Here is a 144179-nt window from a genome sequence, read left to right as displayed (position 1 = left end):
AGAGACTTGGTAATCGGGAATCTCCTCTTTTCGATCTTCTCTGGCTTAGTCTCTCTACCTCATTCTGTCAAATTCGTCTCTTGTCTCTACCGTTCTCCCAATTCCACTAATCACTTGGAACTATTTGACTTCCTCTCTTTGCAGCTTGACTTTCTCCAGTCCAACTTTCCTTGCAGTGAGGTAATTTTCCTTGGTGATTTTAATGTTCACAACTCCAGCTGGTTTCCGTTTTCTAGTCACACAGACCCGGCTGGTCGAGATACTGAGGCTTGGATAATTACAAATGACCTCGAACAGATTGTTCATTTATCGACCAGAATACCGGACAATCCTAACCATACAGTTCAACACGCTTGATTTTTTTTTCTCACGAACAGCCCTTCTAAGTACGCTGTCGAAGTGAGTGGTCCTTTAGGCACCTCAGATCACAACTTGGTGATTGTCTCTTCTCCAATGGAGCCACTGTCATGGCTATTACCAACCTCGTGTTGTTGGGCATTACAAGAATGCAAAATAGGATGACTTGCGAGTTTTCTTTCTTCTTTTCCTTGATCGAATTACTGTTTCAAAACTTCGGATATCAATGTTTGCTCAGATCATATTAAATGAAATTATTCTTGTAGGAATGGAATCCTTTGTTCCACACTCCACTTTAAAATCTGGTCCTTTATCTAAACCTTGATTTTCCAATAAATGTGCTAAGGCTGTACAAGAGAAGAATGTTGCATATCGTAATTGGCTTGATTCCAATTCTTTAGTTTAATTTTCTGCCTACACCAGAGCTCGCAACAATTGTAATGCACTTATTAATCAGTCCAAACTAGAATTTGAACAGGCTAAGAGTGAAAAACTTGCGTCTTGCCTTAATGGTAGCCCAGCATTCTGGTCTCTTGCCAAAGCTATAGGCCGCAACTTTTGTCCATCTCTGCTCCCAGCTCTGTCAAAACCGAATGATTCTATTGTCACTTCAGCCAAGGATAATGCTGACCTGTTAGCGTCCCATCTTTCTTCCAACTTGTGTATTAATGATTTAACATTAACATTAGTAGAAGCATATGAGGCAAGAAAGCAAGCTTATGCAGCATCAGCCAAAAAAAAAAAAACACTCCTATTTCACCCTTCTGTTCATTCGAAATACCTGTCCAGCTGAGCCTTAAATTTATTTAGGCTATCAACTTCCACAACAAGGGATGGAAGTCTGTTCCACCAACCACCAGATCTTAGTAAAATGCCTCTCACCATGCCCAGCACGCGTCCCATTCAATGCCTCCTGTGGTAAATCGTCTAAAGGATGTTAGAAGGATTTTGACATATCTTGATGCTAAGAAAGCTCCAGGTCCTGGTGGTATTTCTTCACTTTCTTATTACAAAGTTGTTTTTCCTTCTGCTTGGAAATTCGATCCTATCCAGCCAGTTCCTAAAAAGGGTGGCAAATCCCTCCCATCCAATTATCGTTGCATTGCAATTATTTCTATTCTTTCTAAATGAATGGAGAAATCAATTAACTGCCAACTCTTAAACTATCTACAAACCTTCCGCCCGCTTCACCGATCGCTAGTATGAATTCCGTCAGTATCACATCACTGGTGATATTCTGGCTTATGTTACCCATTTATGGACAAATTCAATTTCGGTGAAACAACAGCATTTGCTCTTGACATCTCAAAGGCTTATGATTGTTTGGCATAAAAGTCTTCTAAACAAGCTTCCATTTTATGGTTTGCCTACTACATTTTTTGTAAATGGTTATCCAATTTTCTCTCTGGCCACTCACTGAGGTTGATGGTGATGGCTCTGTGTCTTCTAACTTCTCCACTAATGCTGGTGTCCCCCAAGGTTCAGTTCTTTCCTCCACTCTTTTCCTCTTGTATATTAATGACCTTCTTCCATTGATCGGAAATCCTATCTATAGTTTTGCTGATGATAGCTCATTGCATTCCACTTTGAGAAATCTTGCCTTGCTCAATCAGCTTCACCTTTTCGAATATCCGCTATAAATTCCTTAAATGCCGATTTCCAGGTAATTCTCCATTCGGGAAAAGACAACTTAGTTGATTTTAATCCTTCTAAAACTCAGCCATGTTTTATCTCGCAAAAAAGGATTATTCTGCTGCTCCTATGCTTATCTTCGGTGACACTCCTCCAATTGGCGCCTCTGTAGCTAGGTGGGCAGGAGCAGCAGTGCGTAGCACACGCTTCTTGATTAGACCGGGGTTCGTCACCACCAAATACGGAGGATTCGGAAGGGTCAGGGAATGACTACCGTATATCCTCGGAGCAATATGGCCTTAGTTGCTAATACGCCTAAAAACCAAATAACAAACAAACTCTTCCGACTTCTAGACGAGATGATAAACCTCTTTTGGGGATTGCTCTGACGTCTAATCTCTCTCTCTTGGCACAAGCACATTACAAATATTTCTTCCACTGCATCTAAAAAACTTGATTTTCTCTTTCGCTATTGGCGTTACTTTTTTTTCCCAAACAGGTGTTTACTCTGTACACATCCCAAATCCGCTCTACCATGGAACATTGCTTCCATATCTGGGGCGGTTCACCCAAAACCTCTCTGGCTTCTAGATTCCATTCAGAAGAGTGCAGCTAGGTTAATTAATAACTCATCTCTCCACTCTGTCTTATAGACGTAGTCTGCGCGCATAGCACAGTGGTATCGCAATCGGTCTCCCCACACCGGGTGAGAAAAGGCCCGGGTTCGAATCCCGTCGATGACGCGAGGAACTGTAATGGGCTTTTTTCACTCCGTGGCTGAGTTAATCAGTCTCAGGAGTAGATAGCAAGCTAGACGAAACACCCCAGAAACTGGGGTTTTTCGTCTAGCTTGCCTGTTTTTTCGTCTATTTGCCTGTTTTGCTGGACGAAAAACCCCAGTTTCTGGGGTTTTTCGTCCAGCAAAACAGGCAAATCGACCAGAGAACACACGCAATTTACAGACACAAAACACATGGGTAGATATAATCAATTACGTGTGACCCTAATAAATAATTTATCATAATCTTACTGTTTCTGCTGCATGCTTTTCTACAGATACTTCCATGGGAATTGTTCTTCTGACTTGGCTTTTATAATTCCCGCTCTCCGTTTCAAAACAGTCAGAATATGTGCCGGCACCAGCCAAAATAACCCCAGGGGCTCACATCTGGTGAGTATGGGCTTGGCATACCAAAGGTCCTGAGGTGGATATCATTCTTCTCTTTCTTGGCGATTCCTTTTTATTTGTGATTCTCAGGCTAACTCGGGAATTTTTTTTTTTGGCTGGTGCAGCATAAGCCTCAGGCTTCCTTGCACCATATGGCTAATAATAATAATAAACATCCATTTATTGTCCATCTTCAAACTCACTGAACCAACTTTTCATCTTCCTCCTTTATTTATTCAACTGCCGTTTTCTGGAGCAACCTTCCTTCATACGTATTTCCTGAAATTAGTCTACAGAAGTTCAAGTCCAATGTCAACAAATATCGTTTTTCATCTTCCCCACCTTCAACCCATGCACGATACTAAGTATTATAGGTTCTAATATCTCTCTTGTTTGGGGTTTCCATAAAAAAAATAAATAAACCCTAACACAGGCCATGTATTTATTTGTTCCGTGATCACACCAACTAGTCCCTGAAAACCACAAGACCCTGCCTTCCATTCTAGTAGAAGTAGTGCAAGAATCACTTTCACCTCTGCCTGCAGATACCGTTAATCTTTTTGTCTGTGGATCCCCCACCTAAGCTATCAGTTTTCTAGCCTAGCTGATACTACACTGATAGCATCAGCAAATATTCTTGTGCTCCTATTTAAGTGTATATCCTATCCCTGTAGAACTAATCTCTCCTGTTAAAAAGCAGAGACATTGCTAGAAAAAATTCTATCCCATGAGCCTCGCACAATCTCTCCGGGCCGAATTGATTGGCAAGACTCTCCTGATATATTCCTTTCTATCGTGTTTGGGTAGAATTTCAGACACTCAAATTTAACCCTAACTCACCTCTTTGTTTTTTCAACATTGACTTGTAATTAAGTAAATCTTCATGTCTCCTATTCTCAATGTCATTGGTGCCAACGTGTAAGACAGTATCACCCTTTGTGCTTTTAAAAGATGATATTTGGTATTCAACGCTATCAAGTTTAGGCCCTGGCAGACATATGCTAGTCCTGTTCCACATATCCTTTTTAGACAAAAAAAAAAAAAAAAAAAAAATTATGATATTAGGGTCACCCGTAATTTCTTACATATACCGGTTTATATATTATGTCTGTAAATTGTGTGTTCTCGGGTCGATTTGCCAGTTTTACTGGACGAAAAAAAACCGCAATTTCTGGGAAGAAACCTTGCTATTACGCTTGAGGCCGACTAACTCAGCCTCGGAGTGAAAAAAGCACATTAGTTTCTCGCGTCATCGGCGGGATTCGAATTCGGGCCTTTTCCACCCGATGTGGAGATGACAGTGACGATTCCACTGTGCTACCGCGTAGACCATATTTTTACACAATATATTATCCGTCTCCCTGACAATAGTCACCTACAATAACTATCTCCTGAGGGACCAGCGCATTCTGCCTTGGAGATTGCTGCTGTGTAGCCTGATGTACAAGAGGGAGCTCTGGCATTGAGTTGGGATGCTGAGAGCTTGATGGGGCCCCCCACTTAGTCTGCACGTGTAGCACAGTGGTATCGTCCTCCCCACACCAGGTGGAAAAGGCCCGGGTTCGAATCCCGTCGATGACGCGAAGAACTTTAATAGGCTTTTTTCACTCAGTGGCTTGAGTTATTATTATTACTAGCCATATATTGCAAGGAAGCCTGAGGCTCATGCTGCACCAGCTAAAAAAAAAAAAAAAAATTCCGAGTTACCCAGAGAGAGAGAGAGAGAGAGAGAGAAAGAGAGTTAGAAGTAGAAGGGAATCGCCAAGAAAGAGAAAGTTAGTCTGTATCAGGAGTAGATAGCAAGTTTTTTTTTCTCCAGAAATTGGGTTTTTTTTCCTGCAAAACAGGCAATCGACCAGAGAACACACGCAATTTACAGACATAATATATAAAAGGGTATATGTAAGAAATTACGAGTTGCCCTAATAAATAATAATTTGCATTTGGATCCCCACTTTAATACCTTCGACGGCATCTACCCGACTCTTCAAACTCTCATAGGTGCCCAACAAAACGCAAAGTTGGCCCTAATTTCTTGACACTCTCTGCACCTATCTGATGCGATCTATCCATTTTGTGGCCAAACGTTAATTAATTTTGTTACAAACTTTAACGTCCGTGACAATCGTTTTCGAGTATTGGTGGAAATTTGTATAAAGTGTTAGCCACAGACTCTGTGATGTTAGCCTAGCGGCAGTGTATTAAACTACTACTTTTGTTTTTGCTTACTTTTTACAGCTTGATCTGCGTTTGGTCTGCCACTTTTCATCTAGTCCCGACAAGGTTAATTTAACTTAATGATTTTTTTTAATTACTGTAATTTAATTTAACAAGGCTGAGTGCTAACTCGACATAGATCAAAAGGGGATCCTTGCGATCTGAGTCTCAAAGGATATGTAGGTTGTCTGTAGGATAGGGAAACCATTTTGTCCAGTTATTCATGTCAAATAACTTTATTATAACGCTTAATCCATACATCTTATTGAGAAGGTAAAATAAAAAACATTGCACGAAAATGTATTATTTTTTATAAGTCACCCACTTGAATTTAATAGGCATGTATGTATTAAAATATGCAAAATGACAGAAAAAAACACGCACACTTTGCAACCATATAGTAAATAAATATATTAAAAAAGTCATGTTTGCGTGTCTTTTAAATGTTTTTAAAAAAATTATGACACTCCCTAAAAGTTGACTTTAGTAGGCTGAAAGTCGACTCATGTAGAAATTAAACTAGCATTGCTGGTAACCTAAATAGGACAAATATTCCCACATGTCATTTGAGGTGCCTCTTTTTGTTTTAATTACAAAAATAATAATATTAGCTTTCTTACTGAATTGAAATTCTGTTATATTAATTATGATTTTCACATTAGTTATGAACTATTACTCAGTTATGAAATATCAAACAGAAATAAATAAGAGAAACTAATAACAACAATAAAGATGTTATATCATATTTTTTTAGAATTTTCAAGGCCACCCATTCCCGAAATTGAAACAGATTATTATTATCATTAGCTATATGGTGCAAGGAAGCCTGAGGCTTTTGCGCTGCACCAGCCAAAACAAAATTCCTCAGTTACTTAGAGAGAGAGAGAGAGAGAGCAAGAGTCAGAAGTAGAAGGGAATCACCAAGAAAGAGAAGAATGATGATATCCAACTTAGGACCCCTGGGTGTGCAAAGCCCATACTCATCAGATGTGAGCTCCTAGTGCTCGCTTGTGTGTTTTAATTTGGGTGTCTGGCTGATGCAACATAAACATTTGTATTTTTGCCTGATATTTATGTTTAGTTTTTGTGAGGCCAATTAAACCAAAGCAACATGGCAAGATCAATCATCTTAGGACTAGGTACGTCTGTTTTATATGGAATACAAAACAAGAACATGAAGAATTTCAAAATTATATCTGAAATTTGATGAAGGTTATCAGGCTTAATGTCAAAGTATGCAGACGATACAAAGGTTGGCAGGGTTGTTAATGACAGTAATGGCAGTGTGCTACTGCAACAGGATCTAGATAATTTGGGCAGATGGGTTAAGAAGTGGCAACTGAAATTTAACCTTGACAAATGCAAAGTACTGCATATGGGTAGAAGTAACCCCAGAGAAACGTACCAACTGTGTGGTACTACACTTAAGGTGGTAGAAAATGAAAAAGACCTGGGAGTAATCATGCAGTCAGATATGAAGTTTTCTGAGCAATGCAGACAGGCTGCCAGGGCAGGTCATGGGGGTTTTGTCAATGATATATAGGAATTTTGCTAGCAGGGAGAAGGTGATTGTCCCTCTGTATAAGGCAATGGTCAGGCCACGCCTTGAGTACTGTGTACAGGTCTGAAGGCCTCATTTTAGGAAGGATGTAGATTTACTTGAGCGTGTACAGAGAAGGGCAACAAGATTGGTGAGGGGAATGAAGGGATCCTCTTACCAAGAGAGGCTTAAGTTCTGCAAATTGCAGTGGCTGGAGACTAGGCACCTGCGCGGTGATCTGATTGAGATATACAAGGCCTTGAATGGGTTGAGCACGCTGATTGGATCCTTCCACTTGTTCAGATTACGAACCTAAGGGCCCATAAATTCAAATTAAGAAAGGACAGATGTAGAATAGATGTGCGGAAATTTGCCTTTAGCCAGCGGGTGGTTAATTGCTGGAACAAACTTCCATCTGTCGTTGTGGAAGTTGATAGGTTGAATAAATTTAAGGAGGAACTGGACAGGCATTTGGAGGGAATGGTGCGATTTTTTTTTTTTCGGGTGATGCTGCATAGGCTCATACACTTGCTTTCTTGCATCACATGCCATTACTACTAATGTGGGGATACAGAGAAAGAGTCAGTGTAGTAAGTAGTGATATACTGAGAAGCACCAATTAGAAACACTATTGAAGCTGAAAGAGTAAGACTGGGGATAGATGGGGACTAGTTATATTAAATAATATATTATAAAAAGGCTCTATTATTATATTAAAACTAATATGTGTGTGTGTGTGTACACACACTCGCATACTGGTGTTTAAAGAAACTGCATCACCTAGGAATTTCACATTTCTAACCCTCGTTCATAATGGTATATTACATTAATGACTAGCATCACAAATAGAAATATAAACAAAAGATATTAATAGTTAAGGCAAAGCTAAATAATATTTGACAGGTGCTCTCAAAATATTCCAAAATGAGCATTTGCAACCTTTATACAACAGTTTTGGTAAACATGACAATTATGGCTGAAATGTTATCAGAAGCCCTCAGTTTATCATTTTAAATGGAAAAAAAAGTGAAAAGTTCACCAGGTGCAAACTAATATTTAGTTTAACTGCCTCTGGCCCTGATGACAGCACACCATCGAGGCATTGACAAGATCAATTTCTGAAGATAATCAACTGATAGTTCATGGTTCCAAATAAAGGGTCTTTGGTTTCTTTTTGGCAACTGCAGATTCCACATGATGCCAACAGGTCCGGGCTGTTTCCTTGCCAGCTAAGAGTTGTAATGGACCATTCTTCCAACCATTTTTTCACCTGTGACAAATGTAAACAGATTACTGTTGAACCTCTAATGCAGAAATGAAGCTAAAGTAACTACAGAAGTGTCTACTTACACTTTGTGGCAGATGACAAGGAGCAGAGTCATCCTGAAAGATGCAGTTACTTGGCAGGTTGAAATGGTCTGTCTCTAATGGTTGGCAGCAGTTTGCCTTCCAATATAGCCAGGTATCCATTGGCATTTACGGAACCTTTTATAAACTGCAGGTGATACAAAATGCACCCCCATATCATTTGGCTGGTAGGGAATTTCACTGTAGACATCATACAGTGTGGATGGTATTCTTTTCCATGTCTATGGAAAATCATTTGTCTCTCATCAGAGCCCTGCAGGGGTTGAATTTCTTCTTATCCGAGAAAATAACTGACTTCCACTGCTCGTGGCGGGAGTCCATTTGACATGCTCCTTACACCAAAATAATCGGGCCTTTTTCATTTTTTGTGTGAGTAGGGGCTTCTTCTTAGGACAACGGGCTACAAGTACATTTTTGAAGAGGCATCTTCTGACTGTTACTGCACTTGCTACCACTCCTGTATGTTCTTCCCATTCTCTTTTCAGCTCAGACGAAGGAGCTTTGCAGTTTTTAAGGCATAAGCACTTCAAAATACAGTCCTGTTTTGGCATAGAGACTCGTTTGCATCCAGTTCCTTTTTTCCTATCAGTAGAACCAGTATTCTTGAGTTTGGAAAGAAATCTACTCACTGTCGACTGATTACAAGACCCTCTATAAGCAATATGAGGGGAAGAACATCCTTCCTCACGTAACAGTAGCACTCTTTCTTCATGGCGTTAATTGTACGTAGCTTTCCATCCTGACATAAGCAAGGAATCACTGCAACTCTTGCAGATCTTGCTTATATAGCTGAAAGTAACAGCTGATGCAATATTATGTCATCACCTATGCATGTCAATCTTATCTGATGCAATCTGTAAGAAATATTGCCATACACTTATGTTATTCAGACGACAATTACAATTTTAAGGGATAATGCACTTTCTTTGAACACCAGTGTATATACATACATTAATGTTTATATATATATATATATTAAAGAATATAATATTATATTAAAGAATGCAGCAAGAAAGTTTATTATAATGTTTAAATTGCTACCAAGATCATTACCAGACTTGGGGGATTCCTTTTGACTGTAGAGTGCAGATGTCTCACAAAGTCATTTCTAACTTATATCCCTAGGAGGGTCAGTTTTAAATGACTTAACTGTGTAGACAAGGAAGTGTGACTTCAATAGTTGGTAAGATAATGGAAAGTGGAAAATATTATTAAAAAAAAATAATAATAGAAAAAGTGGTATCTGTCAGATGTTATATTAGCAGCAGAGGATTAATTTCAGAATTTGGAACATTTTCTCAAATTTTGTTTCATGTTTGAAAATTCTTTTAATTTTAGCATAAATATCAATCCAAAAATAAATTTTGCATCCAAGATTTGAATGGGTTTCTGTAATCATGTCCAAATTGGTGATTAAAGGATAATTGGTACAGAAACATCATAGCATGGCTTTGAAGGAAAAATTTTACCTGACAGACCTGCTTAGTTAGAAAACTACTTAGAAATTTAGATGCTGGAGAAAATTTTGACATTATATCTAGATTTTAATAAACCTTTTTTGATTTTATACCCTGTGAGAGGCTATCATACATACTGAAGCATGCCGGATTACTGAGAATTAGTGGCACATCCAGACTAGTTTTCTTGTTGGGTGAAATATCAATCCCTTGCCCAGAAACACCTTATGGGCAAATATGGACACCCACTTAAGAAGAATAATATAAAAAAAAGTTTAGGGAATAAGAGTGACCTCTTCTTCAGTGAGGCATCAGCTATCTAAATTCCCAAACACTTCATTTTTGTCATGGCCTGCCTGAGGACCATAGATGCTGGATTCTTCTGTGCTAGTGACTAAGACAGATTCAGTGGGAAACTCATCTTAAATAAATTTAAACCTATACCAAGAAGCAGCTCAAATAAACTAAAAGGACAAAATGTGAATTTCTGTGTTAACCAGAGCCAGTCAACAGAACCAACTGGCCAAACAGAACTACAAATATGCAACACAAAATCTATCAACTGAATTTACAAAGCAAGCCAAAATTAAAATAACAATTATAAAATTTAAACAAACAAATGCAAAGAAACCTAACAGATTGAAATTAATTTAATAAACTGAATTAGAATATGGATAACTATATCAAAGAATGAAAGGAGGGAGAGGCAGAAGAACACAAAATGCAAATGGACTATGCTGCCATTATAGTCAATTTTCACTTTTTTTAGTGAACTGGGACAGTTCACTGAAAAAGTAAATTAAATGTGATGTAATCAAATAATGATTTACAAAATAAAACACTGTTGTACCATGTAAAAGAATTGCTACTAAGTGCAACAAGTAATGCTGGAAAGGGTTAATTGCTACCTGCATACAAGCAAAATACTAAAACAATTTTTAAAAATTCAGATTCAAACTGCCCAATAAAAAAAACAAAAGTAAAATTTTCAAAAGAGACCATGTAACTTTACTTTTCTGGTTGAATACAGACCCTTGGTTGTCTGTTCTGGAATTTTTTATATACAGTGTATTGTTAAATTAGATCATTTTAATTTTTTGCTTGTATACAGGCAGCAGTTAGCACCCCCTCATTATTTGTTTCTTTCTTATTTGGTTTTTAGGAGCATTAGCAACTAAGGCCATATTGCTCCGGGATATGCGGTGGTCATTCCCTGACCTTTCTGCATCCTCCGTATTTGGTGGTGACGGGCTCGAACCCCGGTCTAATCAAGAAGCATGTGCTACGCACTGCTGCTCCTTCCCACCTGGCTACGGAGGCGCACCTCCTCCTCATTACTTGTTGCACTTTGGAACAGTTCTTTCACATGGTACAATAATGTTTGATTTTGTAAAATCATTATGAAAAATATTTACAACTGCTTTTCCTGTAAGCATTTAATAAAATGGAGAAAGTTTTCCAATCCCAAATGCCTGCTTGTTATAGAATTTGATTCCACTGTTGATGGGTTAAGGTAGGGTTTTTTTTTTTTGTGTAATATCTGATGTTGACTGAATTTTTCTATTGATTTCTTATTTTGTTTTCTAAATTGCCTATAGAATTATATAAATTTTATTTCAGGTAAATGGCATTGCTTTTTCTTTGGGACAAAGAAAAAATACTGATCAGAAAATTAATTGAAATGTCTGGATTTCTTTAAAAGAAGTGGTAGAATGATACAGTATAATTTAATTCCAATATGCCCAAGTTATTCTTGTGTTCTGAATATAATCAGATTTAAAACAACTTATAAATTTTTAACCCCAAAGCGTTTAAAGAAGAAATCTGTTTTAAAGAGAATTATATCTGAAACTGGTGCAGTAAAGATTGTGGAAAGTAAACCTGTTTCAGTAGCACTGAGAAAATTAAACTGGGAAAACAAAACTCTCTTTGGACCTCTGATAAGAGAAATACAAGATGTGAATAGCCCTGGTGACATGCTTCCAGATTTGCTTAAATTTGTTTCAGCTGTTCGTATTACGGACCCTAACAAACGTGTGTCAGTTGATTCTCACTTTAAAAATAAAGCAAATGTACCTCACAAAGAAGGTGAACCAGAATTTGAAGTTGCAAATGTCTTTTCCCATCATCTTGAACCAAGCAGTTCTAAAATTGGAAATCTTAGAGAACATTTTATTTTTGATAATCAAGATATTAGCTCGATTTCAGATTTTCCAATGCTAAATACATGGAGAGCTTTTGATGTCACTGAAGCTTCAGAACTTCAAGGACCAATAGCAGCAATTGCAAAGTTAAATAACAAGAATGCTTGCCCTAGCGTATCAACAATTTTAAGCCAAACTCTTCCAGAGGAAAGAGTAATGATACTAGAAAAATGGAAGAAGAAAATGGTGGCTGAACTTGGTGAACAGCAGTTTCAGAAATATCAACAAGGTATGTCATTAATGTTAGTTAATGGATAGTTTATGAAATATTAAATACATTTTTAAGAAGAAACACTACTTATCACCTTGTTCTCTTGCCTATATGACAGACAGACGGCACTTTATTTAAAAAAGTTTCTCTTTTTTTAAATATGTAAATGAATTCAAATCCTTCATGCACCTTTGCCCACCAATATTCTCTGACTTTTTAAACATGCAGTATTAAAGATGCAGTATTTTCTATATTTAGATATATTTTAAATTACAGGACATTAAATTTTAAATTACAGGACATTTAAAACTTTTAACAGACTCGAGTGTCTACTTACTTCTAGACAACTCCCCTTCTCCTTGGCATCTGTGAGATGCCAGTGACAGATGTCTAATCTTGCCATTATTATGCTTTGATTTCACCAGCTAAATGCAAACTGACAAAAATATAATGTTCACATTGTGTTTGCCAAACAACAAAATGAGTGCCTGTGTTTCAGTCTGGAGGTTTAGTGACCTTAAATTCTAAAAAAAATAAATATTTGATTATTATTATTGGTTTACTCATTTATTTTCATTTGATATTTTTAATTGGGTTTATCAAATCATTAATAGGTCACCATTTTCAGAGCATTGAAAAACAAAAAATTTATTTTTTATAATTAAAAGAAAAAAAGGGAATCACATGGATGCTATGTGAGTAGTACCTTTGTTATAGTTGAGGGTGTGAGTGATGGAAGGCTAAGAAGATTAATACAAAAAACTTATAAAAAAGAGTTTTAGAGTAGTTTGCTTTAAAAATATATGACTCTGAAGAGATCAGATATAGAAGATAACTAAAAAGTTACTTCCTATTAATGGCAGTAAACAATGTTGCACTTTAAACAAGGTGCATCATAACATAGCCTTACTTTTAGGATCAACTCAGGACCTGGAGAGAATGAAAAGTTCCTATAAATATGTATCTGATCTGAACAGTTATGGCTGTTTGCATTTCAGAAAATGGCTGTGCAGTTTTCAGTGGTAAAATTGATGTTTAAAAAAATATAATTTGAATTTCAAATAGTACAATTTGAATTTTTAGAGCTTTCATGGTTGTCAAGGTGATGGGGAATGAGGAAAGACCAGGAAATGATTCCAGTGGGCCACTTGTGATTAAATTCAAAAGAGATGACGTTCTTCAAAGTGACCATTTTCTGTGAATGTAATTATTATTATTCAGTGTTTATGAAAAAAATTAATCCATAAACATTGAATTTATTAGTATTAAGAATTATCTATCCAGCTGACCTCTGAATTTCTCCAAGCTGTTGGCCTCATCTACCCATTGACGTAACTTATTCCAGCAATTAACAGCTCATTGGCTAAAAGAAAACTTCCTACTTCTGTATAAATCTTCAGTATAAATCCACTGTAATTTGAATTTAGTCCCTAGTTCTGAAAATCATTTAGAAAATTTTGCCTTCATTCATCTCATTATCCCATCTCAAAGCCTAATAGACCTGAATCAGGTCCCCCTCTAAGTTATCTGGTTGCCAAGCTCTGCAGCTCACATCATAATGGTTCAGTGCAATCTCTTGTTGCATCCTTTAGAATTATTAGGTATATGCAGTCAACTCCTGGTGCCTTACTCATCTTAGGCCCAGCTTCACTTACGTAGTTTTTTCTTGTCAAAAAGGAACTTTTATTGGTAAAGATGGGTAGAGAGTGCCTGTTCAATTCTTCAGCAAAATCAGCTGGTTTAAAACTTTCCCATGCCCATTGCACAATAATCCAGTCTGATATTTTGGTACTTGTCTGTTATCCTCCCACCATATTAGTTAGTTATCTTCCTGCCATGTATATTTAGCATTAGCATTAGCATTAGCAAGGGCATATGATGCAAGAAAGCAAGCTTATATAGCATCAGCCAAAAAAAAAAACACACACACACCCCCTTCTCATTTCACCCATCCACTCGCTCCAAATGTTTGTCTAATTCTGCCTTGAATCTGTTTAAGCTATCAACTTCTACAACGACAGATGGAAGTTTGTTCCAGTAATCAACCACCCACTGGTTAAAGGCAAACTTCTGCACATCTATCCTACAACTGTCTTTCCTCAATTTGAATTTATGCCCTCTCAGGTGACTATTCTGAGCAAGAGGAAGAATACCATCAGCATTGAGCATGCTCAAACCATTCAAGGCTTTATACACCTCAATCAGATCACCTCGCAGGTGCCTAGTCTCCAGACACTGTAATTTGCAAAATTTAAGCCTTTCTTCGTAAGGCAACCCTTTGTTCCATTCACTAATCTTGTTGCTCTTCTCTGTATACTCGTTCCAACAGCTCGACATCCTTCTTAAAATGAGGCCTCCAGACCTGTTATCGCATCCTTTATCCATTGATCGATTTCATTAATGAAAATTAGAAACAATAGTGGTCCAAAAACTGATCCTTGGGAACCACACTTCTGTCATACATTAATCTGAAGAATATCCTTAATCACAATCCTCTGCCTCCTTTGAATCATTCTAGTAATCTCAACATGTTCCAGCTTGTACAGTAACCTCTCATGAAAGACTGAATGCTTGCATGCCTATATTGAAATTGTTCCCTACATCTAGCTCATGAATAACTGTGTAAAAATAGCTTACCAGGTTAGATAAACATGATTTTCCCTTAACAAAATCATGTTGTTTTCAGAATGCCATTTCTATCTAAATGTTCATTTCACTCTTCATCATTGCCCCTAAGATTTTTTAGACTTATACCACTGAAGTCAGACTAACTGGTCTGTAGCCTTCTCTCTTAGAACCGCTTTTATGTATTGGCACTTCTTCAATATAAAGGAATTTCTCCCAAGTCCAAAGATACCCTCATAATTAACCTCAATGGTTCAGTATACTCTTTGGCTACTTCCTTCAAAACACTGTGTATATGCCATCATCTCCAGGAACCTTATTTGCCTTTAGGCTTGAAAGGTTTTCTAATAAACAGTTATTTATAATTTCAAAATCACTAGTTTCAGAAGGCTCAGCCTCACTTGCACAGCCTCATCTCAGCATGAAAGGTCTTTCATCAGTAAAGCTCAATGAGAAGTACCTGTTCATTTCATTAGCAACATCTAAGACTTTACCACACCCAATGCACAAGGTTTTGATCTGATTTTTTGTATTCACATACATGAAAAACTCCTTGATCCCATTCTTTGCTCTGTTAGCCACTGCTTTCTCATACTCGCCCTTGGCCTCCCTCACCTTATCTATATTAGTATTACAGATCAACTTATACCTGTTGTAAGTAGGCTTTAGTACCATTCATTGCTCTGTAACTTTCCCATGCTAACTTTTTCCACTCTATTTGATTCTCCATCTTGATATTCATCCATCCTAGCATCTTTCTTGTGCTATATGGTAAAGAAATATATACAGATAGATTGTTAGGCATTTACAGAGAACCTTTGATGTGTAGAGTATTGACCTCAGTAGAGAGTAATCTGAAGTACACAATGATTTGCATTTCTTGATCTTTCCAGGCTGTATCCAGTGCAAAATATATTTTTTTTGCCTGTTATTGAAATTTGTGTGTTATTGAAATTAACATCTAGAGATATTTCTGAAAAGAAAGAATTGAGGATCTTGACTACCTATTCATCCAATACTAGAGTGCAACTAATTTTTAATGAGATTTGGATTATTAAATTATATGGAGACTTTGCCCATTGCTGGCCATATTAACTGGCAAAGTATATTCCAAGTGCATTTGGATGTGATTTCACAAGTGACTACTCATATATCATTAAAGTAGTAATTAAAGTAGTGGATAATGAAGGATTAATTTAATGTTTTATACCTTAAATATGTACAGCTAATTAAGAATGGAATAACCTCAGTTTTTTTTTTTTTAGTGCTCGTTCATATTGATGAAATCATTTACAAAATAAAATCATTGATGAAATCATTTACAAAAAAATATGAAAAGGTCAAAAAATTAAATTAAGACTGAAAATATTTTGTAAAAAGAATATTATTTTGGAATAAATGATAGCCATTAAAAACATTGGTAACTGAAACTATTTTTTTATAACCATCATCTGCCAGTATTTGAATTAAAAGAAAGGTAAAAGCATATTTTACCTGTTCTCTGCCATTGGCAAGTGAAACTATATTATTATATAATTAGTGTATAATTAAATAATCCAATTTAGCAAACACATCTTGCATAACATCAACTAGTGTTGTACTTACACTCTGTGTGATATTTCAAAGCTAATAAAAGTAACAATAAACAAAAAAAAAATTAATGGCCACATCCTCCTAATTATTTTTAAATCCTGAGTTTGATAAATACCCTACCTGCTCCACCCTAGTTATTGGACTTCTGTTTCTGGGAGTGCATTCTAAAAATGGAGGAATTTTTTTGAACAGTAAGTCAGTTCCAGGAATGTCTGGTGATTATTGTTCTCCACAGTGGTGTTCACATCAGTGTTCCCTCTAATTTTTAATGCCTGTATGCACAAAAATTTCGAGTTGTGCAATGTTTTCGCAAAGACAAAAACTTGTGTGTACTAAATTGAGTGTATATAAAATTGTAAATCTGAAATTATTTTTTGTTAATATTGTCATTCTCATAGCTACTATTATATTTGCATGTTTTAACAAAAAATATGATTTACTTTGATTATTGATGCAGGTAAACAGGAGATTAATATGAATATTGTTTTATTTTTATGTTTTTCAATTTATAATGCAAATAAATAAAACTACAGTCTGTATTTTGCATTTTTCAATGGATGACCGTGTTTGTTTTATTATCATATTTTTTTTTTTTTTTTGGAATATAATTTTTTGTGCACAGTTCATTTTCCTGTGTGTGCTGATTCCAAAATCTGTGTACACAGCTTAGAGAGACCATTAGTTCACATTCAGTACGTAGCTCATCCTCTTATCCAGCATGACCGGGTTCCTGATCACTTTGATCAGTGTGTGGAATCATTAAAAAGTATACATACCTTAAGGATTTTATTTTCACTTAAAACATATATGTTCATATATATATAAAATAAATTAATTTTCATTTTAGTTGATGAAATGTGATGTTTCAGAGAATACTCCCTCCACTTTTTTTTATAAATGTCATGTCATCTGTTGAATCAGGAAGTTGTTCAATATAATGTAAAACTGTATCTGGGCTGTTTATGGCTGCATGAGCGATATGCTACATGAGAAATTTTTGTCTCTAGATTTGATTTAATCTTCTCCATATTTAGATCCATCTGAATCTGACACTGTGTATAAGATATCTGTATCATCCATAATTTTATTTTCCAACAATTCAGTGACAGTTTGTTGCAGAATGTTATTGAATTCATTGTTAGTATTAGTTGAGGCATATGATGCAAGAAAGTAAGCTTATACGGCATCAGCCAAAAAAAAAAAAAAAACCTTCCCGTTTCACCCACCCGGTAACTCCAAATGTTTGTGTAGTTCAAATCTGAATTAATTTAAGCTATCAAATTCCACAACAACAGGTGGAAGTCTGTTCCAGCAATCAACTACCTGCTGGCTAAAGGCATCCTTCTGCACATCTATTCTACAACTGTCTTTCCTCAATTTGAATCTATGTACCCTGAGATTCTTAGCAAGCAGAAATACCTCTTCAAATTGAGCCTGCTCAAACCATTCAAGGCCATATACACCTCAATCATATCACCTTGCAGGTGCCTAGACTCCAGATGCTGCAACTTCAGTTGCCACTTCTCAGCCCATATGCTTAACTTTTTGAGATCCTGTTGCAGTAGCATACTGTCTTTACTGTCGTTAACAACCCTGCCAACCTTTGTATCATCTGCAAACTTGGACATTATGCCCAATATACTTTCATCGATATCATTGATAAATAAACAAAACAACAATGGGGCCAGCACCGAACCTACACAGACTCCACTAATTACATTAGTCCGTGTAGAGCAGTGTCCATTTATTACCACACTCTGCCATCTCCCACTCAACCATCCCTTTATCCATTGCAGCAACTTGCCCTTAATATATACTGCTCCAATTTGTGCAGCAGTCTTCCATGTGTAACAGTATCAAAAGCTTTCCTGAAATCCAAGTATATGATATCAAAATTATTTTTTGCATCCAGTTCCTTTGTGACCATATCGTAGTATCCAATCCCTTAACAAACCCATGCTGGGTCTGAACTATTACTGCAGTCTTGTCTAGGTGATCCTGTATCACCTCTTTAACCGGTGACTCCATTATTTTCCCCTGAGCAGAAGTTAAACTAACAGGTCTATAATTATTTGTCACCCTTTGTGAATTGGGGATACATTTGCACATCTCCAGACCTCTCCTGACTCTAAGGATGCTCCCATAATTATGGCTAAGGGTTTGCTTACCTCGCTTGCTGCCTCTTTCAATATAACTGAATAGATTTCATCTGCCCCAGGTGCCTTTTTTATGTTTAACTTCAACAATTTCTCCTCCACTTTGCTCCCAATTATTACAAAATCACTTAGCTTCCTGTTAGAGTTTGATAAAGTTCTAGCATTCCCCTCCTTGAATAACTCCTCATGTGTGAATGTAGATGCAAAATATTCATTCAGTTTATCAGCTACTTGAGCAGGATCATTAATAGTTGAACCATGTATGTTAAGTGGATCAATCTGATTCATCCCCTTCTAGAGTTTACATAAGTAAAGAACTTTTTTGCATCCTTTGCCAAAGATTTATCATAATCTGCCTTTGCCTACTTAACCTCTTTTGTGATTTGATTACACACTAGCTTATATCTGCCGTATGCTTCTGTATTACCTGATAATTTATATGCATCTCATGCACTTTTATTCTCTGCTACAAGCCTCATTAATTCATCTGACATACATTTAGGCCTGAACCTTGTATAGTATTTCTTAGTTTGTATGAAAAGCTTAGTAGCCTCCAAGATTAAGTCCCTGAAGGCTTCCTATTTAGAATTCATCATCAGTTGATCCCACTGTATAGAATTTAAAAACTGTCTGAGACCACTGTAGTCACCTTTACAAAAACCCTTCCCTTTACCCTTGATGGTAAGGGGTTTGGTGGTATGGACGAAAGGGGTTTCCCTTTACCCTTGTATGTTATCTTGCTATAAATATTTGGAATCTTCAGTTTCTGTGAACTCATTTAATACACTATGTCCTTCATTATATTCTTGTGGTTTCATTACTTGCATTAGCATTGTCAACCTGTGGACTAAGTTTTCTTCAAAATTTAGTAACTGCTGAATTCAGAATTTTATTCCTTGCTCATGCTATTCATATAAATGCCACTTTGTTTTTGATGATTTAGCAATTCTGTAAGAACTGTATTCATCTCTTCTATTTTTCCAAAATTGAACTCAAAAACTTTTGCCTGTATCATTCCTTTAGAACATTTTTTAACCACTTGATCCATAGAGGTTCTGCTGGAGAAAGGATCTTACATTCAGTGGTAAAAACATGTTCTTTATGTATTCTTCTCTGAGTCACTCACAACTTGGAAGCAATGGAGCATTATCCAGAGAGATAATAGCCTTTGCTTTAATTAAGTTTATTTTCTTCAAGTGTTTATTTACATTTAAAAAATGCTGAGTTCATCTATGCCAATTTTTCTGAGTAGTAGTAACTGGTAAAGAGGAACAATTTATATTTTTAAAAGCTCTGGAATTAGTTGATTTTTCCAACAACAGAAAGCAGCAGTTTGTGAGTTCCAATTGAATTGCTACAGGCAGCTAATGCATTTTTTGCATCCTGGTGTAGCAGTCCCTGCTTTTTTGCCATTATTTTTGTAGGTAACATTTTATAATTTAGACTTCTTTTGTCTTATTGTAAAGCTGTTCAGCAGTCAGTTTTTTCTGTTCATAAATGTCCTTAAATCTTTTGCAAATTTTTGAGCATCAGGTTTGGAGTGACACACAGCTGACGTGTTGGTAAGCAAACAACCCAACAGGTAAGCATGGTCTACTACACTATCCTCTAGCTGGAACCATACTGGATCAGGGCCCATGGCACACTGCAGTTTGCAATGACCATAGGACAGTATGTTTTAATGAGAGAAGGGTGAACATCAGTAACCCCAGAGAAATATGCCAACTGAGTGGTGTTACACTCAGGATAGTGGAAAATAAGAGACCTGGGGGTAATTGTGCAGTCAGATATGAAGTTTCCTGAGCAGTGCAGACAGGCGGCAAGAGTCGGTCATGGGGGTCTTATCAATGATATACAGGAATTTTGCAAGCAGGGATAAGGAGGTGATTATCCCCTTGTATAAGGCAATGGTCAGGTCACACCTTGAGTACTGCGTACAGGTCAGGAAGCCTCATTTTATGAAGGATGTAGAGGCACGAGTACAGAGAAGGGCAACAAGACTGGTGAGGGAACAAAAGAATTCTCATACGAAGAAAGGTTTAAGTTCTACAAATTGCAGCGTCTGGAGACTAGTCACCTGCCAGGCGATATGATTGAGGTGTATAAGGCCTTTAATGGATTGAATAGGCTCAGTGTTGGTGGAATTCTTCCTCTTGCTCAGATTACAAACCTGAGGGAGTATAAACTGAAACTGAGGAAAGACATTTGTCGAATAGATGTGCGGAAATTTTCCTTTAGCCAGCAGGTAGTTGATTGCTGGAACAAACTTCCATCTGTTGTTGTGGAAGTTGATAGCTTAAATAAATTCAAGGCAGAACTAGACAAACATTTGGAATAAATGGATGGGTGAAATGGGAAGGGGTGTTTTTTTTTTGGCTGATGCTGTATAAGCTTGCTTTATGGCATCCTAGATTACTATGGTGCAAGAAAGCAAGCCCCTACTAATGCTAATCAGTTAAGCATAGATTGATTTAAGAAGGCTTCTGTGCAAAAAAATTGTAGCGAAACAATTTTTTTTTTAACATGTCTTCTGTACGTAAATTTTAAATTACATATAATAAAATTTTTATTTTCAAGGTCTTTTGGATAATGGTTCATCTCTGCATAGCAGCATTTTAGAACTTCTTAAAGGAACTGCAGTAGAACAAATTCAGATAAAGCCAGAAAATTTAGGACATTGGAAAAGTGTGAAACCTCTTATTCTAAATTTACGTGATGTGAAACTACTTGAATGTTCAGTTGTTCATCCTTTCTTGATGTACAGAGGTATTGTAGATTGTGTTGCAGTGCATAGGTAATTATAGTTAGAATTTGAGCAGAGGCATAACTATGATTTTTAGATCCCCGTGGAACCCCTTAACTTGAAGATTTTTTGTTTTTACAAATTATTATTATATTAATAAAAAAGTTTCATTGTTTTAATATTTTTTCCAAATTTAATTTCAGCAGATTTATTAAAGATTTTACTTATATTTTATTTTCTTTGCTGCAAACAGACTATTATCTCATATATTTTAATCAATATTCAGTTGTACCTCACCAGTGGTACTCATACAAAAATCATAGGCACATAGTGAACAGGGGGTAATTTAGATCCTGTTCAAAAGAAATTTCCTAAAGAGAAACCAAGGAAAAAACTTTTCTTGAAGTATTGCAGGTAACAGTTAGATGAACAGAATAGTTTTAGGATGGGGAATTAACTTGACCTCCAGAGAGGTGCCAACACTTATAATTGAAATTTCAATTTCAGAGTAACTTTTCATTTGTACTGACTGTTTTTAGCAATATTAAATGGATCATTAATTCATCACTTAAATTTTTATTAATAAATTTATTTAGTGATTTAAAAACTACTTGTTAAATATATACATTTTAACACATTCCTGCTGGGGCATTTATTTAACATGAAGCCTGTTTTTTTTCATACTTCGGTTCATTTAAGTAACAAATAACACAGTATGTGCAAGAAAAACAGGTTGTCATTTGTTTTTCGTGAAAATTTGATAGCGACTCACCGGTGGTTCACCCCACCCTGTGCCGCTAAGTATTGTCAATGAACAGGGATAAGCACCAGTGAGTTTGCAATGCACACGCTCGAATTACTTCCTGGTACTGCCACGAGCATTGTTTTCCAATTGTTCGTACTCTGTGAGACTGACAATAGTTATTGCCTCCATATTGACTTCATTTCAAATACGTGCATGTGTGGAGAATATTTTGTTTATTACTATAATTTAGAGATTGAGGTAAACTCTTTAGATATTTTGAATTTTCGTTTATTGTATCTATAGATACCTATTTCTAAAAAGTTTTGAAATTAATCCCTCCTTTTTTTACGGAAAAAGAGCTAAAGAACGAGCTACTATGTTTGATGAATAGAAGTGATAGTGATGATTCAGATGTACCTCTTTTGAAAGAAAAAGGTGCCCAAAAACATGATGAAAATCGTCCAGGGACATCGAGAACAGAGTTGGACTTGCAGACAAAAGAGAAGTCACAATATTTCTTTAGTGATGAATCCGACAGGTCAGAATTAGATGATTTAGTGAAAATAATGACTCAGATTCTCAAGTAATCTCCAGTGCATCTAAATCTGAAAATGTTATTTGGCAAGAGGTAGGAAAAACTAAAATTTCAATTAATGAATATAATAAAGATGCTGAAATCCTTGTTGATGTTGATTTGAACCAACCTTACCACATATACAAACTGTTCTAACCAATAATATCCTTCAGATGATGGTGACTGAAACTGACAGATATGCACAGTACTGTTTGTCATCAGCAGCTAGTAATATACGAACACCCAAAAAGAAGAAAGCTGATTGGAGACCAACCACTGAACCAGAAATGAAAAAATTTCTTGGAATATTATTGATGAGAATTGTTTACGTCCCAGATATAAGATTACACTGGTCAAAAAAATATTTATACTCGAATAATCTCAAAGGCCTCCATAGCCAAGTGGTCAGGAGCGGGATTGCAGTAGCACACACTCTTTGAGTAGACCGGGGTTCAAACCCCTAACTGCTAAATACAGTCGATCTGCCAACCTGCACTGGACCAGCGTGGCAGATTATGGTCCATTTCCCTTAGCATGAATTGTTGAGGAGGCTTCCATCCTGCAGTGGGTTGATAATGGCTGCAGTTTACTTTTTTTTTTTTTAATCTCATTAGGAAATCTATGAGTAGAGATCGTTTCCTAGATCTGTTGAAATATTGGCATTTCTCTGACAATGAAACTGCCAATGGACATGGACAAGCCAGTCTCAACAAAATCAAAATTTTTATTAGATAAAGCCAATAGGAATTTTCAAAGCATGTTAAAGCCAGGAAAAAACTTGGTCATTGATGAAAGTTTGATCCCTTGGCGTGGGAAGGCTACTCTTTCGCCAGTATATCCCTAACAAATCTCATAAATATGGGATCAAATTTTATAAATTATGTTTGCCCGAGGGATATACTCATGAAATCTCTATTTATACCAGAAGGGGTGATTCAGTGGAAGGTAAAGGACATTCCCACAGCGTCTCAATGAAACTGATGGCTAATCTGCTCAATGAAGGATGTGTTCTTTATTCAGATAATTTTTACACCAGTTTCCCTCTAGCGCAAGAGTTATTAGAAAAGAAAACCTTTCTCTGTGGGACTCTAAGAAGCAATTGAAAAGGAATACCAAGGAATATTACAGTGAAAAAAATGAAACGGGGAGACATAATCGCTCTTGAAAATAACAAAGGAGCGAAAATCAAGAAATGAATCGATAAATGTTAGCATCAGTAGTGATGCTAACAACTTGCAAAATTCATCAGTATAAAACTATTGAGACAGAAAAGAACAATAGAAAGGAAGAAAAAAAATCAAGAAACCTGATGTTATTATCAGCTACAATCAAGCAAAGAAGGGAGTGGATATATCTGACCTAATGGCATATTATAGTAGCCTGCGTAAAACTATAAAATGGACCCTTTCAAGAAGCTCTGTCTTTTCTTAGGTGCAGTCTCCGACACTTGAACACAGTATTTCCAAGTGTGTTATAAACAATAACTTTATATAGTGGGATTATGATGTCCTTATCTCTACTAGCAAATATTCGATAAATCATGGATAGGACACGATGGGCATTCTTTGCAACCTGTCTACAATGCTTGGAGAACTTCATGTTTGACTGTATCATAACTCCCAAGTCATTTTCTTCCACTACTGACTCCACCAAGTGTATTATTATTTTGGGGTTGCTGTTCACCAGGTGTAAGACCTTTTATTTTGCTGAATTAAAGCATAGCAGCCACTTTTCTGACCATCCCTGAAATCTATCTAGGTCACTTTGAAGAAGCTCTGCTTGGCAGTGATCATTAACTACTCTACCAGTCTTTACATCATTGCAAATTTAGACATCGCACTCTCTATCCCTTCATCGATATCATTTAAGAAAATCAAAAACAACAGTGGTCCCGATACTGACCCTTAGGAACCTCACTTCTTACGTTAATCCAATCTGAAGAATAACTATTTATTACAATCCTTTGCTTCCTACCCTGAAGCCATCCTACTATCCATGTAAGGATTTTTTCTGATTCCAACCTGTTCCAGCTTATAAAGTAACCACTCATGTGGGACTGAGCGAAATGCTTTGCAGAAATCTAAATAAACTATTGTAATTATTCCCTAAATCCAGTTCATGAGTGACCCCGTCAAAATAGCTAATCAGATTTGTTAAACATTTTTCCTTTACAAAATCATGCTGTGTATCTTTCAGAATTCCATTTCTATTTAAATGAATGCCTCTGTGATTTTCCCTACTACTGAAGTTAGACTGACTGGACAATAATTTCCTACTACACCCTTAAAACTGCCTTTATGTATTGGCGATACATTGGCACTTTTCCAATCCAATAGAATGTTTCCTGAGTTCAGTGATGCTCTGATAATTAGCCTTAATGGTTCAATAGTAGTAGTAGTGGCATGTGATGCAAGAAAGCAAATGTATGAGCTTATGCAGCATCAGCCAAAAAAAAAAAAAAAAAAAAAATCACACCATTCCCTCCAAATGCCTGTCCAGTTCCTCCTTAAATTTATTCAACCTATCAACTTCCACAATGACAGATGGAAGTTTGTTCCAGCAATTAACCACCCGCTGGCTAAAGGCAAATTTCCGCACATCTATTCTACATCTGTCTTTTCTTAATTTGAATTTATGCCCCCTTAGGTTCGTAATCTGAACAAGTGGAAGGATCCTATCAGAATTCAGCATGCTCAACCGATTCAAGGCCGTATATATCTCAATAAGATCACTGCACAGGTGCCTAGTCTCCAGCCACTGCAATTTGCAGAACTTAAGCCTCTCTTGGTAAGAGGATCCCTTCATTCCCCTCACCAATCTTGTTGCCCTTCTCTGTACACGCTCAAGTAAATCTACATCCTTCCTAAAATGAGGCCCCCAGACCTGCATGCAGTACTCAAGGTGTGGCCTGACCATTGCCTTATACAGAGGGATAATCACCTCCTTTTCCCTGCTAGCAAAATTCCTATATATCATTGACAAAACCCCATGACCTGTCCTGGCAGCCTGTCTGCATTGCTCAGAGAACTTTATATCTGACTGCACAATTACTCCCAGGTCTTTTTCATTTTCTACCACCTTAAGTGTAGTACCACACAGTTGGTACGTTTCTCTGGGGTTACTTCTACCCATATGCAGTACTTTGCATTTGTCAAGGTTGCCACTTCAGTTGCCACTTCTTAGCCCATCTGCCCAAATTATATAGATCCTGTTGCAGTAGCACACTGCCATTACTGTCATTAACAACCCTGCCAACCTTTGTATCATCTGCAAACTTCGACATTAAGCCTGATATACCTTCATCAATATCATTGATAAATATACAAAACAACAGTGGACCTAACACCGAACCCTGTGGGACTCCACTAATAACATTAGACCAATAAGAGCAGCACCCATTGATTACCACCCTCTGTCTTCTCCCACTTAACCATCCTTTTATCCATTGTAGCAACTTACCCTTAATACCATTCTGCTCCAATTTGTACAATAGTCTTCCATGCGCAACAGTGTCAAAAGCTTTCCTGAAATCCAAATATATGATATCAAAATTATTTTTTGCATCCAGTTCCTTTGTAGCCACATCATAATATCCTATCAAATTTGTCAGACAAGACTTTCTCTTAACAAACCCATGCTGTGTCTGAATTATTGCTGCAGTCTTGTCTAGATGATCCTGCAATGCATCTTTAACCAGTGACTCCATTATTTTACCCGGAACAGAAGTTAAACTAACTAGTCTGTAATTACTCGTGTCACCCTTCGATCCCCCTTTGTGAATTGGGGATACATTTGCACATCTCCAGTCCGTGGGAACCTCCCCTGAGTCCAAGGATGCTCTCATAATTATGGCTAAGGGTTTGCTTAGTTGCTTTGCCGCCTCCTTTAATATAACTGGATAGATCCCATCCACCCCAGGTGCTTTTCTTACTTTTAACTTCAACAATTTCTCTTCCACTTTGCTTTCAGTTATTACAAGATCATTAAGCACCCTGCTACAATTTGATAACCTTCTGCCATTTTCAAACCTTAATAATTCCTCACGTGTGAATGTAGATGCAAAATACTCATTCAGTTTGTTTGCTATCTGAGCAGAATCATCAACAGTCGAACCATCGATGTCAAGTGGACCAATCAGATTCAACCCCTTCCTTTTAGAGTTTATATAAGTAAAGAAATCCTTGCTGTTTTTCTTAGCATCTTTTGCCAAGGATTTCTCGTAATCTGCCTTCGCCTGCCAAACTTTCTTTGTGATCGGATTACAGATTAACTTATATCTGCCATAGGCTTCTGAGTCGCTTGATAATTTATATGCATCCCATGCATTTTTCTTCTCTGTTACAAGTCTCATTAGGTCATTTGACAACCATTTAGGCCTCACTTGCTGTCTCCTTTAAAATTATAGGGTATATGCCATCAACTGAAGAAAGATAGCTGTAGAATATGTGCCTTTATGAGAGCTTGAGGGATTTAAATTTGCAGAATCATCAAGCTCTCAGTTGCCAACCTCAGTGCCAGAGCTTGCACTTGAACATCAGGCAACACAGGAGCTAGTTGTTGGTGACACTATTGTCAGGGAAAGAGAGAATATATTGTGCAAAATGAATAGGTGGAATAGGACCAGGGTATGTCTACCAGGGGGAAAAGTTAATGACATAGAGCAGATATCATCTTTTAGTGCTGGAATGGGAAATTATTTTTCCTTGCGGGCCAGTCGCCTATCTGCACACCTGTTCGTGGGCCTGTGTGTGTGTGAAAACTTCCCCGTCTAATTTTTTCATTAAGTGTGTTTGCATACATAAAATACAGTTCATAAAATAGTGCACCATTGTTATATAGCATTATATAATTAAATATAGCATAATGAGTTAGCTGTATCAGTGCTGATTTATTTTTCTTTGAACAGAAAAATTAAATCCTTTTGCTTTCCGGTAACAACCTGTGGTTGTAGCTAAGCTGTGTAATTATGCAGAAATTTGATTTTGAAATTTTTAAGAAAAATTCAATTGAAAAAGGGTGAATTCAGTGAAAAAAATACATTAAGTGAACAAATTATTTTTTATGGAATTTATTTTTCATACAGAAAAATACATAATTCAGTGTTGAATGAATTGAACTTTGGCAAATAAATTTAAAAAAAACAAATGCATTTAAGATAATATTGAATTTTAAACATGCTAAACAATCTGCAGATAAAATGAGCTTTATTATAAATACTTATTGCGATCTGTGATATCCAATTATTCTTTACTATTTTATCTATGTCAGATTTGAGTCCTGTCGAGTCTTTAACTAGACTGGGCTACAGGATTTTTTCGTATGCTCCTTCAAATTCCCTCCGGCTGGATAGAATGCCTCGGCGGGCCTTATCTGGCCTGTGGACTGCCTTTTGTCTGCCCCTGTTTTAGGGGCATAAGGTGATATTATTGTACATGTTGGTACTATTGACATTAATGGTAGAATATCTGCAGCTTTAACAAATACAAGGCAATGATGAAAAACAGTTGCTAGTTAAGGTTAAATTTGAAAGTGTCTGCAGTTCTGTCTGTACAAGATAGGCGGGAGTATATGATGAGAGCCTTGTCAAGGTATTTTTCTCAGTGTAGTCTGTGCTAATTAACAGTAGAGACTGCTTTTACAGGAATGCGATACACTTAAATAGGAAGAGTGCAAGAATATTTCCTGATACTATTGAGGCAGTGTTAAGTGGGTCAGAAAACTGCTAGCTTGAGGGGATGCATGAGCTAGTAGATTAACTTTAGCTGCTGGCAGAGGTGAAAGTGATTCTTGCACTGCTTCTGTTGGAATGAGCAGCAGCCTGGAAAGCAAGGTGAGAGATTTCAAGGACTGCTGGAAGTCATCATGAAACAAGTAAATATATGCGCTGTGTTAAAGTAAATAAGAGTAAGAATAGATACAGCAATGCTAGGAGCATAGCAAATAAATTTGATGTGCTGGTCATTACATCAAATGCAAACATCGTTGGGATTATCATTAGTAGAGGAAGATGATGCAAGAAAACAATCTTATACAGCATCAGCCAAAAAAAAAAAAAAAGAAAAGAAAAGAATATCAGTAATGTGCTGTCACTTAAATGTCAGGGTTGTAGAATTTGAATATGGGGAGTACAATGTGTACAGAAAGGACAGCCAGGTTAGGAAAGATTATGCTTTCATTTAAGAAGTCCGTGAAATATAAGGCAGTTGCATCCAGTTGACATGGGTGGCCAGTGCAATATTTGGTGTAACTTAATTTCCGAGAAAAGCGAAAATGAGAATAGGAGTGTGTTATAGGCCTAATAACTGTGATGAGTACATGAAACAACTGTACAAAGAAATACAGTGGGCCAGTAAATCAGAATGTCTTCTAATGGGGGATTTTAACTTTCCCGATATTGATTGAAACTTGTGCAGTGGTCATTTACACACTAGCAACACTTTTCTGGATCTATTGGATGACTTGTCTATAGCAGCAGCATCTTACAGAAGCAACAAGAGGGAATAATAGTCTTGATCTGATTGTCAGCAGTGATTATTCAGGCATTAAGAATCTGCAGATAAAATAACCACTAGGTGGCAGTGACCACAGTGTATTGGTGTGGGATTTACTTAAAAATTTAACTAACATCATCAGTAAAGGAAAGGGATTTTGCTTTTGTAAACGTGATTACAGCAGTTAGAGATAGTTTTAAAATTCTATACAGTGAGGCCAACTGATGATGTTACCATCAGCATATTCTCAATAGGAAGCATTCAAGGAAATAGCCATAGAAGCTACTCAGCTTTTCATACCAACTAAGAAATACTGTTCAAGGTTTAGGCCTAAATGGATGTTAGATGAATTAATGAGACTAGTGGTAGAGAAGAAAAATGCATGGGATGCATATAAAATATCAGACAATGCAGAAGCCTATGGTTGATATAAACTAGTCTGTAATCAAGTTACAAAGGAGGTTAGGCAAGCAAATGCAGATTACTAGAAATCTTTGGCTAAGGATGCAAAGAAAAACAGCAAAGTCTTTACTTATATGAACAGTAGAAAGAAGGGGGTGAATCAAATTTGTCCACTTTTTTGATGGTTCGACTATTGATTTTTCTAAAGTTATCAACAAACTGAATGAATATTTACATGTACATTCACACACAAGGAATTCTTCGGGGAACTGGATGCCAGAAATTTATTAAACAGGAAGCTAAATGATTTTGTAATAACTAAAAGGGAAAAAAAGTGGAAGAGAAATTGTTGAAGTAAACCATGAGAAAGGTACCTGGAGGGGATGGAATCTATCCAATTATATTAAGGGATGCAGTAAGGAAACCCTTAGCCATAATTATGAGAGTATCCTTGGATTCAGGGGAGGTTCCCACTGACCGGAAATATGCAAATTCATTCACAATTGTTATATTTCAGGCAAAGCATGGGTTTGTTAAGGGTAAATCTCACAAAGGAACTGGATGCAAAAAAATAATTTTGATATCATATACAGTACTTGGATTTCAGGAAGACTTTTGATACTGTTGCACATAAAAGACTGCTATTCAAACTGAAGCAGTGTGGCATTAAGGGAAAGTTGCTGCTATGTATAAAGGGATGGTTGAGTGGAAGATACAGAGTGATTATCAGCAGACACTGCTATTCTAATGTTTCCTTTATTTATCAATGATGTTGATGAAGACATATCAGACTTAATGTCCAGGTTTGCCGGGATATTAAGCCTGTTACTGGTTCGCAGGGCGGTTAATAACAGTAATTTGGTAGGCTACTGCAACAGGAAACAACAATCTAGAAGAATTAGGCAGATGGGCTGAGAAATGGCAATTGAAGCTTAACGTTAACAAATGCAAAGAACTGCATGTATGTAGCAGTAACACCAGAGTAACATACCAACTATGTTACTCTGGTAATATACCAACTGTGTTGTACTACTCTTAGGATAGTGGAAAATGAAAAAGACATGGTGGTAATTGAGCAATCAGATATGAAGTTCTCTTGAATAGTGCAGACAGGCTGCCAGGACAGCTCATGGGGTTTTGTCAGTGATATACAGGAATTTTGCTAGCAGGGATAAGATGATTATCACATTGTATAAGGAAATGGTTAAGCCACATGTTGAGTACTGTATTCAGGTCTGGAGGCCTCATTTTAGGATGTAGAGCTGCTGGAATGAGTACTGAAAAGGACAATGAGATTGGTGAGGAGAACAAAGGGGTGCTCTTACCACGAAAGGCTTCAGTTCTGAAAATTGCAGCATCTGGAGACTAGACACCTGCCAAGTGATTTGATTGAAGTGTTTTTAAGGTTTTGAATGGATTGGGCAAGCTCAGTTCTGATGGGATTCTTCCTCTTGCACAGTGCACATGAGGGGTAATAAATTCAAATTGAACGATTGTTGCAGAACAGTTTGTGTTGAAGTTTGCCTTTAGCTAGTCGGTAGTTGATTGCTGGAAAAGACTTACATTTGTTTTTGTGGAAGTTGACAGCTTAACTAAATTCAAGAAAGATCTTGACAAATGTCTTTTTTTTTTTTGTCGATGCTGTATAAGCTTGCTTTCTTGCATAATTTTTCACTTTGCTAATGTTATCCACACTAATGACCTTTGCACAAAAAGGAGACAAACCATAAGATGGGAGCTTGTTTATAAGCCCTTTATGCCAAACATAATTAAAAATCTTGGAAACATTAAGCTTCACCAAACCTTTCCATGGAATTTGTGTAATGATGTGTAACATAAACCCAGATATCAACAGTGACAGTTTTATATTTCATTTTCTAACTGCTTAGGAAGTACTGGAATAGGCATACTAGTCACTGGTAAAAGGTGCTTTATTTTGAATTTAAGTATTTCACTTACAGGAATTAATTTTGTGGCATTTTCTATTTTATTAGTTGTCTATAGTATCTGCTAGCAGAAAACTCTATATGCATTTGTGAACAATGTCAAAAAATTTTTGAAATTTTTATCAAAATGGTAGTGCAAATAAGGTGTTCAGTGTTTGAATGACAACCCCACCCCTGTCATTTTTAATAACAGAAAATGCCCAAACAAATCTGCAAATAACAATTATATATATATATATATAAATATAAATAAAAAGAAGGAATTGGTTATAATCCTTGATAATCTTGAATGTGACATGACCTGATCTTGTTGCATCTCATGGAATTGTTTGACCAGTTTTGTCTGTGACTCACTTGTATATGTCTATCATTGAATGAGGTCTGTTATCCATACTAATGACTGGAAAGACTATACTGGATAATTGAAAACAGCATTCATTAAGACAATTTAATTTTATTTAAATTACAGTATTGGTAGAATACAAAACATTTACAACTATTTACAGTAAAGTGTATGTATTTTTAACTTTGAAATGCAAGTTCAGAACATATAAAAATTAACTCAATCTCAAAACATTTAAACTCACTACTGTATGCAGATGTACTATAGTAAGTTTGCAAACTTACTATGTTTTACTATAACCCCAATAGGAAACAAAAATGCTTATTATACAGAAAAATAATCAATCATTAAATGTAAGTCCTTTTCTTCAGATGTTTTTTTTTTTTTTTTCTTTTTCAAATGAAGTTAATGTAGCTTATGCATGTGTAGTGCATTAATGTAGTCAGTGTTCTGTTATTCTAGAAATGTCAGCACTTTGTCTGTCACTCCAAGAGCATGAGTAAATGTAATTTTTTCTTTTGAAATCAATAACTTACTCTTCATTTACTTCAGGAATTTCTTAGTTTTTAATACATTCTATGATTACATTATTATCTCTAGTTTCAGTGTTCATTTCTGTGTGGTTATTACCAGGCCATTCTTCCATATCCTCCATATCTCCTTCATCTACTTCTTGAAACCTATCCACATTTTTTTGCAATTTAAAGACAATTTACTGCAGTGTTTTCATCTGTTCTGAATCTAATGCATACTGTTGGAAATTTTCCCCTACAGCCACAGAATTGCAGCTGGCAGAATTTTGTCCAATTCCTCTACATAAAAAAATGGCATCTCTTACAATCCATGTCTTTAAAAATTGTATCACTTCTTTGTTCTCCTCAATAATGAATTTAAAAAAAAAAAGTTTTTAGAATTTTGTTGCTTTAAGCAAATATTTGTCCATCGTCCTTTTATAGTGTGGAGTCATTTGGATGAAATGGTGCATTTTCAATCAGGAGAACTGCGTTTTCTGTAAGACCCTCTGATTTCAAATGTTCAATTTGGATGGAATGAAGTAATTAAATAAAACAGGTTTTAAAGATTTTTTGATTCATCCAAGCTATAGGTTGGTTATAATAACACGGTAAAAACTTTTCTTCTGTTACCTTGAAAGACCACTGGTAAGTATACTTGTGGCATTGCAGCATGTCTTTATAGTTATGTACCCCTTACTGCTTTTATGTCCTGGTGCAGTTCTTTCAGTCTGGGAGGAGTGTTTTTTGAAGGAAGCATGTCCCAAAAAATATTAGATTCATCAGTATTGTATATTTGCTCATGAAGTAGATGATTCCTTTCAACCAAGAGTTAATTCCTGTTTAAATAACATTCTGGTTGATCAATACTCAGCTATTCACTATGCATTTTAAATTGTTGGTTTCCAAGATGGGTTTTTTTTTTTTTTTTTTCCATTTTTCCAGCAATTCTAGGGAGAGATGACTTTTAACTGTTCATTAAACTATTGGGCCTTTGCTGGTAACAAATGTTCAGGTATCTGAGTTCCTTCTGCTCATTTATACAAGAATCATTCACAAACTGCGAAATCCAGGTGTTTTGACTTCTCTTGTTTTATCACTTTTTTCTTTTCTTTTTTTTTTTCTGAATATGCCACATTGAGAGTCTAACAATGATAATACACATTTTACCATCTCATTTTGTTTCATAAAATTATCCCTCACCCTTTGTACACCCATATTGGACAGTCATTTTCAAAACACATTCTCCATTTTACACTTAATCAATAATTTTGGTTTATTTTGTAATGTCAGCATATTACACTTTATGTTCAGTGGCACCGTAGCCTAGTGGTCAGGCGCGCGGGTGCATAAGTACACGTGCCTTGAGTGACCGGGGTTCAAGCCCGTGACTGCTGAATACGGTGCTGTTTCTTGTATTCTGTCTATCTTGTGAACTCCTCTGACCGTTTGGTCGTCCCGGAGTATAAACAGAAAATTTATTTTATTTATTTATTTCTTGTTTTACACACACACACACACACACACACACACACACATACACACACAGAGGTTTCACCAGATCACATTATAACAATAACGAACCTCAAGGAATCTCACTCTTGAACTGACAGAAAATAGAGGATCCAAAGTATAATAGAAGCTCTTATCATGATTGAGATTACCAGTTGGTCGGTTAATCAAAAACATCAATTAAAATGGGGAATCACAAAAAAAAATATGCATATACACTCAGTAACCACTAATATGTGACCATCCCCATCTGTAATGGGTTATGCTACATATATATCACCAAGTTTCAAAAGAGCACAATTGTGGGAGCTTGATCGGGTGCCGCCATATCAGAAATGGCATGTCTTGTCAGTTGCTCACAGCCCACTGGTTAAGGTGTAGAAAGAATGACGTTGAATGGGTCAAACCACCTTCCACTGATAACGTAAAGGATTATGCAAGGTAGATGTTTGAGCTGAACAAAGGATGTAGCACAATCTGTGGACTCAATGGCAGGTCACTGTGTGACAGTTGACATTGCAATACAATGTAGAGAATGCAAGAACAATATCCCGAATGAAAATGTGCTGCACATTCAGACAGGGAGTTCCACAGCAGACAACCCAGTAGACACCCTCTTCTCACCGCTGATCATCATCAATGATGGATGCTGTGTTATTAATAACACACTGGTTGAACACTAGAGGAATGGAAACAATTGTTCTGGTCAAATGAATCCAAATACCTGATGCAATACACTGGCAGTTGCCTCTATATGTGCAAGCAACACGAGTCCATGGACCTTTTGTGCATGGTGCCCACTATCCAGTCAGGTGGCATAATTGCTTAATATGGGTCATGTTTTTCTGGCAAGAACTAGGATCCATGGATCCTTGGTGCATATGGTCCAACATTTCATGGGTGAGGTGTACCAGCAGCTCTTAGTAGACAATGTACACAATGCCACGTTGCATTTTTTCCAGAGAAAAATGAGATCTTTCAAGACAGTGTGCTGTGTCATCAGGCCCACACTGTGCAAAAGGTGTTTGAGAAACAAACTAAAGATATCACTCACCTTGATTGGCCTCCAAATTCACTTGACCACAATCCATCCAACTGAACACCTATGGGATATTTTGGTACCGGAAGTGAGGCATATGTACACTTCATCTAATCCAACAACACTGGAAAGCCTTGCAGGCAGCATGGCTGCAGATCCCTGCATACATCTTCATACATATAGTGGAGTCAGTGCCTAGGAGCAGTTGTTGTCCATGCGAATGGTGGCCCAACACTGTATTAGGTAGGTGGTCGTAATTCAGTGATCACTGAGTGTATACTGTGAGCATTTTATTTTCACTTAAAACATATACATGTATGTTAATTTACATAAAATCAGTAGTTTTCATCTATTTATGTGAAGAAATGTGACTTTTCTCTCTCCACTTTTATATAAACATGACATCGACTGTTGAATCAGGCTGCTGTTCAGTATAATGTAAAGCTGTATCTAGAACACTTTTTTGCATCTGCATGGAAAATTTTTTATGAACTTTGTTTGATAGCATTTCTTGTTTTACACACTCAGTTTTCACCAAATCACTTTATAACAGTAACGAACCTTGTGGAACCTCATTCTTGAATGCTTGCTTATTGCATAGGCTTAAAGATGTCTTCAAAGACATCCATTGCCCAGCACATGGTTAACAGAATGTCCATTTGATAGAGGCGCACAAAATAGAGGATCCACTGTATAATAGAAGCTCTCTGACACCACTAGTTGGTCAGTTATTCAAAAAAGTCAGTTAAAATGGAGAATCATAAAAAACAAAAAGTATGCATATATACAATATGAATTATATTTTTATTTAAAGCATATACATGCAGATTCATTTACATAAAATCAGTAATTTTCATCTGTTTATATGAAGAAATGACTTTTTCTCTCTCTCTCTCTCTCTCTTTCCTTTTTTTTATAAACATGACATCATTTATTGTTGAATCAGGCTGCTGTTCAGTATATTGTAAAGCTGTATCTAGAACATTTTTTGTGGCAGCATGAGAATTTTTGCCCTAGATTTGATTCAATCTCCTCTTCTTTAAAAATGACCCATCTGTTTCCATCATATTATATATAATGTTAGCATTGTCCATAATTTTATTTTACAATGAAGCAGAAAATGTTGAATATGTTGTATTTTTTTTTGCTGTAAAACCTTGAATGTTGAATCAAGATGTGTTCAATATAACAAAGTTACTATGGGCTGTTTCTGGCTGCTACATTAGAAATTTTTGTCTCTGAATTTGTTCAATGTCTTCTTAATATTTAGATCCATCTGTTTCAGTCATGGCCTGTATGATATTTGCTTTATCCTAACTTCGTTTTCATCAAATGAGCACCATGAATCCATTGCTGTGTCTTTTTGCTCTAAATTTTTGGATCCTTCAAACTATGTTCAGGACTTTCATTAATGTTTCAAAGTTTCTCCAAGATTTAGTAAATATTTAACTTGCAATTTTATTAAATGCTGTTATATTGTAAACAGCTTTGATGTTTACAGTATAGCACTAATTATTTAATGATTCTATAAGAATTTGTATCTTATATTTTCTTCCAAAATAGAACTCAAGAACTTTCACCTATATCATCTCTTTAAACATTTTAGAATTGCTTGATCTATAGGCTGGATCAAGGGTGTTACATCTGGTGGTAAAAACATGGCTTTTATGTCCTCTTCTTTAAATTCCTTGCAAGTGGGATGTGAAGGAGTGTGTTATCCAGAAAGAGAACAAGCTTTTCGGGTAAGTTTATTTTCTGTGCAAGTGTTTCTATACAGAAAATACAAACTCGTGAAAAAAAAACATTCTTTAAGCAATGTAGTTTCCATCCATGGTGACTTTTGTAAGAACAGTAAAGATAAACAATTTTTTTTTAAAGGTCTAGGAATAGTTCCCTTTGCATTGCTGCAAGCAGATATCTTGAATCTCACCTTTTTTTGTTGTTGTTGTTTTGTTTTTTTCCATGTGGTGTTGCAACTCTGCCTTTGCTGCTACTGTTTTTTTAGGTAACATCTTATAATTTAGACCTATTTCATCCATATTGTAGACTCATTCTCCATTCACTTTTTTCTCTGTTGATAAATCACTTTAAATATTCTGCAATTTTAAAACTGGAAGCTGATCAGCAGATAATCTCTCCTTACTAATACTGTAAGTTCCCAACATACGTAACAGATACGTTCCAGGACTTCTTACGCAAGTAGAGTTTTATGCAACTCGGGAATGACTAATAAAATATTGCTACTATATCCCTGATCTGCCAAAATTACAAAAACCACATATCCTCAGAAGAATGAAGAAAAATAGTTATATATTTTTCAATTACAGTAAACCCCCGCTATTTGCGGTATCTGTATTCGTGGTTTCACATATTTGTGGTTGCTGATTTAATATAAAATGAAACCTAAAAAAATGTGAATTTTAAATTGCCGTGAACATTTTCCACCATAAAAAACATGAGTGTGGCTAAAATCATCTTTCCCGGTCAAAACAGCGCTCAGTGGGTGGGGGGGAGAGGGGTGACAAAATTGCGAGCCCGGATGTTTCTCGCTAATCCTTGTTCAGTATGTGTTATGCGCTTGTCATGGACGGTTTTGTCGTTTGCTTTTAATTTATATGCTTATAAATTGATATGCTTAAAAAAGTGAAAAATCTACCGTTTTGCAGTGTGTTAGTGTAAACAGACTTTTTCGAGTGTATTAATGGTAGAAAGTCACTTTATTGGACAAATTCTTTTCTAAGCCCTATAAAAATATGGCTACAAATAGCAAGGGAATTGTGAAAAGATCAAAGAAGGTGATGACATTAGCGAGTAAAATTGAGTTATTAGACAAAATTTCTAATGGTGAAAGTGTCTCGTCAGTGGCAAAACATTATAAAATCAATGAGTCAAAGGTACGATCAATCAAGAAATCGGAAGAAAAAATCCGCCGTAGTGTCAGTGAAGACGCACTAATTGCTTCAAAAATTTGCTCTGTAACTCGTGATGTTAAATTTGAAAAAATGGAGAAAGCTTTAAATCTGTGGATAGAAGACCGAACTCAAAATAAAATTCCCTTAAGTTCACTCATCATTCGTGAAAAGGCAAAACACCTTTATCAACACTTTAGCGAAACTGGTGATAGCACTGGCAGGATAAGTTTTTTAGCTATAGCAAAGGCACTGGATTGAAAGATTTGTTTGAAATTTCTAATAAATATTACATTTAATATTAAATTGTTTCTTATTTTCATTTCAATGCCTTATGCTTGCATTTCACTATGTACTGTCTATGTACATAGTCATATTATCAAGGTACATATAATACATATGCATACATAGACAAAATTTTAGACTAGTTTTTCTTATATATTTCATACTTTGGAACGAAACTCCTGTATTACTATGGGGGCCATAACTCAGTATTCGCGTTTTCGGTATTCGCGGCATTTCTCAGGAACCACGAATAGCGGGGCTTTACTGTAGTTATATATTTTCTTATATATTAGTTATATATGTAGAAAAATAGTTATATTTTTAATTAATTCAATTAAAAACTTTATCTAGGGACAGCGATGAAGTAGCTGGAGTGGCATGTAAGAAAACATAAAAGGAAGAAAAAATGCATGTTATTGTACTGTAAAAACTGATATGTATTTCGCAGCTTAGGTTATTATAGTTGACTTCATTTGTGCCGATCCCTTCACTGCTTCTCGCATTCTGTCTTTGTCCTTTATTATTGTGTTCACTGTTGACACTGACAAATCTAAATTCCATGCGATACTTGTTAATGTTTGACCATTGTCATACATCATTATTTTAATTTTCTGATCCAAATCAATCACTTTTCTTTTCTTGGTAGATTTATTAGTACTTCTGTCACTTATTCTTTTAGTCAGCACCATGATAATGATCAAAATGAAATTTTCTGTAAAGAACTTCACAGGGTTAAGGCGGAAACACACTATTATCATCTCACACGAGCTCACATTTTACTAAAGCACATTTTGGAGGTTACTACCATAAAACAAAAACAATTTGCAGTTTCCAGTTTATTGGGCTTTTCTGTTAATGCAATCTGTTATAAATGGGTAGTAAACTCTATCTTATTGCGTGTGCAATAATACCGATAGCTGGAATTCTGTGGGTTTTTGCATTATTATTCTTATAATGCAAAAACCTTATAAGTTATAAGAGAACACACTGATAAGTGTGTTCCCTTCACTGAAATCTTCAGTCATATAAAAAAAAAAATTTTTTTCAGAATATTCTCTTCATTCCTATTTTTTAAGCTTCATAAACTTGTTACTCCATATCTCACTTGTGAAATTTGTGCGTGCCGTGTTTGTTATTAATTGCTTATTATTATTTTTTTTAACTGTTTTAAATTTTGCAATCCAAAAAAAAATTTGAGTAAAAATTTATGAAAGTCCAAAGTTACATAAGTTAGGGACTTACTGTACAGGAATACTGTGACATTTTTTTCTGATGTCCAAGCCATCTCTGTCATTATAAAACTTTCTGCACCATCGTTTGATACAAAGTTTTGTAACAAGAAAATTTTTAATAACTTGCCTTTACTGAGTTTTTCCAGAGTATCCAACTTAGATTTTATAGAAACAGCAACTCTTTCTTTACTCTTCCATATTTTATTAAATTATGTACTGTAATTACAATAACTAATGATTTTAGTTATTGTAATTACACAACTGACTTCTCAGGAAACAAACAACTCAACAGACAGGTGTAATGTACTACACAAACTGTAAACATATTGGACCAGTGGCCACAGCACAATGCCATTACCACGGGCAACAGTCAGTATTTTTAAGATTGTACTGTAAAATATGCTTTGAACAAATATATACAGTCAGTCCTTGTATAACACGTTTACACTACATGAATTCGATCATACATGATTTATAAATAGGGAACGATATCGTATATAACACGAACTGAATTCACTTATGCGCGATTCGCCTTTGTGTTTACAAGAAATGGCAGTCCAATGCAGAATCACTCCAACTGAACACCATGATAGGAATGAGGAGAAGATTCTGAAAATGTATTTTTGTTTTTTTTATATCAGTGAAGGGGAAACATATTTCACCATAATAACGTAAAAACCGGCACAATTCCAGCTATCAGTATTATCACAAATGCAATTAGATTGAGTTTACTACCAGTTTATAACAGATTCCACCAGCAGAAACGCAACTGGAAAATGTTTTTATTGTTTTATGGTAGTGATCTCCAGAAATGTGCTTTAGTAAAATGTGAGCTAGTGAGGAGTTAATAGTGTGTCTCTGCCTTTACGTTGTTGTTTATTCAGTTGCTACACTTGTGCAGCTTTGTTTATGTGTATCAAGCATGCCTCCTCATTTCGTAATTGTGCTTTATTCCCTAAAAATGAGTAAAATACTTAAAAGGTATGAAAAGTAAGCGTCCTGCTGAAGATGCTACAGATTCAGAGAGAAAAAGAAAAGCAATATGGATAGACAGAGGTAGACTGAGTCAAAAATTCTTACGGGGGAAAATTTGTAGCGGCCTCATACTAGCGTTTATGGCCAAAATCACACCGGCCTCCATTGTCTTCTGGCCTCCGGCACACCAGGGTTTCCCCGGTAAGGTTTATGGCCAGTCTGCCTCTTTCCATAGAGAAAAAAATATGAAATTCTGAAACGCTTTGAGCAAAATGAAAGAACATGTGATATTGCATGTGCTACAGGCCTAAATGAAGCAATGCCGAGAATTAGAATGAATGCAGAGAAAATAAAAACAACTTTCATAGCAGGAACAACTCAAAGTGTAATAAAGTCCATTAGATCAAGACACAAAGAATTGGAAGAGATGAAACGGCTGTCATCTGTTTGGATAGAAAATCAAACAAAGAACAAGTTTGCTTACAATGAAGCAAAAGCATTAGTAATATTCTATTATGAATAATATTCGACTATTACGACTACGAATAATCGTAATAAAATACTTATGTATTTTATTACGATTATTTATTGTGCTTGGTAATGTTTTGGTTACAAATGTGTGTTCAATCTTGGGTGGTCGGCACCTAACCCTATTTTTCCCATAGGACCTGTTATTTTTATTGCACGAGGGTTTCTAGGAGCACAACTATCGTGCTATTTGAGGACTGACTGTATAGCTTCTGTAATGGAGCATTGGTTTATTCAGCAAGTCAGGTAAGATGAGATAAGTTGAGAGCACTTCTACTGTACTTGACGATTGGATCATCTGATTGATGTTATTGAATAATCAGCATTCAGTTGAAGAATGGAAAGTAAGAATCATGGCTACTATAGAGAGCACCACTGAAGAAACACTAGCTGCAGTTTTGGAAAAATTCATGTAGACATTTTCTACGTTTCTGTAGAAAATGCCTGTTAATGAAGTTTGATCTGCAAATGCTACTGGGTACATAAGAACCACATATTGAAAGCATGTTTGCATGAATAAAATTTCCCACATTTTACAAGCTATATGGGAATCAGTGTTGTAAGTGAAATACTCAATAAATAAAAAAATTCAGACTAGTCCTTTCTTTGTTTTATGGTCCTATAAATAATAATATAATAATAGATATGTAAAGCATTCTCTAGTCAAATTCTGTTAAATACAATCTGTTTTTTTTTTTAACAGAAATGAACTACTGCTTATAGACTGGAAAACTTCGAAAAAGTTGAAGCCAAATCTTTCAAGTACATATGATAGCCCATTGCAAGTCGCAGCTTATATAGGTGCTCTTAATTTTGATCCAAGTCATAAATTTGTGGTAAGTAAAAATCAGTAATATATATTTTTTAACCTAACTTTGTGCTTATTGAAATTAAAATTTATTGGTTACCTCTTTACATTGATTGATTGATTATAAGTTATAGCTTCAGTATTAGCCTTTGTCTGGCTCTGAGAAACCCAACTGTGGTAATTGTTTCAAATATGTAGCATGCTGTTGTTAACTTGATCAAGTATATCAGTGATTTTCTTCTCATATACACACTCACTAAATCAAGTAAAAAGGTTACCCCATTGATAAAATCAGCAAGAGGTAATTCAGAATTGTTACTTTTTTGTTGCCATCTTTATTTTCAATGCTTTCTGAACATAAGTACGAAAAATCCATTTTTTTTTTTTTTTTTTGAAAATAAAACGTATAACAATGTAATGCATATAACAATTATCTGCATCTTCATAAAGCATCCTTCAGAATTGATGTGTTTGAACACATGCATTTGATTAAAACTAGGTTTCACTTTTCTTTCTTTTTTTTAATTTTTATTTTAAAATCAAAGAAAGTACTCATTGATAGTTTCAGCTGTGTGAACTGAGTAGAAAAGAAGATTGTGTGGGGGCCTTGGAGACCCCTTGCAGTTTACTCTGAATTAAATGTTTCTGGGAACAACCATGAGGTAGCATGTATATTTATTTGCAAAATAAATGATGATAAGTGGTGATAATGAGTTTGAATAAATGCAGTGCATTTTTCTTTATTTTCTTTTTTTAAAGATTGTGCTGTAAAATATGCTTTGAACAAATATATATAGCTTCTATATGTATATAACTGCTATATTTGAACATAATGCATAAAGCTGTATAAGCGGTTTAACTGTTTTAACATTTGAACTGCAGCTCACAGGGAAATGTGGACTATGAGAATTTGTCTTAAAATAATGCCTTAATTAACATAAAATTATGGATTAAAAAAATAATAAAAAAATTGTGGGTTGCAACCAAATAGCTAATAATTTTAATACCAGTTGGAATTTTTAGTTCATTCATTTTATAACTTTTTTATTCATACAAAAATAAATAGGTTTTTTTTTTTTGTCTTCAGTTATGAAAATTCTTAGAAAAAATTGCATCTTTTATTCATGCATTATTTCACTATTAGAAAAGACTAATTTTAAACATATGTTAAGATATGAAATTAATCATCGCACTCTGTGACATTGGCAATTGCAGCACCCAGAAGGAATATTGGAAGTGCATGCAAATCAACAGGTGGATGAATTGCACCAAGATATACAAATAATTAAAATACAGAACCAGTTGAATTGTGTGGCAGCTTTGACTGATATAAAAATGAATATAAAGATCATGGAGTTCAAAATAATGCATGTGTGGTCTCGTTAACAGACTTTCTGCCTTGCAGGAACAGACTTTGGAGTGCAAGGAGATTGTAAAGAATGTTGAGATGTCACGCCTAGCACAGATATCAGCAATTCAGTAATTTCAACAGAGGGCAGATGTCAAGCCTTGAAGAGGCTGGTTGGTCGCTTAATAGTGTAGCAGAACGTGTGGGTTGTGATGATACTGCAGATGTTGGCAACAACGGCTGTGGAAAGGTATGATTGCCTGTCAGATGGGTAGTGGAGGACAATGGAGGACTACAGAATTTGAGGATTGTGTTATCTGTTGAAAGGTTTACTCTGCACCTACAGCAATGCTGGCTACCATCCAACGAGCTGTGACATCAGCTGGCTGTCACTCCATCATCCATCAAACCATTGCACACCAACTAGCAGAAGGGGGCTGCTGTGCATGCTGTCCATTGCATCATATGGGCCACCTGGGATACAGAATGTTGGGTAAAGTAAAGTAAAGTGCAGCCATTATCAACCCACTGCAGGATGGAAGCCTCCTCAACAATTCATGTCGAGGGAAACGGACCATAATCTGCCACACTGGTCCAGTGCGGGTTGGCAGATCGACCGTATTCAACAGTCAGGGGCTTGAACCCCCGGTCTACTCAAAGAGCGTGTGCTACTGCACTCCCGCTCCTGACCACTCGGCTACGGAGAATGTTGGGTAGTCTTCAGCAATGAGTGCCACTTCTGCCTTGGGCCTGATGATTGCTGTATACACATATAGGGACAACCAGTGCTATAATCGTAAAATTAGCAGTAGATATACTCTGTGAATGTTACATATGCAGATAGTATACTGTGCTTATTAATCGAATTCCAGAGGGTATAAGGGGGGGTGTACACAAGGCATATTTACTTATATATACAGCATATATATTAAGAATAATAAAACTATAATTATTGCCAGTGCCTCTGTAGCCAGGTGGGCAGGAGCAGCAGTGCGTAGCACATGCTTCTTGATTAGACCGGGATTCGAGCCCATGCCCACCAAATACGGAGGATGTGGAAAGGTCAGGGAATGACCACCGCATATCCCCGGAGCAGTATGGCCTTAGTGGCTAATGCTCCTAAAAATCAAATAACAAACAACATAATTATTGCCTAAGAATCAAATTCATATATATATATATTTTTTTTTTTTTTCAGTAAATATTTTAATAATATTTGCTTTTTTAAGTATTTCAAAAACCTGAATTTATACGCTATTTACCTAAAAGAAAAAAATATCCAGAGGGTATACAGCATATATCCACGTATACCCTCCACTACAGCCCTGGGGACAACATAGTGAATGTAACTATCCTAGAACCATAGTTGAATGCCATACTGTATGACCTTTTTGTTGACCATATTGTTTTTGTATATAGGGAATTCAAAGTTTTTGTAGGGAATTCAAATTTTTTAATTGAGGTAGCTCTAACGCATAATTATATAGTAATACGCTTCACTGTTTCTATTTCATAGTTTCTATTCAAATACTACTGACATTTAATTTATTGATTTTATTAATTTAAACTACCATGCCCCGAACTAGAGCAGCAAAGCAACGGGCACAAAGTGGCAGGAGTGTTGTGACTCGGGGGAGAACTGAGGGGGGCGATTCTCCAACGCGTCACAGCCTAAAAAAATGTGCAACTTGTGAAATGTTTGCCGAACTCTCTGGAACGGAACATGATATTGCCATGGGGGATGTCTTTGTGTGTGCGCGATGTAAGGAGTGTAAGGAAATCAGGCGACAACTCAGCGTTGTTATGGGCCTATATGAGAGTTTGAAGGACAGGGTGGATGCCCTCGAAGGAAATAAATTGAGGGGCCCATCAAGCTCTCAGCTGCCCACATCAACGCCAGAGCTTGCACTTGGTCATCACGCAACACAGCGGCAACCCCCAAGGCAGAATGCGCTGGTCCCACAGGAACTATTAGTTGTTGGTGACTCTATTGTCAGGGAAACGGGGAACATGCTATGTAAAAAGGATAGGTGGAACAGGACCAGGGTATGTCTGCCAGGGGCAAAGGTTGATGACGTTGTAGAGCGGATATCATCTTTCAAGGGCACAAAAGGTGATATAGTTGTACACGTTGGCACTAATGATATTAAGAGTAGGAGACCGGCAGAATTACTCAACAAGTACAGGTCACTGTTGAAAAAAAGCCGAGAATTAGGGTTGAAATTGAAAGTGTCTGCAATTCTGCCCAGACACAATAGGAGGGAGTATATGACGAGAGCCTTGTCGATCAATTCGGCCCTGGAAAGATTGTGCAAGGCTCAAGGGGTAGAATTTTTTTCAGCCTGGACTGTACTTGTTAACAGGAGAGATTGCTTCTACAGGGATGGGATACACTTAAATAGAAAGGGTGCAAGAATATTTGCTGATGCTATCGAGGCAGTGTTAGGTGGGTCGGAAAACTGCTAGCTTGGGGGGATACAAAGACTAATAGTTTAACAGTAACCGCAGGCAGAGGTGAAGGTGATTCTTGCACAACTTCTATTAGAATAAGAAGCGACCTGGAGCGAGGGGTGTTGGGGGTTTCAGGGACGGATGGCAGTCATCCTGGAATAGTTGGGTATATGGGATGTGTTAGGGTAACAAGGAATAGGCATAGGAGCATGTATGCTTGCATGTATACCAATGCTAGAAGTATAGTAAATAAATTTGATGAATTTGAAGTGTTGGTCAAGACATCAAAGGCGGATATTGTTGGGATAGCAGAGACGTGGTGTCACAAAGATATAAGGAATGCAGAACTGGAATTTGGGGAGTACAATGTGTACAGAAAGGATAGACAGGACAGAAAGGGAGGAGGTGTTATGCTGTTAATTAAGAAAAACATAAAATCAAAAGAAGTGCATCCAGTTGATATAGATGGACAGTGCACTGTTGAGTCAGTTTGGTGTGACATAAGCACTGCAAAAGCAAAGATAAGAGTAGGAGTGTGTTATAGGCCTAATGACTCGAATGAGTACAGTGAACAATTGTACAGAGAAATAGAGTGGGCCAGTAAATCAGAATGTCTTATAATGGGGGATTTTAACTTCCCAGATATTGACTGGAACTTGTGGGTTGGTCACTCACACACTAGTCAGACTTTTGTGGATTTATTGGATGATTGTTTTCTGCAGCAGCATGTTCGAGAGGCAACCAGAGAAAGTAATACTCTTGATCTGGTTATCAGCAGTGATCATTCGTGTATTAAGAATTTGCAGATAAAGGAACCACTAGGTGGCAGTGAGCACAGTGTGCTGAAGTGGGATTTACTCAAAGAGGTAACTACCGTCAGGGGTAAAGGAAAGGGTTTTTGCTTCCGTAAAGGGGAGTACAGTGGTCTCAGACAGTTTTTAAATTCTGTACAGTGGGATCGACTGACGATGTTACAAACAGTAAATTCTAAGTGGGAAGCATTCAAGGAATTAATCGTGGAAGCTACTAGACTTTTCATACCGATGAAGAAATATTGTTCAAGGTTTAGGCCTAAATGGTTATCAAATGAACTAATGAGACTTGTGACAGAGAAGAAAAATGCATGGGATGCATATAAATTATCAGGCGACGCAGAAGCCTGTAGCAGATATAAGCTAGTCTGTAATCAGGTCACAAAGGAGGTTCGGCAGGCAAAGGCGGATTACGAGAAATCTTTGGCAAAAGATGCTAAGAAAAACAGCAAGGATTTCTTTACTTATATAAACTCTAAAAGGAAGGGGCTGAATATGATTGGTCCACTTGACATCGATGGTTTGACTGTTGATGATCCTGCTCAGATAGCAAACAAACTGAATGAGTATTTTGCATCTACATTCACACGTGAGGAATCATTACAGTTTGAAAATGGAAGAAGGTTATCAAATTGTAGCAGTGTGCTTAATGATTTTGTAATAACTGAGAGCAAAGTGGAGGAGAAATTGTTGAAGTTAAACATAAGAAAGGCACCTGGGGCAGATGGGATCTATCCAGTTATATTAAAGGAGGCGGCAAAGCAACTAAGCAAACCCTTAGCCATAATTATGAGAGCATCCTTGGATTCAGGGGAGGTTCCCACGGACTGGAGATGTGCAAATGTATCCCCAATTCACAAAGGAGGTTCGAAGGGTGACACGAATAATTACAGACCAGTTAGTTTAACTTCTGTTCCGGGTAAAATAATGGAGTCACTGGTTAAAGATGCATTGCAGGATCATCTAGACAAGACTGCAGCAATAATTCAGACACAGCATGGGTTTGTTAAGGGAAAGTCTTGTCTGACAAATTTGATTGGTTATTATGATGTGGTCACAAAGGAACTGGATGCAAAAAATAATTTTGATATCATATACTTGGATTTCAGGAAAGCTTTTGACACTGTTGCGCATGGAAGACTACTGTACAAATTGGAGCAGAATGGTATTAAGGGTAAGTTGCTACAATGGATAAAAGGATGGTTAAGTGGGAGAAGACAGAGGGTGGTAATCAATGGGTGCTGCTCTTCGTGGACTAATGTTATTAGTGGAGTCCCACAGGGTTCGGTGTTGGGTCCACTGTTGTTTTGTATATTTATCAATGATATTGATGAAGGTATATCAGGCTTAATGTCGAAGTTTGCAGATGACACGAAGATTGGCAGGGTTGTTAATGACAGTAATGGCAGTGTGCTACTGCAACAGGATCTAGATAATTTGGGCAGATGGGCTAAGAAGTGGCAACTGAAGTTTAACCTTGACAAATGCAAAGTACTGCATATCTGTAGAAGTAACCCCAGAGAAACGTACCAACTGTGTGGTACTACACTTAAGGTGGTAGAAAATGAAAAAGACCTGGGAGTAATTGTGCAGTCAGATATGAAGTTTTCTGAGCAATGTAGACAGGCTGCTAGGGCAGGTCATGGGGTTTTGTCAATGATATATAGGAATTTTGCTAGCAGGGAAAAGGAGGTGATTGTCCCTCTGTATAAGGCAATGGTCAGGCCACGCCTTGAGTACTGCGTACAGGTCTGGAGGCCTCATTTTAGGAAGGATGTAGATTTGCTTGAGCGTGTACAGAGAAGAGCAACACGATTGGTGAGGGGAATGAAGGGATCCTCTTACCAAGAGAGGCTTAAGTTCTGCAAATTGCAGTGGCTGGAGACTAGGCACCTGCGCGGTGATCTGATTGAGGTGTATAAGGCCTTGAATGGGTTGAGCACGCTGAATTCTGATGGGATCCTCCCACTTGTTCAGAATACGAACCTACGGGGACATAAGTTCAAATTAAGAAAGGATAGATGTAGAATAGATGTGCGGAAATTTGCCTTTAGCCAGCGGGTGGTTAATTGCTGGAACAAACTTCCATCTGTCGTTGTGGAAGTTGATAGGTTAAATAAATTTAAGGAGGAACTGGACAGGCAATTGGAGGGTATGGTGTGATTTTTTTTTTTTTGGCTGATGCTGCATAAGCTCCTACACTTGCTTTCTTGCATCAGGTGCCACTACTACTACTACTACCTGCTGGCATTGGTGTAGCGAGTGATGAGTTTTGATGGTTGTCATTGGTTTTTCATTGGCAGTCTGACTGCTCGCTGTTGTGTCACAGTGCCTCTGTGGCCAGGTGAGCAGGAGCAGCAGTGCATAGCATACGCTTCTTGATTAGACCGGGGTTCGAGCCCGTGATCCACCAAATACGGGGATGTGGAAAGGTCAGGGAATGACCACCGCATAGCCCCGAAGCAATTTGGCCTTAGTTGCTAATGCTCCTAAAAACCAAATAACAACAACTGCTGTGTCACTGAGATCTGTAACCCATTGTTCTCCCCTTTCTTGCTACGGTGCTTGATGTCATATTTCAGCACTATCCTGCTGAAATATGACATCAAACAAACATAGATGTCAGGGATTTCCTCTGAATGTCTTTATAGTGTTGACATATATTTTTTTGGTCACCCAGGTGTCTGGATTTTTCCCCCATTCTGCATCTGTGCCCTGATTGGACACCATCTACAATGCCACCCATGGGCACAGACCATGGATGTTTTGTGAAACCAAGTACAAGAGGCTTGGTGGGAAATACTGTAGTTGCTATTTGACACCTATTTGATGCGCTAGGAACGAATTAACTCGTAAAGTCGAGAACTACCTGTGTGTGTGTGTGTGTGTATATATATATATATATATATATAAACTGTAATATTATGTTACAATAAAAAGAAATGGAAATATGCCAGTAGCGTGGCAAACCAGTAGAGTGAAGAATTTAACATTCAAAAGTAAGGTTAGAGTAATGTTGGGGGGAACATTATGGACTAATTTAGAAAATAGTCCAAATTAAATGAAAATTTAGCGGCGTCCTTCCCCTTATTGATAGGTACCAGTTTCCAAAACTGTGAAATGTCACATAACTAATTTCGAAAAAAGAGTACAAATTAAATGCAAATTTAGCGGCACCCCCCCTTATGATAGTCACCTGTTTCTGAAACATGTGAATTATCACATATGTAAATGTAACCTGCCAACAATACAGAAATTAAATTTAAATAGCAAAGGAAGGTTAAAATAAAGAAAGGAGTAGAACAAACTATAATAACGAATTGAATAGGAAAGACTGACCATTATGCCCCATTTCCCCAGTGGACCCCATGGCCATAATAGTCAGGGAACCACTACATTTCAAATGCTACTTAAATCCATGCTGTGACAGAATGATACAATGATCACACTACCGGTGCACCAGTAGTGTGATCATTGTATCATTCTGTCTATAATGTTTTCCCAACATTACTCTAACCTTACTTTTGCATGTTAAATTCTTCGCTCTACTGGTGTGCCACGCTACTGGCATACTTCCATTTCTTTTTATTGTAACATAATATTAGAATTATATACAAGCAACATGTGGTTTTTGCATTTTTGCTACCACTATGTTTGCTATACTATCCTTATTTTTATTTTCACTTATTTTTACTCTTATTTTTGCGGCCTAATTTTAGATTCATTTGGATTTAATTGGAATTATATTTACGTGGTAGTAGTGTGATGAATTGCTAACGCTGCATCCGTGCTGCCCTCTATAGCCTAATTTATTCCTATATATATATATTCAGCAGTTGCTTTGTCTGTTCAGTAGTTTGGTTTCTCCATGTGAGTATTATTTCTCTATCCTATTATTTTCCACTACATATGGACCACCGTTGTACAAATATTTTGCACCGGTAGTGTGATCATTGTATCATTATGTTGTGACATGGATTTGTGTAGCGTTCGAAATGTAGTGGTTCCCTGACTATTATGGCCTTGTGGTCCACCGATGAGTTGGGGCATAATGATCAGTCTTTCGTATTCAACTTGTTATTATAGTTTGTTCTACTGCTTTCTCTATTTTAACCTTCCTTTGCTATTTAAACTTAATTTCTGTATTGTTGGCAGATTACATTTACATATGTGATATTTCGCATGTTTTGGAAACTGGTGCCTATCATAAGGGGGACGCCGCTAAATTTGCATTTAATTTGTACTCTATTTTCTAAATTAGTTATGTGATATTTCACGGTTTCAGAAACTGGTGCCTATCAATAAAAGGGGGGCACCGCTAAATTTTCATTTAATTTGGACTCTATATTCTAAATTAGTCTATAATGTTTCCCCAACATTACTCTAATCTTAATTTTGCATGTTAAATTCTTCGCTCTACTGGTTTGCCATGCTACTGGCATACTTACATTTCTTTTTATTGTAACATAATATTACAGTTATATAAAAGCAACATGTGGTTTTTGCATTTTTGCTACCACCAATGTCTGCTATACTATTCTTATTTTTATTTTCACTTATTTTTACTCTTATTTCTGCTGCCTAATTTTAGATTCATTTGGATTTAAATAGAAATATATATATATAACAATTTGATGAGGTGACCATTTTAAAGATTGCCAGAATTTCTATCTTCATTGATATTTTAATCTTTTCCAGCTTAGTATAACCACAGTCGTTTTTGCAGTAGTAAAATCAGATCAAATTCAGTTATTGTGTACCATATTTTGGTCTCACTGGAAAACTTTTCTGAAGCTTTCCAGAGCAGCACATGTGTGTGCTATTTCACTGAAAAGTTCAGTGATAATTAAATTGTAGGAATTAAAAGCTTTAAATTTCTTAAATGATTGCATTTTATCCTGCATGCAAAATTGGTTGTTAATGATAAATTGATTGTTATTATTGTTTCAAAACAACTCAAAAAAAAAAAAAACAAGAGATGAAAAAATTACCAAGTCATTACCTAATTTAAAAGCCTTCCATAAGACATAATGCTAACATGGATGACCATTTATTTAAGCTATCAACTTCCACAATGACAGAAGGAAGTTTGTTCCAGCAATCAACTAGCTGCTGGCTAAAGGCAAATTTACACACATCTATTCTACAACCTCTTTCCTCAATTTGAATTTATGCCCCTTCAGGTTAGTAATCTAAGCAAGAGGAAGGATCCCAACACCATTGAGCCTGCTCAAACCATTCAAGACCTTATATACCTTAATCAGATCACCTCGCAGGTTCCTGGTCTCTAGATGCAGCAATTTACACAACTTAAGCCTTTCTACGTAAGAGAAACCCCTTCGTTCCTTTCACCGGTCTTGTTGCCCTTCTCTGTACTCATTGTAGCAACTCTACATCCTTCCTAAAATGAGGCCTCCAGACCTGTACACAGTACTCAAGGTGTGGCCTGGTCATTGCCTTGTACAAAGGGATAATCACTTCCCTCTCCTACTAGCAAAATTTCTGTATATCATTGATAATACACCATGACCTGCTCTGGCAGCCTGTCTGCACTCCTCAGAAAACTTCATATCTGACTGCACAATTACTCCCAAGTCTTTTTCATTCTCTACCACCCTGAGTTAGTACCACACAGATGGTATGTTTCTCTGGGGTTACTGCTACCCGTATGCAGCATTTTCCATTTGTCAGTGTTAAACTTTAGTTGTCACTTCTCAGCCCATCTGCCCAAATTTTCTAGATCCTGTTGCAGTAGCATACTGTCATTAACAACCATGCCAACCTTTCTGTCATCTGCAAACTTGGAAATTAAGCTTGATATACCTTCATCAATATCATTGATAAATATACAAAACAACAATGGGTCCAACACTGTACCCCAGGGGACGCCACTAATAACATTAGTCCACAAAGAGTAGTGTCCACTGATTACCAGTCTTCTCCCACTGAACCAACCTTTTATCCATTGTAGCAACTTGCCTTTAATGCCATACTGCTTGAGTTTGTACAGTAGTCTTCCATGTACAACACTATCAAAAGCTTTCCTGAAATCCAAGTACAGGAACTCCCTGACTTACGAAAGGGCCACGGGATGCTACATAAGTCAGATTTTACATAAGTCAGAATTTCCCCCATGCTTGTGCAGCACTCGCAACTGTGCTCGCTGAATTGATTGAATCAAAAAAGAAGTGTTTGACGAACATGTAAATAGAATTATTTATTGTATTTATTCAATTTTTTTATCTCTTGCACGGAAAAAATTACAAACCGTGCAATTTAAAAAATTTTAAAATTATAAAATTACGAAAAAGAGTGGAGACAGGCATAACATCAGTAAGTTTTACCTCTCGAGCATTGTTGCTAGAATCGATGTCATCAGCTGATACATACGCCGCTGCGGAGGTTGAAGGCTGTGGAGATTTAGAAGGGGGTCAGCTGCGGAACCTTACAAAAGAACATATTAATGGATGACTGGATGGTGGCTTTTTTCTTTTCATCATAGATTTCTTTGTAGCAAGCAAGCATATCATTCACCCCTCTGTTAATTTTTAAGAATCATTTGTTGTCAGTATCCATCTTCTCAAACCTCTCCATTGCCGATGCAATTTCACGAAATGCTATTGCCATCTCTCTGGTGATGATGCGTCTCGGCTCCTCATTTGGTTAATCTTGAGCTTTGTCAGCATTTTCTTATTTCACTGTCGATGCCTGCATGTCAATAAGTTCTTTGTTAGATAATGCCTTCTCTTCTTCCTCTATTAACTCCTACATGTCTTTGGCATCAACCTCCAACTGAAGTAGCTTCTCAACCTTTACAATCTTATCTGTAACCTCTTCATATGATTCGTCTTTTTAAAATCCTTCGACGCCTTTTAAGTGCCGTGGGCATATTTTCTTCCATGCACCATTTAAACAACTTTTAGTAATTTCTGCCCAGGCCTTATTAATGTTTAAGATGGCGTGGTGCATTATCTAATAGAAGCAAAATCTTGGAATGATTTTGAATGGAGGGAATGAAGGAGCATTTAAACCAATCCTTAAAGAGAGATATTGTTATCCATGCTCAGTTTCAATCAGAAATACACAGGTAGGGTGGCTTTATTGATGCCCTTTAATGCACGAGGATTTCCAGAATGGTACAAAAGCAGTGGTTTTAATAAACATTAAAAATTTGCTGCATTGAATAGCCACCTTCATCAATAATTTTTTCCAACACATCACAATTTCTCTGCAGCTGCAGAATCAGAACTGGTGACTTCACCGTATACTTTAACATGGTGGAAACCAGCACAGTGCTTGAACCTATTAAAGCACCCATTGCTTGCCACAAACTTGGGTTGGGGTTTGCCTTATTTATCCTTAATTATCTTTATAAATACTTGTTGCTTTTTCTTGAGTTGTCATTAGACTCTGTGGTACTCGCTTCTGAATCTGATTTTCCATCCATATTATTAACAGCTGTTCCATCTTTGATATAGCACTTGAACGCTGTTTTGTGATCACTATTGATCTTAAGTGATTGATCCTTTGATGTCCTTTAAAATAGTATTCACTGTTGAAGCAGCGAGACCTAATTCCCTTGCAATAGATGACAAACTCTGTCTTGCTTCTTAATTAATAATCTTCATTTCTAAATCAATTTTGTTTTGTTTCCTGGCACTACCACCACTTGCATTTTTCATTGGTCGCTTTCCCTTCATCATTGCAATACATAAATAGGAATGAAGAGAAGTTTCTGAAAATTTGTTTTTTATATGATTGAAGATTTCGGTGAAGAGGAACACATTTATCCATAATATCGTATAAACCCACACAATTTCAGTTATCGGTATTATTGCAAATGCAATAAGATTGAGTTTACTACCCATTTATAATTAGATGCACTAACAGAAAAGCCCAATAAACCAGAAAATGCAAATTGTTTTTGTTGTTTTATGGTCGTGACCTCCAGAAATGTGCTTTAGAAAAATATCTCAAAGGCATTCAAAATTGATTCTTATAATGGGAACATATGATAACGATGAAAGTGTAGTGCAATTTCCATTATAAATACGATCTTTTAGAGAGATAAATAGCTTAGTAATATAGCGAAATTTTCAACTTCCAAGGACTTGGAACAAATTACAAAATAAAACCAATGTGTTATTGGGTTCACATTACAATATTTTCATGATACCTCAATTTTTTCCTACATGATGCAAAATTTGTTTCCACGATTTTAAGTTTGCACCAGCTGGCAAAAACTTACGTAAAGTCGAATTTCCGTAAGTCGAGTATTACGTAAGTCAGGGAGTTCCTGTATATGATATCAAAATTATTTGTTGCATCCAGTTGCTTTGTGACCACATCATAGTATCCAATCAAATTGGTCAGACAAGACTCCCCTTAACAAACCAATGCTGTGTTTGAAGTATTGCTGCAGTCTTGTCTAGATGATCCTGCAGTGCTTCTTTAACCAGTGACTCCATTATTTTCCCCAGAACAGAAGTTAAGCTAACTGGTCTGTAATTACTCGTGTCACTCTTTGAATCCCCTTTCTTAATTGGTGATACATCTGCAACCTGTGGGGACTTTCCCTGAGTCCAAGGATGCTTTCATAATTATGGCTAAGGGTTTGCTTACTTTCTTTGCCGACTCCTTTAACATAACTGCATAGATCCCATTCATCCCAGGTGCCTTTCTTATGTTTAACTTCAACAATTTCTCCTCCACTTTGCCTTGTAATTTGAATTTATGATCCCCAGTTCTGGAATTCTTTATAACATGTACTACACACAAAGCCTCTAAATGCTCTGGCAGGTTTTATTCCTGCTTAATGCTTATTGGACCCAGTGGCTTTCACTGTTCCCAATACAGTTGAATGTCATGTGCTGTTTACAAAAATTTATGATAATTGTAACTGACAGATATTGTAGCTAGTTCCCCTCTCACAAACAAATGTTTACTTTTTCATTGATGTACTGCAGTTAACATTTCATTGTGTGCTTTTTATTGCATCTCTAAATGAGGAAGATAGGAGAGAAACTGAACATCTGCACTAATTAATCTTGGATAAGTCTTGTTGTTTATAAATTTTAGTGATTTAAATTGAGGGAATATACCACAGAAAAAGAACACAGTAGCTCATGATATGTGTTTTGGAAATGAGTGGATCAAATTTGCTCAAACATATCCATGAAGCATACTTGTTATATATGAGGGGGGCAGATGAAAATTTTGTGCCCTAAGTATGAAGGGTTTGTTTGAGGAATCCAATAACACATTAGCAATATGGTAGCAATGTGATGATTCCAGTTGGAAAGAAAACTTTCTCTTCAGCCTCCAGAAATGCATCCACTGTAGCATGATGTCACTGTAGGGGAGAAAATAGATGAGAGCCAGGTATCTTTTCAAATTAGGAAATAGGGTCCAGTGGTACTAGATCAGCATCCAAAATACTGATGTCATTACTACATCCTTCTTAAAATAAGGCATGCAGTACTCAAGGTGTGGCCTGACCATTGCCTTATACAAGGGGATAATCACCTCCTTATCCCTACTAAAAAAAATTCCTATATATCATTGACAAGACACCATGAGCTACTCTTGCAGCCTGTCTCCACTGCTCAGAAAACTTCATATCTGCCTGCATAATTGTCCCCAGTTCTTTTTCATTCTCTACCACTGTCAGTGTAATACAACACAGTTGATATGTTAATCTGGAGTTACTGCTTCCCGTATGCAGTATTTTACATTTGTCAGTGTTGAACTTCAGTTGCCACTTTTCAGCCCATTGCTCAACTTTTCTAGATCCTGTTCTGCCAAAATAAATCTACTTGGCTTTCTTTAGAAGAAGTTCAGCTGTGTACCACAGTGTGGATTGCTCATTTGTTTCTAGCTGAAAATGATGGGCCCATATCACAAACCTTGAAAGGAAATTTGTTGCATTTCCTTGAAAATGGTGCAGATGTTCACTCAACTTAAACTTTTCAGTTTTTGATCTGCTGTCAACAACTTTGGAACCCATTATGCTGACACCTTTATCATAGAAAGAATCTCTCTTGTTATGTGGTACACACATTCAAATGAGATGCCCGAGATGCTGGCCATGTACCTAATGTGCACTAGTCAATCATCCATTACCAAATCATGCACACTGCCAAAAAATCTGGAGTGATGGATGTTGTAGGTCTTCCACGGCATGTCATCTTCCAGGCTCCCTCCCCTTCATTTAAATTTTGCTGCCCGCTTCTTAACCATACAATAGGAAAGAGCATCCTCCCCAATATAATAACCATACCCTCATGAATTGCTTTTGGCTTTATTCCTGTTTTATTTTTGCAATTATTGAATGACTATAAAGGGACTGATTTTGTCCATCTTTCCTCATTCACACAAGACCTGTAATTAAGAAAAGGCATTGTTGAAACTGCATGAAATTTAGTGGGTTGCCATTTGAAATGTTAGCATTAGAAAAGGCACATGATGCAAGAAAGCAAGCTTACATAGCATCAGCCAAAAAAAAAAAAAAAACCCTTCTCATTTCACCCATCCACTTTCTCCAAATGTTTGCCCACTTCTGCCTTGAATCTATTTAAGCTATCAACTTCTACGACAGATGGAAGTTTGTTCCAGCAGTCCACCCGCTGGCTAAAGGCAAACTTCAGTACATCTATCCTATCTATTCTGAAACTGTCTTTCCTCAGTTTGAATTTATGCCCTCTCAGGTGATTATTCTGAGCAAGAGGAAGAATCCCATCAGCATTGGGCATGCTCAAACCATTCAAGGCTTTATACACCTCAATCAGATCACCTCGTAGGTGCCTAGCCTCCAGGCACTGTAATTTGCAAAACTTAAGCCTTTCTTCATAACAGCAACCCTTCACTAATCTTGTTGCCCTTCTCTGTACTAGTTCCAGCAGCTCTACATCCTTCTTAAAATAAGGCCTCCAGACCTGTATGCAGCTCAAGGTGTGGCCTGACCATTGCCTTATACAAGGGGATAATCACCTCCTTATCCCTACTAAAAAAATTCCTATATATCATTGACAAGACACCATGAGCTACTCTTGCAGCCTGTCTCCACTGCTCAGAAAACTTCATATCTGCCTGCATAATTATCCCCAGTTCTTTTTCATTCTCTACCACTGTCAGTGTAATACAACACAGTTGATATGTTAATCTGGAGTTACTGCTTCCCATATGCAGTATTTTACATTTGTCAGTGTTGAACTTCAGTTGCCACCTTTCAGCCCATTGCTCAACTTTTCTAGATCCTGTTGTAGCAGCGTACTGTCATTAGTGTCATTAACAACTCTGCCAACCTTGTATCATCTGCAAATTTGGACATTAAACCTGTTATATCATCATCAGTATCATTAATAAATAATGAGAACAACAATGGACCCAACACTGAACCCTGGGGGACTCCACTAATAATATTAGTCCACGAAGAGCAGTTTCCATTGATTACCACTGTCTTCTCTCACTCAACCATCCCTTTATCCATAACAGTAATTTGCCTCCAATTCCACACTGCTCCAATTTGTGCAGCAGTCTTCCACGTGTAACAGTATTAAAAGCCTTTCTAAGATCCGAATATAAGATATCAAAATTATTCTTTGCATCCAGTTCCTTTGTGACCACATCATAGCATCCAATCAAATTGGTCAGACAAGACTTCCCCTTAAAAAACCCATGCTGTGTCCGATCAATAACTGAAGCCTTGTCTAGATGATGCCGCAGTGCTTCTTTAACCAGTGTCTCCATTAATTTCCATGGAACAGAAGTTAAACTAACAGGTCTGTAATTACTTGTGTTGCCCATTGATCCTCCTTTGTGAATGGGGTCACATTTGCATATCTCCAGTCCATAGGTACCTCCCCTGAGTCCGAAGAAGCTCTCATAATTATGGCTAAGAGTTTTCTTACTTCCTCTGCTGCTTCCTTTAATATAACTCGATAGATCTTATCCACCCCAGGTGCCTTTCTTTTGTTTATCTTCAACAATCTCTCCTACACTTTGCTCTCAGTTATTACAAAATCATCTAGCTCACTGACAGAGTTTAATTCACCTCTGGAATTCCCCTCCCTGAATAACTCCTCATGTGTGAATGTAGATGCAAAATATTCGTTTAGTTTGTTAGCCACCTGAGCAGGATCCTCACCTGTTGAACCATCAATATCCAGTGGACCAATCTGATTCATCCCTTTCCTTCTAGAGTTTACATAGGTAAAGAACTCTTTTCTGTTTTTTTTTGCATCCTTTGCCAAGGATTTCTCATAATCTGCCTTTGCCTGCCTAATCTCCTTTGTGACTTGGTTACAGACCAGCTTATATCTATCATAGGCTTCCATGTCACCCATTAATTTATATGTATCCCATGCATTTTTCTTCTCTGTCATATGTCTCATTAGTTCATCTGACATCCATTTAAGCCTAAACCTTGAACAATATTTCTTAGTTGGTATGAAATGCCTAGTAGCTTCCAAGGTTAATTCTTTGAATGCTTCCCAATTTGCTGTTGGTGACATCAATTGGTCCCACCATTTAGAATGTAAATACTATCTCAGACCACCGTAGTCACCTTTATAAAAGCAAAAACCCTTCCCTTTACGCCTGATGGTAGTTACCTCTTTGAGTAAATTCCACTTCAGCACACTGTGATCACTGCCACTTAGTGGTTCCTTTATCTGCAGATTCTGGATGAATGCAGAATCACTACTCATAATCAGATCAAGGGTATTACTAACCCTAGTTGCCTCCCAGACATGCTGCTGTAGAAAACAATCATCCAATAAATCTGCAAAAGCCTTGCTAGTGTGTGAGTGACCAAACCACAAATTCCAGTCAATATCTGGGAAATTAAAATCCCCCATTATAAGACACTCTGATTTACTGGCCCACTCTGTTTCTCTGTGCAGCTGTTTATTATACTCATCAGAGTCATTAGGCCTATAACATACTCCTACTCTCAATTTTGTTTTCCCAGTGTCACATCAAACTGACTTGACACTGTACTGTCCAGCCATGTCAACTGGCTGTACTTCCTTGGATTTTGTGTTTCTTAACCAATAGCATAACCCCTCCTCCCTTCCTGTATACATTATACTCCCCAAATTCCAGTTCTGTATTCCTTATATCTGTGTAACACCATGTCTCTGATATCCCATCAATACAATATGTCTTTGATATTTTGTCAAACACCTCAAATTCATCAAATGTATTTACCAAACTCCTAGCATTGGTGTATACACAAGTATACATGCTCCTGTTCCTATTCTTAGCTACCCTGACACAACCCATGTATTTACTTGTTCTACAATGACTCCCAGCAGTCTCTGGAATCCCCTGCACTTTGTTTTCCAGGCTGCTGCTCATTCTAGTAGAAGCAGTGCAAGAATCACTTTCACCTCTGCCAGTGGCTAATGTTAATCTGTTAATCCATGTATTCCCCAAGCTAGCAGTTTTCAGACCCACCTAGCACTACCTCAATAGCATCAGCAAATATTCTTGCACCCTTTCTATTTAAGTGTATCCCATCCCTGTAGAAGCAGTCTCTCTTGTTAACAAGCACAAACTAGGCTGAGAAAAATTCTAACCCTTTTGCCTTGCATGATCTCTCCAGGGCCGAATTGATCGACAAGGCTCTCGTCATATAGTTCTGTCGTGTCTGGGCAGAATTGCAGACATGTTCAAATTCAACCCTAACTCGGCTTTTTTTGAACATTGACCTATACTTGTTAAGTAATTCCTCCAGTCTCCTACTCTTAATATCATTAGTGCCAATGTGTACAACAATATCAACTTTTGTGCCTTTAAAAGATGATATCTGCTTTCAACATCTTCAAAATTGCCCCTGGTAGACATACCCTGGACTTGTTCCACCTCTCCTTTTTGCACAATATGTTCCCCATTCCCCTGACAATAGAGTCACTGACAACAACTAGTTCCTTTGAGACTAGCACATTCTGCCCTGGGGGGTTGCCACTGTGTTGCGTGATGTTCAAGTGCAAGCTATGGTGTTGATGTGGGCAGCTGAGAGCTTGATGGGCCCCTCAATTTAAATCCTTCGAGGGCATCAACTCTGTCCTTCAAGATCTCATAGGCCCATAACAACACTGAGTTGGCGCCTGATTTCCTCACACTCCTTACATTGCACACACTAAGACATTCTCCATGGCAATATCATGTCCTGTTCCTGATTACAATACAAAAATATAACCCTAATCTTATATCCCAATGCAGTTATAACACTATATATGTATATAGTTCAGTATTGAATATTATCTCCGAGTTACATTATATGACTTTCGTATCTCCTGCCAAGATATATGTATTAATTTATAATGTTATGTTTGTAAAATCTAGGTCATATGTATTTAGTTAAAAAAAGTACAATTTAATTGACAATGCAATTTAATAAGATTAATAAATTTTACTGATTAATTGATGATATTATACTATACTAAGCTAACGGATTTCTAATACAGTACTACGTGTTTCGCTATCTAGTTTTACGTTAAACCTTACGCTATCTAGTTCTGGATATATGTTGTATCGTATAATAATGGCGGCAAATTACAATCTGTAAATCTACAGACACTAAGTATTAATTAACTTTAAAAATTGCTATCTAAATTCAAAATAAACCAAGGAGCTTGACTAGATCTATAAGCCACTTATAGAAAATAATTTAATATAACAATTAAATCAATAAAATGGCTAAATATAATTAAAAATTTAGCGTTTGCCGGAACTGCAAAATATTGTCCAACACGTGGATTGAATACCCTTACCGATACTCCTTACGATGTATTATACATTAAATACAAAAATATTTAACACTGTGTCACTACCATTTCATGCTTGCACTACATAGTTTCAAACCCCATTCGTATGTTAAATTTTTGTAAAGAAATGCTTGAGGATAGGATTTGCTCACTGAGGATAGCCATACCTCATTATGTTCAGGCACATTATAACTGGGTTTGACTGTATTTAGATATAATTAGTGCAATAAGATGGAAATAAATCCATAATTTTAAATAAAAGAAAATTTTTTTTTTTTTTTTTTTTTAAATTTTGCAGGTTGATCGTGCTATGATAGTTATAGCTTATGAGGATGGAAAACCAGGTCATATACATTATATGTCTAAAGGAGTATGTGAAACATATTGGAAAGAGTGGTTACAGCGGTTGCAGCTTTATTGGATAAAAGTTCAGCAAGGAGAACTGTGATGTTCTTTTGCTTGTTTATTTTAATAAATATTACTGTAAAAGAAATTTATAAATTATCAGACTCAGTGAAGAGAAGAAATTGAGAAAGATGAAGTAGTCTCAATTTACTTTGTTGGTTTAATGTCTATTGTAAATTATTTCATTTCTGTTTTTCCACACTAAAAAGGAGAATATTATTGTATTGAGGTTTCTTCTTGAAAGTATTGTTCCTGGAGTGGACTAGTATCCCCACACAGAAATTGAATGCAAATATTCGTACCAGTTTTTTTTTATTTTAATGAACAATAATTTTAAATGCACAGTAACAAATCAAATTAAAACAAATATAAATGAAGTGAAAAAAGAATAAGATGATGGATCAGTTACTGATTGATGCCAAATGACAAAGTTTTTGAGGTCAAAATGAGGAGTCTGAATCCATTAGCTTGAAGAAAGTCCAAAGTGAATCTGCCCAGCTTGTTTCTTCATTTTGTTGGGATCCCTATTGCAGTGAAAGTTGTCACCATCTTTTCTGCTTATAACGAAGTTACAAGGGGTGATCATTTAACATCATTTAATTTGTGTAGATGTTAGGTTTACCACACAAACGTTCCATAACTGCTGCTGAAGGTGCTCTCCCTGTTCACTACTGAGTAGACTGTCTGTGCATGACAATACTTGTCGAGCTAGTGTTGCATGAAGAGGTGTTTTTTTTTTTTTTTTTTAGCTGCATGTCACTGACGATCATTTTTAAAACAAGTATCATGTCGGACATACAGATTGAACAGTGATATGTGATTCGTTATTGTGTCAGACGGAAGGCTTAAATGCATCAGAAACAGTTATAAAGAGATGAATAAACATATGGTAATGTGTCATGGTAGAATGGCCATATTCCAATGGCTAAACTTTCCAGCATGATGTGGTTTCTCCATCAAGATGATGCCAGACCCCATATGGCTACTATTGTGTGGGCAATCATCACTGGCATAGGTGCTAAGGTTCTACCACATCCCCTTTATTCACCGAATTTAGCCCCAGGTGATTTATTCCTGTTTCCACGTCTGATGAAAGCTCTGAAAGGCAGATGTTTCACATTCGGCACAATGCTCAGAGAGCCGCAATGGAAGCACTTTGCATTCTTTCGAAAAATGGCTTGCAAGAAGCATTTAATGCATGGGTACAGCAGGCTAAAGTGTGTAAAGTTCAAGGGAGAGTATTTCAAGAGGAAGAAATCCACAGAAGATTCAGATGATGGCAAGTAAGATCTTGCACCAGTCTACAAATTTAATGAACACCCCTCGTACATTCCACATTCAAGTCATCTTCGAAAGGAGCAAGATTTGTCTCTTCAATATAAGAGCATTATTCAACAAGATCAGTAATGCTTTCATTTTTCGCTGTCAGCAGCAATACTGATCTTACTAACTTCGTTATCCTTCAATTTTCTGAACTTTTATAGCATACATTGACCTCATTTAAAAATCATTATGGAAATTCTAGTTGGACAGGCAACTTGAGTAGTAGTTGAGACGGTTCTCTACTCAGGTTGTCTGCCCAACTGTCTAATAAAGTTTCGAGACTTTAGGACCTCCATTTTTTTTACAATATGTCATTTATGGAAATTCTATTGTCTCAAAACTTGAAGCTACACATTGGACACGACAACTTGTGTGATCGAGACTCGCTAATATATGTAAAATTGGACAAATGCTAACTCGTGATTTGCTGTTGTATAGGATCTGTGACTTCATTTTAAATTAAGATTTTATATTAAATTTCTTAAAAAAGGCAGTCTAAGATCTCAAGAAGAATTTTTTTTTAATTAGGAATATAAATATAGAAATTTTAAGCCAGGAATTCTCTTACCCGAGATGTTCAAGTTTTGTTCAGACCTTCAGGAAAAGGGAACCCATAATAATTGCTTCAAGGTACGGTATAAAACAACACATAGTTCATTATAGAATGAAATTAACTAATTAAAATAGATGGAATTAGTATTTAGAAAACCTGCCTAAAGTATGTTACAAAATCTCCAACAGAGGAACTTTGTGGCAGGACAAAAGTGATTTTACCTTAAATCCTTTCATCACTAATAGTAGAGATATAAAGGGAGGAAACCCAAAGCTTGACGAAAGCTTTTCACTGATACCATCTTCACAGGGCAAGCAAACACGTGCTGAAGCCGTATTCACAGGACACAGGCACATTCCATTGTAGTATTTAAAGTAAGCATTGGGGGGGGGGGTTATATAGAAGAACAGAAAAGGAAAAGGATAGAAGGAAAATTTCCACCCCCTCATATTTTCACTAATAGTTTGGAAATTTTAATATTTAGAGATTTAGAAGAGCCTGAAGGTTTTATGGAGGAAAAGATATGAAAGTTTCCACTGAGAAATCCTGGTGCATGACTACCCATCCCCATTAGTAGAGGTCCTGGATGGGGGGAGGTGTTATGTTTTGTTGTTAAATCTAAACTTATATGATATTTGTTTAAGATTCCATTCCGCAGAAATTATTACAGGTCAATGTCTGTTTATTAACTTTTTTGTTGATCTTGTTGCTATAGTCTTAACTTGTTTCTAACTTGAATTTTGTGTCTTGTTTGTCTAATATATTGTTTTCAAAAGTATTTAGTACTTCATTGTATTTAGTTTAATTCCTACAAGCGTATCCACCCTATTCTTCAAGCTCTCATAGACACCCATCAGAATGCCCATTTGGCACCTAATTTATTAACACTATATGCAACAAAACACAAAAAGACATCTCCCTTAGCATTGTGTCTTGTTCCAGACGGGAAATAAACCATAAGTGCCTGTCTGTATGGGTAGCACAGTGGTATCGTCCCCATGTATGGCTAGCACAGTGGTATCGTCTCCATGTCTACCACATTTCATTGTGCCATGATTCCTAGCAGAATGGCCCCTTCTGTCTGCCCCGAGCCACGCCACTCCTTATACTTTGAGCTCGTTGCTTTGCTTCTCTAGTCTGGGATATGATTTCCATTTAAATTCAGTATAATTGAGAATACTGCACTAAACTAATATACTTAAAGCCAGGTGGGCAGGAGCAGCAGTGCATAGCACATGCTTCTTGATTAGACCGGGGTTCGAGCCCATGACCACCAAATATGAAGGATGCGAAAATGTCAGGGAATGACCACCACATATCCCTGGAGCAATATGGCCTTAGTTACTAATCCTAAAAACCAAATAACAACAACAATATACTTAAATTCAATAATAACACTACTTTATTCACCAATTATGTAGCATTGAAGATATTTTGTTTACATTATGTTATTCTATAAAGTTAAATGTATTAAGTTTTCATCAAGTATTACTATCAAGTTTATTGTATTATGTTACTATCAGATTTATTGTATTATGTTACTATCAAGTATTGCTGTCAAATTTCATGTATTATTACTATCAAGTGTAAAATATTTATACATATTACTCTATCAAGGTTGCTTTTGAACAGTTCCAGATATTGTAAGGGGATGACGACCAGGTTTTTGAGTGTTATTTAGATAGACCTAGGGACATTTATACACATGGTTAAGGGTGGCATATTCCCCTCTGCTCAGTTCCAGATATTGTATGGGGATGACGACCAGGTTTTTGAGTGTTATTTAGATAGACCTAGGGACATTTATACACATGGTTAAGGGTGGCATATTCCCCTCTGCTCTCTCTGAAAATGCCCCTGGATTAGAATACACCACTTAATCATAGACGGCCAAGTATATACACTACAGAATGAAAAACATTTTTCTCACTCTCTCAAGTGAAACCCTCTAGAACATCTTAGAAAAAATAAAGCATTGAAGAAATTTTCATTTTTCTTTAATACATAAACATGATTGCATTTAGTACTAAAAGACTAGAAATGAAACATGTTTCTTGCATGATTTTAATAGCTGCAATATAACCTTGATAGCTTTTGAATCCAAAGAGCAGATCTGCCATGTCGTGGCAGCTGATCGATGCACCACTAACTCAACAACAACAACAAAGGCTTCTATGAACAAACAGCAACAGGAATTCCCATTATTCCTTATCTTGAATTCTCTGTCATATAAATCTGTACTATATTCCCATTCCCATTTTTTATATAGAAATGCCTAGAAAATGCAGCAAGTTCACCCAAAATGGCAAGAAAAGTTAGATATAAGACACCGCACATGCAACATTAAGTACATAATCATCATAAACGTCCAAAGTGGTAATTGCAGAGTAGGGCCTGATGAATGTCACAGAATAAAGAGTAAGAACAGGTACATGTATACTTGCATGTACACCAATGCTAGGAGTATAGCAAATAAATTTGATGAATTGGAGGTGCTGGTGAAGACATCAAAGGCTCATGTTGGGATATCAGAGATGTGTCATTCAGAGGTAAGGAATACAGAATTGGAATTTTGGGAGTACAGTGTGTACAGAAAGGATAGAATGGGATAGTGTTAGTTAAGAAAGACATAAAATCCAAGGAAGTGCATACATTGGACAGTGCAGTGTTCAATCAGTTTGGTGTGACATAAGCACTGGGAAAGCAAAAATGAGAGTAAGAGTGTGTGTTATAGGCCTTATGACTGATGAGTACAATGAAAAACTGTACAGAGAAATAGTGGGCCAGTAAATCAGATTGTCTTATAATGGGGATTTTAATTTCCCAGATATAGACCACAACTTGTGGGTTGGTCACTTGCACACTAGCAAGTTGTGGATTTATTGGATGATTGTTTTCTACAGCAACGTGTTCGAGAGGCAACCAGAGGGAGTAATACTCTTGATCTGATTATCAGCAGTGATTATTCTTGCATTAAGAATCTGCAGATAAAGGAACTGCTAGGTGGATCACAACGTACTGAATGGGATTTACTCAGAGATGTAACTGCCATCGAGGGTAAAGGGAATGGTGGTTTCAGACATTTTTTTTAAATTCTATACAGTGGGACCAGCTGATGATGTTACCAACACCAAATTCTAAATGAAAACCATTCAAGGAATTAATTTTGGGAGCTACTAGGCTTTTCATACCAACTAAGAAATACTGTTCAAGGTTTCGGGCCTAAATGGATGTCAGATGAACTAGTAAGACTTGTAGCAGAGAACAAAAATGCATGGGATGTGACATGCATTATATTTTTATATAATGCATGTCACAGCATTATATTATATATAAATTTTCAGGAGACAGATGCCTATGGTAGATATAATCTGTAATCAAGTCACAAAGGAAGATTATGAGAAATATTTGGCAAAGGATGCAAAAAAAAAAAGACATGTAACCTCTAGAGAGAAGGGAATGAATCAGATTGGTCCACTTGATATCGATGGTTTGATTATTGAGCCAAGTCAGGCTTAATTTCTGTAAATTGTAGCATCTGGAGATTAGGCACCTGCAAGGTGATCTGATTGAGGTGTATAAGGGCTTAAATGGTTTCGACATGCTCAATGTTGATGAGATTCGTCTTGCTCAGATTCCTTACCTAAGGGGATAAATTTAAATTGAGGAGACATTGTAGAATAGATGTGCAGAAATTTGCCTTTAGCTAGCGGATGGTTGATTTCAGGAACAAACTTCCATCTGTTGTTGTGAAAGTTGACAGATTAAATGGGGGGGGGGGGACTAAACAAAGTTTTCAAGTAAATGGATGTGTGAAACAGGAAAGGTTTTTTTTTTTTTTGGCTGATGCTATATAAGCTTGTTTTTGTGCATCATATGCCTCTCTCTCTACTAATGCTAATATGATCTAATTCAGGAGCTACAAAATAAAACGCTTCTTGATTAGACTGGGGTTCGAGCCCGTGACCACCAAATACTGAGGATGCGGAAAAGTCAGGGAATGACCACCGCATGTTCCAGGAGCAATATGGCCTTAGTTGCTAATGCTCCTAAAAACCAAATAACAACAAAATAAAAAGTTATACAAACTAAACATAATCAGGAATAATGGCGAGCTTCCCACTGAACACCATCCTGATGTGTGTTATCTCAACACTGCTGAATATGACCTTATGAACAACTTTTCAAGGAAATAGGCTGTCCAAAATGCGCATCTAAAGCACATGCAAATGGCAGTAATCCAAGACATCCTGTAAACTCAGGAAAATAGGGAAAAAATTCAAAAGCATAGGGTAGAGGTGAAAGTTACCTCTCAAGAAACAAATCAAATTAACCATATCTCCCCAATGAAAATGTGGTAGATAGAACCGACAATGCCCCAGTTCTGCCAACTGTATCTCACACCGACAGACATCATAAAATTGAAACCATCAGCTCTGGCCCAGATGAACCAGTCATATATCTTCACGCAGATGATGACACGAATACTACAACCATTCCTTTCCAGGAATGGAGAAGGTGAAGTTGGATCCCCATAAACTTAAAGACCAGAACCATCTTCAATAACTGCAATTAAATAATGCAACACATTTTACACATGAACTGTAATGATCTGCACAGCAGGCCTTCTATCTAATCGGGCAGTATATTCCAACAAGCTATAGATGCTTTATCAGATGCCATAGCTCCAAGTGTTGCTTTAGGCTTTATGTCAACCATAGTTTCCGTTGACCTAACAAAGAATGAACGTATAATGACTTGGAAGAAGTTGCACACATTTTCTCCTTTTTGCCTACTCGGGGAGTTCAGCACACTATCTGCTACGGTGGTCCACATAAACAAGTAGGCGAAGAAAACTAATTAAGGCTCTTCTCAAGAAGAGCCTTAATTACACTTTTGACCTTACACTTTTGAATAGCAGTGTTAACACCTACCCCATTTTGCCAATGGAACAATGCAACTATAGCCCTATCAAACTGCTCTACAATATTGTTTCCATTCAATGGTAAGTTTTAGATAACCTGCTATATAGCAACCACTATCATTTTTTGCAAAATACAAAGAACTCATTTGACAGAAGAAGAAATTCGTGAAAAATGGAAGTTTTCCAAGGTGATTCAGGACTTATTCACATCTAATGTCTCCTTTAATGACTTTGAGTATCTATTGATGTTACTGGACATCACTACACAGATTCAAACAGTGGCTTCACTAGAGCAAACTGGTCCTTTTAGGCATGCTAATCACTAGCAGGATGATGCATGTCACCTTGTCATAAACATCCTACAACCTTATTAATTAAAAAAAAAACAAAAAAAAAGCTAAGGTATGCCTTGTCAGGAAGACGAAAAACATGGAATCCAATGTGGTACCACAACCAAGGAGGTGAAGGACAAAAAAGACCTAGGGCTAATTACAATCTGCCAAGCAATTCTTTGAGCAAAGCAGAGAGGCAGGACAGCCCATGAGAGTAGTGATATAAAGGAATTTGGCCATCAGGGACAAGCAGCTGGAAGATATCCTGTTGTAAAAGGCAATAGCGAGGTGCATCTTGAGTACTTCATAGAGGTGGAATACTCATTTGAAGAAATTGTATTGCTTGGAATCTAAGCACCTGAAGGCAGAAAGCTTTAAATGAAATTAAAACCAGAAGGATCAAATGGATGGAGTATGCTAAATGTTGTCATCTTTACCCTTCCTGTGAGGTGATGTGATCGAGGTTTATAAGGCCTTGTATGGTTTGCTGACTGGATACTTCCGCTTGCTCTAAGAACTTGAGGTGGCATAGATTCAAATTGAGGAAAGACAGTTGTAGAATAGATGTGTGGAAGTTTTCCTTTAGCCAGCGGGTAGTTGATTGCTGGAACAGACTTCCATCTGTTGTGGAAGTTGAGAGCTTAAATAAATTTAAGGGCTGAACTAGACAAATATTTGGAGTGACCGGATAGGTGAAATGGGAAGTTTTTTTTTTTTTTTTTTGGCTGATGCTCTATAAGCTTGCTTTCTTGCAACATATGCCTCAACGAATGCTAATTCTAATAAAAAGGTATATCTGAACATGATATACAAATGAAAATATTTGTACTTGTAAAATATAGTGCTTTATAACTAAGGGTATTAGGCTTTTACCCTAAATTTTCTTTTGCCGATGAATTGAAATTGCCCTAGTCTAATAATAAATAAACACCGCAATTAATAAATGAAAGGTGACATTTATTCATTGCTCCTTTTTTTCCATGTCTGAAGAAAGCTCTGAAAGCAAGCGTTTCACGTCCAGCCTAACAATGCCCGGAGAGCCACAATGGAAGCACTTCAGTCTTCAGAAAAATGACTTGCAAGGAGCATTTAATGGGTGGGTACAAAAGTGTAAAGTTCAAGGGAAAGTATTTGGAGAAGGAGAAATCCACAGATTCAGATGATGACAATTAAGATAAGATCTTGACCAGTCTGCAAATTTAATAATCACCCCTTGTATAACAGTAATGCTCCTTAGGAAGCAGTAGTATTGTTAGATTTGTCATCTTCTTATTAACCCACTATTCTGGTTCTACCTTCTGAGTCACACTTCTGTGAGCAATAATGTGTTTTGTTTCCTCTCACTTAGACAAACTTTTGCATGTTGCAAAGTGTATGGACCTTTCTTCTTAGAGAAGCTGCCATTATAGTGAGTGTACTTTCAGGATTTTCTTAACAAGTAGAGTATTAAAAGGAGGGACTAAAACACAAGTGGTCTTTATTCATCATGTAGCAGTAAACAAATCCACAGTGCTTTGAACATGAGGCCTATGGCCCTTTTATCCCTACCTGGGACCTCCTGTGATCATAGTAGAAAATGTAATCATCCAGATTTGGTTCTAAAACGAAGTGATCGTGTGACACCTCTTGGTTTTAGTGTCCGATAATTGGACTTAATCGTGTACATCAAATTAGCCTTCCTTGATCACAATCAACTTTTGAACTAATTTTAAAAAACTTAAAAGTATAAATGCCACATTGTGCAGTGTTATTTGCCATTCTACTTTATCATTCTATACGAGCAAAACGGCAATGGCTGGATTATCGATCTAGCCATGGTCTATATCTTTGACCAACCTAGTGCTTAATGTTTGGACTACATTCATCACAGCACTTTATGTATTTCTCTAGGAGCCTGTTGATCAATTCAAAGTCTATGCAGAAGCTCACAATCCACCATCTGATCTTTGACATCAAATTTTTCTTTTGAATTAACCCATTAAGTCCACCCGATTCGTCCATCATGTAGTTATTTATTTGCACCTTGCTGACAAAATCTTTGTGCCATTTCTCAATCAGTAATCAGCTGTTATGCGTCTTCATTCGTTGCTCAAAAACTAGCAGACTGATCTTTCCAAATTATTTACCAGTGCCGACTATCATGCCATTTCCTCAGTGGACATAGACTCCTCCAATAAGCAGGACCGGATTTAGGTATTGGGGGGCCCCAAAAGTTAAAAATATATATATTTCCGATTTAAATACATTCATTCACATCAAAATCATTTTTCCGGGGCCCCTAAGCTACTGCTTATTTTGCTTATACATAAATCCAGCCCTGCCAATAAGCAAAAGGAAAAATTCACTCTTACAACACAACACAACATTAAGGAGGCTCTAAAGGTTCTTACTATTCAGTATACTGTACATAAATGGCTCCAAAACTGACGAATGTCGGTGCTGCTGTTCATTTATAGTGAAGAACTACATGTGATACAAAACATTCTGGAACCAATTCAATCCAAACAGCGAATCTTCGAAGCATCATGTTCGCTGTTTCTCTCAGTACCATTCTTGCCTTGTAGCATGCAGAAACATTACAACTAAATATTTTTTAATATGCAGATTATGAGAAGGCTCATAAAGAGAAAAAAAGTGGAAGAGAAATTGTTTAAGAAGTTAACCATAAGTAAGGCCACTGGGGCGGATGGAATCTATCTAATTATATTAAGGGAGGTAAGCAAAACCTTAGCCATAATTATGAGAGTATCGTTGGATTCGGGGGGGTCATCCGTATGGACTAGATATGTTCCCAGTTCATAAAGGAAGATCAAAAGGCGACATGGCTAATTAAACTTCTTAGCTTAACCTCTGTTTCAGGGAAAATAATGGAATCACTTGTTAAAGAAGTAATGCGGGGCCATTTGGACAGACATGCAATTATACTGCAACGATAGCATGTATTTGTCAAGGAACGGTCTTGTCTGACCAATCTGATATGTTACTGTGATGTATTAACCAAGGAACTGGATGCAAAAAATAACGACGTAATATACTGTACTTTGATTTCAGGAAGGCTTTTGATACTGTTAGCAATAATAAGACTGCACAGACTGGTGCATTGTGGTATTAAAGGCAAGATACTGCTATGGATGATGTTACATTCCTGAATAAGGTAAATGTTGGAAGCGATCACAGAATGGTAAAATGCACACTTGATATAGATGTAGGAATTGAAAGAGAAAAAACTGACCCGAGTAAATAATGTGAAGGTCTTTGAGATAACAGAAGAGAAAGAGCAGTATGTACTGGAACTTAAGAACAAGTTTGAGCGTCTGCAGACTGCTCAGGAACAAGATATCAATGAGGAATATTACAACTTTCTGAAAGTGATAAAGCCCAAGAAACCTATATGGAAAAAGAAATCCAAAGAAGAAAAAATTAGTCAAGAAACACTTGTAATGATGAACAGAAGGCGACAAATTAAGAACAAGATAAACACTGACGAGGGGAAAATTGAGTTTACTGAGTTATGCAAAGCCATTAGAAAGAGGCTCAGAGAGGTCATAAGAAGATTTAACACAAGAAAAGTAGAACAAGCATTATGGGAAAACAAAGGACTTAAATCAGCAGCCATGACAGTAATACAGAAAGACACATGATACTGAAACTGAAGAATAGCGATGGTGTACTTATAAATAGCAGAGAATGCATAATTCAAATAGCAGAAGACTACTATAGAGAATTATACAAGGAGCGAGCGAATGATGCCAGCAGTGGGGAAGATGGATTGCAAAGTAGCAACACATACGACATACCCGATATTCTTTCTGATGAGGTAGGACAGGCGTTGAAGAAAATGTAGAATCAGAAAGCCCCTGGGGAAGATGAAGTTACTGTAGAGTTGTTAAAATTGGGAGGAACATAACACAAAAACTGGCAAGGCTCTTCACAAAATGCATTAGAAAAGGTGTGACGCCTAAGCAGTGGAGTGGAATAATACAATCATAGTTTTTCTGCATAAGAAAGGAGATAAATCAGAAATTATAGACCAATTAGCTTGTTATCCCACATCTACAAGTTGTTCACAAGGGTCATTACTAACAGATTAGAAAGATTACTTGATGAGAATCAACCGAAAGAGCAAGCTGGATTTAGGACAAGATTCTGAACTATGGATCACCTTCATGTAATATCACAGCTAATGGAAAAAATAACTGAATATAAAACACCATTATGCCTGGCATTTGTGGATTATGAAAAGGCATTTGACTCCATACAGCATAACGCATGTTTCGGGCACTGGAAAGACAAAGCATAGATACCACATATATGATTTTGAAGAAAATATATGAGAACGCTACCTCCTTTATTAGACCAGACAAAGACAGTAGTAAATTTAAAATCGAGAAAGGAGTTCAACAAGGAGAGACTATCTCCGAAGCTGTTTACTGCTGCCCTTGAGAAAGCTTTCAGAAGATTAGACTGGTCGCGGAAAGGAGTCAATGTGAATGGAGAGTACCTAAACCTTTTACGATTTGCAGCTGACATTGTGGTCATAAGCCACGATCTCAAAGAATAAGAGGAAAATCTTAATCAGTTAGTAACGATTTTGGACTAAAGATGAATATGGCTAAAACAAAAGTAATGATGAACAAGTATGCCACAGAAAGGGATATAATGATTGAAGGAGCAGTAAGTGAAAAGGCCGAGTCATATACTTATCTGGGACAAGTTAGCTGTAATAATTATAAATGGCGGGAAGTCAACAGAAGAATAAATTTTGGATGGATAGCATTCGGGAAATATAGTCACATACTGAAGAGCAATATCCCAGTTTGTCTGAAACGTAAAATAATGAAACAATGTATACTCCCCACCATGACTTATGGAAGTGAAACTTGGGCACTTACCGAAATAATGGAAGAGAAGCTGAGAACTACACAGCGAAGAATGGAACGAATTATATTGGGAATCAGACTGTTAGATAAGAAGAGAAACACATGGATTAGGCAGCAAACTCAAGTAAAGGACATTCTTATCAAAACTAAAATGGTCTTGGGCAGGACATATTGCTCGAAGACATGACAGATGGACTTTAATGAATGTGGTTTTTTTTTTTTTTTTTTTTTTTTTGTGGCAGAGTTCGTCGGTCTCAGGCGCTGAAACCAAGGGTGACTCTAATTTTATGTCCAGCAAAAGAGGCAAACCAAAAAAAAAAAAAAAATACGTTCAATTTTTTGAACATCCACAACCGTGGATGAGGGCTTTTTTTTTAAGGAGCATCAGCGACTAAGGGCGTATTGTTCTTGTATATTGTCTATAAATTGCGTGTCTTCTTAGGTTGGGGTTCTGTTTGCTGAACAAAAAACCCGAGTTTCCGGGATTAAAAACCATACTCTCTCGCCTAAGGCCGACTAACTCAGCCACGTTGTGTAAAAGGGCCCATAAAAATTCCTTGCGTCATTGACGATACTCCATTTACACTTACGTAAAGTGTGCTGTCTTCATTCATCACCTACTTGTATTATTTGTCGCGTTAGTTAGAATTATGAATACTTTACTGTGATTCGTTATTTTTATTTGTTTATTATTGAATTGTCCACTGTCGCTTTTGTCTTTCTTTCTCCCCCTACTCTTTTTACTATAATTGGGCGACTTTTGACATATATAAATTATTTTTGATTTTGTCTTTTATAGATGTCACTTTCGTTAAGCGATTGCTGTGTGTTTTGCTTTGTTGATTTTAGCTGCGTGTTTCAATGTAAGTTATCACAGAAATTAATGAGTTGTGTAACGTGCTGGAATTGGTTTGTGTATTCTTATGTTTTTTGCACCCAGCAGACGTTTATCTTAAATAATGTAGTTATCTTAGTATTAACAAATACTACATTTCTCATGAAAGTATTTTTAACAACAGTCAGTTCTGCTATAACGTGCATTTTCGCAACGTGAATTTGCTCAAATGCGACTGGAGCGTTAGGGAATAATGCGAGTATATTTTTGCGTTGGCTCATGCGCTATTTGGGCTGCGAGTAACACTAGGTGCACGCCAAACTGGACACCAAGCTGAATAGAGCGACCTGCGCAGCAATATATACAAGTTTACGAAACTTAAAAAATGTCAAGCGTGAATGTGTGAGAGCCATTTACTGTAGTTGTATTGGTAGGAGACACACCGTTGTCATTCGCTGTATTCACAAGTTAACACGTGATAATGTAGGCCGACTCACATTTTTGTGTTCGAACAGAAATTTCCTGAGCGGAGGAGCACATTTCTAGCAGTCACTATCATAAAACAATCTGCAGGTCCTGGTTTATTGGACTTTTCTGTTAGTGCAATCTAATTATAAACGGGTAGTAAAATCGATCTTACTGCATTTGCGATAATACCAATAGCTGGAATTTGTGGGTTTTTACGTTATTATAGTGAAATGTGTTTCTCCTTCCATGAAATCTTCAGTCATATAAAAAACAAATTTTCAAAATCTTCTCTGCATTCCTAATTTTTAAAATTTTGTAAACTTGTCTCACTTGTGCAATTTGTGTTAGTCATTGATTGCTTTTCTTTTTTATTGTTTTAAATTTTACAATTCAAAAAAAAGAAAATGTCAGTGAACATATCAATGTAAAGTGCTATATTTAATTATTTCTTGGGTTTCTAAATTTTCTTGTGTGTTTTACTTACCTAGACAGAACTTTCTCTCTTTTTTTTTTTTTTTTTTTTTAAGTGCTCATCCCTATTTTTCCCATAAGCCCTGTTGTTTTTAATGCATAAAATACCATAACACGGAGATTTTTAGGAACACATGTACTGCATTATAGTAGAACTGGCTGTAATACCTAAGCATTTGGAGAGTCCAAATTTGTGTAAAGTGGGTTCCCAGAAACCTTACCATTTATGACAAATATCAGTGGGTGGAGTCAATAAAAGACATTTAAAAATAATTGCTGCTAATTCAGATTTTTTTTTTGGTGACTGCCGATTAAACTTGGATAAATTTTTATGGCACTGAATTCAAATTAGAAAGCATGCATAGGAAATGCAAGGAATCTCCGACCCCAGTCATCAGCAGAAAATTCACCTCAATTTGATGGTATTCACAAAGATTGCTGTTCATTGATTACCTTCAGGGGCAGGCCATCTGAAGATACCCTGGTACCAACGTTCATGGTGGTGCCAGGGTATCTGAAAACCAGAAACTTACACACACATGTAAATAAAATTTTAAAGGGAGTGCCAAATTTTGATTGCACCTGGGTGCCATATTCCCTAGGAACTCCCCTAAAAGCATAATAACGGAAATATTATGCCAGAGTTAAAAACTTCAGTTTTGGGAAAAAGATGAAGGAAGTTGGATCACTGGGTTTTTTCTTCTCTGTGACAGTGCACCTGTATAGAAAGTGTGGGTTGGTTGCACATACTGAAACATTCACGAATCTGGATTTAAACAGTTAAACCACTTCCCCCCCATACATCTGAGATCTGAATCCACACGACTATTATTTCTTCAGAAACTTTTTGTCTCAACTTTCTAGAACTCATATTAAAGGTGATGAGCTAAAAGCAGCTGTGGAAGCTTAGTTAGTTTGATGCCCAACCTGAAGGGTTTTTTTTTATTATTTTTTTTTTTTTTTTGAAGGATTCTGTTTGAGGATTAAACATCACATGCATAATTAAATAAAATTATATAATTGTATTGAACTTTGCAGTGAATACATTGAAAAAAAAAAAAAAAACATGGTATTTTATGTCTACAGTGCTATACAAATTAATAGCAGCTCATCTGATTTTTCACTTTTTTAGCTCAAAAATACATATTTTAATAATTTTTGTATATTTCTTTTATTATAAAAGAGAATGCTTATTTAAAAAGAAGTATATTGGTTTAGGCTAATATTTTGACAAGAAAAAAATTGTTGGTTAAAATAATAGCAACATGTTTTTAAAAACATGTGCCCCAGTATTAGAAGACTTAACTACACCCCTACCACTCTGTGAGTGCCATATGGTGTTAAACCACATTCTGTATCAGCAGAAGCTCATTTGTGTTATGACAGTTAGGGGGGAGAGAGAGAGAGCGAGCTGTATTTCCCATTGTGTTTTGTGCAGTTATGTGAAATTTGCACTTTGGTAAAGTTAGGAAAAAGATCAATATTACACCTAGAAAGGCTCCTGAAATTACGGTTGTGATAGAATGTGGAAGAACAAGCACTGAAATTGCCCGAATACATGGTATACATAAATTAACAGTTGGGCAACAATTGGTTGACAACAAGAGCTGATAATCACTCATATCATTTGAGTATTAAAGACAAGTTTGCTTCCTCTCCTTTTTTTATGCCAGTTGCCTCTTTCCAAATAATGGAAGGAGGCAACTGGCATAAAAACTACAGGTAGGATTGTTTGAAATGGGTATAAAATGCCTTTTGAAAAATGACTACAACATTTGAAATGAATCCATGATATACAAAAAATAAGTAGCCTTCAAAAAATATTTGTAATATAAGAATAGTTGTCTTGACTCATAAAATATGACTTGACTGGTAGGAAATTTGAAATCCGTCTCTCAACTGACGGTAAAAGTGACATCCATCGAATTGGTATATGACCTAATAGTTTCATCCACTCTATTTCAGTCCATTCAAAAAAAGATTAATTCTGCAGTTCTTTTTTTTTTTTTTTTTTTATATATGAAAACCCCAAACACGAAAGGTATCAAAACCTATAGTACTTAGTACCATGCATGGGTTGAAGGAGAAGTATGGGGGGGAGGGGAATGTAAAAGATAACCTCAAATTTTAATGACAATTGTTTCAGTATCTATTTTAAAGGTAGTAGCAGCTTTTTTTATGGTGTGTAAAATATAAGCATTACATCCTGCTGGTATAATATCAGTTAGATTTTTGTAATTCTGTCTGTGAAAACACTGATTTTTTTGCCATTATTTGCACAAAAAGATGTAATACTTTTTTAATGAAAGTCCAGATGCTTCAATTTTTATTTTTAATGAATTAGCTATTTCTTTAAATGTTTCACTTTCAAGAGAATAGAAGCTGAGAAGTGAAGTTTGAACTCGTTGCAATTTATCAAAATATCTAGTTATCAAAGGAATAGTTTTAATATTGCCTTTATTTAAAGTATCAGTCATTATATAAAATGGTTTTTTACTTTCCAATCTTTAAATCATTTTTCTTAAAAATGGGCCTAAAACACCAGTCACTATTGCATTGCTTTTTGTTTTTCCACAGCTATATTGATTAGCAATCTTGGAGTCTGGAAACATTCCACTAAACAAAGTTCCAACACATACTGTGGAACGATAGCTTTGTGAATGTAAACAGGAATGGTAGCAAAATATTGTTTCAGCTATTATAATTTGACTGACTTCCAGAACTACTATTTGATGCCACAAAGAAGTTGGTTAATTTCTAAGATTGAGCCAATACCTTTTTTTAAATTTGAGATACGAGTTTTTGTCATCGTATGTTGGTTAATATCATTTTCTCCACCATGACTAATAATGAAAATCATATTATTACAAATTGTGCACTTTGCTGAATATTCACCTCATCCTTCATGTAACCAGCTATATATTTTTGTCCATGCTTGATTGAACTTCACCATTCTTTTTATTGTATTTTTTGGCGCTTCTTCTTTATCCATATTAATTTAAAGAAAATATAAATTCAGTATCGTCTAAAAATAAGAAAAATGAGTGGGTCAGAAGTATAGGGAACCAAGTTCAATTTTTCTTCAAGTTGGGCTACAGATGTACTAAGTCCCTTCAAGCCAATAAATAATTTAGTGTTCATTGTTACAATGGGCACTCCACCTTGCATGATATTCAGCAGGAAAGTGATCCAAGTCCCCCCCCCCCTTGTTTATAACCATGCAGTTACCTCTCCGTAATGGTTGAATCATAGCAGATCTTGGAATTAGGGTACAAATACAAACTGAAAAACAGTTTATCTTTCTGAAGCTGACAACATCAGAAATGACTTACAGAAAGAGGCTGACATGGTTTCTGACAGTTATTATGCTTGTACTTTTGATTTGCAAAAAGCTCTTGCATTTCCAAAGGCTAACCAATCCGTCACTTGTTACAAGAGAAATTTGTACATATACCATTCAGTTGTTATTTGGTTTTTACGAGCATTAGCAACTAAGGCCATATTGCTCTGGGGATATGCAGTGGTCATTCCCTGACCTTTCCGCATCCTCTGTTACCTGACCTTGCCTTATAGTCCTCCTTGTTACCATAATTTCTACAGAGTTGTAAGTGGGAAAAAATGAGTCTCAAATTATACATGAATATACATATGACTAATTAAAGTACCCACTTTTATCCTTTTTTTTTTTTTTGCAAAAAAAATTGTTTTTAATTTCAGTAATGCATTATTTTTTTTAAAATAAAACAGCATTGGTAAAAGAAAAAGTAATATTACTCATTCATTCAATACTTAATAAAAAATAGTTAGTAATAGAACCACTTCCGTAGAAGATATTTCTACAGAAGTGGGAAAATGTTAAAGTGAACCAGGTTTTTTTTTTTTTTTTTTTTAAACCCAAATTTTAAGGATAAACATTTCAAATTTCTAGGAAATTCAAAGACAGAAAATATAACTATTTTCAAACAAATATTGACATGATTTATTTAAATTTACAATGAATTTATTGGCTGATATGCAAAAGTCGTTTTTTTTTTTTTTTTTTTTTTTTTCAGTACTATTTAAAAGTGATTTTGGTTCACTATACTTCTGACCCACCCAAATAATAATAATCCAAAAAAAAACTAAATTGCAAGAACTTTGAAATGTTTTTAAAAATTATAAAATTGAAATCAAAAGTACTTTAAATTATAAACCAAAAATGTATAAAATTTTATAAAAAATAACCATATCTTAATAAAATCAGAGGTTATTCACTGTACTTTATGATATCTTAAATGATTTATTACTGCTTTTTTATTTAATTTTCAAAATTACTTCACTCTTACAATTCAAAAAAAGGAAAATTCATTTGAGAATTATTATTAAAATAATGTATGTCATAGATAAATTAATGTGCCGTACATGTAATTTAAATAGATATCAGTGTAAATACACCACAGTTTACCCATAAATTTAACTATAGGGTTGTTAAAATTAAAGCTCTGGAGTGTGTTCTAAGGCTCATACTGAAGAGAAATTTGGACAACAGGTACAATAAAGAATGGGCTCGCCATTTATCGGGGAAAAAATTAGTTACAAAATTTGTCACTGTATGGTGCGTAACTTTCTTAGTTACAATTATACAAATAACTTACGTTATTTGCATAATCGTAAGTTATTGCCACAGCCACTACTCAGCTCTACTCGACTGTATAAAAGCAAAGCAGTCTTTAAAATCATACAGTAGATGTTTGCCTGCACTACAGCAGCAATGCCAAAAATGTTTGCAGGAAAAAGCGCTATTAGTGAAGCTGTACTATCAGAACAGCAAAAATGCAGCTATCAGAGAATTCTGGTGTCAGAAGAGCATAAGGCCCACGCGGACCTATGACTGTTTGTGCTGTCCACAAAATGATTGCAAAATTTGATTCGACAGGACATCTTGGTGTTCAACCAAGTAGAAGTCGTAAATGAGTGGACTCCTTGTGTTGAAGATGTGGCTATGGCTGTCATGAATTTATCAAGTTAATCTCCATGTAGTAGCGCGTTTGCAAGCTGTTTATTGTGAAGTGGACATGCCGTATTCCACTGTAAGGCTAGTAATGCGTCAGGTGTAGCGATACTATCCTTACAAGATGCACCTGGCGCCCCTGTAGCCAGATGGGCAGGAGCAGCAATCCTTAGCACACGCTTCTTGATTAAACTGGGGTTCGAGCCTGTGCCCACCAAATACGGAGGATGCGGAAAGGTCAGAGGATGACCACCGCATATTCCCGGAGCAATATGGCCTTAGTTGCTAATGCTCCTAAAAACCAGATAACAAACAAGATGCACATGCTACAGTAGCTAAAGCATGGTGATGCAGATATTCGTTTCACATATTCACTTCAGTTTCTGGCGCGAATGATAGTGGATATTACTTGGCTATGGAACATCCTTTGGAGTGATGAAGCCCGCTTCTGCTTAAATGGACAAGTGAATATGCACAACTGTCGCATTTGGGCAACAGAAAACCCTTGAGTTATCCAAGAGATCCCATTGCATTCTCCAAAAGTGACAGTGTGGTGTGGATTTATGGCCATATTTTTTTGAACAGGTAATATCGACTGGACCCTGCACCTGTTCCGTCACTGGACAGCGATATTACAAAATGTTGGCAAATTTCACAGTACCAGAGCTCCACAACGTGGGTGCCTTCAGGATACCATATTCATGCAAGATGGTGCGCCACCCCACATCCACCTTTGTTTCCAGACATCTTTGGCCACCCCAATCACCAGACCTCACCTCATGTGACTTCTGGTTGTGTGGTTTTTTGAAGAACCAGGTGTATTAGGAAAGATGTCAAACTCTGGCAAATCTGAAGGACAGCATTAGACCTCATGTGCTGGCTATTCCGGTTGACATGTTACATTCCGCTGTAGAAAATGCTGTTCTTCTAATGGAAACTGTCATTGACCCAAATGGAGGACACTTTGAACAATTCTAGCACTGTTCAAGTGCTTTGTGTTGCCACAACACCATATAGTGACAAATTTTGTAACTGTTTTTTTTTTTTTTTCCCCAATAAATGGCAAGCGCACTCTTTATTGTACCTGTTGTCCAAATTTCTCTTCAGTACGAGCCTTAAAACTCTCTCCAGAGCCCTCTACATAGGAATATTTTAATGACCTTGTACATGAGTAGTGTAAAGGCATCGTTTGATTTTATCTCATATTGTGGCTACCTTCACAACGAGATACCAGATATTGCACTACTTTGAATAAATACCGCTTCTCTAGTAGAGGAGACTACAGTATTGTTATTTATTCTCAGTGGGCACCACCACCACCCAAACGCGTTTTGGAGCTTGTTGGCTCACTCATCAGTGGGCGGGCAGGTACTCCAACAAGCTCCAAAACACGTCTGGTTGGTGGTGTCCACTGCGAATAAATAAAATAGTCTCCTCTACTAGAGAAATGGTATTTATTCGAAGTAGTGCAATACCTGGTATCTCGTTGTGAAGGTAGCCACAATATGAGAAAATCAAACAATGCCTTTACACTACTTACGTAGTTTATTTATCGGTAAACTATAGTATATTTACACCGATATTATATAGTTAATTTCAACCCATAACTTATTATGCATTTAGTCTTTAAAATGTAATTTAAAACAACAAAGAGAAGAAAAGATTTCTCAATTGTTTTTTCTCAATTGTTTTTTCTTTTGTTATTAGAATTAAATAAAAATACATAAAATCAATAAATTAACAGTTCTTTCCTCTTATTGGGAAAAATGGTATTATCAGAAAGCGGGACTTGAAGTTCTAAATCGGAACAGTTCACCACCCTGCTCTCAGGCACAGATGTAACAATTGGCATCATATTGGATGTCAGTGTTTAAGGATTAAAACTTGTTTCATTTTAAACAGATTTCAGGTGATTAATTAATAAAAGCATTGCGTTTCCTAATAAATGTTGAGTTAGTACTTAATTATACTAAAGGAAGAGAACTGTCAGCCTCAACCACCTGCAAGAGGGCAACATGTTCCAGTAATCAATGACTTGCTGGCTAAAAGAAAACTTCGTACAATCTAATATAAACCTCACCTCCCTGTAATTTGAATTTATGACCCCAAGTTCTGGAATTCTTTATAACAGTGAGAATTCCACCTTCATTCACTTTACTAATCCCTCTGAGCCTTGTAAACCTCAATCAGGTTACCTTGGAGGTGCCTGGTTGCCAAGTTCTGTATCCCATATAATCAATTTTTTTTTATTTTTTTTTTAAGAGTTGTAGAGCAGAAAATGGATGAAGAAGTTGTAGGGGAACTTCGACCACAAGGAGTAGAATTTGATACACTGACAAGATCAGATGGTTCAGCTATGTTGTTTCAGGGTAAGATTTTGATAACGAGATTAGCACTGCATGAAATTTATAAGTTTTGAAACTTTGAATGTACAGGACAGGTTACACTATAAAAAATTATTTGATTATATATTTTAAAATTTGACTTCTTAACTTTGTAAGATATTTGTAGATACCTGTATTATTTAGGTAGTCTGTAAATTTGATCTGCTCATTTTACATGGAGGATTAAGTAGGTTGTGAAATGTTTATCCTGAATTGTTTTCTCATCATCACTAAGACGCCTCTGTAGCGAGGTGGAAAGGAGCAGCAGTGCGTAGCACACGCTTCTTGATTAGACCGGGGTTCAAGCCCGTCACCACCAAATACGGAGGATGCGGAAAGGTCAGGGAATGACCACCGCATATCCCGGAGCAATATGGCCTTAGTTGCTAATGCTCCTAAAAACCAAATAACAAACAAATCATCATCACCACTAATGTTCAGTGGGCATGAACATTAGCTGTTATTTGACCCCCCCCCCCTCCCTTTTTTTTTTTTTTTTTTTTTTTTAACTCTTTTTATCTGATAACACGCACTAGTCATTTTGGAGTGTTTTATTATTAGTACAGGCACCCCGGATAACATGGTACTTCTACAACAGTTTTGCTCTAACACAATTGATAAAGTGCAGTGATCCTTACAGAACACGGTAATTATATCACACAGTTTCACTCTTAACACGTGGCAAACCTCGCATAACATGGTACTGGGTTATCAGACCGTATACCAGGGTTGACCAAGATTTTTGCAGCTCCAGCGAATGGTAAGTTTTCATTTATATTTAGTCACTTTATTGACTTAATTGTTATACTAAATTATTTTCTATAAGTAGCTTTATGGTTCTAGCCAAGTTCTGTGGTTTATTTTTTAATTTAGATAGCGATTTTGAAAGTTAATACTTAGTGTCCATAGATTTTACGTTCGTAACTTTCCACCATTGTTATACGATACGGAATAGTGTAAGGTTTAACGTAAAACTAGATGGCGAAAAGCGTAGCACTGTATTAGAAATCTGTTAGATTAGTATAGTATTATCAATTAATCAGTAACGTTTATTAATCTTATTAAAGTTCATTGTTAATTAAATTATATTTAACGGAATCATGACCCAGACTAGAGTAGCAAAGCAGCGTTCACAGAATAGCCAGAGTGCTGTGGCTTGGGAGAGAACCAAAGGAGCGATTCTCCAACACATTAGTCTAAAACAATGCGTGAAATGTGAAATGTTTGCAGACCTATCTAGAACAGGACATGATCTAGCTAAGGAGGGTGTTTGTGTGCTAGGTGCAGAGACTGTGGAGAATTTAGGCACCAACTCAATGGATCCTAACTGATGGGTGTCTGAGAGTTTGAAGTGTAGGGTAAAAGCCTTTGAAGAAATTAATATTATTATTATTAGCCTTATGGTGCAAGGAAGCCTGAGGCTTATGCTGCACCAGGCAAAAAAAAAAAAAAAAAAAAAAATTCTGAACTACCCTGAGAGAGAGAGAGAGAGAGAGAGAAGAACGATGATGATGATGAGGGGACCATCAAACTCTCAATGCCAGAGCTCACTCCTGTGCATCAGGCAACAGAGGCAATCTCCAAGGCAGAAGGCACTGGTCCCACAAAAACTAGTTATTGTTGGTGACTTTATTATCAGGGGGATGGGGAATATATTATGCAAAAAGGATAAGTGGAATAGACCAGGGTATGTCTGCCAGGGGACAAAAGTTGATGACATTGTAGGGCAGATATCATCTTTTAAGGGCACAAAAGGTGATATTGTTGTACATTTTGGCACTAATGACCTTAAGAGTAAGAGATCTGCAGATTTCCTTAACAAGTACAGGTCAATGCTAGAAAAAAGTCACGAGTTAGGGTTAAATTTGAAAGTGTCTACAATTCTGCCTAGACATGATAGGAAGGAATATATGATGAGAGAGCCTTGTCAATCAATTCTGCCTTGGAGAGATTGTGCAAGGCTCATGGGGGTGGATTTTTTTCAGCGTGGTCTTTGCTTGCTAACAGGAGAAACTGGTTCTACAGCAATGGGATACACTTAAGTAGAAAGGATGCAAGGATATTTGCTGATGCTATCGAGGCAGTGTTAGGTGGGTCGGAAAACTGCTAGATTAGGGGGATTCACAGACTAAAAGATTAACGGGAGCGCAGGCAAAGGCAAAAGTGATTCTTGCACTGCCTCTATTTTAATGAGCAGCAGAGCAAGTTGCTGAGGACTTCAAAAGCTGCTGGGAGTCATCATGGAACAAGTAAATACATGGGCTGTGTTAGGGCGACAAAGAGTAACAATAAGTGCATGTATACTTACATATACACTAATGCTAGAAGTATAGTAAATAAAATTGATGAATTTGAAGTGCTGATCAAGACATCAAAGGTACGTATTGTTGGGATATCAGACATGGTGTCACACTGATTATAAGCAGTGCAGAATTGGAATTTGGGGAGTACAGTGTGTACAGAAATGTCAGACAGGGTAGGAATGGAGGAGGGGTTATGCTGTTAGTTAAGAAACACAAAATCAAAGGAAATGCATCCAGTTGAAATGGATGGACAGTGCAATGTTTAGTCTGTTTGGTGTGACTTAAACACTAGGAAAGGGGAAAATGAGAGGAGTCTGTTATAGGCCTAATGACTCTGATGAGTACAATGAACAGTTGTACAGAGAAATAGAATGGGCCAGTAAATCAGAATGTCTTGTAATGGGGGGGATGCATGCTAGCAAGACCTTTGTGGATTTATTGGAGGATTGTTTTCTATAGCAACATGTTCGAGGGGCAACCAGAAGGAGTAATACCCTTGTTCAGATTATCAGCAGTGATTATTCATACATTAAGAATTTCCAGATAAAGGAACCACTAGGTGACAGTGATCACAGTGTACTGATGTGGGATTTACTTAAAGATGTTACTGCCATTGAGGATAAAGGGAATGGTTTTTGTTTTCGTAAAGGCGACTACAGTAGTCTCAGACAGTTTTTAAATTCTGTACAGTGGGATCAACTGATGATGTTACCAGTGGTGAATTCTAAATGGAAAGCCTTCAGGGACTTATTCTTGGAGGCTACTAGGCTTTTCATACCAAGTAAGAAAATACTGTTCAAGGTTCAGGCCTAAATGGATGTTGGATGAATTAATGAGGCTCGTGGCAGAAAAGAAAAATGTATGTGATGCATATAAATTATCAGGCGACACAGAAATCTACGGCAGATATAAGCTAGTCTGTAATAAAGTCACAAAGGAGGTTAGGTAGGCATAGGCAGATTATGAGAAATCTTTGGCAAAGGGTGCAAAGAGTTCTTCACTTATGTAAACTTTAGAAGGAAGGGGATGAATCAGATTGGTCCACTTAACATAATGGGTCAACTATTGATGATCCTGCTCAAGTTACAAATTACAACTTGTAATTTTTTTAGTAGCATTAGCAACTAAGGCCATATTGCTCTGGGGATATGCAGTGGTCATTCCCTGACCTTTCCGTATTTGGTGGTCACGGGCTCGAACCCCGGTCTAATCAAGAAGCATGTGTTACACACTGCTGCTCTTGCCCACTTGGCTATGGAGGTGCCTCCTGCTCAAGTAGCTGATAAACTGAATAAGTATTTTGCATCTACATTCACACATGAGAAGTTATTCAAGGAGGAGGGGAATGCCAGAAGTTTATCAAACTCTAACAGGGATAAGTGATTTTGTAATAACTGAGAGCAAAGTGGAGGTGAAATTGAAGTTAAACCTAAAAAAAAAGTCGCATGAGGCAGATGGAATCTATCCGGTTATAATGAAGGAGACAGCATGGGAAGTAAGCAAACCCTTAGCCATAATTATGAGAGCATCCTTAGAGTCAGGTGAGGTCCCCATGGACTGAAGATGTGCAAATGTATCCCCAATTTACAAAGGATGAAACAAATAATTATAGACCTGTTAGTTTAACTTCTGTTCTGGGGAAAATAATGGAGTCACTGGTTAAAGAAGTGATACAGGATCACCTAGAAAAGAGAGCAGTAATAGTTCAGACACAGCATGGGTTGTTAAGGGGAAGTCTTGTCTGACCAATTTGATTAGATACTGCAATGTGGTTACAAAGGAACTGGATGCAAAAAATAATTTTGATATCTTATACTTGGATTTCAGGAAAGCTTTTGATACTGTAGCACATCAAAGACTGCTTCACAAATTGGAGCGGTATGGCATTAAGGTCAAGTTACTGCAATGGATAAAGGGATGGTGACAGCAGAAAGTGGTAATAAATGGACACTGCTCTATGTGGACTAATGCTATTTGCAAAGTCCCCAAGGGTTCCTTGCTGGATAGAGGTGAATTGCTAAAAAAAAAATAGTACCAGAATGCTCGTTCTCCAGAAGACTATATGATAACGCCACTTAGATTGTACAGTAACCAGATTAGACTCACGGTTCATAGAACAACCAGTTATAGCGTTCAGCTCATGGCGAATCAAAATGCAGCGTTTGCACTCATCACAGTATATCTCATTCATTGGATCTCTTTATCTAGCACATCTTTAGTAAGAAACGTTCAAGTTTCAATGCAAAACTTATATTTTTGTTTTTAAATAAATTTTTGAAGATCTTAATTTTAAAGATTACTAATGTATATTTTTAGTAGCAGTGGGTAAAATAGATGTTTCTCCCTCCCCTTTGATTATGCCATTGTTTTATAATATTAGGTGTATAAATTTAATGATTTTCTATTATGACATTTGGAAAAAAGTAATGGAACATTGTTCTGGTGCGTTCTGGCCCGAATACACCACTGGTGCTGGGCCCATTGTTGTGTTTTATGTATTTATCAATGATATTGATGAAGATGTATATTAGGCCTAAACGTCCAAGTTTGCAGATGATACACAAGGCTGCATAAAGACTGTATGCTACTGCAACAGGATCTCGAAAAGTTAGGTAGATGGGCTGAGACTTGGCAACTGAAGTTTAACATTTACAAATGCAAAGTACTCCATATGGCGCAGTAACCCAAGAGAAACGTACCAACTGTGTGGTACTACACTCAGGGAGGTGGAGTATAAAGTGCACCTCCGTAGCCAGGTGGGAAGGAGCAGCAGTGCGTAGCACACGCTTCTTGATTAGACCGGGGTTCGAGCCCGTCACCACCAAATATGGAGGATGCGGAAAGGTCAGGGAATGACCACCGCATATCCCGGAGCAATATGGCCTTAGTTGCTAATGCTCCTAAAAAAAACCAAATAACAAGATATAACAAGTGGAGAATAAAAGAGATCTGGGGGTAATTGTGCAGTCATATATGAAGTTTTCTGAGCAGTGCAGACAGGCTGCCAGAATAGGTCATGGGATCTTGTCAATGATATACAGGAATTTTGCTAGCAGGGATAAAGTGGTGATTATCCCCTTGTATAAAGCAATGGTCAGGCCACACCTTGAGTACTACTCCGTACAGTTCTGGAAACCTCATTTTAGGAAGGATGTAGAGTTGCTAGAATGAGTACAGAGAAGGGCAACAAGACTGGTGAAGGGAACAAAGGGGTGATCTTATGAAGAAAGGCTTGAAGTTCTGTAAATTGCAGCTTCTGGAGACTAGGCACGTGATCGAGGTGTATAAGGCCTTGGATGGTTTGAGCAGGCTAAATGCTGATGGGATACTTCTGCTTTCTCAGATTAAGAACCTGAGGGAGCATAAATTCAAATTGAGGAAAGACAGTACTGGAACAGACTTCCATCTGTTGTTGCGCAAGTTGATAGCTTAAATAAATTTAAGGCTGAACTAGACAAATGTTTGGAGTGACCAGATGGGTGAAATGGGAAGGGGTGTTTTTTTTTTTTTTTTTTTTTTGGCTGATGCTGTATAAGCTTGCTTTCTTTCATCATATGCCTCAACAATTTTTTTTTTTTTTTTTTTTTTTTTTGAGCTTTCGTGCGGGGAAAACTGCTATTATGTGGATGCATTTTTTTTCTACATTTCCAATCTTTTTTGTGAATCCTCGCTTTTGGCTTGCTAATTGTTAAAATCCCTGTATTTTACTTAGTTGGGAAATCCATGTGTTAGATTCTGTGCTATTGAACTTGTGTGAAAATCTAGATATCGAAGTTTTATTACTATTGGATAATATGCCAGGCCATCCAAAAGATTTAAGTCATCCAAACGTTGAAGTATTGTTCCTACCACCTATTACAACTTCTTTAATTGATGAAGCCATTATATCTAGCTTTGAAATACATTACATCAAAAAATCGTACAATGCATTTTAGAAAAAAGTTGATTTGAATTGATGGGAAATTGAATGATGGAGGCATGGAAACATTTTTTTCAATTATGGACTTTATAGGAATCATTGCTTTATCGCTCAAAGAAGTAAAACTGTCAACATTAAATGTGTGTTTGGAAAATGTATGACTAGAGTCAATTCATTCAGGAAATATGGACGAATCAGTAGAAAACAGGATCGGTGCAATAGTAGAACTTGTTAAGTCAGTAGGAGGGGAAGGTTTTGGTGATATAACTACTGGAGCCGTCATGGGTAGAATCACCGTCTTCCCCACACTGGGTGGAAAAGACCCAAGTTTGAATCCCATCAATGATGGGAGGAATTTTTATGGGTCTTTTTCACAACTTGGCTCAGGCAAGAGCTGCATTGTTTTTTCTCCTGGAAACTCAAGTTTTTCATCCAGCAAAATAGAAAATAGACCTCAGAACACAATTTTTGGACAATATACACAAAGCAACATGGCCTTAGTCGGCAATGCTACTAAAAAAAAGATATGATTATTGAAGATGTTCAAGAATTACTGGTAGAAAAAGAGGCTGGCAAAGCAGATTTGGTGGAAATGGCATTGGAGGCAAATCAAATCAATTCATAGGATGACAGCACAGTTGAAAATTTTGTTGAACTTCCAAATTTTATACTAAAAAGTATACAGAAAGATATATTTTTAGACAGACAGAAAGATATATTTTTGGAATTCAAATTGTTCAACTGAAAAGAGCCCAAAGTTCAAAAGGGAGCTTCAAAAATGTTTATTTCCATACGATGAAATTTACAAAGATCTATCAAGCAAAAGCAAGCAAACCATGATTAATGATTTTTTAAAGAGAGCAGATGATACGCACAGTCTAGAATGGTGTGTTTTTGTTAGTTTTGTTGATGTTTTGTTAACGAAAGGTGTATTTTTGTTAGCTCTTGGAACATAACTCCCCTTTTTGTACTGGTTCTTAGTCACGTATAACACAGTTTCGCACTACACGAGATTTTATAAAAACCTAACTACCATGTTATACGAGGGTTATCTGTATTGACAAAAGGACGTACATGACAAGCTTATACAGATCAACCAAAAAAAAATCGACTAACTTGTGAAAGGGTGAGTGGATTTTAGACTTCATTGCGCATAGGACTTTTTTAGGGCTGTCCTCTTCCAACTTTGCAAGAAATTGTGCTATGGTCATCTGTTTGAGCCTGGGAGATCTTATATGGAAACATGACAAGCATTTTATGAAAGGCCGCAAATACATAGATACAGGTGCCTCCAACCGGAAAGAAACATGTTGATAGATTTTTAGTCTTAAGTTTTTCACCCTTTGGGAGTGAACTGTTCCCTCCACCTAAAATCAGCTGATTATAGCAGGATTCTAACTCAGACCTCTCCAAACAAGTTACAAAACCACTATACCATTTTTGGTGGAGGATGTCAAACTTGAAGAAATAAACAAATAAAAGGAATAAATCAGATAAACATAAAAAACATTGATAGTGAAAAAGTTTCAAGAACAAAACATTATTATAGGGTAACTATCATCTTCAAAGCTAGATAATTAGGATCTAGATTTTAGTACCATGCATGTCATTTCCAGACTGCATTGCAATTGGTATGGTGAAACTGGTTTCTCCATTGGGAAGGCAGTTCTTCCACTTCCTCCCCTGTTCAAATGACAGTACTGGTTAATAAGTATTTTTCATTGGAAAAAAAAAAAAAATGTGGACTAGGTAGATCTTATGTTTTCAGTTTTCCAAAGATCAACTTACATAGATATAATTATTATTAATTTTTTATCATTATTTATATTTATGTAAGTATTTGAATATATCAATATTCTTGTTATGTCATAATTTAATGATTGGATTATAAATTGTTTCAGGGTAAGATTTATTTAACAAAATAGTTTATTTTTGTTAACATTTAGTTAACAAAATTAGTGTATTTTTGTTAGCTTTTGGAATGCAGCCCCCTTTTTTGTACTTTTTCTTAGTCCCGTATAACAGATTTCACACAACACGACATATTATAGGAACCTGACTACCGTGTTATACAAGGGTTACCTGTACCAGCTGAAATACTTGTAGAGTAATTTAACAAAATAGTTTTTAAAATTCCCCATATAAAACAGAAGTTTTCTGCTCTTGACAAAGATCCGAATGTAAATTTTTAATTAAAGTTTAGTTCAAGTACTGCGCGTGCCACTTGCATGAAAGTTTGCTTGTCGAAATGTGACTTCTGTGAGTATTCTGTACAAGGACAGACCAAATGACATCGTGGCTCATAATTTTATTCAAGCTATTTTATTATTTATTGTGTCATATAATCTATGAAATGTAGCTATGAATTAGCTCATTGATGAATGTGCTGTTGAGGAATCTAGATGAAGAGATGGGAAATGCTGTGCCACAGTACTTTGAAATAGAGAAAATGAGGAAATTGCAAAAAAGTCAGTTTCTGAGAGGAAAAAAGTCATGAAACAGGCCTGCAAATATTTATTTTTTTATTTTTTAAGGAACATATATGGTGTTGAGGTTGAATAATGGCAGTGGTCATTTTATTGAGTTGTTCCAACCCATTCATCAGTTATTCTGCATATTCTACGTTATTCATAAATTGCAAAATATGAAAAGAAAATAAATCTAAAAGGAAAACATCTAAAAAATTGCTTTTCTTCCATGTTTGTTGGCTAAGTGTAAACAAATAATAATTTCATTTTACCATTAATTAATCAACTTTACGTTTTCTATAAAATATATCCCAAAGTTCTACTTTTGAGATATTCTACAGCTAAAAATAAGAAAAATGTTCTACAAACATGTCTCTAAACAACTAAAAATAAAAAAATTCTGACAAACATATGTCTCTAAAGCCTCTATATCTGAGATATTAAACATTATTCATAAATTACAAAATATGAAAAGAAACTGAAATAAATCTAAAAGGAAAACATCTAAAGCAGCTGTTTAAAGTGATTACTATTTTGTTCAATACAACATTCAGCATGATAAATTCCCTGGCATGTCTTACCATTTCAGACTGTTAATGTTTCAGAATCTTCCAAAATGTGATCTTCCATGGTAATACACATAAAATACAAAGTAATCTAATGGTTTTGAGGTTGAATTACGGCAGTGATCATTGTATTGAGTTGTTCCAACCCATTCATCAGTTATTCTGCATATTTAAAGTCAGAAGCACCTTATGAAAAGTGGGCTGGTGCACTGTCATGTATAAACTACATCCTCAGCCAGTTCCCACAAATTTTTCCATAGAAAATGCAGGTATGCCATTTCCTGCAAGGCTTGCTAGTGAGAAAAAAGTGCTAATAAAATTATGCCCAAAAACGCTACACCAAACATTAAAGGAGAAAGTATATGTATAATGAGTACTAACAATTGTATGTGAGATTTCTTCTCCCCAGGTGCTTTCTTGGATCATTTGTGACTACTAATACTAATAAACATACTACTGAGAAGTATGTTTATTAGTAGGTTTATGTTTGATATGGACATGGTATCAGTAATATTGCACGATATCAGCATAGATGGCATGAGACTGCAGACTCCAAAGCCTAATACTTACTGAGAAGGGGAAAAAAAAAAAGTGAGAGAAATAAATAAAAATAGAAATATCCCCACTTCTTTGGATGATTGTAATAATTAGGTATTCCTTCAATTTGTGGGTTGTTCAGAGCAGATATATTTCAATTTGAATGGTATTCATTGTGTATGTTCTTTCAGTTTCTGTAAGAAGTTCCTGAATGATTTAATTTGCTCAGAATAATCACCTGAGAGGGCATGAATTCAAATTGAAGGAAGACAGATGTAGGATAGATGTGTGGAAATTTGCCTTTAGCCAACAGGTAGTTGGTTGGTGGAACAGACTTCCATCCCTTGTTGTGGAAGTTGAGAACTTAAATAAATTTAAGGCTCAACTGGACAGGTATTTTGAACGAATGGAGGGGTGAAGTGGAAGTGTGTGTGTTTTTTTTTTTTTTGGCTGATGCTGCATAAGCTTGCTTTCTTGCATCATATGCTTCTGCTAATGCTAATTTACCAATTTGATAATTGGATACTATGATGTGGTCACAAAGGAACTGGATGCAAAAAATAATTTTGATATCATATACTTGGATTTCAGGAAAGATTTTGATACTGTTGCACATGGAAGACTACTGTACAGTTTGGAGCAGTATGGCATTAAGGGCAAGTTGCTACAATGGTTGGCACATTATAGCCTTAGTAGCTAATGCGCCAATAAAACCAAAACCAAACCAAGCTACAATGGATAAAAGGATGGTTGAGCAGGCGACGGCAGAGAGTGGTAATAAATGGATACTGCTCTACATGGACTAATGTTATTAGTGGTGTCCCTCAGGGTTTGGTGTTGGGCCCATTGTTATTTTGTGTATTTATCAATGATACTGATGGAGGTATACCAAGCTTAATGTCAAAGTTTGCAGATGATGAAATCTGGCATGTTTGTTAATGACAGTATGCTGCTGCAACAGGATCTGGAAAAGTTAAGTAGATGGGGCTGAGAAGTGGTAACTGAAGGTTAACATTGACAAATGCAAAGTACTGCATATGGGTAGCAGTAACCCCAGAGAAATGTACCAACTGGGTGGTGTTACACTCAGGGTAGTGGAGAATGAAAGAGACCTGCAGGTCTCTTTCATTCTCTCAAATAAAGTTTTCTGAGCAGTGCAGACAGGCTGCCTGAGTAGATCATGGGATCTTGTCAATGATATGCAGCAATTTTGCTAGCAGGGATAAAGTGGTGATTATCCCTTTGTATAAGGCAATGGTCAGGCCACATCTTGAGTACTGCATACAGGTCTGGAAGCCTCACTTTAGGAAGGATATAGAGTTGCTAGAATGAGTAGAGAAGGGAATAGATGTATGGAAGTTCTGCCTTTAGCCAGCGGGCAGTTGCTGGAACTAACTTCCATCTATTGTTGTGGAAGTTAATAGCTTAAATAAATTCAAGGCAGAACTAGACAAACATTTGGAATGAATGGATCGGTGAAATGGGAAGGGGTGTTTTTTTTTTTTTTTTTTTTTTTGGCTGATGCTGTATATAAGCTTACTTTTTTGCATATGTGCCTCTACTAATGCTAATGAATGGCAGTATGCTTTTTTATATATTTATTTATTTTTATTATTAATACAGTACTGTAGTTAGGTGCTGTATTATGAGGATCTCTCAGAAAAATTGAGGCATCAAGAGACATTCCATCCTAGAATCAGACTCCACTGTCAGTGGTTTGCTGTCCCATCTGATGGGTCCTGTTCAAAATAAAAAAATATTAATAAACTTAATATTAATATTTAGCAACAAAAATAAGATTAATATATTTTTTACCAAACTTATCTGACACATGCAATCACTATACAGAAGTTAGCATTGATTTTGATAGACAAAGTGATTAATCTTGGATTTGTAATTAGTAGTGATCATCTTAATATTTTGGAAGACTTGAAAGTTTAATAATAGAATACTTGATTTAATTTTAAAAAGTAAAGTTATTGATTGGAGTGGTGTTTGTTCAAGTGTTTTCTAGTCCAGTTTGAGAATTGGTGATTCTCAGAATGAAAATATATAAGTGAATTACAACTTGGCAAAAATCATCTGACTTGATTGTCAGACCTTATAAATGTTTTTTTTATTTTTTTTCCCTTCTATATACATATACAGGGTTATTCAAAATGAAGTCTGGGGTTTCAAACAGTTCCTGTACACACATGAGCAGACATAGGAAGAAAAAAATATTTCCAGAATGCAAGTATAGTAATGAAGTTTTTTTACATACCTCATAAATGTTCAATATGAAAGCCTTTAGTAAAATCGCACATTCTGCTTATTCACTTTCCCCGACGAATGGAGGGTCGATTCATCAGAAAAAATCACTCTGTCAGCAAAGTGGCATTAAATAACGGTAAAAGATTTACTTACACAAAACTCCAACACAGTAAAAGCTTTCTCGTTACATTCCGAAGCCATGTCACAACAGAGTCACAGGCAAACGAACGACTGCACAGCGGTATGCGTCCAATGCCATCTAGTGGTTAGCCGTACAGCATACTGAACATCGAGTGCGGGAACGAAACTTGAGATATTATGCATTCTTTTGAGATGGCTACAAATGATTGACACATGCACTTTCCCAAAACAAATTCTGAAACCCTGGACTTCATTTTGAATAACCCTGTATTAAAGGGTGCTTCAAAATTATGTATACACACTTTAAAAATTTATACAAAGGGTACTAGGAAAGTTTTGCAATACAGCTTTGTTTATTTAATTTTTTCAAAGTAATTTCCTCTACATTCAATACACCTCTCCATCCTCCGAAACCAATCTTTAAACCAGTTCTGCCAGGTTTCACTAGGGAGTAAAGCACACTCGTTGTCCCAAGCCCGTAGAAGGTCCTCATCACTGAAAAACCGCCTCCCTTTTAGTTTCATTTTCACATGCGGGAACAGTGCAAAGTCGCAGGGAGCAAGGTCTGGACTGTAGGGAGGGTGCTCGAGAAGTTTCAGTCCTGTCGTGGTCAAATATTCGGTGCAGGCTTTGGCGCGGTGAGCTGCAGCATTATCGTGATGGAGGTACCAGGTGTCCATTCTTGACTTTGGCCGCAGGTTCTTCATAGATCCAATGACTTTAGGCAGGCATTGTTCAGTATACCACTTAGCTGTGACTGTCTTCTGCGTGTCCAAAATGACACGTTCCACAATTCCACTCGATTTGAAAAATACAGCTATCATTTTCTTCTTTACAGATCGGGATTTTCTGACAATTACGGGTGTGTCGTCGTCATCATCAAAGACCCAAACTTTGTTTTGAGCCTTGGTCGGCAGATCGTAATAGTACAGCCAAGTCTCGTCACCTGTCACGATGTTGTTCACATACCGAGATTGTCCCTTATCAAACTTTTTTAACATCTCCCGGCACCAAGTCACATGTCGTGTCATCTGCTCTTCAGTCAGTTGATGCGGCACCCAGAGAGAACAAAGTTTCTTCACGTGCAAATGATCTTGCAGAATCGAACGAATTGCTGGTGCATTTAGGCCCAAAGTATCCTCTATCTGTTGGTAGGTCACTCGCCTGTTTTCGTCAAGCATTTTCCTCACAGCAGTAACGTTTTCCTCCGTAACTGACGTTCGTGGCCTTCCCAGCCTCTCAGAATCCTCCAGAGTGAAATTTCACCGTTGGAATTCTCTATACCGCCTGAATATCGTTGTACGATGTGGACAATCATCATCTAGTGCAAGAGTCATTTCTTCTAAGCACTGGTCTATGGTTAAACCACGCACGAAATTATACCGCAAAACTGTCCTTATCTCATTTCGTGACCACGATGCCATCGCAAGCACTTTACACTCTCACTACTAATGAATAACTGAGCCCATCGACTTGGCGCGGCGGCTACTATGCACGTATGAACATGTCTCAACATGCAGCAACAAGCAGCTTCCTGTGATTCATTGTTGCGTCATATTGCAAAACTTTCCTAGTACCCTTTGTATTTAATGAACAATATATAAAAATGTATATATAAAAATGAAACAAACTTTTTTACAACAATAAAACTTAACTTTTAATTGTTCAAAATGCCCTCCATCAGCATTAATGTATAAGTGGCACTATCTTCAACAGATCTGCATACTGAAATGCACAAATCATGTGAAATGATTTCTGTATCTTGTTGAATTTCTTCCACAATTCCTCTGTGTTTGCAGTTTGTGACTGTAAACCTGTCTTTTTTTTTTTTTTTTTTTTTTTTAAGTATCCCGAAGCCAAAAAACCTAAAGGTGTGAGATCTGGTGACCTTGGGGGATATTCAAAAGCACTTCCTCAATGGTCTATCCATTGATCATAATCCATTGTCAAGATAATTGCACACAGCTATACGATAATGTGGAGGTGCACCATCTTGATGAAAATATACCAATGTACCGGCAAACGTCTCTGATTTTTTTGTACAGCACAATCCCTCAACATATCCAGATATTTTTTATATTAACAGTGAAGAGAACCCAATCCACACAGTAATGCTTAGTAGATTGACATGTTTCTGTAGAGTGATGTGTGGATTTTCAGTGGCCCAGTAAATACAATTGTGACCATTTATGTGGTTATTCATTTTAAATGTGGCCTCATCTGACCACACAACTGTATCCTGAAAATCATGATTGTTGTATCTATAAAATTAAACAAAAATTAAATTATTTTAAAAAAATGTATTTTTAAGCTACAAAATAAGTTTAAGAAAATTAAATTGGCAAATGTAATGAACAAGATATAATGAATTAAATAGAATGTATGCTGTTATTTGATTTGTATTTTTAGGGGATACTGTGATTCTCTCAGCAGTATATGGGCCAACAGAAGTGCGCCATGCAAGAATATTACCCGACAAAGCACTAGTTGAAGTCATATATAGGCCAAAAATTGGTGTTTCTGGTAAGGTGTCTTGGCATCTCAGCCTTTTTGCTTCTTGTTTTGGTTAGGGGAAATCTTTTACAAAAACATTTGATATATATTACTGCTATTTTTATCTGAATTATTTATATTAAGATGTGAGATAATATTAAGTACTGATAAGATAATTAATTTCTGTATTCATAACTGGTAAGTTCAGTAGCATTTATTATTGATGACTGCTGTTTATATCATCATTGTAAAAAGTGACATTTACACTTCAAAATCAGTTTACTCTTTATTTGCCAGTTAACATTCCCACAGAGATTGGTACCTTACTGTTTACTGTAGTACCACACAGTTTATACATTAGCATTAGTAGAGGCATATGATGCAAAGAAACAAACTTATACAGCATCAACCAAAAAAAAAAAAAACTTCCCATTTCACCTGTCCATTCACTCCAAAAGTTTATCTAGTTCTTTAATTTATTTAAGCTATCAACTTCCAGCAAACAACCACCTGCTGGCTAAAGGCAAATTTCCACACATCTATTCTACAACTGTCTTTCCTCAATTTGAATTTATGCCTCTGCTGCTGTGTAATCTGAACAAGAGGAAGAAGCTTACTCAAACCATTCAAGGCTTTATACACCTCAGTCAGATCACCTCACAGGTGCATAGTCTCCAGACACTGGAATTTGCAGAACTTGGTAAGAGTAACCCTTTGTTCACCTCACCAGTCTCGTTACCCTTCTCTGTACTCATTGCAGCAGCTCTACATCCTTCCTAAAATGAGGCCTCCGGACCTGTACACAGTACTCAGTGTGGCCTGAACATTGCCTTACACAAAGGGATAATTACCTCCTTATTTCTGCTAGCAAAGTTCCTGTTTATCATTGACAAAACCTTGTGAGCTGCTCTGGCAGCCTGTCTGCACTGCTCAGAAAACTTCATATCTGACTGCACAATTACCTTTTTAGTTCTTTTTCCTTCTCCACTATTCTGAGTGTAGTACCATACAGTTGGTACATTACTCTGGGATTACTGATACCCATATGCAGTACCATGCATTTGCCAATGTTAAACTTCAGTTGCCACCTGTCAGCACATCTGCCCAACTTTTTCTAGATCCTGTTGCAGTAGCATACTGTCATTAACAACCCTGCCAACTTTGTATCGTCTGCAAACTTCGACATTAAGCCTGATATACCTTCAGCAATATCATTGTTAAATATAGAAAACAACAATGGGCCCAACACTGAACCCTGGGGAACTCCACTAATAACCTTATTCCACGAAGAGCAGCATCCATTAATTACCACTCTATATCTTCTTCAACTTGACCAGACGCCTCCGTAGCCAGATGGGCAGGAGCAGCAGTGCGTAGCACACGCTTCTTGATTAGACCGGGGTTCGAGCCCATGCCCACCAAATACGGAGGATGCAGAAAGGTCAGGGAATGGCCACCGCATATTCCCGGAGCAATATGGCCTTAGTTGCTAATGCTCCTAAAAACCAAATAACAACAACCAACTTGACCATCCATTTATCCATACCAGCAACTTGACCTTGATGTCATACTGCTCCAATTTATAAAGTAGTCTTTTATGTGCAACAGTATCAAAAGCTTATCTGAAATCCACATATATGATATCAGAATTATTTTTGGCATTCAGTTCCTTTGTGACCACATTATAGTATCTAATCAAATTGGTTATACAAGATTTCCCCTTAGAAAACCAATGCTCTGCCTGAACTGTAACTGCTGTCTTGTCTAGATGATCCTGCAATGCTTCTTTAAACTGTGATTCCATTGTTCTACTCGAAACAGAAGTTAAACTAGCAGGTCTGTAATTAATGTTGTCACCCTTTGTGAATTGCGGATACATTTGTGCATCTTGTGTCCATGGGGACTTCCCCTGAATCAAAGGATGCTCTCATAATTATGGCTAAGGGTTTGCTTACTTCCTTTGCTGCCTCCTTTAATATAACTGGATAGATCCCATCCACCCCAAGTGCCTTTCTTATGTTTAACTTCAACAATTTCTCCTCCACTTTCCTTTCAACTAACAGCATAACCCCTCCTCCCTACCTATCCTGTCTATCCTTTCTGTACACATTGTACGCCCCAAATTCCAACTCTGCATTTCTTATGGAATGCAGAATTGGAATTTGAGGAGTATAAATTGCAGAATTTTATCTGTGTGGCACCACACCTCTGATATCCCAGCAATATCTGTCCTTGATCTCTTGACCAGTACTTCAAATTCATCAAACTTATTTACAATATTCCTAGCATTGTTATACATGCACCTGTTCTTACCCTTGATTACCCTAACACAGCCCATAATTTACTTGTTCCATGATGATTCCCAGAATTTCTTGAAATCCCCAGCACCCTCCTTTCCTGACTCTTTCCAATAGAAGCAGTGCAAGTATCACTTTCATATCTGCCTGTGACTACTGTTAATCTATTAGTATGTGAATTCCCCCAAGCTAGCAGCTATCTGACCCACCTAATGCTGCCTCGATAGTATCAGCAAATGTTCTTGCACTTTTTCTATTTAATTGTATCCCATCCCTGTAAAAACAGTCTCTCCTGTTAACAGACCATGCTAAGAAAAATTCTACCACATGAGCCTTGCAGGGCCAAATTGATTGACAACAGTATCACCTTTTGTGCCCTTAAAAGATGATATCTACTCTACAACATCAACATTTTCACCTGGCAGACATACTCTGGTCCAATTCCATCAGTCCTTTTTAGTGGAATGTATTTCTCATTTCCCTCACAATTGAGTTGCCTACAGGTTGTTGTTCTGTTTTGTTTGTTATTTGGTTTTTAGGAGCATTAGCAACTAAGGCCATATTGCTACGAGGATATGCAGTGGTCATTCCCTGACCTTTTCGCATCCTCCGTATTTGGTGGTCACAGGGTCGAACCCTGGTCTAATCAAGAAGTGTGTGCTACGCACTGCTGCTCCTGCCCACCTGGCTACTGTGACACAGTTGCCTACAGTGACTAGCTCCCATATTACAAGTGCATTCCGCTTTGAAGGTTGCTCCTGTGTAGGCTTATGCACAAGAGTGAACTTTAGTGTGAGTTGGGCTGCTGAGAGCTTGATGAGGCCCCCATATTAATTCCTTCCAGGACATCTACCGTACCCTTCAAAATCTGTCACCCATCAGAATGCTGAGTTGACACCTAATTTCTTCACACTCTCTGCACCTAACACAATCAAAGACATCCTACTTGTCTATATCATGTCCTGTTCCAGAAAGTGTCTGCAAACATTTCACAAGTTTCACATTTTTTTAGACTGTGAGCATTGGAGAATCACCTCCTTCAGTTCTTCCCTGAGCCACAGCACTCCAGCTACTTTGTGCCCTTTGCTTTGCTGCTCTAGTCTGGGGCATGATTTCCATTTAAATACAATTTAATTATTAAGAGTAATAATTTTAATTGATTAATTGACAATACTACACTAAGCTAACAGATTCCTAAATGCATTGATGTGTATTTCACTATCTAGTTTTGAGTTATACTTTGCGTTATAAAATTCGAGGTATACATTATGCTGTACCTTAACGATCACAACATTAAATTAATGAAACAGTTAATTTCAACAATATGGTATAAAAAAAAAGGCTTTGATATCATAATAATAATATAACAGTGGTGTGCAGCCATTACATGTTTGTCTTAGATTATACAAAGAATTAGGCTGTGGAATTCTGAAAAGTTGGGTTGGGGGGAGAATCCCCCATCTATAGGTCTTGCAATATACCATATCTCATTACATCTGTTGTGTTTCAGTCCATACTGTCTGCATCCTTGTGTCCAGTGGGGAATGATAATTTGTCATTTGGAGAAATTAATAATAATACATAGAATATTTACATACAATAAAACTCCAATTTTCTAAAACAATAATAAATACCATGGAACACTATGCAAATTGCAATGTGGAGCAGTGCAACTTGGTAGATGAACCATAGATAAATTGCTCATCAAGGTAAAAAATAGTTTTACCATATGAGAAAAAAATAACAAAGGGGAAGGATATGAATTTCAGTACAAAATTCTGCATTAATATTAATTCTACTTCTGTATTTTCATGATAAGAAAAGATGTTAAGTGTAAAAGTGGAGAACTTAAAAAGCAATAGTTCTGCAAATTGGAATGGGCAGTGGGATGGATGGTCACCATACATATTGTACAAAATGAATGGTATTACTTGGATTGTTTTATCTAATGTTGGCAGGGATTGAGCTGTATTGCTCTTATATATTTTAAAAAAATTCTGGAATGTACTCTATATAATAATGCTCGACTAGTGTCATTCTGTTCTTTGTCGTTTAGCCATATCATAGGCAAAAAATCAAATCTCACAGAATTCTCCTTCCTAAAACGAATAGGATTGTATAGCTATTTTTTAACTGCTTCTAAATCAACAAATGCAGGCAGCATGCACCACTTTCATAAGTGCAATATGGCCTAAGTAGCCATTGCACTTAAAACCCAATCAACAACAACAACAGCACCTTAATTAGTGGAAATGTACCACATTGTCAAGCCAACTAGAGAAGTTTGGGGAGAAGGATTTTTTTAATGTGGCAGAGGAAAATGTTGAAGAGATACTATGGCTAGAAGGAGAAAAGAAACAGAATCAGAATATTTAGTTTCCAGCAAGTGGGAGAGGCAGATGAAGGTATTGAAATCCCTATATGGATACAGAAGATATGGCTAGAAGTCTTAAGAGCAGTGAAGAATTTGATGGATCTGTTGTTTAAATATATTTTGTCTCTTGAGACAGAATATATTTCAATAACTCAATCTAGTGCATTGTGGCACTAGCTCCTTATTTGGTAATTTTTGAAAATTCGGACAAAAAAAAAGGCATCGTAGCTCTCTCTACAACGTTTTTTAAAGTAACCAAGCTGGCTGTAAAATCAGAACACAGCCAAGAAGAGGAAGCAGAAGAAGACTTCTCAATAATCAACTTGGAGGAAGACCAGCAGCTCTGCTGCCATTACTTTCATATCAGGCCAAGTACTATACTACTTTTGGTTTTATTCCTATAATTACAGATTACAGGATTTCTCAGAAAAAAATGCTAAGTATAGAAAGTCTCCTACTTAAGGGTTTATTCCCCAGTCCTTTACATAAGCTGTTACTATGTCTGAATAAGTGTTGTACACTTTTCACAATATAAATATGGAATACATAAAATATAAATCAAAATATATAATTTTACAGTGAACATCACATACTTAATTTCTAGTACTGAATTGCTCACATAAATAGATGGTAGTGGTGTTAATATGCTAGCTAGCTAGTTTTTAATACTAGATAACACGGAGGGCAATATAGCATAGGTTTGAGAGGTTGTTCACATACTTATCGAGAGTTGACTGTGCAGCAGCTTTTTTTTCTCCCTTACATAGATAACTCTGTTGACTTGGCAAATCTGGTGACACAAGGGTTCATCTGGTGTTACTTCTTCTTTGAATACTTCTAACTTAAACTTTGTTGACTTGGTGTGCCAAGTCAACAGAGTTTTTAAGTTTGAAGTATTCAAACACATTCCTTTGCTAATGTGTTTGAATACTTCTACTATTTCCTGTGTTGCAAAGTCCTTTAATGGTTCCACTTAATCATCCTGCCTCTTTTTTTAAACTTTCTGGTCTTCCTCTCTATTAACCTGCCATTTGTGAACCCTAAACCATGTGAATGGAGATTTTTTACATCCTCAGCATCGCGCGCGAACACACACACACACACACACACACACACTAGATCTATTTAATGGACAAGTTTGATGACTTAAGTGGTGTCTTCCCTGACTGTGTCTTCTAACCCTTGAAGTGGTTGATAAGCTGATAACACAGGTTCCAAACATCATTCTTATTTTGTTGGCTTTATCTCATCACAGGATGCTGAAATGTTTTTATTTCATGGTAGATATACCATGCATTAAAAACATTACCCTTCTAGGAATCCTTCAAATCCTTGTCTATTTCTTGATTAGCTTTAGCAAATCTACTGTGTAGATAGGTGTTACTTTGAAGGTTACTTAACTTCCCCCACACAATCCATTAGTTTCAGCACTAAGTTTGTATCTGATGGCACAAACACATGTTTGATGATCAGGTGCAATTCAGTTCATCTAACTCTGGGAGGTGACCAGAGTCTATCAAGGATTATCAGGATTTTGAAGGTGATTCCCTTGACTTGGCAATAGTTCCCCAACTGACTGATGAAATGGTACCCAAAATATGTATTGAACATGGCAACCGTAACATCCATACAATGGCAATGGATCATCTGTTGATGCAATTCAGTGCCCATTTATTTTCTCTGTTGTGCATAGTAGAATTTAAGTTAATCTCCAGCTGCATTACCACCAAGGAACAGTGTTAGATAATCCTTGGCTGCCTTAAAACTTGTAACTTTTTTTTTTTTTTTTAATCAGTGTTTATACAGTCAAGCATTCTTTTACAGAATAAGCCAGTTTCATCAACATTGACACTTATAATCACTTTATCCATCAAATGACCACTCTAGTTAATTACATTAGCTCACTGCAAATTTTATTTGGCTAAATCACAACAGAACTTCCCTTTGTTACACTCCTGTCTTCACCTTCATTTGTCTCTGAGATCTTTAGCCTTTTCCTTGATTATGAGAAGGCTAAGCTGTATTCTTCTATGATTCAACCTTAGTTTAATATATGGACTATGTTACAATGAGTTTCTGGTGGTCATCATTGTTATGGAGGGGTAAGCCTTATAACTGTCTGTATTGCTTAAGATGCAATGTGCATTAGAACAGACGATGTTCCAGAAAATGCCACTGAAGTTATGTGATTGTCTAGTGATTCTATAATTGGACAATGACCTCTATGCCCTTAAGTTCTTCTCAACCTTTTTTCGATAAGGAGAACTTGCAGCTTGGGTCATGCATTACGTTTTCACTCCAAGACCCTATTATATATATATATATTATTATCAGGTCTCAGAATGCCACAAATTATGGTTCCTTTACTATAATCTTCTACTAGGGATATGGTGTAGCAAGAGAATAGGTCAGAGGCAAAAATGCATAAACAGAACACAATTTTTTCACTAACAAGGCTATACTACAGTTACAGAATATACTAGGAATAAAAGGTGTAATGTACATATAAGACTGAAGAGTTAATGATACAAGTAACAAAATAAGTTTGTGTATTCATGTCTTGGGGTTACCCATACTCACTTCTCTGTTTACATCTTACTTGGGTATAAGTGTATTATGTACTTACTAGAGCTGTATAACAATTGACTTTATATGCTAGACTATATTTTATATTAACAAGGCAATGTGTCCAGTAATAATACATCAGTATGTGTTCTAATGAGGAGGAATGTTTTTATGCTGTACAATGAGAGTAAAAATAAGCAGAACTTACCAGTAAAATAACTAGTTCAGTGTCTGTATCTCTCTTGTCTTACTCTGTAAACTTCGGCTGGGAGGCCTTGGGAGTAATACTTCAAGGTGAGATAGTGGGATCAGCTTCCTTAATATGAAGAGTAGATTTTGTCATAGATACGACTCTGAAGTCAGGACAAGGTGAGAAGCTGGCAGTTGTTTAACGGCGAGGTGATCAGACAAAAGGTGTTTTTCCCTAGGTCTCTGGGTTAGTCTTTATTCAGTCAAAAAAATAGGAACCACAGCAGAAGAGAACGAGCCAGCCAACACGCTGTCCTCTGTCACTCACCTGAATATATAGTTCCCCCTCCCCTATGCCTTGACCATGTTCTCATTGGCTATGGTGCTCTTAATGGAGGACTAATTCCCAGAGTCTGTTAATTGGGAACAAAACACTACCCAAAAAGGAACTATGTCAATGAACTAGAACTGAACCTCATATCTAGGCAGGGTGAAAGTACCAGATATCTCAGCAGGTGTACCCTGAGTTCAGAGACCTAATGTCGCGCATAGGAACTGTTAAACGCAATAAACTTGCGGACCTGGGATTCAAGTTTCACCTTAAAATCTGTTGCGGATTTTCATTACCCATTCTTTTCTGAGGGAGATTTGGTCAATAGCTGAAAGAAAGACCCACTTAACAAAAATCGGATAGGGTGACACATCCTGTCCTTCACCTCTCAAGCTAAAGAACACAGGCAGTGGATTGAATTTCTCATTACATGTACAAAAGTATGGGGGTGACTTGGCTAAACTATAGCCTTTTAAGGCAAGCATAAGGTGAGAATTTGGACATTCTCACGACTACAAAGCAACAATTAAATGCAATAGAAATTGAGCTGTCAGAAAGGAAGTAGTAACCCTCGCTAGGGTTACTAAGGACAGGACACACACACACACATATATATATATATATATATATATATATATATATATATATATATATATATATATATATATATATACACACGCACACACAGTAGAACCCCATTAATCCGGACTTGATGGGACCACACTCGGTTCGGATTAACCAGAAGCTATCTTTAACGTGCCTGTTTTTATTTAAAGTTACTAAATGACAAAATTTTAACTAAATCGATTTTTTTATTAAATTAATAAAACAATATTTTAAAGTAAAAATTATAAAAAGTAAAAGAACGTGGTAAGTAAACAAAATACTGTACAAAGCAATAAAGTTTTAATGTAGAACATTATATTACACAAAATTAAATGCAAAAAAATAAATTATTGCAACACAAAACAAATAACTATTTTTGAGAAGTTTGCTTGAAATAGTCTTCAATGTTTTTGCTTTAATTTTGAAACTCACTTTCAAAATTAATGTATGTACGCGTGGACAATGCTAGCTGCAGCTGTCAACTGAATAGGCCAGCACTCGAGATTACCGTACAGTTGTCTCTGGCCATACCACATGGTCCGGTCGGATTCCTGGAGGTAACAACCATAAAACAATTAGCAGTCCCCTGTTTATTCGGCTTTTCTGTTAGTGCAGTTTGTTATAATAAACATGATCTTATTGAATTTGCGATAATACCGACAGCAGGAATTCTGTGCGTTTTTACGTTATTAGGGTGAAATGTGTGTTTCTCCTTCCATGAAATCATCAGTTATATCAAAAACATAAATAAATTTTCAGAATGTTCTCTTCATTCCTATTTTTTAAGTTTCATAACTTGTTACTCAGTTCTCGCTTGCCCGTATCATGTTAGTTGCAATTTGTGCGTGCGGTGATCTTTGTTATTGATTGGTTATCTTTTTTTATTGTTTTAAATTTTAAACCCCATCCCAGATGTCAGTGAACAGAAATATATATATATTTATTTATTTTATTTATTTTTTTTTTGATAGTTAGAATTTTTCCCCTGACTGAAAATCCATTCCGGATTAACAAAGTCCGGATCATTGGGGTTCTACTGTATTTATATATATTACCAATTCTTATTTGCTTAGAACCGAAGAACTGCCTTAGTTTATTTGGTGCCATATACAACACACAATTAACACCTATCTGCAACCTTGTACTAATTATAAATTCATCATGCAAAAAGCTTGTAAAGAACAACAGACATTACATTACAAACAAAAAAACATCCACTGTGGAACTAGCTTCAGACAGAACAGGCAAGAAGTGATATTGTAAGAGTTTGCATAGGTCATACCCATTTCTTCCCACTCATGAGAGGGAAGGGATACCTTAATGCAGCAACTGCTGCCCTACACTTATAGTAAAACACATCCTGTTGGAATGTAATCATTATCAACTTGCAAGAACTTCTGCATTTAAATCTCTCTTCAACTTACGACAGATTGCTTAAGACAAATCTAAATCTGTCTTAAGTTTTAATGACTAAGGTATAAAGCAATTTTACTTATTTAAAAAGAATTCAACTGTATAATCATTTATAAACACAGTCTACTGAGTACTTAAATCAAATTCACTATATAGCATGTGTAGAATGAGCAGTGTCCATTGATTACCACTGTCTTCTCCCACTAAACAACCCTTCTACACTGCCATTGTCAAATGGCACCAGGGGTTTCCCATCTGTAGTGAATTTCATATAGCAGATCAAACTGAATATAGGAAAGGCTTTTTTGGATCATTCATTCCTTGTGCCATTTAACTTCTAAACTGCCGTTGCCACATATGAGAACTATAAGCAGGTATGTAACAACACTGCCGATTGCATAAGAAAAGTAAAAACTGAGTAAGAGTAGTAGTGGTAGTAGTAAATACTGTCATTAACAACCCTGCCCACCTTTGTATTATCTGCAAACTTCAACATTAAGCCTGATATAACTTCATCAATATCATTAATAAAAATACAAAACGGTGGGTCTAACACAGAACCCTGGCAGACTCCACTAATAACATGCCCACAAGGAGCAGTGTCCAATGATTACCACTCTGTCTTCTCAAACTAAACAATCCTTTTATCCATTGCAACTTACCCTTAATGCTGATTCAATTTGTACAGTAAGTCTCCCACTGCCACCTAGTGGTTCCTTTACCTGCAAATTCTTTATACTCTAATAATCACCTGATAAACAGATCACGAGTATTGCCCTCTCTAGTTGCTGCTCGAACATGCTGCTGCAGAAAACAATCATCCAATAAATCCACAAAAGTCTTGCTTTTGAGACTGACAAAGGAGCTAAGAACAGAGATTGAGGGGTTTTTCTTACGGAGAATGAGCAAATGAGTATGAGAAATTGACAAAAGAGCTAAGAATGGGTACAGGCATTTTTTCTTGCATAATAATGCAGAAGGGGGGGGGAACAAAAAACCCAGTAAATCATATAGCATCTCCTCCAGGTCTGAAATAGTGAAAACCCAGCTGGAATCAGACAAATTGAATATGTATTTCCTTCTATTCCTCGCATTTAATGTTCTTCCATCCATGTTTACAATGAAAGCACATTTGAATGAGGGGAATACAGAGAAAGAAAGTTGTATTGCTGTAAGTAATGGTATACTGATCTCTGAGAAGTCCACCTATCAAAAACTATTGGGTCTGAAAGCAAGTAAGGCTCCTTGGTAGATGGAGTGCGTCCAATTTATATTAAAGAATGTAGCAAGTGGGCACATTTTACCATTAGGATTGCAACTGAGATTACCACTAGACTCTAGGATGAATACTTTGGACTGGAGAAGAGCAAATGTCTCTTGCATTCAGAAACATCTTGATAAAATGAAATCCTGAAAGGAAGGTCTTGCCTGATAAATCTGATTCACTGTTACTATAATGAAATAAGTAATTTAGAGAGGCACCAAATTACTTTGAAGTCGTAAGGCATTAGATGCTGGAAACAGTTTTAATATTGTATAATTAGATATTAGTAAACCTTCTTAATTTTATTCCCCCATGAGGAATAAAATGGAATGTGCTAGGGTTACTGAGAAGTTCCTCAATTGGATCAGGGGCTGATTAGGCAAATAACTGGTACTGCCTTCTAACAAGGGCATGACTTTTGGTCTTTTTAGTACTCGTAGGTTAGTTTGTGCAGATTTTTAGAGCACATTGTCAAAATAGCCAGTATTATTGCAGTCAACTGACAATAATAGTGAAGTTAACATGGAGGAAAAAAGATCCCCTTCCATTTATTACTGAGTATTGAAATTCTCAGCTGGGACGTGGGACCAGGATCACCTAACTCAGTGTTTTGGTAGGACCACCATCCTTATGTCACAAACATGCCTAATGATTTCTCCCTCTTCCCGTTATTAAAAGAATTTTAATTCTTTGAAGAACATATTTGACAGCAACAGGGGTGAAGGTTCTGTTCTGCAGGGATAGTAGCGATTCCACTTTGATGAGACCATTGTGCACATCTAGGGGAAGAGTACATCAAGATTGCTGCCTAATATTCTGCCTCAAACTAATAGAGCAAGCTTATCTGCGAAAAGAACTAAACCTCCCAAGCACTTTGTAATTCATTTCACAAATATACGTGGCCTCATTTCTAATCTCAACGATGTCCGTTTCCACTTGCAGTCTGCCAAACCCCATGTACTTTTTTGGACATTTTTGGTTGATTCAACTACTGCTCATTTCAGATGCCCAAATTGTTTGCTGTATGATTCCTCTCGCCTCAAATGTGGTACTTGTGCATATGTCCGTTCTGATATTCCCTGTCAGAGACTACGCAATTTGGAATCTCTTCTCTGGCTTAAAATCTCTCTACCTCATTGTGTCAAATTCATCTGTTGTCTCTACCATTCTCCCAACTCCACTAATCACTTGGAGCTCTTTGACTTTCTCCAGTCCAGCTTTCCTAACAGTGAGGTGATTTTAATGTTCACAACTCCAGCTGGCTTCCATTTTCTAGTCACACCGAACCAGCTGGTTGAGTTTTTTTTTTTTTTTTTTTTTTTTTATGAAAACCCCAAACACGAAAGGTATCAAAACCTATAGTACTTAGTACCGTGCATGGGTAGAAGGAGAAGTATGGGGGAGGGGGATGCCGGAAACTTTGCTCTAGAGACTAAACATGGGTTTCACCACTTCAAGATGCTGAGGTTTTTGCAATTACTAATAACCTTGCACAGATTGTTCATTTACCTACAAGAATACCGGACACTCCTAATCATACAGCCAATACGCCTGATCTTTTTCTCACAAATAACCCTTCTAAGTACATGGTCGAAGTGAGAGGTCCTTTAGGCACTTGAGATCACAACTTGGTGATTGTCTCTTCTCCAATGGAGCCTTTATCTCATGACTGTTCCCAACCTCGTGTTGTTTGGCATTACAAGAATGCAAAATGGGATGACCTGAGAGATTTCTTTTCCTTGGTCGGACTACTGTTTCAAAACTTTTGTTGTCAATGTCTTCTCTGATCGTGTCAGTGAAATTATTCTTGCAGGAATGGAATCCTTTATCCCACACTCCACTTTAAAATCTCGTCCTTTATCTAAACCTTGGTTTTCCAATAAATGTGCTAAGGCTGTTCAAGAGAAGAATGTTGCATATCATAATTGGCTTGTTTCTAATTCTTCAGTTTCATTTTCTCCCTACACCAAAGCTCGCAACAATTGTAAAGCAGTTATTAATCAGTCCAAACTAGATTTTGAACAGGCTAAGAGAAGAAAACTTGCTTCTTGCCCTAATGGTAGCTGAGCATTCTGGTCTCTTGCCAAAGCTATTGGCCGTAACTTTTGCCCATCTCTGCTCCCACCTCTGTCCAAACCAGATGGTTCTGTTGTCACTTCAGCCAAGGATAAAGCTGACCTGCTAACATCCCATTTTTCTTACAACTCATGTATTAATGATCTTGGTAAAACACCTCCCACTATTCCCAACACACTCCATTCAATGCCTCCTATGGTCCTCCATCAAAAGGATGTCAGAAGGATTTTGACGAATCTTGAGCTAAGAAGGCTCCAGGTGCCAATGATATTTCTCAACTTGTTCTCAAAATCTGTGCTCCTGAACTTACTCCTATTCTTTGCCACCTTTTTTCACTTTCTTATTCCAAAGGTGTTTTTCCTTCTGCTTGGAAATTTGCTCGTATCCAGCCAGTTCCTAAAAAGGGTGACAAATCTCTCCCATCCAATTATCGTCCCATTGCAATTACTTCTACCCTTTCTAAAGTAATGGAAAAATCAATTAACCACCAACTCTTAAACTACCTAGAAACCTTCCATCTGATCAACGATCGCCAGTATGAATTCCGTCAGTGTCAATCCACTGGTAATATTCTGGCTTATGTTACCCATTTATGGACTAATTCAATGGAAAGGTTCAGTGAAACACAGGTAGTTGCTCTTGACATCTCAAAGGCTTTCAATCGTGTTTAGAATAAAGGTCTTCTAAACAAGCTTCCATCTTATGGTTTGCCAACTGTTTTTAGTAATTGGTTATCCAGTTTTCTCTCTGATCGCTCACTGAGGGTGATGGTAGATGGCTCTCTGTCTTCTAACTCCTCCACTAATGCCAGTGTCCCCCAAGGTTCAGCTCTTTCCCCCACTCTTTTCCTCTTGTATATTAATGACCTTCTTCCATTGACTGGACATTCTATCCATAGTTTTGCCGATGATAGCACATTGCATTCTACATTCCATTTTGCCCTGCTCAATCAGCTTCAACTTCTCAAAAATCTGCTACCAATTCCTTAAATGCCGATCTTCAGGTAATTCTCCAGTGGGGCAAAGACAACTTAGTTGATTTCAATCCTTCTAAAACTCAGTCCTGTCTTATATCTTGCAAAAAGGATTCTTCTGCTCCTATGCTTATCTTTGGTGACACTTCAATTTCTAGGCAAAATGATATATCTCTTTTGGGGATTACCCTGACTTCTAATCTCTCTTGGCACAAGCACATTACAAATATTGCTTCCTCTGCATCTAAAAAACTTGGTTTTCTCTTTCGATCTTGGCATTACTTTTCTTCCAAACAGCTGCTCACTCTCTATAAATCGCAAATCTGCACTGCCATGGAATATTGTTCCCACATCTGGGGTGGTGCCCCCAAAACCTCTCTCAGGCTTTTTGATTCCATTGAGAAGAGGGTAGTTAGGTTAATTAATGATTCATCTCTAACAGTATCTCCCCTTGCTGTCTCATAGATGTACTGTTTCTGCTGCATGCCTCTTCTACAGATACTTCCATGGGCACTGTTCTGAATTAGCTTCTATAATTCCCGCTCTCTCTCTCTTTCAAAACAGTCCAAACACGTGCCGCCACCAGCCAACATCCGTTTACTGTCCAACTTCAAACTCACAGAATCAACTTTTCATGTTCCTCGTTTATTCATTCAACTGCCATTTTCTGGAATAACTTTCCTTCATGCATATTTTCTGAAAATTATAGTCTGCAGAAGTTCAAGTCCAGTGTCAACAAATATCTTCTTTCGTCTTCTCAAACTCCAACCCAAGCACGGTACTAAGTACAATAGGTTCTAATACCTCTTGTGTTTGGGGTTTACATAAAAAAAAAAAAATAAAAAATAATAATATGAAAGAGCTAGAAGTAATTATTGACACTCTGCAATCAAAATTCCCAGTCCAATTTTAAACCACTTCCTTTAGATGATGTTAAATAGCAAACGTAAATATTTTCAAAAGGTGTATCAGAAAAGTATCTATGGCTCTCCCTAATCACTGTCAAAAAATCAGTATAATATTATAAATCGTGATTGCTATGGAGACCACACTGTTTATCATGTATTTGAGCTTACTGCTACTGCAGAAGAGATGAAGCATTTCATGGCAGACCACATAGATTATTTATGAAATGGATTCTTAAGGCAAGTTGGCCAAAGGAATCCACTTAAGATTCCTTAGGCTAACTGTCATCACAAAGAAAAGGAAACATGAATTAAAGCTGAAAACACCTAACTACCTTAGCAGCAAAGGGGAATGCAGGTAACTCAAGTTTCAGCCCACAAAGTGATCCTTTATATGAACAATTTTCTTAGCCAGCAAAGTAGTCATTGATTACTGGAACAGGTTGCCTCCACAGGTAACTGAGGATGATAGTTTGAAGAATTACAAAGGTCAACTGGATAGTTACTTACATGAGGAGGGAAGTGCATAATTTGTTGTTTCTTATTTTATTTATTTTTATTATTAATTTTTTTTTTTTTGTCTGGTGCATCAAAAGCCTTTGACTTTCTTGCACTATTTGACTAATAATACTAAGAGTTTTCAGACAATGGTTAGATTTCATAAGCATCACTAATCAGGCTGTATAAAACTCCATGTCTTCACAGTCATGAATTTATCTGGCTGATTTTCAAACTTTGTTTTCTCTCTTTTGATCATCATCCCAAAGAGCATACTTAGGATAGCACCCATGGGGACTCACATCTGGTGAGTATGGGCTTGGCACACCCAGGGTCCTGAGGTGGATATCTTTCTTGGTGATTCCTTTCTACTTCTCTCTCTCAGGGTAACGTGAATTTTTTTTTTTTTTGGCCGGTGCAGCATAAGTCTCGGGCTTCCTTGCATCATATGGCTAATAATAATAATAATAATAATCTAGGAAAACATATTGCAACCTTTACTCACTTTCCAAATATCTCTACAAATGCAGAGTTTAATATAATTGATAAACTAGAAAAGAATAGCGAAAGCTTAAAAAGCGGTACTCACCTTGAAATTAATCTGCGATGGTTTACTTAGGTAGCGTGGTTAATGTTTACGTTGAATTGTTAAATTGAAAAATTAAAAGGGAGGGAAGTAAGTAAAAGTTGACTGAGTTAAATGGGCGCAAGGAAACAGAAGTGTACACATCCAATCCTTGGTTGTCATCGAAATAAAAAAGAAGAATAATTAAAAACTATGTAAGTGAATCCGGTGAAGCCAATAGTCCACCGGATTCACTTACATAGTTTTTAATTATTCTTTTTTATTTCGATGACAACCAAGGATTGGATGTGTACACTTCTGTTTCCTTGCGCCCATTTAACTCAGTCAACTTTTACTTACTTCCCTCCCTTTTAATTTTTCAATTTAACAATTCAACGTAAACATTAACCACGCTACCTAAGTAAACCATCGCAGATTAATTTCAAGGTGAGTACCGCTTTTTAAGCTTTCGCTATTCTTTTCTAGTCTATTAACACGGTACTTGAAGATTTCTAAAAATTTCGTATTATAATTGATAAATTAACGTTAGTTTTTTTGCTGCAATAACTCATACTTTATTCTAGCCTGCCCTGAAAGAATGAAAGAATGTGAAATTAGAAACACATTAGAAAATGTCATGCTGGTGACACTTTATCCTCGGACATGTATTATGATAATCATTCAGGAAATCCAAAATTCTGGCAGTGTATCCTTTATTTGTTATTGAAAATTATTATTAGTTTTTTCTTTTCTTTTTTTTCTGTTGCTTTATTTTAGCAAATTATAACCATTTAAATTTTGATGTAATCTATTGCTTTGTTATATTTGTTATTGTAATAAGCATTCCTTTGTGAAACATGAACATCTAGTAATGGTTTCTACAGATATGGAGGTTTCGCCCCCGGGTGCCAATCGTAAGTTCCTGTCTCTCTCACAACAGTTTCGTTTATAAATAGTTCCATACTTGTAAACTGCAAGTTAGAAAGGAAATTCACCTTTCTTTTCCTTTTTCGTATATTTTTAGTAGCACTAACCAGCTAACACTTCAACCGCTTGCCCTCCTAGCAGCACTGCTCCTGCCTCCCCGTGGCTGGGCTGAAAATCTTGGTGGAAAAGTCCTCCAGCCAAGGGCCAAAAGGAGCAAACGTGGCAAGCACAGAACATGTTTCTCCTATTCAAACTAGTAGAAAATTAGACAAAATGGGTTCAGGTACAGATAAGCAACAAAAGACAGAGATTCTCCCTCTAGTTGCACTGCTGTTTTGAATTATTCATTCCAAGAACAAACAATCCATAGGAAGTTTGTCACCATTTAGAATTCAAAAATTTTTGAAAGCATGGCTAGTTCCCCTAAAACAGTAAACACACCTATTATGATACCACCAACTAGAGAAACCAGCAAATCCACAAAACAAGAAAGAACCACTGAACTAAATGGGAATAAAATGGACAACATGGAATTAGAAGAAAAGAATCGGACGGAAGAAACAATACTTAATTTTTGCAGAGGAAGAAGAGATGGATACAGGAAAGCCATACTTCCCTAAAAAATAAGAGAAAAAAACAGAGAACCCTAAGCCAACAACCTCAAGAAAACAAGTTGAAAATATTAACAAAACCAAATAATTAATACATTTTAACATTGGAACTGTAGAGGTTTCCACAGCTATTTTGAAGATATCCATGATCTATCGCAGTACAATCCGATTAGTCTGTTTGCAAGAAACATATCTTAAACATCAGAATAAAATAACACTAAAACATTACAATATATATATATATATATATATATATATATTTTTTTTTTTTTTTTTTTTTATGAAAACCCCAAACACGAGAGGTATCAGAACCTATAGTACTTATTACCGTGCTTGGGTTGGAGGTTGAGAAGATGAAAGAAGATATTTGTTGACATTAGACTTGAACTTTTGTAGACTAATTTTCAGGAAATATGTATGAAGGAAGGTTGTTCCAGAAAATGGCAGTTGAATGAATAAACGAGGAACATGAAAAGTTGGTTCTGTGAGTTTGAAGTTGGACAGTAAATGAATGTTGGCTGGTGGCGGCATGTGTTTGGACTGTTTTAAAAGAGATAGTGGGAATTATAAAAGCCAATTCAGAACAGTGCCCATGGAAGTATCTGTAGAAAATGCATACAGCAGAAACAGTACATCTATGAGACAGCACGTGGAGAGACTGTTAGAGAGGAGTCATTAATTAACCTGACTGCTCTCTTCTGAAAGGAATCTAGAATCCTGAGAGAAGTTTGTGGGCACCACCACAGATGTGGGAACAATATTCCAAGGTAGGGTGGATTTGCGATTTGTACAGAGTGAACAGCTGTTTAGAAGAAAAGTAATGCAGAGAGCAAAAGAGAAAATCAAGTTTTTTAGATGCAGAGGAAGAAATATTTGTAATATTCTTGTGCCAAGAGATTAGAAGTCAGGGTAATTCCCAAAAGAGATATATCATTTTGCCTAGAAATTGGAGTGTCACCAAAGATAAGCATAGGAGCAGAAGAATCCTTTTTGAAAGATATAAGACAAGACTGAGTTTTAGAAGGATTGAAATCAACTAAGTTGTCTTTACCCCACTGGAGAATTACCTGGAGATCGACATTTAAGGAATTGGTAGCGGATATTTGGGAAGTTGAGGCTGATTGAGCAGGGCAGGTATCTCAAAATGCAAAGTAGAATGCAATGTGCTATCATTGGCAAAACTATTGATAGGAGATCCAGTTAATGAAAGAAGGTCATTAATATACAAGAGGAAAAGAGTGGGGGAAAGAACTGAACCTTGGGGGACACCAGCATTAGTGGAAAAGTTAGAAGACAGAGAGCCATCTTCCATCACCCTCAGTGAGTGATTAGAGAGAAAACTGGATAAACAATTACAAAAAACAGTTGGCAAACCATAAGAGGGAAGCTTGTTTGAGAGACCTTTATGCCAAACACGATCAAAAACCTTTGAGATGTGCTTGTGTGCAAATGCTTGTTTCACCGAACTTTTCCATTGAATTTGTCCATAAATGAGTAAAATAAGCCAGAATATCACCAGTGGATCACTGATGGAATTCATACTGACGATTGTTGATCAGACGGAAGGTTTCTAGGTAGTTTAAGAGTTGGTGGTTAATTGATTTCTCCATTACTTTTGAAAGAGTAAAAGTAATTGGATGGGAGGGATTTATCACCCTTTTTGGGAACTGGCTGGATATGAACAAATTATACAGAAAGGATAGGATTACCAACAGTACAGCACATGGTGGAGTAGCATTCTTAGTAAATTCCAGTATATCTACCCAACAAGTTCCCTTGCAGACCACTCTAGAGGTCATAGCAGTACGCATTGCAGTAAACGTTCATGTAACAGTCGCCTCGTGTACTTGCCACCAAACCAAGATATAAGTTATACAGAACTAGAAGACCTGATAGTCCAACTATCCCCTCCTTTTGAGTTGTCACAGACATTCTCTCAGATATGCCAGACAAGTTGTACTTGCTACCTGAGAGTCTAAAACGCTGGTAGAACTAATATGTGGGTGACATTCAAGTAAAGTGGACCCAATTTCGGCAAAGTCAGGTCCGTCTGATAGCCAAATCCTCTGTTTGCACCTTCATGATGGTGGGACTGTTACTAATCCTGGGTATAACCTCCATGCACAAGCACACTGGGAGTGACCACCCAGGTGTGAACCAATGTAAGCAGGGGTCGAGGTGTGGCATCCACACGACATGGAGAAATGCCGCCCTTCTAGGTAATACTAGTTGGTAGATGACTCTCAACCGGTGCAAATACCATAACTTTGCTTATTGGAAGCTTGAAGTGGTGTAGCCCATGTTTAGTCTCCAGAGCTGAGTTCCGGTCAACCCTTCCCACCTCTTCCATCATGCAGTATGACGGACTTTTAAGGTTATGTTGAACATCATGGCGAGATCCAATCTTCCGTACATTTCGCGGGTACAGCTCTAAAACAGTGTTCGCAGGCTGGCTGCTAGTTAGTACACCGGACTGAACCTATTGGTAACTCTTTAGGAGGCTTCAGGATCGGCTAGTGTTTAATCTTGCTACCTCTACACTGCCAGATAGTGACTTAAGGGAGCTTGAGTAGAGTCTATGCGTGTGGGGCCTATGTCAAGGATTTGGGTATATTGTTACCATGTGTACGCCATATCCAAAAATTTTCTACAGCATGTTCCCCTCCCCCCCACTTTTTCTTACTATTGAATACACCATGAATTGTCAACTAATAGAGTAAGGTTATCTGCAAAAAGATCTAAACCTCCTTCCAAACACTTCCTAGTTCATTTCACAAATATATGTGGTCTCAATTCTAATCTCAATGTCGTCCGTTTCCACTTTCAGTCTGCCAAACCCCATGTACTTTTTCTGACAGAATCTCAGTTATCGGTTGATTCAACTACTGCTCTTCTCAGTTGCCCAAATTATTTGCTGTATGATTCCTTTCGCCTCAAAGGTGGTACTTGGGCATATGTCCATTCCGGTATTCCCTGTCAGAGATTTGGTAATTTGGAATCTCCTCTTTTCGATCTTCTCTGGCTTAAAATCTCTCTACCGAATTGTGTCAAATTCATCTGTTGTCTCTACCCTTCTCCCAACTTTGGAGCTCTTTGACTTCCTCTCCTTACAATTTGACTTTCTCCAGTCCAACTTTCCTAACAGTGAGGTAATTTTCCTTAGTGATTTTAATGTTCACAACTCCAGCTGGCTTCAGTTTTCTAGTCATACCTACCCAGCTGGTCGAGATGCTGAGGCTTTTGGAATTACTAATGACCTTGCACAGATTGTTCATTTACCTACAAGGATACCGGACAATCCCAACCATACAGCCAACTCGCTTGATCTTTTTCTCAAAAACAACCCTTCTAAGTACACGGTCGAAGTAAGTGGTCCTTTAGGCACCTCAGATCACAACTTGGTGATTCTCTTCTCCAATTGAGCCTTTATCTCATGGCTATTCCCAACCTTATGTTTGGCAGTACAAGAATGCAAATTGGGATGACCTGCGAGATTTCTTTTCCTTGGTCGGATTACTATTTCAAAACATCTGATGTCAACGTTTGCTCAGATCGTGTCAGCGAAATTATTCTTGTAGGAATGGAATCCTTTATTCCACTTTAAAATCTCGTCCTTTATCTAAACCTTGGTTTTCCAATAAATGTGTTAAAGCTGTTCAAGAGAAGAACATTGCATATTTTAATTGGCTTGTTTCCAATTCTTCAGTTTCATTTTCTGCCTGCACCAAAGCTCACAATAATAGTAAAGCAGTTATTAATCAGTCCACACTTGATTTTGAACAGACTAAGAGTAGAAAACTTGCTTCTTGCCCATGTGGTAGCTAAGCATTCTGATCTCTTACCAAAACTATTGGCAGCACCTTTTTCCCATCTCTGCTCCCACCTCTGTCAAAACCAGATGATTCTGTTGTCACTTCAGCCAAGGATAAAGCTGACCTGCTAGCATCCCATTTTTCTTCCAACTTGTGTATTAATTACCTTGGTACGACACCTCCCACCATTCCCCACACACTCCATTCAATGCTTCCTGTGGTCTTCCATCAAAAGGATGTCAGAAGGATTTTGACGAATCTTGATGCAAAGAAAGCTCTCGGTGCTGATGGTATTTCTCCGCTTGTTCTCAAAACCTGTGCTCCTGAACTTATCCCTGTTCTTTGCTGCCTTTTTTCACTTTCTTATTCCAAAGGTGTTTTTCCTTCTGCTTGGAAAGTTGCTCATATCCAGCCAGTTCCTAAAAAGGGTGACAAATCCCTCCCATCCAATTATCATTCTATTGCAATTACTTCTACTCTTTCTAAAGTAATGGAGAAATCAATTAACCACCAACTGTTAAACTACCTAGAAACCTTCCCTGTGATCAACGATAGTCAGAATGGATTCTATCAGTGTCGATCCACTGGTGATATTCTGGCTTATGTTACTCATTTATGGACAAATTCAATGGAAAAGTTTAGTGAAACACAAGCAGTTGCTCTTGACATCTCAAAGGCTTTCAATCGTGTTTGGCATAAAGGGCTTCTAAACAAGTGTCCATCTTTTGGCTTGCCAACTGTTTTTTGTAATTGGTTATCCAATTTTCTCTCTGATTGCTCACTGAGGGCAATGGTACATGGCTCTGTCTTCTAACTTCTCCACTAATGCTGGTGTACACCAAGGTTCAGTTTTTTCCCCCACTCTTTTCCTCTTGTATATTAATGACCTTCCATTGACTGGAAATCCTATCCATAGTTTTGCCGATGATAGCACATTGCATTCCACTTTCCATTTTGAGAAACCTTGCCCTGCTCGATCAGCTTCTCAAATATCTGCTACCAATTCCTTAAACTGATCTCCAGGTAATTCTCCAGTGGGGAAAAGACAACTTAGTTGATTTCAATCCTTCTAAAACTCAGTCCTGTCTTATATCTTGCAAAACGAATTCTTCTGCAACTATGCTTATCTTTGATGACACTCCAGTTTCTAGGCAAAATGATATCTCTTTTGGGGATTAACCTGACTTCTAATCTCTCTCTCAGCACAAGCACATTACAAATATTTCTTCCTCTGTATCTAAAAAAACTTGGTTTTCTCTTTCGCTCTCAGCATTACTTTTCTTCTAAACAGCTGTTCACTCTTTACAAATTGCAAATCTGCCCTACCTTGGAATATTGTTCCCACATCTGTGGTGGTGCCCACAAAACCTCTCTCAGGATTCTAGATTCCATTCAGAAGAGGTTAGTTAGGTTAATTAATGACTCCTCTCTAACAGAGTCTCTCCATGCACTGTCTCATAGACGTACTGTTTCTGCTGTATGCATTTTCTAGAGATACTTCCATGGGCAGTGTTCTTCTGAATTGGCTTTTATAATTCCCGCTCTCTCTTTCAAAATAGTCTGAACACTTGCCGCCACCAGCCAACATCCATTTACTGTCCAACTTCAAACTCGCAGAACCAACTTTTCATGTTCCTTGTTTATTCATTCAACTGCCGTTTTCTGGAACAACTTGCCTTCGTACATATTTCCTGAAAATTAGTCTACAGAAGTTCAAGTCTAATGTCAACAAATATCTTCTTTCATCTTCTCAACCTCCAACCCAAGCACGGTACTAAGTACTATAGGTTCCAATACCCCTCGTGTTTGGGTTTTCATTTAAAAAAGTAAAATTTAAAAAAAAAAAAAAATGATGCGAGATATGAATGGACATCATCCTATATCGGGGAAATGTAAACGTAGATAAAAGAGGTCAAATTCTAGAAAAACTACCAGATAAGCTCAACCTAACACTCTTAAATGACGGGACACCCACATATGTCTATCAACAGGAACTAGCACAGCAATAGACCTTTTCTATATGCACTCCATCATTATACCCTCTCTGAAGTGGACAGCTCACAGTAATCCACTAGGTAGAGATCATTTTCCAGTAAAGATTATTTTAAAAGAACTGACCCCTTGTCAACTGGAAAGAACTCCAAAGTGAAGATTAGATAAGGCAAACTGGCCAAGATATAAGCAGCTGGCCATATTAGAAGAGTAGCAAATCCAACAGGTTTCGATTGACACGTCAGTGAAATATGTAACTGATAAACTCCTCCATATTGCAAAACTAACAATATCAAAAACCTCTTCAAAGTTTCCCATGGTGGAATGATGAATGTGCTCTAGCAAAACGAGAGAAAATCAAGGCATGGAATAATTTCCGAAGATACCCTACCACAACTAACCTGATTGAATTCGAAAAAACAAGGGCAAATGTCAGGCGCATTACTAAGATCAGGCCGACCGGGCTAGCCGAGTGGGTAAAGTACCTGCCCGGCAACCCAAAGGTCGCGGGTTCGATTCCTGCCTCGGGCTTGGATCAAAGTACTGCAAAAACCTTGGGAGGTGCAATATGGCCACAGAAGCCGATGCGCCAACAACTACCAAATCAAAAAAAAAAAAAAAAAAAAAAGATCAGTAAAAAAGAACCTTGGATTCGTTTTGCATCTACAATTACTAGAAAAACAGATCACAGGAAGGTTTGTGGCAAAATAAATAAAATAAACAACAAATACCAAAGAATTTTTCCTCCTTTTATAAAATAGAATGGAAAAGGTATATCAAAGCCTGAAGACATAACCAGTGCTCTTGGTAGGATATGTAAAAAAATATCAAGCAGTAGCTCCTGTGAACCAGCTTTCCAAAAACATAAGGCAAATACAGAAACATATAAATTAAATTTTTCCAGTAAAAGTAAAGAATCCTATAACCAACATTTCACTCTCAGAGAACTTAATAAAGCCATTTCAGAGATGAGGCAAAGTGCAGCAGGTCCAGATGAAATAATATACATGATGGTACAAAAAATTAGATGAGAAATCATTGATATCATTACTCTTGTTGTATAACAGGATATACCTAGAAAATTCCTTTCTGAATCAGTGCTGTCGTGCAATAGTCTAGCCTTTCCAAAACCAAATAAAGATCCCACAAATCTGAACCACTATCGCCCAATAGCCTTAACTAGCTGGCTTGGAAACATACTTGAAAAATTGGTAAATGCCCAACTAATGTGGTTTTTAAAAACCCATAACTTACTAAATACAGCTCAATGTGGTTTCAGAAAGAACAGGTCCACTTAAGACTTAATGATTAAAGCAAAAAACAACATAAATGCTTTCATAGGAAAACATCTAGTAATGATATGTTTTGATCTAGAATAGGCACACAACACTGCATGGAGATATGGAATACTTGGAGACAACTTTGGAATGAGAGAACATCTTCGAATACATATCCAAAATCTTTTGGAAAAACAAACTTTCCAAGTTAGGATATTAACCGCACTATTGCAGGTCTTTATACAAAGAGTGCCACGGGGATCAGTACTCGGTGCTATCCTGTTCGCCATAAAAATCAACTCCATAGCTAAACAAATACAGAGTACTGTAGATACAGCACTTTATGTTGATGATTTCAGCATTTCTTGTCACTCACAAAATATGCGAACAATAGAATGCCAACTGCAATCAACTTACACCCAGGCCCAGAACTAAAGCTAGGAGAACAACTAATCCCAGTAACATCCAGCACAACTTTTCTTGGACTAACCCTTGATAAGAAACTGACCTTTTTAAATCATATAAAATGCCTAAGAACAAACTGTCTAAAGAAATTGAATATCCTGAGAATTGTATCTGCAGTGACGTGTGGGAGCAGACAGGTACACTGTTACATTTGTATAGAACCTTGATAAGATCCAGACTCGATTACGGAGCACCAGTTTACAGCTCTCCAAGACCCAGTGCCTTAAGATGGTTAGATCCTATACACCACAATGCACTACGTATAGCCCTAGGAGTGTATCATACTTCTCCAGTCCAAAGTCTCTATGCTTGAAGCCTATGAACCACCCCTCCACTTCAGAAGACAAGTACTACTTTTATCTTATTCAGCTAAAATAAAGTGTATTATACACTTTATTTTAGAGCTAAATATGAAATTGATGAAAATCAATCCTGTGCTTCAATTACAATATACAGTGTGTGTGGTATACATTGTGTTTGATAATAAATATAATATGCATTGAAAATAATTGTCAGATTTCTATTTGTCTGATTTTAATAAAATTTGGGATGGGTAAACAAATCTTTCTGAAACCCAAACATAAAATTTCATGAAAGTCTGGCATTGAAGTTTGAGTTATTGCATGAGGACATTAGATGGTTGAATGTAAAGATAATAAGCATTTATGCATATAGATATGCAAACACATAAAAAAAAAAAAAAAATCCAAAACTTTTTTCAGAAATAAATAAATTTGGCCACCTTGAAATAAAGAAATAAAAAAATTTGCACCTGCCAGGCACTGCAATTTTTTTTTTTTTTTTTTTTTTTTTTCCCTACAATTACAGACCCAACAAGTGCTGGGTTTAGTGTGAGAAATTTCAAAATTATGTGTGCACACATATTTCTGCTTACATATGAATATAAATACTGAAAATTATTGATGTCTATATATTATGTATTGTTAAATATATAAATAAATTTAACATGTGCGTGCACATATTAGATACTATTAGCCACTTCCATTTTAAAGTTTATACAACTGAAAAATTTAAGGATTCATAATTTCAAAATCCTGAATAGCACCTAAGAGATCCTACATTGAATCAACAGCAATTGCAAGGAACCAGCTAGGTGTTTTCAAGTGTGATTCAGTGTAAACAGTAACTGTTCACTTCCAAAACTACGTAAATGGAGCTGTCTATATCTACAAAAGATCAAAGTTTTAGCCATTAATTACCCTTGAATGTACAAGTTATGCTTAATCAATATTTTGAAACTGGGCCTATCGGGTCTTGTGTGAGCACTGCCAAGTTAATTAAGCCTTCAAAATATGTTCAACAGGCAGAAGCAATAGAAAAATAACAGTTCTTTGTTTTTTTAAACACAGAGATATCCACTTGGAATTAATGCCACAAGGCTGAAATTTGATAAAAGAACTGTATTACTGAAATGCATTGTCAGGGGTACAATTAAAAGAAAAGACTAAAAAGCTGGTCCAGGAGCCAGAAAAGTTAGAAAATCAGTGGTTCTAGTCTTTCCTTCTGAGGCATTGGAAAGTTTGCTACATTAGAACATTCCCCTTAATTTATCAGACCTTGCACCACGTCCTTACCTTTGCCAATTGATGAAAGTTATTTCAAATATGCTGCCAATGTTGCTAGCTATTGGAAGTGCTAACGATAGTGGTACAAAATTACTTCCAGGATTGCTTTCCGCAACATTAAAATTGGCTTTAAAGTCTTTTGCTGCTTTGAAAGGAATGTTTGTTTTTTAAAGGTATATACATATTCACTCTTTCTGGAAAGAGAAAAAATCATTATAGAATGTTTTGAATGTAATATGTATGTGCCACTTATCAATGTGATTTTCTGAAACAGTTCCACATATGAAATAAATTTACATTAGAAAAAATTAAATGAAAGCCAGATAATGTTTGTTAAACAGGTACATACTTAGCAATAGCTTTTAAAACTAGTTTGCAACAAAGTTTGATTGGCTTGGAAGTATAATTCAATTTAAGGCAGAAAGTCAGGTGGTAAAATCTGTCTGTGAATATAATCCTGTTGAAGGAGAGAAAAAAAGCTGCAATAAAGAATTGTTTAATACCTTAGAAAAAGCAATAGAAACTACTCACAAAGATAGAATGGTGTTGGTTGGAGAATTAAATAGCAGGGTAGGAAATTACAATTATATTTATAGATATCTAAGTTCTTTTAGTGCCATGGTGCACAAGTAAATCAAAATGGAGAATAGTGAGAAAATTAGCACTTCAGCCTATGTAGAGTGCAATCTGTCTAATCCCCTATCTTAATGCCCTGTAACCATAGGGTTATAGGGTATTAAAGATTAGTTTTAGCCGGGAAATGAGCAGCAAACTTAGTTGATGAACAGCAGCTTATTATTGAAAGAACAAAAGTTTAAGGATTAAAAGAAAAACAAAGGTTTGAGGGACAGCAATTAAGCTCTTTATAATTATGTATTCTGTATATTGTTTGAAAATTGCAAACAGATTTCTATTAGTATATCTGTTGCAAGCTTATACGGCAACACATTTAAAAAAAAAAAAAAAAATCTAATTTTTCAATCCCCTCTAATTATTTGTCTAATTCTTGTGTAAATTTATTCAAACTATCTAGTTTTACAAAACCAGCTATAACTTTGTTCCATCTATTTTTCGATTTAAATTGTCTTCTTATGTGTATTGTCTAAGAAAGATTACGTAAGGATGCCATCAGCAGTTAGTTTACTGAATCCATTTAAGGCCTTAAAGACTTCAGTCAAGTCCCCTCACGGGTGCCCCGCTTTCCAAGAGCTGCAATTCGCTGAACTGGTCTTTTTCTTTTCTTTTTTTGGAAAGAGTACTGTTTTGTGTCCTTGATTAATTTTGTTGCTCCTCTCTGCACCTGTTTCAACAGATCTGCAACCCTCTTAAAATGAGGCTTCCAGACCTGCATGCAGTACTCAAGATTTGGCCTACCCATTGCCTTATGTAGTGGAATAATCATCTCCTTGTCCCTGCTGGCAAAATTCTTGTATACAATTGGCATATAAGTATATTGGGGGAATATATAAGTGCTACATCTTTTTTTTTTTTTTTTTTTAACTGTGAGGCTTGATGTATTTAGAAAGGATGAAAATAAAATAAGTAGAATTAAAAGAAACTTCAAATCCCCTCAAAAGTGCACTTTCTTCTGAATATTCACCATAGTTAAAAAATTAAAATGCAAAAAGAATGAAGAGTCCTAATAACGGACTTTCACGAATCATCCTCATTTGGTCCTGATATCAGAAATGAGAATAGGGCTGCATTTAAGAGATTTGGTTTACATTCCTTGAAGCTCATTTGCTATGTGCTAATTTGGAACTATTTTTATGGTTAACTGCTCAAATACCAAAGTAACATGCATTGCAACTAGGTTGCAATGCATATTACACCAATCAAATTTCTGTACAAATTATTCCAGGCAGAATTCAGCTAACATATACTCCACCTCCCTATACTAGACTTGGCACAAATATTAATAGAATTAAAATCTAGCTACAGCTTATTAACATATGAAGCATTGACTGTGGAATGGTTCTGACAAAATTTACCTCTGTGTCCTTAAATGTTCATTTACTTGCTGATTTCTCACCAATGCGAAAAGTTGAACCATATAAAGTTTCCAAATTTGCAACATTGTATTAAGAGCATCATGGGACCTGCTCTCTTAAGTGCATCTATATTCTCATTTCTAGCACTTCGATGAACTGAGGATGACTTGTGAAAGTCCATTGTCAGGACTTTTGATTCGTTATGCACTTTTTCAATAGATTTGAAGTTTCTTTAATTCCACTCAATTTTAATTTTATTCTTTCTGAATACATCAAGCCTTGTAGTTTGGGGGGAGGGGGGAAAGAAGTAAGGCTTATAATTGATTGAAATTTTGTTGAAGCAGCTAATTATCTGTTAAATAGCAATATTGAATAACATAATTGTTCTTATAGTTTTTTTTTTTTTTTTTAATTATTGTCATATAAAGAGTCTTAACATCCTCAATTAATGTGACTAGTTATTATCATCATGTGTCAACTCAGCTTGTTTGGCACTATTGGATGCTGGCATACAAATGAAATGCCTTCTGGCATCTGTTTCTTGTGTCATTACAGAAGAAAATCAGATAACAATAGATCCAAATGATAAGCAGGAAAAAGTAAGTTAACTTTTAAAATAAATTTCTGTACAAGAAATCGTTAACTAAAAATCACTCATAATTTTATAATACGAAACTTGGAAATTTTATTTCCTTTGTTCTGCTGTGGTTTTATGTGAACAGTATTACTGGATTCTGTCTATTACTGGAGTTTGTAATACAAAGATGTTGCTTGATACATTATACAGGGTATTTTATAACATATAGGCCGTACTTTCAGGATTGATTCGTGACCCTGAAAACAATGATGAAAAATAGTTAAGGAGTTTTCAGTGGTAAAAAGTAAGTAAGAATAAGCAGACACATTCCTACAAAATACTTATTTATACCAGGTACATGTTTGCTTATTATAATATTTACTTTCTTATTTTTTACCATTGAAAACTCCATAGCTATTTTTTAAAATTCAGAGATCACTCCATAACCATTCAGAATTGGACACACTTTATATGAACTTTCTTCATTGTTTTCCATTCCTTAATTAATCCTGAAAATACAGCCTATATGTTATGAAACACCCGTATATCACCACAAATAATTGCATTCTCCACTTAATGGATACATTTTTATTTTTATCCTGTTTAATTCTTAAAACTGTTCTTTAAATTAGTTTTCTCTTGATTTGCATATTATTCTTTGCATCTAGCATACAACCATAAATTTATGTGCCCTTCTGCAAGTTCAGATTTAAACCCCCCCCCCCAGTTGTTTATTGTTAAGTTTTGCTTCCAATGGAGAGCAAAACCTAATTCTTTATGCCAAGCTGGGACTTCAAACCCACATCCTAAGCTCTAGAATCCCGAACTTACTGCACTGATTGAATCTTCATATTTTAATTTTCTTGAACAAAGAAAGGGTAACATAACAAGTTCATTTACTTTTTTTGAAACTAACTGAATAATAGAAATTTTTATGATAGTTAAACATACTACACTGTGTTATATTAAACTTTAGATTAATATGACTTAATAAATTATTTTAATAAATTTGATTTAGCTGTACAGTAAACCCCCGCTATTCGCGGTATCTGTATTCGCGGTTTCGCGTATTCGCGATCGCCGATTTAATATAAAATGAAATCTAAAAAATGGGAATTTTAAAGCGCCGTGAATATTTTCCGCCATAAAAAAACATTGGCGTGGCTAAAATTATCTTTCCCGGTCAAAACAGCGTTCAGTGGGTGGGGGGAGAGGGGTGACAAAATCGCGAGCCTGAATGTTTCTCGCTAATCCTTGTTCAATATGTGTTATGCGCTTGTTATGGAAGGTTTCGTCGTTTGCTTTTAATTTATATGCTTATAAATTGAATAAATTTATCAATTTATAAATTGATATGCTTAAAAAAGTGATAAATCTACCGTTTTGTAGTGTAAAACAGACTTTTTCAAGTGTGTTAACGGAAGAAAGTGACTTTATTGTGGACAAGTTCTTTCTAACCCCTACAAAAATATGACTACGAATAACAAGAGAAATGTGAAAATATCAAAGAAGGTGATGACATTAGCGAATAAAATTTGAGTTATTAGATACAATTTCTAATGATGAAAGTGTCTCCTCAGTGGCAAAACATTATAAAAATCAATGAGTCAACGGTACGATCAATCAAGAAATCGGAAGAAAAAATCCGCCGTAGTGTCCGTGAAAACGCTCTAATTGCTTCAAAAATTTGCTCTGTAACTAGTGATGTTAAATTAGAAAAAATGGAAAAAGCTTTAAATCTATGGATAGAAGACCGAACTCAAAATAAAATTCCGTTAAATTCACTCATCATTCGTGAAAACGCAAAACTCCTTATCAACGCTTTAGCGAAACTGGTGATAGCACTGGCGGGATAGGTTTTTTAGCTAGCAAAGACGCTGGTTTGAAAGATTTGTTTGAAATTTCTAATAAATATTACATTTAATATTAAATTGTTTCTTATTTTCATTTCTATGCCTTATGCTTGCATTTCACTATGTACTGTCTATGTACATAGTCATATTATGAAGGTACATATAATACATAAATAGACAAAATTTTAGACTAGTTTTTCTTATATATTTCATACTTTGGAACGGAACCCCTTTATTACTATGGGAGCCATAACTCAGTATTCGCGTTTTCGGTATTCGCGGCATTTCTCAGGAACGTAACCCCCGCGAATAGCGGGGGTTTACTGTACTTTAAGCAACCATGTTTCATCTGTGGTAAAAAAATATATATATAAATTTTTTTATTGTTGAAAAAAGAAAAGACCTCTAAAACATATGGTTGCTTAATATACAGTTAAATTAATTTATCATAAATTATGATACAATACAGTATAGTGTGTTTATTTATCACATTTCTTATCTCTCCATTGAACAACTCCATTTTATACAGAGATTTTTGTAATCTGCAAAGGTAAATTTTACAGATTCGAAATATGTACTCCTTCAAATTCAAAAAATAAAATGATGATTGTAGTTCAGTTTAGACAAACTAATTTGTTCCTTTTTAGATGTCATTTGAACATTCAAACATGCCTTCAGTTATGTGGAGTTACTGGGATCTAAAGTAAACATCAAATGTTGCAAGGCATGCACAGAGCCAATTTGTGTCTCCTTGGGAAAGGTTATTTTATTATTCCACTTGAGCAAATAAGTTCAAGAAAGGTATGAAGTGAGTAGGGGGTGGCAGGCTGCATACTGCCCCAAGTGGTATCAACTTTCAAAGTTTAACACAGTATTAAAGTAATGCTAAACTTTGCTGGATCACTTTTTGTGCAAAGGGAAATATGTGAAAATATTTAATAAACAGTATTTCTCTCGGTAATGCTTTTTGGTGTTCTGTTTTGAACACTAGTGTGGCTTACAACCTTTGATCCTCTCCACCCCCCCCCCCTTTTAAGGTGTTAATATCTTTTGACTATAATACACACTTCCACTGCATAGACAAGTATTATCATACATCTGATTAAGCCTGGGCATCACAATTAGTATTAGCAATGGCCACATGGTGCAAGGAAGCTTATGGCTTATGCTGCACCAGCAAAAAAAAATAATAATAATAATAATAAGAGAAAAGGAAATAGACAACCTATGTTTCTCTCCTCCCATAGGTAATTGTCCAGCTCACCTTTGGTTTTCCCCAAACTGTCAGCCTCTACCACCCATGTAGGTAACTTATTCCAATAATTTATAACTTGCTGGCTAAAACAAAACATCCTGTAATCCAGTCTAAACATCTCTCCCCATAACTTGAAATTGTGGCCCCTTGTCCTAGAACCATTTATAACTGTTAAAATTTCGTCTTATTCATTTTGCTTATGCCTCTCAGAGTGGCACCTCCATAGCCAGGTGGGCAGGAGCAGCAGTGTGTAGCACATGCTTTTTGATTAAAGCGGGGTTTGAGCCCGTGACCACCAAATACGGAGGATGCAGCAAGGTCAGGGAATGACCACCACATATCCCTGGAGCAATATGGCCTTAGTTGCTAATGCTCTTAAAAACCAAATAACAACAACAACAACAGCCTCTCAGAGCCTTAAACTCCTCATATGGATGCTCCTTTTGCCAATCTCACCAGGCCAGTTACCCGTCTTTGGATCTTTTCAAGAAGCACAATGTCTTTCCTTCTTTAAGTGCTAGTCTCCATACTAGAACGTGGTATTCCAAGTGTGGTCTAACAATAGTCTAATATAATGGGATTATGACGTCCTTATCTCCACTCACAATTGTTGGATAAATCATTGATGGGACATCATGAGCCTTCCTTGCAACCAGTCTACAATTCTCGGAGAACTTCATGTCTGGCCTTATCGTAATACCCAAGTCCCTTTCCTCAACTACTGGCTTTAGTTCAACTCCACCCAGTGTATAAGTTATTTTGGGGTTTCTGTTCCCTAGGTGCAATACCTTACACTTTGCTGGATCATCTGCAAATTTTGACATCACGCCCTCTATCCCTTCATCGATATCATTTATGAAAATCAAAAACAACAGTGGTCCTAATACTGTTCCTTGGGGAACCCCACTTCTTACGTCAACCCAGTCTGAGGAATAACCATTTATCACAACCCTCTGCCTCCTGCCCTGAAGCTATCCAGCTATCCATCTAAGGATTTTCCCTTAGATGGATAGCTGGATATCTTCATTCTGTGATTCCTACTTGTTCCAGTTTATAAAGTAACCACTCATGTGGGACTGGGTCAGATTCAGTCAGGATCTTTCTACAAGGGACTTCACATATGTTCATCCTGTTGTATGAACCTGTATTCAAGTGGGGGTGGTTCTTTACCCTGCAAAATATTTCACTACGTTAAATATAGTTACATATAATTATTGCCTTTCTTCTGTGCATAGCTGGCCTGTCACTCTTCTAATTGAACTGATTATTAATATTTTGATGTTAATATAGTATTTTTAACCATCTTGCATTGCAGGAAACTTCCCATAAAGGTTACATTTCAAAAGAATAGTGTTCCAAAAATCAATTTTAATAAGTAAAGCAATTTTTTATAGTCGCATGCAAGTGGATAAATGTGTACTTAAATCGAGAATTTATTTTTCATGGTGTTTTTTTTTTTTTTTTTTTTTAAATTCTCCTTAGTTTGTAAATAACATTTAAAAACATTAGCACATTGCTATGTTTATTTCCATATTTTCCCAGATGACTTGCTACTGGTGATACATTACTGTCATTTGTTGATAATATATTCATTGTAGTTCACTGCCACCTTTATCTGTTATTTATGCCTGATCTTGAGCTTTAAAGTGCACAATAATTCTTATAAATAAAGTGGAAACATTAAAAGAGCAGAAGTAGTATCAGTCAAATGTGTGCATTTCAGTTTTCAATTGTAGAATCATTCTGCTCCCATTAAAGAACAAGTACTTGGTATTAGGGCCTATATTCAGCTTAGAAACAAATACCATTATCCATGGTTTTGACTAAGTTCCTAATATCTTTTTAAATTATATAGCATCACAGGAGTGTATCCAGTGTTAGAATTTTTTTTTTAAGTCTATGAACTGTTTTTTGTGTAATATTTTAAAATTAAATTTGGACCAAAATGACATTTCAGACTAGAGAAGCAAAGTAAATGGCTCAAAGTAGCAGGAATTATTTGGCTCGGGAAGCCTACAACAGCTATAAGTTAATCTGTAACAAAGCCACAAATAAGGTTAGGGAGGCAAAGGCTGAATATGAGAGAGAACTGGCTACGAAAGCAAAGAATGGGGACAAGGAATTTTTCATGTATGTGAATACAAAGAAGAAGAAAACAAATCAGATCAGACCCTTGTGCTCTGGGTGTGAGAAAGTCTTAGATAACTTAGATATCAGAAGGCTATGGTAGATATAAGCTAGTCTGTAATCAAGTCACAAAGGAGGCTAGGCAAGCGAAGGCAGATTATGAGAAATCTTTGGCAAATGATGTAAAGAAAAACAGCAAAGGCTTTACTTTTATAAACTCTAAAAAGGAAGGGGATGAATCAGATTGGTCCACTTGATATCAGGGTTTGACTGTAGATCAGTGGTATCCAACCTTTTCCTGTACAGGGCCATATTCAGAGTTAGATTTGTTTTGTGGGCCACAATGAGAGAAAACTTAAAGTGTGTTACATTTTCAATGAAACAAACTGCATATACACTTTTGCTCAGCTGCCAAGGTCAAGCAGAAGCCTCGCATTAATTGGAGTACCAGAACATTTTGATAGCACCTCGTATATATACACGCTTCTGGTCAGGCATGCACATATATGATACAAAACATAGATAAAAGAAACTGAACTCATGACACCAACATATGGCTTCATAACTTCAACACTCTCACATATTCACCACAACAAGCTCCACAGTCTTTTAAAAATTTTTTTTTTTTTTCATTTATTTTAGCGTCGAAATACACAATTCTTGAAATAATTAGGAAAATTCAAAATGCTGTTTGGTTCACTTTCTGTGCAGGCCCAATAAAAATTATTTGTGAACTGTAGGATGGACACCACTGTTGATGATCATTCTCAGATAGCTGCCAAACTAAATAAGTATTTTGCATCTACATTCACACATGAGGAGTTATTCAAGGAGGGGAAGGCCAGATTTTTATCAAACTCTAACAGCAAGTTAAATGATTTTGTAATAATGAGAGCAAATTGGAGGAGAAATTGTTGAAGTTAACATAACAAAGGCACCTGGTGGGGGGTGGGATCTATCAAGCTATACAAGGCTTCAAAGGAAGCAAGCAAATCCTTAGCCATAATTATGAGAGCATGATTGGATTCAGGAGAGGTCCCCATGGACTGGAGATGTGCAAATGTATCTCCAATTCACAAAGTAGGATCAAAGGGTGACACAAGTAATTACAGACCTGTCAGTTTGACTTCTCTTCCGGGAAAAATAATGGAGTCACTGGTTAAAGAAGCATTGCAGGATCATCTAGATGAGACTGCAGTAATAATTTAGACACAGCATGGGTTTGTTAAGGGGAAGTCTTTTCTGACCGATTTGATTGATACTATGATGTGGTCACAAAGGAACTGGGTGCAAAAAACAATTTTGATATCATATACTTGGATTTCAGGAAAGCTTTTGATACTGTTGCACATGGACGACTACTGTACAAATTTGAGCAGTGTGGCATTAAGGACAACTTGCTACAATGGATAAAAGGATGGTTGAGGGGGACAAGACAGAGTCGTAATCAATGGACACTGCTCTTCGTGGACTAATGTTAGTAGTGGTGTCCCCCGGGGTTCGGCGTTGGGTCCATTGATGTTTTCTATATTTATCAGTGATATTGATGAAGGTATATGAGGCTTAATGTCCAAGTTTGCAGACGATATGAAGGTTGGCAGGGTTGTTAATGACAGTATGCTACTGCAACAGGATCTAGAAAAGTTGGGCAGCCGGGCTGAGAGTGACAACTCAAGTTTCACATTGACAAATGCCAAGTACTGTATATGGGTAGCAGTAACCCCAGAGAAATGTATGAACTGTGTGATGTTATACTTGGGGTAGTGGAGAATCAGAGATGGGGAGGGGGATTATTGTGCAGTCAGATATGAAGTTTTGAGCAGTGCAGACAGGCTGCCAGAGCAGGTCATGGAGTTTTGTCAATGATATACAGAACTTTTGCTACCAGGTATGAGGAGGTGATTATCTCCTTGTATAAGGCAATAGTCAGGCCACACCTTGAGTACTGTGTACAAGTCTAGAAGCCTCATGTTAGGAATTATGTAGAGTTGCTAGAAGAGTACAGAGAAGGGCAACAAGACTGGTGAGGGGTACAAAGAGGTGCTTAAGTTCTGCAAATTGCAACATCTGGAGACTAGGCGCCTGTGACATGAACTGATTGAGGTGTATAAAGTCTTGAATGGATTGAGCAGACTCAGTGCTGATGGGGATTCTTCTTGCTCAGATTACAAACCTGAAGGGGCATAAACTGAAATTGAGCAAAGACAGTTGTTGAATAGATGTATGGAAATTTGCCTTTAGCCAGCAGGTAGTTGATTGCTGGAACAAACTTCCATCTGTCATTGTGGAAGTCGATAGCTTAAATAAATTCAAGGAAGAAGTGGGCAAACTTTTGGAGCGAATGGATGGATGAATTAGGAAGTTTTTTTTTTTTTTTTTTGGCTGATGCTCTGTTAGCTTTCTTTTTGCATCATATGCCTCTAGTACCCAATAGGAGCTAGAAGAAAACCTGGAAGACAAAGGCGGAGATGGATAGATGAAATTCATGAGTTTTTGAGTAGTAAATGGATGGCCAGTGCTCAAAACAGAAGGAACTGGAAAGTTGCTGGAGAGGCCTTCATCCTGCAGTGGATTGAAAATGGCTGATGATGATGATGCCTCTACTAATGCTAAACCCAACTGATGTTCCTGATGATTGATAGTACTTTGCATCACTCTTTACTGAACGAAAACTCTTCATGCTGAAGAGTGTGCAAGTGAGTTTGAGCCATGTGAAGTTAGTGATTTCAAAATTTCTGATGACTATTTATTAGGAAAAATTTTGAACATAAAGGCAAGTAAAGTTCCCAGAGTTTGTCATACACTCAGTAATTTTGAAGGAGACAGCCAGAGAGTGTATTGAACCAGTGAGGTTAATTATGAAGGCATCATTGGACTGAGGAGAGATTACTTTGGATTGGAGAAGTGCCAATGTATTGTCAATACATAAATGTGGTTATAAGATGGATTCAAGGACTGGTTAGTCAGACTTCAGCAGTAGGGAAAGTCTTAGATGCAATGATTAAGAGAGCACTCCACGGATAGAAAGAAATGGCATTCTGAAGGTCATACAACATGGTTTTTTTAAAAGAAAATCATGTTTAACTAACCAAATAAGTTATTTTGACACAGTTACTTTTGAGCTGGATGTAGGGATAATAAAAATTCTAAGATGGATTTCAGGGTGACTGCAGGGCATAAGACAGAGGATTGTCGACAATGGTTGTTTTTCATATTGGTGTAATATCAGAAGAGGAGTCCCACAAGGATCATTTCTTGTACCACTGTTGTTTCTGAGTTTCATACACAACATCAATGAAGAGATAACGAGTAATATGTCAAAATTTGCAGATGATATAAAAATTAGAAGAGTTGATGATCAATGCTCTTTCAGGATGACTTGAACAAACAAGCTTCAGGAATGGTCAGAAAAGTGGCAACTGTTTTAATGGAGCAAAATGCAAGATCTTACACTTGGGGACAGGGCCATGTTAATGCTACAGCCAAACCAGCCATGACCAGGGGCCTCATTTTCAGTGTAAATATTTTCTAAAGTAGTGATAAAAAATTTCTAATAATAATAAGTTTTTGCAGATGATGGAAAATATGTATGGATGAATAAAACTCTAAAAACAAGTTTTTAGAGAGAGTTTTTAGAAACGCTGTATAAGGCAATTGTGCAGCTACATTTGGAATACTGTGGCCAAGTGTGGAGACCTCATTATAAAAAAAAAAAAAAAAAAAAAAAAAAAAGACACTGGGCTTCTTCAGTGGCAGCTTGTGACTCTGATGTTTAGGGGTACTGCATCTTAAAGTTACATTAAATTGCCTTGATTATAAGACATGTAGACATACACAGTAATAATAATAAGAAAGTTAAAAATATTACAAAACATTAACTAGACATTTACCATTAACAGACTTTTCGTTTTATTTAAAAACAAAATCCATTCTTCAGTTTTTATTTGGAGATATAGGGTAATAACTTTTTCAATCAAGTTTGGTGCACCGTTGACCAAGCTTTTCTATATTGAAAGCATTGCTTGAGCATTTAGCCTTACCTGATTCATAGTGCTCCTTAAAAATATTTTTATTCTTTTTAATGTCGAATGGCTGAGTTCGGGCTCTGAAGTAGTAATCAGAATGGTCAAAAGGACTTTTATGAGTTTTGTAAGTTCACCAAGAACTTCAGCTAGATTATTTTCTTGGATAAATTTCAGCAAGTCACACAATTTGCAATAATTGTGTAGATATGTCTGCTATAGAAAACTTGTAATTCCATAAGAAGTTTTTCTCTTTCAATCATGTGATATGCCTCAGTATTCTCCTGTACTTCTTCCATGGGCATTTTCTTATGGAAAATAACAAGTTCTCCTTGTTAAACAATTTAGCAGCAATTAATTTCTTTGTAAAAGAATCTCTCACCTATGTCAACACTTATATAGTTGCATACTTCCTTCACTTTACACTGAATTCCTGATTTTTAGAATGGCATTCTTAAAGTTTCCTATATATTCATGTATTTTAACTGCCTCAATTTCTCAAGATTGCATTTGATTAAAAATAACTTCCACGTGAGACATTATCTGATGGGAAAAGTTCTAACCAGAACTCGAATTTTTCATTACTCAAGATGTGAAAAATTCCAGTTGCTTCTGAAATCGTCTTATCTGCGTTTGCTGTCGCTTGTAGTTAGTTCCTCCATGCACTTTTTTAAGGATTCAAAATTTTCATAAATGCTTGTTCACAGTGAGTATATTGAAGTTTCATCTTGTAGGTGAAGTTCGAGCAATGCGGCTGCCCACATGCTTTCTGAGAACAGAGACACTGTGGTGATCACGTGAAAAATGTTGGTATCAACATGAATTCGAAAAGAATGTTCTTGAATCTTGGGTACAACTTGCTACATTTCTCACCATCAGGTTCAGTTGGTGTGCATAGCAGTGAATAAAATGTGCATTTTGTACACTTTTATTTTAGCCTGAACTCCCCCTTTCTTGCCTTTCATCATATTTGCACCATCAAATGTCTGAGCAACCAATTTTTGAGTATTTCCTTCAAGGATTATGTCTAACTGATCTAGAATGCACTTCAATGTTCCATCTGCCATTTTTTTTTCTGGAGTGAAAAATCCCCAAAAACACTCAAATGTCTCCATTCAGTTCATATCTCAGAACAGTTACCATTTGTATATGTTCTGAAACATCTGTTGTGTCATCAGCGATGATAGCTACGAATGAAGCATCTTTAATTTCTCTTTTTATTTCATCCCGGCATATTTTTCAGAAAACAGCCAAGAATATCATTCTGAATAGTTTTTGAAATGCCGCATTACTTTCTAAATGGTTCTTTAAATTGGAATCTTATGTACAGGTGAAATTTATTAATCCTCTGAATACTCCTGGATTTTTAAAATAGTCTTTTTCGTCATGTCCACGTGAAGGAATTTCAAACTATCCACGAAATTTAATGCTGTCTATTATTTTAGATAATACCTCACGATTCTTGGGTTTGCAGATCCAAGAATCGTGAGGTATTATCTAAAATATTTCGATCTGTAAACATAACGTTTGTAGATCGATAGTCTGTAGGCTTCACTAAACTATTCTTTAATGTTTACGCTTCCTAAAAGCGATAGTGAAATAACATTATCAATATGTTCTTCGAACTCATGTTTTAGAGGTGGGTTTTTTTTTTCTCTCTCTTCTCTTCTCTCATTCTGTTTGTTTGTAAAGCCACTTTTTGTCCACGTTAAGTCACCTCCGAACAGTAAACATGGTGAGCAGTGAGGAAGATGGATGACAAATTAGTAACACATACGATATATCCAATATCCTTTCTGATGAGGTAGAATGTGCGTTGAAGAATCAGAAAGCCTCAGGGGGAAGATGAAGTTACTGTACAGTTGTCAAAATTGGGAGGAAGAGACATGACACAGAAACTGGCAAGACTATTTACAAAATCCATTAGAAGAGGTGAGATGCCTAGGGAGTGGAATAATGCCATCATAGTTTTGCTGCATAAGAAAAGAGATGAATTGAAAATTATAGACCAATTAGCTTGTTATCCCACATCTGCAAATTGTTCACAAGGTCATCATTACTAACAGATTAGAAAGAATACTTGATGAGAATCAACCAAAAGAGCAAGCTGCTTTAGGTCAGGATTCTCAACTATGGATCAACTTCACGTAATATCACAGCTAATGGAAAAATTAACTGAATATAAAACACCATTATGCCTGGCATTTGTGGATTATGAAAAGGCATTTGACTCGATACAGCATAATGTATGTTTCGGGCACTGGAAAGACAAAGCATTGATACTCCATATATTATGATTTTGAAGAAAATATATGAGAACGCTACCTCCTTCATTTGGCTAGACAAAGACAGTAGCAAATTTAAAATTGAGAAAGGAGTTCGACAAGGGGAGACAGTATCCCCGAAGTTGTTTACTGCTGCCCTTGAGGAAACTTTCAGAAGATTAGACTGTTCACAGAAAGGAGTCAATGTGAATGGAGAGTACCTAAACCTCTTCAGATTTGCAGATGACATTGTTGATCATGAGCCATGATCCCAAAGAATTAAAGGAAAATCTTAGCCAGTTATTCAGAGTTAGTAAGGATTTTGGACTAAAGATGAATATGGCTAAAACAAAAGTAATGATGAACAAGTATGCCACAGAAAGGATAATCATTGAAGGAGCAGTAATTGAAAAGGTGGATTCATATACTTATCTGGGACAAGTCATTAGCTGTAATAATGATAAATGGCTGGAAGTCAAGAGAAGAATAAATTTCAAATGAATAGCATTCAGGAAATATAGAAATATAGTCACATACTGAGAAGTAATATCACAATTTGTCTGAAACGTAAAATAATGAACCAGTGTATACTCCCCACCATGAGTTATGGAAGTGAACTTGGGCACTCACCAAAAGAATGGAAGAGAAGCTGAAAACTACGCAGCGAAGAATGGAACGAATTATATTAGGAACCAGACTGTTAGATAAGAAGAGAAACACATGAATTAGGCAGCAAACTGAAGTAAAGAACATTCTTATCAAAACTAAAGAACTAAAATGGTATTGGGCAGTACACACATAGCTCATAGACATGACAGATGGACTAAGAAAATAACAGAATGGTATCCAAAAGGAGCTAGATGCTGTCTTAGCACAAAATTAGACCACTTTTGTAGGTTTTATTATCCATTTTCATAATTTTTCTTGTGTCCTGAGACACAACATAGCCTCATTGTCATTAATTCCATAGTTGCACAGTTTTATCTTTTTTCTCTCTCAGCACTTATGACCTGCTGCAGGTTTTATTATCATTCGTATTTTAGATTAATATCATATATGTATAGTTTAGTTAAACTTCTAATCATAAAATAGCTTAAAAAGCTCATTCACTTAAAAAGAACAAAAAATGGAATGGTTTTGACCATAACTATTTTTGATAATTTTTGCACAAATCATTTTTTGATCGTTGCTCTAAAAGCTGACTAACTGGAGGTCAGATACCAGGGGCCCTTTATTGTGTGTGTGTGTGTGTGTGTGTGTGTGTGTGTGTGTGTGTGTCAGCATTAGGATAAATCTATATTGGAAGGGAGTGAGTAAAAGACTTCAAAAATGATAATATTTTTATTTATTTCTTAAAAGCATTGATTTCATTGGTAGCCACAAAAGTGTGATTAATAACTTTCTTGGCTATTTGTGGTAATTCCTTATCAAGTGGTTAAATATGCTTTAGCTCTATTGCTCTTTTTAGCTACCACTTTTATGTTAAACAAAACATGTATGAAGAATAATTTTTTTTAAATTAAAAAAAATTATTTATTGGTGTAATAATAAATAAAATTTTTTTTTTTTTTTTCATCTAATGTCATTGGATTCTGAAATATTATTTCAGCTTTATTAATAGGAGAGCAAGGTCTTTGTTTTTATGGAATAATGTTTTTTTTATTTTTACCATACATTGTTTCACTTAAATCTCACTGAAAATCAAATAATTAAATAAAACAGTATTGCTATAATTGAGTTCTGATTAGCTAGTTTAGCAGCATCATTCAACATATCTAGAAATGAATTGGGAAAACAACAAATTATTGTTTTTGTTAAAATTGTAAGAAGTTATGCACAGTGCCATAATTTTTGATGTAATTTTAATCCCGCTATACAGTGAAACTTCTCCTAACGGACATTTTCAAATTCCCTAACTCACCTCTATTGATTTTAACATGTTTGCAGCTTCTGTCTAGCGGACATTCTCTGTAACGGACGTGGACAGGCAATCTGCACTGTTTCGTTTAGATCAGCACTTAATTTGATTTCCCCATAACGGACAGCGGGCGAGCTCACGGCACTTTTTCTAGGAACATTTCTTCCACATATTGCCTCAATCATGTGTTTATTTTCTATTTCCGATTCTCTGAATTTTATCAAGGTTTACGTCGCAGTTCTCAACCCTTTTTCAAGAATTTTAAGGCACGTGTAAAACTTCTGATGAATTCAGTGTTTTGGGTGGGGGGGAATTTTCAGCCTTTCGTCTTTTGAGTTTCAGTTTTCAGTTTTGTTCAGTGTCGTGTGAAGTGCACAATGTCTTCTCGTAAACATTTAACTTTAAAAGATAAAGTCAAACTCATTAATGCATATGATCGGCAAAAAAATAGTGTTCACAATCTCGCTGCAAAATTCAAAATCGGGAAGACGCAGGTAAGCGAATCATAAAGAAAAAAAATGAACTGCTCAAACAATTTTGGCAACACGTAAATGATCAGGTTCAAAAATCATTCCCAAAAACTGTTGGACTTCAAATTTGTCGTGCACGTGCTAAAAAAAATTCCCATTAATGGGCCTATTATTAGGGAAAAGGCTTTGGAGGTTGCTAAATCTATGAGAGTAAATGAGTTCAAAGCTTCTGTGGGATGGCTAGACAAGTTCAAAACTCGGCATAAAATTTCTTGGAAAACCGTAAGTGGTGAAGGTGGATCTGTTGATACTGGGGTTGTAACAGAGTGGACCGTCAAATTGGAAGATTTATGTCGTGATTTTGAAGCTAAGGATATTTACAACTGTGACGAAACAGGGTTGTTTTTTAAAGCTCTTCCTGAAAAAACAATGAGTCTAAAAAACGAAAAGTGCCAGGGCAGAAAAATTTCTAAGGAACGCTTGACTATTGTGTACAAATATGCTGGGAGACTTTGAACAACCTCTTGTTAAAGGAAAACCACAAAATCCTCGTTGTTTCAAGGGCATAAAGTTGAATCTTTTGAATGTTGACTGGAAGTCTAATAAAAAAAAGTGTGGATGACACGAGATATCATGAGTGAACGGATACGTCACTTTAACCAAAACATGATTTGTCAAAACAGAAAAATTATTCTTTTCATGGATAATGCTGCATCTCACTGCACATTGAATTGTCCAACATTCAAATCGTTTTTCTGCCACCAAACACTTCTGCAGAGTGTCAGCCCTTGAATCAAGGGATAATAAAAAAATTTTAAACTTCACTACAGAAAACGTGTTTTAAGACATCTCATTGCAAACATGAACGATGTAACATGTGCAAGTGACCTTGCAAAGAAACTCAGCATCCTAGATGCGATTCAATGGATTTCTCTTCAGTGAACACAATTAGAAAACAAACTGTCGTGAACTGTTTTGTAAAGTCTGGCTTCTCAAACGCAAAAATTGAAGTTGTGAACAACAGTGTGGAGCACCAAGAAGAACAAGAACTTCAACATCTATTGATAATATATGATACTTCCACTACAAGTGACCCTGGCTACAAAGATATAGACTCGAACCTCACTACAGAAGATGGTGCTCTAGATATCAACGACATTATCATCGATATTTTTCAAGAAGTTCCTCATGAGGATGAAGAAATGGAAGGAGGTCATTCTGTCGAAGAACATATTAACGACGAACCACCAATGAAAATAGAAGAAGCGCTCATACAAATCAATCGTTTAAAAATGTTTTTCGCCACTGAAGAAGATACTGAAGGACTTTCGATGGTTTCTTCACTCCAAACAAATGTTGAAAACAAAATTATCAGCTGGAAGAAGGTGCAGAAGCTGACCCGGCTAGCCAGGTGGGTAAAGCACCTGCCTGGCAACCCAAAGGTCGCGGGTTCGAATCCCGCCTCGGGCTTGGATCAAAGTACTGCAAAAACCTTGGGAGATGCATTATGGCCACAGAAGCCGATGCGCCAACAACTACCAAGGTGCAGAAGAAAATAAGTGATTACTGTATGTATTTTTTTTAAGATAAAGTCATAATATGCATAGCACAATTGTATGTATATTATTTACAAAAATATTTTGCAAAATCTGTATTTAATTTAATTTTACATTAAACGTTTAACGATTTTTTTTTTTTTTTTTTTTTTTTTTTTGCTCCCTCAGACTTCTTGTTAGAGGACACTTCTCTCTAACGGACAGATTTTCGTTCCCCGTGGCTGTCCGTTAAAGGGAAGTTTCACTGTATATATATATATATGTGTGAATGTGATAATTTCAGAAGTGACATTAAAAAGTTAAGAGTAGCCACAGTATTTACAGATTTTGTACATAAAAATTCTGTTAAGGTTGTGCAGAGATGAAAAGCCTAAATGTTTACCTTGAAACTTATTTTTTTTCTAATTGTTCTCTTGCCAACCTTTCTTTTAAGTGTGAATTTTATATCTTAGTTAACAGTTATTTTGTTTTTAAAATAACTCCATTACAATACACCAAAAGTTTTTCGTAATGCCTGATTTTTACACATTTAATACAAAAAAGTAAATTATTATTATTGTTTTTTTTCCTTCTTTAGGCAGCAAAAGCCAATTTTACTTTCATTTTTGAAAGCATAAAACAAAGCATAGTGGGAATAAAAACTAAAGGAAACTATACGGAAAACCAACTGCAGAAATGTTTGAAAGTCTGTCAGTCTGCTTCCATGCAAATTTTTTCATTTTACAGATCCAGTTTAAAAAGAAGATATGGGAAAGAGATATCCTAATGTAATTGTTTATTTACATACCTTCATTTGTAAATAAAATATTAACATAAAAAGGATTGAATTGTATAAAGTTATAAGGACGACCATCTTCTGTAACATTGCTTTCATCATAAAAATGTACTGTACATTCCATTGTATTGGTTGACTTCTGTTTTTTCCTGGAAATTCTGTTTTAATAAATATTCACTGTATAAATTGATCCCTTGTTTTACAGTCATCTTTTGCATTTTGTGTAGTGATGTATCACAGCTAAATATACATTAAGAACCACTATCTACTTTTTAATTCAATTAATTTTGCTCTCTTGAAACTTTACATTGTAAACATCTAAAAGAAAGGGTGCATTTTATTACACTGCACAATAAACTGTGGGAAAAAAACAGTAAATATATACAGTACTCCCTTATGAAAAAGATCAAGAAACCAACATAAAGGCACAAGAGACAAGTCACATTACTCTTATTGATACTATATGTGCACATCGGTGGATTTGATTATGTAACCAAGCCATTACATGTTTCTTGTTTAATACTATAAAGCCTCAATATAAAAGCATGTTTGTTTGCTATAATAAACTGACAGTCTTGAAAGTTTACTTTTTGAGAAATCAAAGAAGTGAACCCAAAAATACAACTCCTGATTAATTTCACAAACTGTTATTGTCTGACAAAGACTAAGAAATTCTTTAGTTTTTAAAGGTGGCAACAATGTATATTTCTGTAAAATTATACATATAATGAAATTGCAAATAGATTGGTATTAATTTATCTCTTTATAAAAGCACATGCCTTTAATTCTAGTTTTGTACTCTGTATATTTAGTTGACCTTAATATTTTAAGTATTCAGAGATTGACTTTTATGCTAGAATATACAATAATTCTGGGCAGCACAGTGTGATATTTAAGTACTAGTTTAGCTTGCTTATAAGATTTACAATTCTGAAGTGTAAATAATGAAGTTAAGGGTCCTGTTTGGTATAGGGAAACAAGTCTACTGTTTGGGATATTTTTGCATAAAGTTAAAATGTTCTTTTACTGATGAATAGGACTTTTTGTTCAATCAATCCCATTTTAAAGATGGATGCACACAGTTGCACGAAAAGAGGGGAAAAAAAACCTCAGAAGAATGTAAAAATTAATTGTATAGTATTACTACTATGCAATTAATTTTCACATTCTTCTGAATTTTTTTTCTTTTTTAATGCAACTGTGTGCATACATCTTTAAAATGGGAAAGGGTTCTTTTGATTGAACAAAAACTGCTGTTCATTAGTAAATATGAAATAGTGTTGAAATGTCAACTTTAATGAGTTAGCAGTTTATCACCTCTACTCAGGGTTGGACTGGCTAATTTTGGCCAAGGTGACAATTGCTGCCTGGGCCAGTCTTTTCTTACCTCTGTTCAACTACATTGGACAGCAGGGAGACATTACTCTCTCTGACACAATTATGTCA

At 36.5% G+C, this 144179-nt stretch overlaps 2 protein-coding genes across 2 annotated transcripts; both read left to right on the top strand.

The window, feature by feature from the left end:
* The first annotated feature begins 11424 nt into the window (after nt 1-11424).
* On the top strand, nt 11425-61468 carry LOC150081903 (mitochondrial genome maintenance exonuclease 1-like). Its single transcript, XM_090379807.1, has 4 exons — nt 11425-12172; nt 21106-21322; nt 41468-41600; nt 61253-61468. Exons 1-4 carry the CDS (start codon nt 11452-11454, stop codon nt 61400-61402), a joined length of 1221 nt encoding a protein of 406 aa, XP_090235933.1. The 5' UTR covers nt 11425-11451; the 3' UTR covers nt 61403-61468.
* A 20928-nt stretch (nt 61469-82396) lies between these two features.
* Nucleotides 82397-142832, top strand: Rrp46 (exosome complex component Rrp46). Its single transcript, XM_090379806.1, has 5 exons — nt 82397-82504; nt 97116-97229; nt 113840-113961; nt 126375-126515; nt 142536-142832. The coding sequence occupies exons 1-5, from the start codon at nt 82414-82416 to the stop codon at nt 142722-142724; spliced, it is 657 nt and encodes a 218-aa protein (XP_090235932.1). The 5' UTR covers nt 82397-82413; the 3' UTR covers nt 142725-142832.
* The last annotated feature ends 1347 nt before the right edge of the window (nt 142833-144179 follow it).

The sequence above is a fragment of the Mastigoproctus giganteus genome, chromosome 8, assembly GCF_048544385.1.
Source record: "Mastigoproctus giganteus isolate SK-2022 chromosome 8, ASM4854438v1, whole genome shotgun sequence".
NCBI lineage: Eukaryota > Metazoa > Arthropoda > Arachnida > Uropygi > Thelyphonidae > Mastigoproctus > Mastigoproctus giganteus.
This window is presented reverse-complemented; position numbering and strand designations above follow the sequence as displayed.

Coding starts and splice junctions, on each gene's coding strand:
- Rrp46 (XM_090379806.1), top strand. CDS start 82,414: ATGGATGAAGAAGTTGTAGGGGAACTTCGACCACAAGGAGTAGAATTT. Junction 97,230..113,839: donor GCCAAAAATTGGTGTTTCTG/GTAAGGTGTCTT, acceptor ACTTTATTCTAG/CCTGCCCTGAAAGAATGAAA. Junction 126,516..142,535: donor CAAATGATAAGCAGGAAAAA/GTAAGTTAACTT, acceptor TTCCTTCTTTAG/GCAGCAAAAGCCAATTTTAC.
- LOC150081903 (XM_090379807.1), top strand. CDS start 11,452: ATGATACAGTATAATTTAATTCCAATATGCCCAAGTTATTCTTGTGTT. Junction 21,323..41,467: donor GATTGTGTTGCAGTGCATAG/GTAATTATAGTT, acceptor TTTTTTTAACAG/AAATGAACTACTGCTTATAG. Junction 41,601..61,252: donor ATCCAAGTCATAAATTTGTG/GTAAGTAAAAAT, acceptor TAAATTTTGCAG/GTTGATCGTGCTATGATAGT.